The 121,685-nt window shown below is 31.7% G+C and overlaps 14 protein-coding genes, 1 long non-coding RNA gene and 6 pseudogenes across 29 annotated transcripts; 11 read left to right on the top strand and 10 right to left on the bottom strand.

The window, feature by feature from the left end:
- Window positions 1-4,198: 4,198 nt before the first annotated feature.
- On the bottom strand, window positions 4,199-6,138 carry LOC111295921 (7-deoxyloganetic acid glucosyltransferase-like). Its single transcript, XM_089740630.1, has 2 exons — window positions 5,462-6,138; window positions 4,199-5,341 (listed from the first exon to the last, which is right to left on the bottom strand). Exons 1-2 carry the CDS (start codon window positions 6,054-6,056, stop codon window positions 4,392-4,394), a joined length of 1,545 nt encoding a protein of 514 aa, XP_089596756.1. The 5' UTR covers window positions 6,057-6,138; the 3' UTR covers window positions 4,199-4,391.
- A 1,656-nt stretch (window positions 6,139-7,794) lies between these two features.
- On the bottom strand, window positions 7,795-9,788 carry LOC111295924 (7-deoxyloganetic acid glucosyltransferase-like; annotated as a pseudogene). Its single transcript, XR_016326262.1, has 2 exons — window positions 9,126-9,788; window positions 7,795-9,020 (listed from the first exon to the last, which is right to left on the bottom strand). The product of XR_016326262.1 is annotated as a 7-deoxyloganetic acid glucosyltransferase-like (transcript).
- A 3,760-nt stretch (window positions 9,789-13,548) lies between these two features.
- On the top strand, window positions 13,549-16,679 carry LOC111295925 (7-deoxyloganetic acid glucosyltransferase-like; annotated as a pseudogene). The gene is made up of 2 exons (XR_016326261.1): window positions 13,549-14,208; window positions 14,323-16,679. The product of XR_016326261.1 is annotated as a 7-deoxyloganetic acid glucosyltransferase-like (transcript).
- Window positions 16,680-19,893: 3,214 nt separating this feature from the next.
- LOC111295927 (18.5 kDa class I heat shock protein-like) lies at window positions 19,894-21,307 on the top strand (annotated as a pseudogene).
- A 10,630-nt stretch (window positions 21,308-31,937) lies between these two features.
- On the top strand, window positions 31,938-33,420 carry LOC111296747 (L-type lectin-domain containing receptor kinase S.4-like). Its single transcript, XM_022891192.2, has one exon. It carries the CDS (start codon window positions 32,089-32,091, stop codon window positions 33,145-33,147), a length of 1,059 nt encoding a protein of 352 aa, XP_022746927.2. The 5' UTR covers window positions 31,938-32,088; the 3' UTR covers window positions 33,148-33,420.
- Window positions 33,421-42,272: 8,852 nt separating this feature from the next.
- On the top strand, window positions 42,273-46,005 carry LOC111297170 (proline transporter 2-like). The gene is made up of 7 exons (XM_022891808.2): window positions 42,273-42,669; window positions 43,321-43,545; window positions 43,640-43,734; window positions 43,992-44,181; window positions 44,438-44,562; window positions 45,055-45,270; window positions 45,353-46,005. The coding sequence occupies exons 1-7, from the start codon at window positions 42,588-42,590 to the stop codon at window positions 45,728-45,730; spliced, it is 1,311 nt and encodes a 436-aa protein (XP_022747543.1). The 5' UTR covers window positions 42,273-42,587; the 3' UTR covers window positions 45,731-46,005.
- A 777-nt stretch (window positions 46,006-46,782) lies between these two features.
- SYP81 (syntaxin of plants 81) lies at window positions 46,783-49,598 on the top strand. 2 transcript variants are annotated; one of them, XM_022890477.2, is made up of 7 exons: window positions 46,783-47,016; window positions 47,144-47,227; window positions 47,305-47,409; window positions 48,133-48,273; window positions 48,602-48,844; window positions 48,959-49,090; window positions 49,425-49,598. In XM_022890477.2, exons 1-7 carry the CDS (start codon window positions 46,939-46,941, stop codon window positions 49,566-49,568), a joined length of 927 nt encoding a protein of 308 aa, XP_022746212.2. In that variant the 5' UTR covers window positions 46,783-46,938; the 3' UTR covers window positions 49,569-49,598. The 2 variants fall into 2 exon arrangements, with proteins under 2 accessions (XP_022746212.2, XP_089596755.1); XM_089740629.1 differs by having other exon boundaries at window positions 46,817-47,016; window positions 47,309-47,409.
- A 1,400-nt stretch (window positions 49,599-50,998) lies between these two features.
- Window positions 50,999-52,998, top strand: LOC111296863 (large ribosomal subunit protein eL33w). The gene is made up of 5 exons (XM_022891338.2): window positions 50,999-51,094; window positions 51,220-51,255; window positions 51,758-51,986; window positions 52,071-52,113; window positions 52,796-52,998. The coding sequence occupies exons 1-4, from the start codon at window positions 51,063-51,065 to the stop codon at window positions 52,110-52,112; spliced, it is 339 nt and encodes a 112-aa protein (XP_022747073.1). The 5' UTR covers window positions 50,999-51,062; the 3' UTR covers window position 52,113; window positions 52,796-52,998.
- A 2,220-nt stretch (window positions 52,999-55,218) lies between these two features.
- On the top strand, window positions 55,219-58,817 carry LOC111296862 (putative sugar phosphate/phosphate translocator At3g11320). Its single transcript, XM_022891337.2, has 4 exons — window positions 55,219-55,981; window positions 57,140-57,243; window positions 57,360-57,588; window positions 58,289-58,817. The coding sequence occupies exons 1-4, from the start codon at window positions 55,541-55,543 to the stop codon at window positions 58,433-58,435; spliced, it is 921 nt and encodes a 306-aa protein (XP_022747072.2). The 5' UTR covers window positions 55,219-55,540; the 3' UTR covers window positions 58,436-58,817.
- A 163-nt stretch (window positions 58,818-58,980) lies between these two features.
- Window positions 58,981-62,810, bottom strand: LOC111296860 (ARM repeat superfamily protein). Of its 2 annotated transcripts, none has more exons than XM_089740628.1 (8): window positions 62,634-62,810; window positions 62,096-62,540; window positions 61,915-62,001; window positions 61,377-61,561; window positions 60,383-60,578; window positions 60,200-60,264; window positions 59,378-59,479; window positions 58,981-59,291 (listed from the first exon to the last, which is right to left on the bottom strand). In XM_089740628.1, the coding sequence occupies exons 1-8, from the start codon at window positions 62,672-62,674 to the stop codon at window positions 59,129-59,131; spliced, it is 1,284 nt and encodes a 427-aa protein (XP_089596754.1). In that variant the 5' UTR covers window positions 62,675-62,810; the 3' UTR covers window positions 58,981-59,128. The 2 variants fall into 2 exon arrangements, with proteins under 2 accessions (XP_089596754.1, XP_022747070.2); XM_022891335.2 differs by having other exon boundaries at window positions 61,377-61,567; window positions 62,634-62,798.
- A 1,298-nt stretch (window positions 62,811-64,108) lies between these two features.
- LOC111296864 (LIM domain-containing protein WLIM2b-like) lies at window positions 64,109-66,786 on the bottom strand (annotated as a pseudogene). Its single transcript, XR_016325915.1, has 6 exons — window positions 66,627-66,786; window positions 66,155-66,384; window positions 65,734-65,833; window positions 65,599-65,637; window positions 65,398-65,483; window positions 64,109-64,567 (listed from the first exon to the last, which is right to left on the bottom strand). The product of XR_016325915.1 is annotated as an LIM domain-containing protein WLIM2b-like (transcript).
- A 755-nt stretch (window positions 66,787-67,541) lies between these two features.
- LOC111297565 (glucan endo-1,3-beta-glucosidase 2-like) lies at window positions 67,542-69,195 on the top strand (annotated as a pseudogene).
- Window positions 69,196-70,094: 899 nt separating this feature from the next.
- Window positions 70,095-73,412, bottom strand: LOC111296767 (uncharacterized protein At2g39920-like). Of its 5 annotated transcripts, none has more exons than XM_089740626.1 (5): window positions 73,284-73,412; window positions 72,417-72,565; window positions 71,595-72,048; window positions 70,813-71,022; window positions 70,095-70,585 (listed from the first exon to the last, which is right to left on the bottom strand). In XM_089740626.1, exons 2-5 carry the CDS (start codon window positions 72,487-72,489, stop codon window positions 70,375-70,377), a joined length of 948 nt encoding a protein of 315 aa, XP_089596752.1. In that variant the 5' UTR covers window positions 72,490-72,565; window positions 73,284-73,412; the 3' UTR covers window positions 70,095-70,374. The 5 variants fall into 5 exon arrangements, with proteins under 5 accessions (XP_089596752.1, XP_022746942.2, XP_022746943.2 ...); XM_022891207.2 differs by having other exon boundaries at window positions 73,203-73,328; XM_022891208.2 differs by having other exon boundaries at window positions 71,595-72,042; window positions 73,203-73,328.
- A 1,007-nt stretch (window positions 73,413-74,419) lies between these two features.
- LOC111297212 (uncharacterized) lies at window positions 74,420-77,954 on the bottom strand (annotated as a pseudogene). Its single transcript, XR_016325914.1, has 9 exons — window positions 77,672-77,954; window positions 76,948-77,163; window positions 76,651-76,833; window positions 76,146-76,368; window positions 75,826-75,942; window positions 75,591-75,734; window positions 75,382-75,483; window positions 75,003-75,071; window positions 74,420-74,807 (listed from the first exon to the last, which is right to left on the bottom strand). The product of XR_016325914.1 is annotated as an uncharacterized LOC111297212 (transcript).
- Window positions 77,955-79,063: 1,109 nt separating this feature from the next.
- On the top strand, window positions 79,064-81,470 carry LOC111296974 (sedoheptulose-1,7-bisphosphatase, chloroplastic-like). Its single transcript, XM_022891481.2, has 8 exons — window positions 79,064-79,328; window positions 79,419-79,538; window positions 79,636-79,821; window positions 80,137-80,218; window positions 80,324-80,545; window positions 80,679-80,779; window positions 80,873-80,944; window positions 81,032-81,470. The coding sequence occupies exons 1-8, from the start codon at window positions 79,101-79,103 to the stop codon at window positions 81,311-81,313; spliced, it is 1,293 nt and encodes a 430-aa protein (XP_022747216.2). The 5' UTR covers window positions 79,064-79,100; the 3' UTR covers window positions 81,314-81,470.
- A 1,514-nt stretch (window positions 81,471-82,984) lies between these two features.
- On the top strand, window positions 82,985-85,463 carry LOC111296260 (transcription factor DIVARICATA-like). Of its 4 annotated transcripts, none has more exons than XM_022890460.2 (4): window positions 82,985-83,490; window positions 83,641-84,044; window positions 84,275-84,679; window positions 85,171-85,463. In XM_022890460.2, exons 1-4 carry the CDS (start codon window positions 83,455-83,457, stop codon window positions 85,208-85,210), a joined length of 885 nt encoding a protein of 294 aa, XP_022746195.2. In that variant the 5' UTR covers window positions 82,985-83,454; the 3' UTR covers window positions 85,211-85,463. The 4 variants fall into 4 exon arrangements, 3 of the variants coding, with proteins under 3 accessions (XP_022746195.2, XP_089596751.1, XP_022746194.2); XM_089740625.1 differs by having other exon boundaries at window positions 82,987-83,490; window positions 84,275-84,720; XR_002690944.2 differs by having other exon boundaries at window positions 82,989-83,490; window positions 84,275-84,988.
- A 4,951-nt stretch (window positions 85,464-90,414) lies between these two features.
- On the bottom strand, window positions 90,415-94,463 carry LOC111297920 (coronatine-insensitive protein 1-like). The gene is made up of 3 exons (XM_022892521.2): window positions 93,710-94,463; window positions 92,326-92,797; window positions 90,415-91,670 (listed from the first exon to the last, which is right to left on the bottom strand). Exons 1-3 carry the CDS (start codon window positions 94,204-94,206, stop codon window positions 90,846-90,848), a joined length of 1,794 nt encoding a protein of 597 aa, XP_022748256.2. The 5' UTR covers window positions 94,207-94,463; the 3' UTR covers window positions 90,415-90,845.
- A 6,477-nt stretch (window positions 94,464-100,940) lies between these two features.
- On the bottom strand, window positions 100,941-106,339 carry LOC111296110 (flocculation protein). Of its 2 annotated transcripts, XM_022890168.2 has the most exons (5): window positions 106,226-106,339; window positions 105,756-106,122; window positions 105,487-105,602; window positions 102,728-102,971; window positions 100,941-102,516 (listed from the first exon to the last, which is right to left on the bottom strand). In XM_022890168.2, the coding sequence occupies exons 2-5, from the start codon at window positions 105,987-105,989 to the stop codon at window positions 101,149-101,151; spliced, it is 1,962 nt and encodes a 653-aa protein (XP_022745903.2). In that variant the 5' UTR covers window positions 105,990-106,122; window positions 106,226-106,339; the 3' UTR covers window positions 100,941-101,148. The 2 variants fall into 2 exon arrangements, with proteins under 2 accessions (XP_022745903.2, XP_022745901.2); XM_022890166.2 differs by having other exon boundaries at window positions 105,756-106,339.
- Window positions 106,340-108,247: 1,908 nt separating this feature from the next.
- Window positions 108,248-110,135, bottom strand: LOC111296944 (uncharacterized). The gene is made up of 3 exons (XR_016326260.1): window positions 108,972-110,135; window positions 108,741-108,883; window positions 108,248-108,664 (listed from the first exon to the last, which is right to left on the bottom strand). It is a non-coding gene; the product is annotated as an uncharacterized LOC111296944 (long non-coding RNA).
- Window positions 110,136-111,983: 1,848 nt separating this feature from the next.
- Window positions 111,984-116,678, bottom strand: LOC111296896 (peroxisomal nicotinamide adenine dinucleotide carrier-like). The gene is made up of 12 exons (XM_022891373.2): window positions 116,551-116,678; window positions 116,314-116,394; window positions 116,165-116,242; window positions 115,770-115,844; window positions 114,665-114,795; window positions 114,406-114,460; window positions 113,907-114,017; window positions 113,201-113,269; window positions 113,026-113,133; window positions 112,837-112,905; window positions 112,517-112,571; window positions 111,984-112,378 (listed from the first exon to the last, which is right to left on the bottom strand). Exons 2-12 carry the CDS (start codon window positions 116,392-116,394, stop codon window positions 112,185-112,187), a joined length of 1,026 nt encoding a protein of 341 aa, XP_022747108.2. The 5' UTR covers window positions 116,551-116,678; the 3' UTR covers window positions 111,984-112,184.
- A 1,348-nt stretch (window positions 116,679-118,026) lies between these two features.
- On the top strand, window positions 118,027-119,300 carry LOC111296105 (uncharacterized). The gene has a single exon (XM_022890159.2). The coding sequence runs from the start codon at window positions 118,155-118,157 to the stop codon at window positions 119,067-119,069; it is 915 nt and encodes a 304-aa protein (XP_022745894.2). The 5' UTR covers window positions 118,027-118,154; the 3' UTR covers window positions 119,070-119,300.
- The last annotated feature ends 2,385 nt before the right edge of the window (window positions 119,301-121,685 follow it).

Raw genomic sequence — 121,685 nt, 5'->3', positions numbered from 1 at the left:
CATCTTTGTAACTCAATCCTATTCAATCAATAAATTTAATTTTTTTTATGTCAACACTAACCTCTTTTATTATTTTCATTTTCTTTTTGTCTACCCCTTTACCCGGGTAAAAAAAAATTGCATTTGCTTGACATCTATCATTATATTGAAATGATAATAAATGAACAAATAAAGATATACAAATTCTCTTCATTACTCTAGAAAGCTTATAGTGGCATAAGTAAACGAAATTAAAGCAATAAAAACTTAGTGCAATGTTGATCTCAGTTTGGCTGAAACTAAAAGACAATGATAGTTTGATTCCTTAACCAAATATGTTTAAAAGTTAAAGGATCCATAATAAGTGAGTAAATGAAAATAGCAAAGAGCTTAAGAATCTTTTTTCCATAATTAGATAAGCCTGATATCTCATAACATTTCATGCATTCCAAGAAAGTTAGCATTTCATAGCATTTCGTGTATGCATATCATGAGATTTGCTTTTGCAAAAAGGTATTTTGACATCACAAATGATTGAAGTTGTCAAGGATGAAGTGGCATTCATTTTAAATTTTTTTGATGTATTGTGACTTAGTCTAAGTTATTTATTTTAGACTTCGATTCAATTCAAATCATTTTGTTTTTACGTTTTGGCCTATGCTAGATCTTTCTTTGTTTTAGTCTAAGTTACTTATTTCAAACTTTGGTTCAGTTCAAGTCATTTTGTTTTGGATTTTGACATATACCAAATCATTTTTTGATTCAATCCATGTCATTTTATTTTGGGTTTTGCCCTATGCCAAATCTTTTTTTGGCTTAGTCCAAGTTATTTATTTTAGACTTTGGTTCAATCTAAGTCATTTTGTTTTGGATTTAGCCTATGCTAGATCTTTCTTTGGCTGAGTCCAATTTATTCTTTTAAGACTTTGGTTCTTTCCAAGTCATTTCATTTTGGATTTTGGCCTATGTCAAATCATTTTTTGGCTTAATCCAAGTTATTCATTTTAAACTTTAGTTCAGTCAAAGTCATTTTGTTTTAGATTTTGACCTATGTCAGATATTTCTTTAGTTCAGTCCAAGTTATTCATTTCAGACTTCGGTTCAGTCTAAGTCATTCATCTCAAATTTTGGTTTAATCTAAATTTTTCTGTCTTCAAACTTCATATTAGTCTGGCTTTTTTATTTATTTATTTAGGTCATGATGGGTGTCTACATCTTTGCATAATTTCTATTTCATAAAAAATATACGAAGAGAGGTAATTGTAGACACCTATTTTCTAAATCTGTAGGCTTTGGATAAAACTAATAAAATAAAAAAAATAAACGTACAATTTTAATCCTGTTAAAACTTTAGGATTAGGAGTTTAAATTTTGAAACTGAGATAAAAAAAGGATTTTCTTTTTAAACGAGGATGAACAGATGATAAGATAGGGAGATTTTGATTTTTGAATCTTATAATCAACCCTTATATAAACCCCAGCAATCACAAGAGCAGGGACAGACAAAAAACAAGAAAAGCAATTAAAAAAAAGATTTTCGTAGAAGATTATAGTTTTCAAAAGTAGTTTTTGGATATTTATCTTTTAATTAGGGGATTAGTTTTTTTTTTTTTTGGAATTTTTTTGCATTTTTTGGAGAATTTTTGGAACTTCTAGAATCCATTGAATTTTTCGACAAAAATTTAAGTTTTTCAATGACTTTACAGCAAAAAGTCTAGTTTTCAAAGATAAACCCTAAAAATTGATTAGTTTTTCGGTGACATTTGACAAAAAACGATGATCGAAAATCACCTAAAGTAAGAAGTAGAATAGTAGAGAGAAAAAAATGAGAAGCAGTCTCAGAAAAAAAAATGAGATTTTAGGCCTTTTATACCGCTTGAAAACGATGTCGTTTTGAGCTAAGTAGGATCTACGTGTTTTCCTTTGATCCAACTTTACCTATAGTGGCTCGTCTTATTTACCCGTTTCATTTAACTTTTATTAAGCTACTGAGCCGAGCGATACATGAAGCCGCTCCAGTCATGTCTATTTTTGAATCACATTCTGTTCGAGCCCAGCCGAGCCAAGCCAAGGTTTTTTTATTTATTTATGTTTTTTTGTTTATTTATTTTTTAATTTTTTGCTTATTTATTTATTGATTAAAATGAAATCATTTATTTAATTAAACATTTTTTAAATTTCCAATGATTTCTAAAAATGACAAAAAAAATATTTCTAGGAAAATTTAAAAGTATCAATTTTTCTTAGAAATTAAAATTTTAAATTTTTTTAGGAAAAGTTGAAAGTATTAATTTTTATTGAAAATAAAAATTTCAAAAAAACAATTTTTAAAGAAAAGTTGAAAGTATCAATTTTTCTTAAAAACAAAAATTTCAAAAAAAATATTTTTGAGAAAAATTGAATGTATAAGTTTTCCTTGAAAATAAAAATTTCGAAAAAGGGTATTTTGAAGAAAAGTTGAAAGTATCAATTTTTCTTGAAAATAAAAATTTCAAAAGAGGTATTTTTGAGGAAAAATTAAAAATATCAATTTTTTATGAAAATAAAAATTTTAAAAAGCATTTTTAAGGAAAAGTTGTAAGTATCAATTTTCTTTGAAAATAAAAAAAAAAATATTTTTGAGGAAAAGTTAAAAGTGTCAACTTTCCTTGAAAATGAAAATTTCAAAAATGTATTTTTAAAAAAAAGTTGAAAGTATCAATTTTTCTTGTATAAAGGCATGAATTTTTTTAAATAAAAAAAAAATAATGAAAGAGATCCATGTTAAAGGTTGAAGCATTATTCTTTTTTTTCTCCTTTTCTTTCTTAAAATTTTTTTTTAAATAATCCGATGATAAAACCTTTGCAAGAGAAATAGTAGTTTTCTTATATACTCTTAAGATGAAAATTTTTTTTTTAATTTTTTGCCAAAAGTGTTGGATTCAATTAAGAATAATTTTTAATAATTAATTACTTAGTAAGATTTTTATGGCTTAATTGATAACACGAAATCAAGTTGGTACCATCTTTCGATGGACGTTATGGGCGTACTTTAACCTTCCTCACACGTAACCACAGTCGTGGATCTAATTCTGGTTTCACAGACATTGAATATACTTTTTAAGGATACCTAAATCCAACTTAAGATTTCTCTTTAAAATGATAAATTCAATTAAGTGATTAATTGCATCTAAATAAAAAAGATTGGTAGTAACTCCTCAAGTCAATGTGTAGTGATAGGTCCACGAATCTAGACGTTATGACATATATTATGAAATTATTTATTAATAATATTTATTAATATATTATATTAATAGTATATTATTTATTAATAATATATTATTTTAATATTTATTAATTAAATTAATAATATTTATTGTTATATTTTTTTATTAATATAATATTATTTATTAATATATTATATCAGTAGTATATTATTTATTAATATATTATAATATTATTTATTGATATTAATATGTTAATATAATATTTACTTATAATAATTTTTATTAATTATTTTACATAAATATTATAATAATATATTATTTATTAATATATTATATTAATAGTATATTATTTATTAATATAATATTATTTATAAGTAAAATTATACTAAAAAATATTGATAAATAGTTGTACTTATAATCCGTTCTTTTTCAAAAAAATATCTTTTTTTTTTTAAATCTTAAAGATAATTTTTAAAAAAATTATCTCATTTTTCATTGATCAATAAGTTATTTTTCATTGCCCAAATAATTTTTTGTCAAATAAATATATGAAAATGCAAAAATCATTTTTCGTGAAACAAACAAAATCTTAATTATTTTCAAATTACAAAGTAAATATGGAATTAAATTTCATCAATACATTATATTAGAAGATAGTGACAAACCCTTTTGGTGATTGTATTTGTAAGGGCTTGCCTTTAACATTGTGGTTGTCACAATTAATCAATTTGTTGCTGATTAAATCTAGTGACAGAATCATGCCAAATTTTTACTCTTGGAAAAATAAGTTTAATTTGATATACTGTAGCATGGTTTATTTTTTTAATATAAGTTTAATTTTATATCATCTGTAATTGAAACTATCCAAATTTAAGTAATAAGAGTGGTGATGAAATTTAAGTGACAAAAATACTTGATATGATAAGACATTTTAATCAGTTATTATATCTTTGCTATATGTGATTGTCTGCAACATTATTGGAAAGAGATAAGAATCCAGCTATGCAGATAAATACATTACAAATCAGGAATAAAAGTCTTATAAGAAACAATTAAAATGTTAAAGGACCAACCACATTTTGGCAAATGGTTCTCTAGGATTTGTCCTTTAGCATATGCTTGTAACAATCAATCAAATTGCTAGGCAAAAGTCATTTCATGAATTGCTAGCTCTTAAAACTTTTACCTGAATCGAATTGAACTTTTTCACTTGCAGCATTTCTTGTTCATTAATCTTATGTCCTCAATTAGACGATCCAAGTTACAATAAGAAGAACCACCAACATTGACAGATTCTTTAGCCAATTTAGCAGTTTTTGCTGATGATTTCACAAACTCCTTCCTCTTGTCCACCATCAAATCTTTCACCATCTTCTCCACAACTTTCCTATCATACTCATCCTTCATGTCTAATCCCAATTTCCACATTTCACTCACAAACCTGCTATTCAATTGCTGGTCAGCAAAGTAAGGCCAACAAATCATAGGCACGCCTGCCACCACACTCTCCAGAGTAGAGTTCCATCCACTGTGGGTCAAGAATCCACCGATGGCACAATGAGCCAAGACCTCCTCTTGTGGAGCCCAATCCACCATGTACCCTCTTTCTTTAGTCCCCTCCACAAGCTCCACCGGTATACCCTCTCCGGCAACACCTTTTCCGGGCACGCTATCGGGCCTTAGAACCCACAAAAACCTCTGTCCAGTATTAACAAGCCCAAACCAGAACTCAATAACCTGCTCTCTTGACAAAATTGTAATGCTACCAAAACTTACATAAACAACAGATCCCTTTGGTTGCTTATCAAGCCATGACAAGCAACTCCTATCAACTTCCCAAAGACTATTTGAGGATTGATCAAACACTGTTTCATTTGTCTCGGCAAGTCTTGTTTTCAGGTGCACATGGAGAGGTCCAACGGTATAAATTTTGGGACACTTGGTCCGCATATGAGATAATATAGCTCCTTCCAGGTCTTCAAAAGTGTTTAATATGAGTCCATGGGCGCTTAAATTTTTTCTTGTCTGTCTGGCTAGAAATTGGAGATTGAAATCCATTATGTCGCTGGCTCGGCAGAAACTTGGAAGATCTCGACATCTAAGAAAACTTTCCATGCCTGGAACTCTTGTTATCAGGCGATCCATATCTTCATTTCCTTCAGTTGTTTTTTTTTTTTTCAAACACAATCAAGCAAACATTAATTATGTAAAATTGCGAAAATAAAACAGAATTCAACAACCTGAACTCCTTTATTGACAAGGATATGATCACATACCTCTGATTGGAAGTTCCCCAGCTTCGATCATATCAGGGATGGCAAAATAAGCCCAGATGGAAGAAGCACTAACGGTACGAAACTGAATGTTGGGAATTCCTAGCTCCTCAGCAACGTCAAGAACAAGGCCTAAAGCTCCATCTCCTATGATGCAGTCCACAGTTGGCTTAATGCTAACCAACATCTCTCTCAAATCTGGCTTGGTTCTCAATTCCATGCTCTTAAATATATCCATGATGCAATCAGCTAGTTCCCGGGGATGATCACGAGGAAGACCATCCGATATGGTCTCGAATTGGAACCCTAGATACTTGGTGAAACGGGAAAGAATATCCGTGTGACGAACTAGTCGTTCATGGTTGTGTTCGGAGTTTAGAAAGGTGATTTTGAGGCCTGCAAGAGCAAATAGCTCAGCTAGTTTGAGCATGGAGTTAACATGACCTTGAGCTGGGAGAGGGAAGATGAGTACATGTGGAGAAGCTTGTGGCCGTTGCTCTTGCTCCATCTGTGCCAAGAATTGATCTCTAATTGCCTGGACTTTTTGAGCTGTGTCAAGTGGATTTGCCCTTACAACAAGTGGTTCTGCTTTTCTCATTTATAACCCAAAAATCTAGTACTCTTCCAGCTTGATCGATTGGTATTGATAATAAAAGATTGTTGTATTACTTACCTTAGCATGTCTTTTTTATTTAACTTATATTAGTTAATTTTCTTTCTCTGGGATTAGTTGTCCGGCATTCGCAGTTAGATATGATGATTCGCTTATTAATGTTATATAAAATATTATATTTTATATATTTATATTATATTTTATATAAAAATTATATATATTAAATTATGTTAATATAAAATATAAATTTTTAATTTTATTAAATTTATATATAAATATTATTAAAATTTTAAATCTATTTATTTTTATATTTTATTTGTATAATATTATTATAATATATTTTAAATTATTTAATAATAATAAAAGCATCGAATAAGGCCAAATAGACTCGTACAGTTCTTGGTAAAACTATTACGATACGTAATCACAGAAAATCAAATGTGCTGCTGCACCAGCAACTAATTTTGACGGACGGTCCGCAAATTTAATAGAATTTTTTTCAAAAATTAAATATTGGGTTATTTTGATGGCGCAGCCGGGCCATGGCTTTACCTTAATTTATTTAATATAACTTTATCTGTAAATACTCATATAAATTAAGTTAAATACTCTTATAAATTTTAAAATTAATAAATTTATTTGTAAATATAAAATTTATTTATTTAAGTTTAATTTAAATCAATTAAAATTAAAAATAAATTTTATATGAAATTAACTTACCTAAAATTTTAAGCAGTTGGTAAAATAAGCCGTTGGCTTTGGAATATTTTTGGTAATTAGGCTCCGTTCGTTTCGAAAATAATGATTTTTAAAAAATAACTTTTAAAAATATTTATATTTTTTGAATTGAAAGAAATTTTTTGTTACTTGGATGAGTTAAAAATTTTATTTTTTATTATTTGGTTGTTTTTTGAAAAACTTTTTTTCAAATAATATTAATATAACATTAAAATATTAAAAATTGTTTATTATTAAAATATATTGAAATTATTTATTATTAAAATTACTAATATAAAAAAATAATTATATTTTAATTATAATATTTCATATTAAAATATTAAGTTAATATAAAAATACTTAAAGTCAAACTATTTATTATTCTTTATATTATTTATTAATATATTATAATATTATTTATTAATAGTATATTATTTATTAATGTAAGATTATTTATAAGTAAAATTATACTCAAAACTATTAATAAATAGTTTTACTTATAGACAATTTTTTTTAAAAAAAATATCTTCTCTTTTTTAAATATGTAAGATAATTTTTTAAAAAATTATCTCATTTTTTATTGACCAATAAGTTATTTTTCATTGATAATCCAATTTTTTTCTGCCAAGAAAATACCTGAAAATATGAAAATCATTTTTTAAAAATCATTTTTTTGAAACAAATGGAGCCTTAATTATTTTCAAATTACAAAGTAAATATGGAATTAAATTTCTTCAATACATTATATTAGAAGATAGTGACAAACCCTTTTGATGATTGTATTTGTAAGGGCTTGGCCTTTAACATTGAGGTTGTCCAGTCAATTTGTTGCTGATTAAATCTAGTGATAGAATCTTGCCGAATTTTTACTTTTGGAAAAAAAAGTTTAATTTTATATACTGTAGCATGATTTATTTTTTAATATAAGTTTAATTTTATATCATCTGTAATTGAAACAATCCAAATTTAAGTAATAAGAGTGGTGATGAAATTTCAGTCACAAAAATACTAGATATGATAAGACATATTAATCAGTTACTATATTTTTGCTATATATAATTGTCTGCAACATTATTGGAAAGAGATAAGAATCCAGCTATGCAGATAAATACATCACAAATCAGGAATAAAAGTCTTATAAGAAACAATTAAAATGTTAAGGACCAACCACATTTTGGCAAATGGTTCTCTACGATTGTCCTTTGGCATGTGCTGGCAACACAATCAATCAAATTGCCGAGAAAAAGACATTTCATGAATTGCTAGCTCTTGAAACTTTTACCTGAATCGAATTGAACTTTTTCACTTACAGCATTTCTTGTTCATCAATCCTATGTCCTCAATTAGACGATCCAAATTGCTATAAGAAGATCCACCAACACTGACAGATTCTTTAGCCAACTTAGCAGTTTTTGCAGCTGATTTCACAAACTCCTCCCTCTTGTCCACCATCTTCTCCACAACTTTCCTATCACACAAGTCCTTCATGTCTAATCCCAATTTCCACACTTAACTCACAAATCTGCTATTCAATTGCTGGTCAGCAAGTAAGGCCAACAAATCATAGGCACCCCTGCCACCACACTCTCCAAAGTAGAGTTCCATCCACTGTGGGTCAAGAATCCACCAATGGCACAATGGGCCAAGACCTCCTCTTGTGGAGCCCAACCCACCATGTACCCTCTTTCTTTAGTCCCCTCCACAAGCTCCACCGGTATACCCTCTTCGGCATCGCCCTTTCAGGGCACGCTATCGGGCCTTAGAACCCACAAAAACCTCTGTCCAGTATTAACAAGCCCAAACGGAAACTCAGTAACCTGCTCCCTTGACAAAACTGCAATGCTACCAAAACTTAAACAACAGATCCCTTTGGTTGCTTATCAAGCCATGACAAGCAACTCCTATCAACTTCCCAAAGACTATTTGAGGATTGACCAAACACTGTTTCATTTGTCTCGGCAAGTCTTGTTTTCAGGTGCACATGGAGAGGTCCAACGGTACAAATTTTGGGACACTTGGTCCGCATATGAGATAATATAGCTCCTTCCAGGTCTTCAAAAGTGTTTAATATGAATCCATGGGCGCTTAAATTTTTTCTTGTCTGTCTGGCTAGAAATTGGAGATTGAAATCCATTATGTCGCTGGCTCGGCAGAAACTAGGAAAATCTCGACATCTAAGAAAACTTTCCATGCCTGGAACTCTTGTTATCAGGCGATCCATATCTTCATTTCCTTCAGTTTTTTTTTTTTTTCAAACACAATCAAGCAAACATTAATCTTGTAAAATTGCGAAAATAAAACCTGAACTTCTTTATTGAAAAGGATATAATCACACACCTCTGATTGGAAGCTCCCCAGCTTCGATCATATAAGGGATGGCAAAATAAGCCCAGATGGAAGAAGCACTAATGGTACGAAACTGAATGTTGGGAATTCCTAGTTCCTCAGCAACGTCAAGAACAAGGCCTAAAGATCCATCTCCTATGATGCAGTCCACAGTTGGCTTAATGCTAACCAACATCTCTCTCAAATCTGGCTTGGTTCTCAATTCCATGCTCTTAAACATATCCACGATGCAATCAGCTAATTCCCGGGGATGATCACGAGGAAGACCATCCGATGTGGTCTCGAATTCGAACCCTGGATACTTGGTGAAACGGGAAAGAATATCGGTGTGACGAACTAGTCGTTCATGGTTGTGTTCGGAGTTTAGGAAGGTGACTTTGAAGCCTGCAAGAGCAAATAGCTCAGTTAGCTTGAGCATGGAGTTGACATGACCTTGAGCTGGGAGAGGGAAGATGAGTATATGAGGAGAAGCTTGTGGCTGTTGCTCTTGCTCCATCTTTGCCAAAAATTGATCTCTAATTGCCTAGAGCTGTGTCAAGTAGATTTGTCTCTACAACTTGTGGTCCTGCTTTCAATTTGCTAGTCTCATCTATAACGCAAAAACCTAGTATTCTTCCAGCTTGATCGATTGGCATTCGTAATAAAAGATTGTTGTATTACTCACCTTAACATGTCTTCTTTTATATATATAATAATTTTATTTCTCTTGAATGGTTATTGAATTTGATGATTTGTGTATTTATATTATATAAAATTTAATTATGTTATATATATAAATTATGTGTTATAATTTATATTAATATAAAAAATAAAATAAAATATTTTAATTTTATTAAATTTATATATAATTATTATTAAAATTTTAAATCATGTTATTTTTATATATTATATTATATTTTAAATTTTAAATTTTATTATTATAAAAATAAAAGCACCAAATAAGGCCAAAAAGACTCGCACAGTTCTTGCTAACAGTATTACCATACCAAATCATAGAAAATTAAATATTGCGCAGCCACCAACGACTTACTTTGACGGACAGTCCGAAAATTAATAAATATTGGGTTATTTCGATGTTGTAGCCGGGCCATGGCTTTACCTTAATTTATTTAATATAACTTTATCCGTAAATACTCATATAAATTGAGTTAAATACTCGTATAAATTTTAAAATTAATAAATTTATTTGTAAATATATAATTTTTATTTATTTAAGTTTAATTTAAATCAATGAAAATTAAAAATAAAGTTTATATAAAATTAAATTACTTAAAATTTTAATTTTATACGTTAAAAGTAATTGATTAAAAATTTTAAGTAATTTTTTTATAAATTTTAATTTAAATGAATTTTTTTATTGTTAGAGTGTTTTTTATTAAACTCATGTTAAGACATAAAATATTATTTTCATATTAAATAAAAATACAAATAAAACGAGATTAAAATTTAGTAGTGTGCATAAAAATAAGATAATTATGAAATTTATTTCTTAAGTTGTTATAAAGTAATTGCACAGGTGGTTTATGTTAATAAATAAATTTATTAAAGATATATAATCATAATTAAATCATTTAAGCATATTTAATTTTTTATTTTAATTGATTTGTTAACTATATATGTTAATAATTATATCTTTTTATAATCTCCTATATATGTGCACATCTATCCCTTATAATAGCCAAACCTCCGTTTTATGACTTGCATGAATTTTTTGAATTTTTTTATTAAGATTCAATAATTATTCACTTTTATGGATGCAACAAAACAAATCTTGTGTAAATTTATCATATCAACTTCAAGAATTTCAAAAATCAATAAGAACATGTTAAGAATAATCTAAGATTCATCCAAAAATATCAAAAATCTTTAAAAATTGATAAAAAAAAATTCTCAAAATTCTTCAAAATTCACAAAAATTCATTTTTTTTTTCAAATTTTATAGTATCCTAAGGTGATAAGTAACTGCAAGATTTTATATAAAACAGTGAATAAATTTTCACCAAATAGGAGACAATATCGAATCAAATCATGTTGAACAACTTTAAAATTAATTTTTTAAAAAAAAATTTAAAAGAGATTATGGGTGGCAGCACTGTATATTTGCTCTCTACAGTACTCCACCATGTGATCCAACCGGATCACCATATACAATTAGATAAAAAATTCGTATCTTATTTAAGCACCGATTGAATTCAAATATATCCTTAATTTAATATAGAACCTAAAATTGCCTGTCAATCGTAGATTTAAAAAAACTATATCGTATTAAATCCAATGGTTTTCCAGATCCACTCTTAAAAGAGATTTAATTAAAGACCCAATCCCCACTTGTCTAGCAAACCTGGATTATTAATATATAGATATATATATTCTTTAACTTTCTTGGACTTTATATATAAATTAATTTGTTGAGGTTCTTGATTTATATGCACAAACCGTGCTTAAAAGCTTTGAAGAAGTGAGATAGAATTTGCTTAAGGTTTAAATTTTAATATTTTTAATTTTATATTTTGTAAAAAAAAATATTTTAATATATACTTTGATGTGAGTTTTTTAAAGCTTTTCACATCAGCGGTAGGAGGAACATAATGTCAGTGAATGAACAGTTCAATAATTGATGTTTTGCATTATTTGTTTCTTCTCGACTGCTTTTGCCGAAAGTGTCAAATCATTCTACTTTTTAAAGAGAATTCAAAGGGTGCATCTCTCACGGCACGGAAGCTTAAGGCTACTAACCGTGTTCATCTCGGGTGCACACTTGCACTTTGATTTTGACTTTGACCGTACACCTGGATAATTTATATGCTTTTAGAGTATCTGCTCCGATCCTCTTTAACCGGTTGTTCATATCATTACGGACAAGTCCCATCGTACGATTCTTTTGAACTATGACCCGTGCACAATCCATGGCATATGCATGGGCCGTAGCCATTTCAAAAGTTTTTTGTAGTATAATACTTCAGTTTCGTCTAATATTAGTATCGGAATTTTTTTATTAATTTTACTATTTGATTTTCTCTTTATGATTGACTTTGTCTCTATATCCATGTATTTATTTTGACTGAAACGCATAATTAATCTTCCAATTATTTGCATGTTTTTAAAATTAGTATATAATTATTACTTATTTTAATTTAATCATTTAAATTTAAATAAATATTTTCTATTTTTCAACCGTTAATTTTGAATAATATGCTAATGTGTTGTCATGTGATTATATAAATAATTAATGCAACAAATAATATGAAGTGTCATATTAACACATTTTTAAAAGTTAACAATTGAGTAATAAAAAAATACTTACTTAAATTTAATTGATTAAAATAAAAAAATTAATAATTAAATAATTATTTTAAAAACATTCATATAATTTAATGATTAATAATCTATTTTTGCCAATCCTTTCTTGTTTGATAGTTGAAAATTTTTCATTTAATTCACAAGAAAAAAAACTACTAGGAAATAAAGAGAAAGCTACCCATAACTTAATAATCTCCGTCAGTTCATGTCACAATCAAATTTCACCTGCCAAGTCAAATTAAATAATAAAAGAATCTATTATTATTATAGGTATTATAATTTATGTATTTTTATTATATAAAATATTAAAAATTTATATATTCATATTATATTTTATAAAAATTATATATTATAATTTATTATTGATATAAACATATAAAATATATATTTTTAATTTTATTAAATTTATTTATAATTTTTATTAAAATATTAAATTATATTATTTTTATATTATATCATTATATCATATTTAAAATTTTGATATATAACTGCTATCATAATATATTTGTACGATCATATAATTTAAAAATTTCCCTTTTTTTATTAGTCAAAACAAAAGAGTCTTCAGCATACCCTTATGGTAAAGCCATGGCCCGGCTGCGACATCGAAATAACCCAATATTTAATTTTTAAAAAAGAAATTTATTAAATTTTCGGACTGTCCGTCAAAGTAAGGTGCTGGTGGCAGCACAATATTTAATTTTCTGTGATTTGGTATAGTTATAGTGTTACCGCGAACTGTAGGAGTCTTTTTGGCCTCATTAGATGTTTTTATTATTATTGTAATAGAAATGAAAATTTAAAATATAATATAATAATATGATATAAATATCATATAAAAATAAAATATAAAAGTGATATAATTTAAAATTTTAATAATAATTATATATAAATTTAATAAGATTAAAAAATTTAAATTTATTTTTTTATGTCAATATAAATTACAATATATAATTTTTATATAAAATATAAATAAATTTTATATAATATAAATACACAATCGTTAAATCTAACAACTGATCTAAAACAAATAAAATTATTTTATATATATATATATATATATATATATATATATATATATTAAAGAAGACATATGCTAAGGTGAGTAATACAACAATCTTTTATTACGAATACCAATCGATCAAGCTGGAAGAGTACTAGGTTTTTGCGTTATAGACGAGACTAGCAAATTGAAAGCAGGACCACAAGTTGTAGAGACAAATCTACTTGACACAGCTCTAGGCAATTCGAGATAAATTCTTGGCAAAGATGGAGCAAGAGCAACAGCCGCAGGCTTCTCCTCATGTACTCATCTTCCCTCTCCCAGCTCAAGGTCATATCAACTCCATGCTCAAGCTAGCTGAGCTATTTGCTCTTGCAGGCCTCAAAGTCACCTTCCTAAACTCCGAGCACAACCATGAACGATTAGTTCGTCACACCGATATTCTTTCGCGTTTCGCCAAGTATCCAGCGTTCGAATTGGAGACCATATCGGACGGTCTTCCTTGTGATCATCCCCGGGAACTAGCCGATTGCATCACGGATATGTTTAAGAGCATGGAATTGAGAACGAAGCCAATTTTGAGAGAGATGTTGGTTAACATTGAGCCACCTGTGGATTGCATCATAGGAGATGGAGCATTAGGCCTTGTTCTTGACGTTGCTAATGAGCTTGGAATTCCCATCATTCAGTTTCGTACCGTTAGTGCTTCTTCCATCTGGGCTTATTTTGCCATCCCTGATATGATCGAAGCTGGGGAGCTTCCAATCAGAGGTATCGGATCATATCCTTTTCAATAAAGGAGTTCAAGTTATCAAATTCTGTTTTATTTTTCGCAATTTTACATAATTAATGTTTGCTTGATTGTGTTTGAAAAAAAAAAAAAAGAAACTGAAGGAAATGAAGATATGGATCGCCTGACAACAAGAGTTCCAGGTGCGGAAACTTTTCTTAGATGTCGAGATCTTCCAAGTTGCTGCCGAGCCAGAGACATAATGGATTTCAATCTCCAATTTCTAGCCAGACAGACAAGAAAAAATTTTAGCGCCCATGGACTCATATTAACACTTTTGAAGACCTGGAAGGAGCTATATTATCTCGTATGCGGACCAAGTGTTCCAAAATCTATACCGTTGGACCTCTCCATGTGCACCTGAAGACAAGACTTGCCGAGACAAATGAAACAGTCTTTGATCAATCCTCAAATAGTCTTTGGGAAGTTGATAGGAGTTGCTTGTCATGGCTTGATAAGCAAGCAAAGGGATCTGTTGTTTATGTTAGTTTTGGTAGCATTGCAGTTTTGTCAAGAAAGCAGGTTATTGAGTTCTGGTTTGGGCTTGTTAATAGTGGACAGAGGTTTTTGTGGGTTCTAAGGCCCGATAGCGTGCCCGAAAAAGGCGATGCCGGAGAGGGTATACCAGTGGAGCTTGTGGAGGGGACTAAAGAAGGAGGGTGCATGGTGGGTTGGGCTCCACAAGAGGAGGTCTCGGCTCATTTTGCCATCGGTGGATTCTTGACCCACAGTGGATGGAACTCTACTCTGGAGAGTGTGGTGGCAGGGGTGCCTATGATTTGTTGGCCTTACTTTGCTGACCAGCAATTGAATAGTAGATCTGTGAGTGAAGTGTGGAAATTGGGATTAGACATGAAGGATGTGTGTGATAGGAAAGTTGTGGGGAAGATGGTGAAAGATTTGATGGTGGACAAGGGGGAGGAGGTTGTGAAATCAGCTGCAAAAGCTGCAAAGTTGGCTAAAGAATCTGTCAATGTTGGTGGATCTTCTTATTGTAATTTGGATCGTCTAATTGAGGACATAAGATTGATGAACAAGAAATGCTGCAAGTGAGAAAGTTCAATTCGATTCAGGTAAAAGTTTTAAGAGCTATGCTTAAATCATCTCGCAGATGTCATTCCGAATTTTTCTTTTATCAATCAATCGAATCATAGTTAGTCAATTAGCCAACTGTAAAATGATGAATTCAAGGTTAATTAAAAAAAATGAAAGAGACCCCTACAAATTCTTTTTATACAAAGGAGGTCGAATGCAATTAATGTTGAGATTTGAACTATCATATCTGCAAATTTAATAAGCCAAGTTAATTACTAAGTTTTGATTATATGACTGACAAAAGGATTTGAGATTAGTAAAATGTTTCAGAGACAACTTGGCTGAAACACTATGTAGGAATGTGATGGATATGGGAAATTTCATTTTAAATTTGATTTAGAAGAAATTATGCATGAAAGAAGTAATTTAATCTGATAATTCTTGTATTTCCTGTCAATTTCAACTATCAAATATATGTAACAGAATTGGGATTATCATTGCCATTTGGTTTAGCTAGATTAAAGTTCTTTTCTAATATAGTATATCCTCTTTTCGGGAATTCTTTGAAATTGGATAGACATTAAGATAGAGTAGAGCAAAGAAATTAGACAAACAAAAAACCCGTTACTCGAAACATTATCAAGATCGAGTATAAGAGTAACAAGACCTATGCAACAAGACAAACGACACCAGGATCTTTCTTAAACTTTACAACCCAGAAAACAAGATCATATCATAGGGTTTTTTTTTTTTGTAAGAACAAACAACTTAGCCAGAGATTTCTATGGGCTTATCTTCTTGTTCTCTGCTCCTGTCCCCACTGATTTGCAGCACCTTACCTTCTTCAACTTATACTTTCACCTCTTCTTTCTTCAGCCCTGGAAGGTCAGCCTTCAATATGTCAATATGTGAGCCTCTGGGGTCTCTTTCCAGTCGATCCTAGTGTTGGCAATTGCAGAGGTTTCACGTGAAGACGAAGATCGTCGGCTACTGAGCTGGTGGTGAATGGGAAACCTTCAAAAGGATCCTATATGTCTAAAGAGAATGGATCAAAAACGTTACTTCTCCTGCTACCGAAAAAGCTTGGAATCATAGCCATTGTTGTTGATGGGATTCTTGGGTCAAAGTATGCTTTAAATAAAGAGATGATGATGACTCTGGTAGATTCTTGGATGTACATGGCGTCCCCAAAGCAAAAGCCATGTCACATTTGGCAGAAACTGCGACCATCTTCTCTAATTTTCTTGAACATTTCTTCAAGAATTAGCCACGCCAGAGCCTACCATCAGTTTCCATGCAACTTCAAGTTCTTTGTATCTTATTGTTCATTGCAGTGGCAGTGCCACATAAGAGGACGAGGGGGCATGGCCTCCAAAATTTTAAATATATTTTTAAAATAAATGAATGATTTTCTCAAGGTAATATAATTATTTTTAATTTTTATTTGTAAATTTTATACATTAAATCTTTATAAAATTTTAAAGCAAAATTTATTTTTCAAATTTACATAAAAATTTAAATTTTCTTTCTTTTAAAATAAGAAGATCAGTATAACTAAATTTCATCTATCATATATTATTTATATAAAAAAGTGTGAATTTTAAAAATGTTAAAAGTAATTAAACTAAATGCCCTTATAAATTTTTAAATTAACAAATTTATCTGTAAATATATAACTATTATTAATTTATTTAAGTTTAATTTATATCAATTTAAAATTAAAAATAAATTTATGTGAAATTTAATTATTTAAAATTTTAATTTTGTGTATTAAAAGTAATTGATTAAAAATTCTAAGTAATTTTTTTTATAAATTTTAATTTAAATGAATTTTTTATTACTAATCTATTTTTTATAATTATACTCAAAAAATATTATAAGTAATTGACTAAAATATTTTTTGTAAAATTTTAATTCTAAAAAATTTAAAAGTGTTTGACTAAAATACCACTAATAAAAAATTGTTTTATAAATTCTAATATAAATGAATTTTTTTATTATTAATCTCTTTTTATTAAACTCATGTTAAGCCATAAAATATGATTTCTCATTAAATAAAAATTTAAATAGAACGATATCAAAACTTAATAATGTGCATAAGAATATAATAATTATATAGAATTTATTTTTTTAATTGTTATAAAGTAATTGCATATGTGATTTATGTTATAAATAAATTCATTAAAGATATATAATCATAATTAAGTTATTAACGCATTTTTATTTTTTATTTTTTGTTTTAATTGATTTGTTAATTGTACGTGTAAGTTAATGATTATATCACTTAAAATCCCTTATATGTGAGCACATTTATCCCTTATAACGGGCGAACCTCCTTTTTATGACTCTTATATGAATTTTTTGAATCTTTTAGCAAAATTCAACAATTCTTCACTCCTACGAATGCAATAAAGCAAAATTTGCATAAATTTATCATTTCAACCCTAAAAATTCTAAAAATCAATAAAAGCAATTAAAAATAGTTTTAAGATTCATTCAAATATATCAAAAAATCCAAAATTGATCAAAAATTTTCAAAATTCTCCACGAATCACAAGAAATCAATAGTTTTTAAAATGTTTTATATGCAAGATTTTATATAAATCAATGAAGAAATTCTCACAAAATACGAGAGAATATCGAACATGCTAGACAACTTTAAAATTAATTAAAAAAAAAAAAAGAAAACAACAACTTTAAAAGAGATTATGGGTGGCAGTAGATTTGCTCTCTACGGTGCCCCACCATGTGATCCAACCGGATCACCGTGTACAATTAGACAAAAAAAATTTATATCCTGAGGTGGCTTCGTTTGAATCCAAACAGATCCTTAATGTATGATTTTGATGTGAATATTTTTTAAGCTTTTGGCATCAACTGTTCGAGGAACAAAATGTCAGTGAATGAATGAACTGCTCAATAATTGATGTTTTGCATTATTTATTTCTACTCATCTCCTTTTCCGAAAGTGCCAAATCATTCTATCTTTTACATTCATGTTTAGGTGAATTCAGAGGGTGCACGTGTCATTCACCGGAAGCTTTTAAGTCTATCTATCGTGCTCAACTGGAGTGTATTATTGGACTGTGATTTTGGCTTTGGTCCGCACATTTGGATAATATATGTCTTTAGAGCATCGATTTTAATCTTTTTTAATTTGTCGTCGACATTTTTTTTATAAAAATAAATTTAAAATTAAATAAATTATTTAATATCTTAAATTAAATTAAAATATATCATATTTAATAATTTAAAATAAATAATTACAAATCGTACATTCAAAATAATTTAAATAAATAACCAATAAAAAAATTTAAACTCAAAACTTTCTTATAAAAATAAATAAATCTAATCAATTGAATTAATTACTTAATAATAATTTATTATCGGACATTATCTCGAGCAAGTCTTATCATACTAGCATCTTAATCTAAAATTTGTGCGTAATCCATGACATAAGCATGGCGCATTGCCATTTTAAAAGCTTTTTGTACTATAATAATTCAATTTTGTCTAATATTAGTATCGCAGTTTTTTTGTTAACTTTACTGTTTGAGTTTCTCTTTATTTTTTACTTTGTCTCTGTATCCATATGTTTATTTTGGATAAGATGCATAATTAATCATCTAATTATATGGATGTTTTTAAAATTATTATTTTTAATTTAATCATTTAAATTTAAATAAATATTTTTTATCATTCAATCATTAACTTTTAATGATACACTTATGATGCCACATAATTATACGAATAATTGATGTGAAAAATAATGTGTCAGTGCCACGTCAACACATTTTAAAAACTTAACAATCGAATAATAAAAAAACATTTAAATTAAAATAATTAAAATAAAAAATAATAATTAAATTATTATTTTAAAAATTTTATATAATTTAATTATTAATAATCTATTTAACCCATCTGTTTTTGCCTATTCTTTCTTGTTGGATAGTTGAAATTTTTTTCATTTAGTCCAAAAAAAAAAAACCTATTAGTAAACAAAGAGAAAGCTACCCATAAATTGCAATAATTTGGAGTCTATATCAGTCCATGTCACATGCAAATTTCACCTACCAAGTCAAATTAAATAATAAAAAAATTATTACTGTTATTGGATTTGATAATTTTGTATAGTAAAATATTGAAAATTTGTAAATTAGTATCATATTTTATAAAAAAAATTACGTATTATAATTCGTGTCGACATAATAATATAAAATATTATTTTTTAATTTTGTTAAATTTATGTATAATGTTTTAAATTTTAAATCATATTATTTTTATATTTTTTATTTATATCATTTTTATATTATATTATCGTATTATATTTAAAATTATCAAATTTATAAGTGCAAATTTAGAAAGTCTAAGTAATTTAAAATTTCCTCATTTTTTATTAGCCAAAACAAAAGGATTCTTCAACATCTCCTTAATATTTTTAAAGTTTACATTTTTATTATGAAAATTTGAAAAATAAATATTGCTCTTAAATTTTTAAAAAGATTTAATAAGTATAAGATTTACAAATAAAAATTAAAAATAATTATATTACCTTGATAATTCATTATATTTTAAAAATATATTTAAAATTTTGGAGGCCATGCCCCCTTGTGCTGTTATGTGGCATCACCACTGGATTGAACAATAATATACAAACAGATCTGTGTGATATGAAGCCAAAGCCAACCGCTTGAAGTTGCATGGAAACTGGTGGTAGTCTCTGGCGTGGCTGATTCTTGAAGAAATATTCAAGAAAATTATAGAAGATGGTCGCAGTTTCTGCCAAATGTGACATAGCTTTTGCTTTAGGGACGCCACGTAAATCCCATAATCTACCAGAGTCAGCATCATCTCTTTATTTAAAGCATACTTTGGGCCAAGAATCCCATCAACAACAATGTCTATGATTCCAAGCTTTTTCAGTGGCAGGAGAAGCAACGTCTTTGATCCATTCTCTTTAGACGTATAGGATCCTTTTGAGTGTTTCCCATTCACCACCAGCTCAGAAGCCAACGCCCCATCCTCTTCGCGTGAAACCTCTGCAATTGCCAACACCAGGATCGACTGGAAAGAGACCCCAGAGGCTCACATATTCAAGGCTGACCTTCCAGGGCTGAAGAAAGAAGAGGTGAAAGTGGAAGTTGAAGAAGGTAAGGTGCTGCAAATCAGTGGGGAGAGGAGCAGAGAACAAGAAGATAAGAATGACACTTGGCATAGGATCAAGAGCGGCAGTGGCAAGTTTTTGAGGAGGTTCAGGTTGCCAGACAATGCAAAGATGGATCAAATCAAGGCTACCGTGGAGAATGGTGTGCTTTCTGTTATTGTGCCCAAAGAAGAAGAGAAAAAACCTGAAGTTAAGCCCATAGAAGTCTCTGGTTAAGTTGTTAGTTCTTACAAAAAAAAAAAAAAAAAAAACTATGATATGATCTGGCTTTTTGGGTAGTAAAGTTTAAGGGGTGTCGTTTGTCTTGTTGCATAGGTCTTGTTACTGTTGTGTTTTTCTACCAATGTATTGGAAGCTCCTTAATAGGACACGTATGGATTATAATACGAGAGCTCAGGTTCTGTTCTGTGTTTTTCTTTTATCTCTGTCGAGTTGGTCATGTTATAGTCTTATTCTGCCTCACACTAATTAATCGCGAAGCCACATAAATGATAACTGACAAGGCTGACACACTAACTATTGATCAGGCCTGGTGTCAGGTTTCCTGATAGTACACCTTACAGTTTACAATCCACCAAAGCAGTGTTAGCAGTGGCTGTGTTTGATGGGTGGCTGGAGCCTGTGGAGCCTAGATGTCTGCTGCTTACGTTGCTTTGGTGGGGGAAAATGGTATGGAGGGTGGGCAAGGATTGTGCCATTGCTTTTCGGGTAGCAAGATCAAGGAGGCAATTAATGGGAGATTAAATTGATGAATATTGAGAGTATAAGCAAAGAATCAAATTAGCATCAACAACAAATCTACCGTGTTTTTTGCTTTCAAAAATTTCAAAATACATCATAGAACAATTACAAGTTTCTTGTTTCGAAAAACTGAATAAAAATGGAATCATTTTCCCCCCAAAATTTTCACTTCCTTGCCCCACAAAACTTGGTAACTTAGCTTATCTTGTTTAGCTTAAATTTACAGATATGATGGTTCAAACTTCATTTTGTATAAAAAAAAAAAATTGTAGGGGTCTCTTTCACTTTACAGTTGGCTAACTGAATAATTGTGATTCAATTGATTGATCAAAGAAACCTTTAGAATGGCAGACGATCAAAGCATAGCAAAGAAAAACACAAGCATAATCTGCTGCAATGATCACATGACAGATTATTACACTGATGAAATGAAACTATAGCTAGCTGTCAAATGTTTACCTTATGTTTAAAGGTATAAAGATAGAGATCATGGAGCAGTGTTTGCTTATAGAATTGCATTTACAACCAGAATTCCTCCCGTATACCATGCTCAGATGTAAAGCTGCTTTTGAAAACTTAGCCCTCCACAAAAAATATAAGAAAAAAAAGAGAGAATAGAGATGAACCATCTTTTAAAGAATGTTTGTTCTCCTGTCATTGTACAACAAAAACCCATTATTTTGGTTTATGATATGATTCAATACTACTATATATATGCACTGTTTATCCAAATATTGCATGTAATGAAGTGCTGATTCTATCACATCATCTTCGATCTGCAATATTTGTTCCCTCAGGAACAATATTTTTGTGGTTTTTTATTTTCAATGGTCCCATTTCTTTAAAAATTTATGTGGCAGGTAGCCAAGTTTCATGTCACTAACACTAAGGGGCCTCTCAAATCTTTTGTCATCAGGTTTCCCTAGCATTACATGTTTTTTCAAGAGCTTTTTATTAAAGCTAGAAAAGAAAGATGATAAATTAATAGAGCAAAAGGCAAAGAAAAGAAGTTGATGGATCCATGGAAATAACTTGGAAAACCAGCAAAAGGAGAAGCAGGATGACAAAGAACTAAAGAGATATGTTGGGTGCTTGTTTTCCAACCAACCAAAGTGCCATGGAGCAAGTTTCCGATCTCTATTTTGCCTCGTAATGGATATCTTCAAATTTTATTCGAACCTAATTTTTTATAAAATTTTATGTGTATCTTTTTCGCTTCAATTTAATATATTCAAAATTTTACTTTTGAAGTACTTTAAAAAAATCGAACTTTGATTATCGTTTCATCTTACCAATTAAACTAATTTCTCATAGGTCTAATTTCCCCATTGTTTTAAAGGAAATTTTAGACAAAAAAAAAAAAAAAAAAACCACAAAAGTCAGAGCTGCTACCAGAAAATCTCAATCCTTTTTTTTTTTTCTGGTCCCACGGATCACTAGCTGATAGGGATTTAAAGAAATTATAATAGAGTAAGCAATGGCCATATTTGCTTTCAAATAATCTCATAGGATGTTGGAATTTTAGTTTCGAATGTTTAATATAAAATTTTAATAATTTTAAATATATATAAAAAAATCATATTTGCGTGAACAATAAAGAGTAATAAGTACCAAAAACAAGAACTTTAATGCACAATTTAGGGTTTCACCTTATTATTGGTTGTTGTAGATTTTGTTTGGATGACTAGAAAATTTCTTTTTTTTACAATATATAATCATTAAAAAAAAAAAAAACCTCTATCAACTAAACTAGATGATACTTTTAATATTTACCATCATTTTCTTTTGGCAATATGGTCAATATTATTTTCAGGTTTTACTTATATGATTATATTAAGTTTTTTTTCATTACGATTTTAAAGATACATTCTCTTACATCTGTTTTTTACATTCTCTTACATCTGTTTTTTCTTGACCAAAATAAATTTTATTAATATTCCAAATATTAAAGAGATAGCAACAAGGCTAGCAATAGCAAATAACCATAGTGATTTAAACTTGAAAAATATGAAACATAACATAACTTAAAATCAATTTCTTGAGATAGCTTTCCAAAATATTTCACCTTTCCAATGATTCAACACCGAAAAAATTACCATGTTACTAAAGAGCATTGTTATAAAATAAAGTCCTTTGAAAAAAGATCATTCCAACACCAAAGGATTTGAATCTTGCAGAACTAAAACAGCTTATTTCAACTCAACCAAATAGCCTCCAGCACATATAACACCAGGCTTGTATCATGTCTGATCTGGTCACACTATCTCATCCCTGATAAATCAGAGGTTCCCGAAGCCCTAATTTTCTCATTAGTCACTCAATGCCCCACTTCTTACACACACACAAACCAGATTGAAAACTATAGACATTGATGCCAAGCAAACAAATTGGGGGTAGTGTCCTTAGCATTAATTGAAATGCCCTTTTATATGAAGACCCTGACATTGAAAGTCCATGTGCCACTTAAAAAAACAACAATGTGTACCTCTGAATTTAATTCATGTAATAATTAGTGAAGTTTCTTGTTTGACAAAAGCAAAAGAAAAAGGGAAATAATTAGTCACTAAAATCCAATATGGGTAATAGGATGACTTGATAATGTTACCATGTCATCATGAGTGAGGCCAGCTGAACTGAAGAGGCAATTCTAAACAACAGGATAATCCAAACAAAAGAATGAAAAACTATTTGTTGGGAGAGAGTTGGCAATTAGTGAATGAAATTTCATGTGCAATATATGCAGCTAATGGCATGGTTTGATTCAAAGGGTTTCCTTTGCTCTACCAGGTGGATAACAAAGGCTGTGGGGATGAAATTTATGTCCTTCACAGAAGGGACATATATATGTCCTAAGACGTGCACACCACTCCATCAAATGGGGAAAAGAGATGCATGTTAGTTTTGATAGCTTCAGTTACTGATCTAAAATAGTGCTAAATAAAAAATTTTGGTAGGGGCCGTGCCCCTAGCGCCCCCTTGGCACCGTCCATGTGACACAAACCAAAGATACAATCAAAAACCCTATTTTCATGTCACGATAAGACTGATCATACCATCATATTTACTCTCTCTCTTTCTCCTTCCCACTACCTCTGAGTGTGACACCTTAATTTTCACATTAAAAATTATGAGAATATGTTATAATATATTCGTAAAGATTTAAATTTATAATTATCATATATTTTTTGTGGAGCACTATACCCGGGAGTCTCGGCGATGAGAAACAAGAGGGAATAAATATTTTTTGGTGGGTTCTTTATAGCACCATGGAAAGAAAAAGGCCTGCACTTTGCATGTGGATTGTGGTCCATATATGCTTCACTAGTGTGGACAAGATCTAGCACCATACATCAAGATCTGAGGAGGTCAACTGAGACCCTTCATAGATATTGGATTGCCTATCCAATGTTTCGTATTTGTTATGAAGAAATTAACCATTGTTGTTGCCGCTGGTGTTGCAGGTTTCAACTCCGTCCTGTGTTACCACACTAAACGTGAAGGGTTACAATAGGAAGACGGCTAGTATAAAACATAATTAAATCATAATAAGAGATGTAACCGATCTCAAAATTATGAGATATAAGACTTAATTTGTTTGTTATTGTGGTTGCAGGTCTCGGTTGCCTTGGATAACTGAAATCATCAAATAGAAACTAAAGCTTCTCTTACTTTTCTAGTTAGGAAGTAACTAGAAATGACAAGGATTGGGAAAAAGCAGCAAAATGACAGAAATGGTAAAAAAAAAAAAAAACCATGACACAGCTCATTCCCATCCCACATACAAGAAACTGCACTATAGCTTGCAGGATTTGGTGAAAAAACTACATGAAAAACTAATTTTTTCAATACTATGAATTGAATCATTGGCCATTTTAATTCAACTTTGTATATTATTCAGGTGTATGTAAGGATTAAGCTAGGCCATACATTTTAGTTATATCAGAAAATAGTATTTTTCTCCCCTATACAAAGCTGATTTGATAAAATTATGGGACCTTTTTTTTATTTTTTGTTTTTTTATTGGAAAGTTGAACATTATGTTGTTTGTTTCACATATATACCAAATTGGAAGGCAATTAAAACATCCGTTCCATTAATAGAAGGTAACAAAGGGAAATCTTTTCTAAAAAATAATAAGAAATATTCAGGTAGACCAATTAAAATATTCAATATCTGCCGAAAGAGCCTCAAATATCAGCATCTTTGACCATGCTGATATAAGCCTATCTATCCCCCACAGCTTGGATTGCTTTGGATCAATTTATTATTATAATATATATATTTTTTAATTATTGATCATATGATACAAATAAATCCTAGTAAAAATTATATAATTAAAATCCAAAAAAAAAAAAATGTGAGTCTTTGTTTGAGCACTGAGCCCTTCTTCTATATTGGAGGCCTCCCCTTTCAAGCCACTTTACTCTATAAGAAAAAGAAAGAAAGAAAGAAAAGTGAAGGCCTTTGAGCGAGGAAGAGCTAGCAGGTGTCTGATTGACACTGCAATAAGTACTAGAGGAGGGATCCAAAGGGATCGCATTGATCCTTTATTTTCTACCCTTTTCCCCCCGCAATTTTGGATCATGCTATCCCTTTGGATTCCTCCTTTGGTAGCTTCGAAGATGTATATACATCCTTATATGGTGCATATATATCCTTATATGGTGCATATATACTCTTTCCCTTCCCTTAACCATGCCTTGAACATCAAGAAAATCCGATGATTCGATCAGGAAACTCATCGGAGAATGGCCAGTCAAAGACTTTTAACATCCTCCAAATCAAGTAAGTGATCACAATCAACTTTTATCTTTTGTCTTCAAAGAAACCAAAGACTCTCTTTCATGTGTTTCAAATCTTTTGCATGAGTTTTCAATTAGATTTGGTAGGGTTTTCCCTTTTTGCTTTATTTTCTTGGAAAAGCATAACTTATTTGCTTCATAAGTTAAATGAATGAAATCCCATGATTCAAACCCAAAATCCTAGACGATGAACACATTGGATCTGATTTCATGAAAATTTTGTAGCTCGTTCCCCAAGAAAAATGTAGAACTTACCCCATGTATGCCATCATCATAATTGTTAACAGTTGTCATCATGAATGTGATTTTTTTTCACTTATTTTATAAAGCAACATGAATGTGAGATGATGATGATAACCTGTCTCTCTTTGAGAAATTAAGTGTCAGGATCTTTTGACAGATTTGCATATATTTTTTCTATGATTTCAAGCTACAATATGCAAGTTGATTAATTAATATCTTATCTTGATTAATAGTGGATGATCTTAATTATTTCTAAGTTATTATAGAGAAGTAAAAAACCCCAATTATCTTTATGTTTTTAATTCATTAAAACATGTAATTTGAAGCAAATTAAAAGAGGAAAAAATTGGTATAAATATTGTTTTATTTGATGTAATTGCTTGAATGAAATATTTTGTTTCTTGGAATAAATCATCGCCTTGTCAATGAATTAATCATCATTGACAGATAACCAAGTGGAAGCTAGCTATTCATAAACACTATGAATGAAACAGTGCCTGAAATTAAAAACGATAAATATTCCTACATGCCTTGGACTTCAATGTTTTATCAAGAACTGATAGTTTATATATTCATATCGTCTAAATATTGAAATTTATGTATACATTTGATATTTTATACAAAAATTATATGTTACAATATCAACATAAAAATATGAAGTATATATTTTTTGTTTTTTAAACCCATATATTGATATTATTGAAATTTTAAGTCGTGTCGTTATTATATTATATTTTCATATCATATTTATATCGTATTATTATATCATATTTTAAATTATTAAATCTAATTTTACTCTCATTTTTGGAAAACTCTTTTGATCATTAATTATATAGAAACTTCCAACAACTTAATTTTACCTTTTTTAAAAGTAAACTTTTTTTTTCCTATAATGATTTAAACACCGCAAAATTAACTTGTCAAATTATGAATTTTTTTTTTTGTAGTTTTATCTCAAGTCTCAACCTCAGTTTAAGCTGAGAACCATATAAGAGATGGGTGAATTTTCATAGAAACAGGCTAGCATGCATGGCCACACGACCTAATGGACCTAAGTCAAGACTCCAAATCACATGCTTAAAGGACTTTAATTAGAATCCGAGGCAGTGAAAGATGGTTTTGGGGCATTAAATTGAGTGTCCCTAAGGCAAGGGAATCACACACGTGTTGAGAGGCCTTGAAAAAAGTCCTACAAGACCTTACCCTAATTTTGCGAAAGAAAAAAAAAGGTCTTTAATTTTTTTTTAATCCTCTTGATCCCTCCAAGCACATGACCCCTAATATCTTTACATTAAAATTACATCCCTTCTGTCATATGGCCCCAACAATACTAACTACCCATTTTCTCAATTACTCAAAGCATTGTACATATGTATTGTACAATGAAGGGTCATTTTCCTCAAATGAAGAAACAAGAAGTATCCTCCTTAAACGAGAAAGGAACAACATTAATGGGGCTTTTACCATACATGTTTAAGACATGTCAATATCATTGATCACTAGGTGTAAGCTACTGTAAGTTATCAAGATTGCAACTAAACATGAAAACAATCAGACCAGATCCTAAATATCAGACAGGCTTAAAGAGAATATTGCTTTGAATGAAACTCTTCTTATGATCTTTACTATAATTTATTCAACCAGCAGTGGTTTTTTTCTGGTACAATGCATCATTTCTGTTCAAGTGCTAACTTGTTCAATTTTTCATACCATAATAATAATAATAATAATAATAATAATAATAATAATAATGATGATGATGATAATAATATTTTTATGTTTCTAATATAATTTTTTTAGAGACAAAATACATTATTAATTCAAAATCGATTAATTTGAGTTAACATAAAATTTCATATCAATCACAACACACACCCAAAATTTCCGATGTTTTTATCTGTTTGAGTATGTATATAACTCCACTTTCTTTTGTAAGTTCAGAGAGACAAAAGTATTGCTAGAAATGATCATTTTTTCAGTATAAACAAAATATGAGTTCAATTCTTTACTGAAATGAAATGAAATGATGAAATTGAAAATGGCAAGCAAAATAATGGGTCCCTGGCTTCAGATGGAAGAATTTGTTTTGGACATTAGAGTGTACAAATTGTCCTTTGAACGTGAAATATGTAGTTCAAATGTCTCCTCCTAGGACTACATGAAGGACATGAACTGCCAAAAGAAAACCATAGATATAATTTTTTTTTCCAAGTCACCGGAGAAAGATTGGATGCCCCTTGCCTGGGACCCAACACCTTGACTTTCCTCCATTTTCAAACAAATACCTAAAACCCAATATTTTTCTTCTTATTCCACTTTCAATTATTATTTTTGGATTCAAATGACAGGGAACAAAAGCTTTATCATAACTAATCTCCAATTATGTAATTGGCTCTGATTAGTTTGGAGAAAAAAGCTTTATTTGGTTGTATAAAATTGTTAAATTAGTCTTAAAATTAAAAAAAAAAAGTGAGTCTTCATTTTTGGACTAATAATTGTTCATCAACATGTGGAACTTAATAAATACTATATGCTAATTAACTAGAATTTATATTTTGGGCGCTCCGATTAATTTGTTTGGATCAATTTCCGGTGCTTGTAATTCTCCTTCTTCTATCTCTTAGGTTTCGGTCTCTTTTGTATAAAAAATTAATTTCGTTAAATAATTAATCCAAATTTAATTAATCATTCAAGTTCCATTCATTTTTAGACACTGAAAGCCACATTTGCAGATGCCTTCAATTAATGACACTAATAATTGAACCAACAGCCTGTAGAGCTTAATAGCTTCTTTTCTGACAATGCCTTGCCTACTGCTCCTGTTTTTTCAAATGCTTTTGATTAATAAAGAATAAACATATAGTGACCAACTCAAATGACAATAATCTGTTGAAATTAGTAGAGTGATGGGCCAGCAATACATGTTGGGGAAGATTCTGTAACATGAAACCCCCCCAATTCCATGGCAGTTGCAATCCTTGTTGGTTTGAAATCATCAAAGGAAAGAAAATTTATTGGTCTCTATTGATTTATGTCATAAGTTGAATGGAACACAACCTGCAAATTGTCCTCTAAACCATTATGTTGTATTTGACTGGGTTTGCAACCTTATACTCCTTCCATCAAGCATAAGGGATAAGTTTTCTAGGAGCAATGTCTTTGGTCAGAGATGAAAAAAAGTCCCCACCTGGCATCATTGTGTCTGTAAGATTAGAAATTAAGATTCAGATCCCAAACGATTCTTTTTTCTTTTCTTGTCTTTTAATTTACAAGCAATAACGCAAATTTTATTTGGTATACGTTCACTAAAAATTCTGTCAAAAGAAAAAACATACTTTTTCATATAGGAGGGAACATGGTGGCTGTGGCTCGGCACCTGGAAATGGGTAGTATCCCAGCTTGTAAGCACAAAAGGACTGAGAAAAGATCTAAATCAAGCAGGTTTGACGCGAAGAAGGTTTGCCTCAGCATGTTCTATTCAATACAGGTGGCAGAAGCGGTATTCTTAAAAAAACAAAGAAATCAGAACCAAGTTAAGATGATAAGGATCAGCCCCCTTTTTCTTGCGCCAAAAATCTTAGCATTTCCGAAAGAACTGGAGTTGTATCTCTTTTCTAGTTCCATTCAAGAGTTCTTATGTGTTTCTACGACCCTTTAAACCCCGAAATTTTGACAAATCCCTTTTCTTTTCTTTGGAACACATTCATCGTCAAATAATGGTAATCCATGATTAATTGCTTTATTTATGAATTTTATAGTAATAGAAATGCATGTCCTACCGAAACGGAATTTGTAACTTGCTATCCTCTTGCCTAGCGGCCAAGGATTTACCTTCGAGGAAAAGATGATTCATTTAAATCATCATGAGAGCCCAACTCCATTGCATTGCCAGAATCAATGTTCTGGTTGACCTCCTTACTTCTCTCATGGTACAATCCTCTTCCTGCTCAGCCCCCTTCTTCTCGGTCCACGGAGACAAAATAAGAAAAATGCAAGCATGGAGACAGATACCAGCAGCAGAACAATCAATGACAAAAAAAGATTTTACTGCCTAGCTACCTCCATAATGAGGAGCTTTTATACGATACAAGACAGAAACTAGTTTCCTTCTATAAATGTAATGTATTCCAATCCACTTTTTATTGCATCTTATAATGAATTATTGGTAGCAGAAAAAAACTAACACTGATCAGTATAGACATAATTTCTACTTCTGACAATCGACACGCATGTAGTTAATTATAAGAAAAAATTTTTGTTCCATATTGTCATATAGAATTGTCAGGAGAATGAGAGCTTTGAGAGTTATGATCTTCTCTCCTGGTTCTTTGTATAAAAAATTTTAAGATTTTATGAAGTATTGGGTAGATTAAACTTGTTTAAGGGTTGGAACAAAAAATTAAAAACCGGAACATAATTTTTAGACCGTTTAAATCGAGCCCGAACCCGACTCATTGGGCCATCAACACCTCTTGTTGGGATTGGCAAGTTGTTGAAAAACCTGTGTTCTATCTGTAATTACATTTTGAAAAAGATCTTAGTCAACCAGGCAAGCATGCACCCACCACATGACAGATTGGCAAGTCGGGAATGCCTATATGGGCTATGGCTATAGTTGGTGAGCCTGCTATCCAATGGTACCTTTGATAGGATTTGCAAATTCATTTTCAAGCAGATTTCTCATATTTTTCAGCATTGCAACAACTCAGTTGCCTTCCATGGAGTTCTACTTTTGCTTTCTCCTCTCTCCAATGAACTTTCTTAATCAAAGAAATTCAGAAGAAGGATCATCCCATTTGTCTAACAGCACCCCATGTCTTCCCCCTCTACAGTCCCCTTAATTCTTCAATACATTGAATAGTTGGGACATAAATACCACAAATATGCTTCTTTTTCTATAACTTTTAATTATTAATAATGACCATGAGCGTTATTTGCCTAGATCCCTTGGATTCTGTCCATTTATGAACCAAAGAGGGGGGAAAATGAAATTGACAGTAAAAAATCAGCTTGACCCTTTTAGGTCACTGGTTTTTTTTTTTTTTTCCTACAGGAATGTATATGCAACTGATCTCTGAAACACCCTTTTCAGTAATGATCTTTGGAGTGTTTGCAGCTGCCATGGCAGCAATAGACACAAATAAAACCTAACAAAAGAATATATACATATGGCAAAGGCCAAGGTTTTTTTTTTTTTGGAAAAAGACACTGATGAAAGAGCAGTAATCCAAAAGGCCAGAAACTACAGTTGGCTCTATGGCTATCATTGCCAGAGTGGAAGAGAATCAGTCCAAGCAAGCTGAGTTTGAACATCTTTGCTTCTTTCTTCGATGGTCTCAGATTCTTTAATTTTTAAGGTCTTAGATTCTTCAATCTCCTTAAAAATTGTAAGTCAAACGAATTTTTTTTAACAAACAGTTATTGTTAAGATTTCAGTTCAATATTTTCATTTCTACCAAGTAGCCTTGCTATCCAAACAACAAGACATAAAAAAAAAAAAAAGCAATTTTTTTTTATTTTAATCAAATTTATGTACCATTTTTATTAAAAACTTTAAATTATTTCACTTTCCTATTTTTTTTTTCATGTCAGTGATTAAATTTGCCAGAATCTACACCTTTAGATTTGAGTATTTTACATTAGTCAACAAGAATGAGAAAAGAAAAACTATAGCCTTTTTAAAAACTTATCCTAAACTAAAATTATTTGGATAAATAAACCAAAATTTAGTTGTCCAAAGCACTCCCATAACCCAAAAATGGAATCATTGCCGACAGCCAAGCGTTGAAACTCTATTGATTTGCGGCCCGTGAACGCTCACCCTCACACCATCCCTTCCCAAAAACCAGCAAAAACCTGCAAAAAGAAATCAAACAATGGCTGCATTTTCCATTCACAGCTACACTTTCTCTTTTAATCTCCAAATCTTCATCCTTTTGTTCCTTACAGCAAAACCAATTTCCTCTTTTGCCCATCAAGCCCTTGATAACAACCCCAGGTTTGCTCCCCACATTTCCCTCTTTGGTGATGCCAAGGTTGAAGATGGAGGCTCCCATGTTCAACTCACGAGCCATCACGCGCCAAGTTCTGGACTTTTATTGCTTGATAAGCCCTTCAAGTTCGTGGAGGAAAGGAATGCGGGTAGACCAATGTCGTTTTCAACCGAGTTTTCCTTTTCTATGTCTCCTGGTAATGGTGATGGTTTAGCTTTTGTTCTTATTCGTAATGATTTTCAGACGAGGTTTCAGGGTCAAGGGTCTTTTGGTCTTTCTGGTGAAAATATGTTTCTGGGTATTGAATTTGATACTAAGAAAGATGATAAAGTTGGTAATTTGAATGCAAATCATGTAGGAATCGATGTTGGGAGTCTTGAATCTGTTAAAATTAGCAATTTGTCATCTCTGAATTTGGTGTTAAACAATGGGGAGGTGTTGAAATCTTGGATTGATTATGATTCAAGCTCCAAACTTTTACAAGTTAGATTGAGTAAATTAGATGACAAGAGGCCTTTCAATCCAATTCTAGCATACCATATTGATTTGATAAAAATGTGGGGCAATGGGGATGTTTTTGTTGGTATAATATCAACGACAAATGGGGAATCTTCACAGAGTAGTAGCAATGTTTATTCATGGAGATTTAGGGTAAGAGATGTTTCAAGTTGGATGCATTCATTGCCTGCTGATCCACTGGGTCATGTGGATAAGGATAGTGAGGAATTTAGAGCAGAAACCAGGAAGTTTTGTGCTTTGACAATTTTAGCTGGGCTAATTTTTGCTACAGGATGTGGAGCCTTGTTTGCGTTTGTGATGCTGTTTATGTGGGCAATTTTGGCTAGTAGGCACACGGTGTTCCCGGTAGAGTCTCGAGCAGTTCCTGGAGATTTCAGGTATGAGAAGGTCAATGTGATTGTAGAGAAGGATAATCCAAGGTGATAAGGATTAGAAGATGGAGCTTACAAGGTTATGATGTGAATTTTGTGTTGTTGTTGCTGTTGTTGTTACTAAATTACGTAGTTATGTGACAGACTTTGTATTTTTGTTGTTGTGGATTGTTGTATGTAGCTGTAATGCAATGTAGTCATGTTTTCTGCTGGAGAACATAACATTCTGAACATTCTGAATTCTGATGTAAGAAAACCATTTCAAGACATGCTTGAATTGAAGGCATGGTGTTTATATTTTTTGAAATGCAAGATCTGTTGCTTACAGGAGAAATGCTTCTTGTAAAAGTTCATAATCTTATTGACAAGGTTGCCAGTAGTCATAACGTAAGCATCTAGTTCATCTGAATGGATTGTGTTCTAGCTTTGCTGAACCTTTTAAATCATCTTAATCCATTCAAAAAACATCTAACTTCATTGGTATCAGAGGTCCATTACAGGTTTCGTATCCGATTGAAAGACTCTTGCATTATATGCTTAATGCTCTTATTTCTTGCTTGTAGTTGATTCTCCTGCACCCCATAGCAATCCTTTGCGTGCCTTATTGGGTTTCAAACGAATCTATTCGTTCCCCTTTCTAGTTTTTCTTTCTTTTCAGCTGCCTCCTCCTGTAATAGCAGACCATTTATGCAACTAGTGCGCATCGAATTCGAGCAGGGGAAGCTTTTGAAATATAAAAAGGTTGAAAATTTCCTTCCAAGAATAATCATTCATGGAGCTTGAGCAAAAGCCATAACTAAGGCACTCACAGAAAATAGCAGATCAGCAAGAAAATTTGATTTATTCCTGCCAAAACCTGTCGTTTATCCATCCTGCCAGTGCATCACCGACAATAGCACCTATTACAGCCTTGTTCACTATGAGTTACTGCAAATCAACACATTATTACAAAACATTGAATCAGCATGGAAACCAGCAATTTATTTATCTAAATTAAACAAGTAAATCAACCAACAAATCAATACATACTCAAAACAAATCCAATATAAATTTAAACAAAACTCACATGTGATTTAAATTTAAGACCTTGCCACTAAGCCAAGCTCTGGTAGTCATTTTCAATATCATTTCAACGGATCTAAATATCAATAGGCTAATCTATCAAATACATAGAGAAGAAAATTGAGGATATGGTTGCAGTCAAGCAGGTAATCCATATTTCCTTCCATAGCTTTTGAAATAGAAAAATTATTGGGTTATCCTATACCCAATGTACCAAAGTCCAAACCTTGAAAATTGATGCTGATAGCCTAACCATTTATATATCCCGCAAGCATGCTTTTGTGTCCAAAGTCCAAATGACTATTGAAATTTATTTGCTTAATTCGCCTATTGCCACTTGCGTGATCTGCTGCAATGCTCTAAACTCATTTCTTTTTTCTGTTTTACGTGCATCATTTGGTTTCAAATAATTCATGTTTTCGGTTACTTCGATTAATTTAAAATTAAAATGTAAGATAATGTTTATAAGGAATTCAAATATCTTATATCAAAAACTTCTTCAATCAATTATCATTTTTTTTTTATATTTCGAAAATATTTTGACTAATCCATCTCTTCCTTAATATCAAAATTCCTCCTATATTATATCATTATATCAAATGCATTTTAATAATTCAACATTAATTCTCTAAATCGACACTAAATTTCAATGTCGATTGAGAGCATTAGTGTCATGAGAGTCACATTGATTGCTTTTTTTTTTTAAGGGATTGAAATCAATTTAAATTATGTAACAAGAGATTTTTTTTTTTTTTGCCAATTAATTATATGTCCACTCATTTTGATTTTTTTGGGGGAGATAAATAATTAGATTTTTTTTTCAGAAACACATGCAATAGTGAATCTTATTTCTATTTTTCTAGGTCTCAAATTGATGCAGGAACAATGGTAGAATTGTTTGAATCCCAATCAATTCTATTGGACAGGACAGTTCCACCCAGTAATTCCCAGTCTACAAGATGGAGGCAACTAATTTGGGACAGTAAGGGGCAGTCTCCCTCAAGGAACGGTCAGGAAGCCCCTAAATTTTGTTCTTGGGTCCTACAATAAAAGTACTTCTCAAAAAAAAAAAAAAATGCTAAGCAATTTTTACATGTTGAAACTCTTCTTTCCGTCATTCCTAATGAATATAAAAAAAGCCAGTTTGGACGCCCATTTTTATATGTTTATTATTAAATTTGATAATTTTAAATATGATATAATAATATAAAATAAAAATAATATAAAAAAATAATATGATTTAAAATTTTAATAAAAATTATAAATAAATTTATAAAAAAATTATTTTATATTTTTATATCAATACAAATTAAGATACATAATTTATATATAAAATATGATATAAATATATTAATTATTAATGTTTTATATAATTTACATATATAAATTATCAAATTTATTTATGATATAAAATCTTTTTAATTGATTAAATTTGTATTACGAATCAATCTCGCGATTTGATGTATAGTATTTAATTTTTAATTTGAATGATTGAAATAAAAAATTTTGTTTTACATTTTTTAATGTCTCAAGTCTCGTTCAACTTTTTGACCTTCGCACATCATCAACAATCTTAATCATTGAAATTAAAGATCCACTCAAGCATGATTAAAAAACCGATTAAAAATATATGTTTTTAAAAAAATTCTAAAAAAGAGAGATTCAAGAAAAACGGAGCATGTGCCAAATTTGAGGTCATTATTGATTTGTCAATTTGACTGGCAATACTTCCCTACCTAACATCCACTCATTTATCAACTTTGAAATCTAACAGCAACTTGGCAAGTAGGCTTTTTTTGGTTAGAAAAATGGATTTTATGGTTAAAACACGTACAAATTGCACCAAAATCTCTCGTAATCTCAATCACTTTTTCATATGAAATTTCTAGGCAAATTCCATAAATAGTAGGAACCATGAAATTTGAAAAAATTTCATAAATGCTATGATGATAGAAAAAGTACTCACTCATAATAGAAATTTTTTTTTTATTTGAAAAAAAGGGTTTCGAGCTTTGCTATTTGAAAAAAAAAATCATATATCAATAAAGTGAATTAAATGCATAAATAGATATTTTTTGAAACTTTATTTAATATTTATTAATAGTATTTTGGGGTGTTTTAATTGAAAGGGAATTGGTAAGTAACGTTGGCTTATAATAAGAAAGTACGATTAAAAACATTGAAATTAATTATTTAAGACGTACTTAAATGCTCAAAAATGATAATTTAATTGAGATAATTAATAATTAATGGTAAGTTTACGTAAAATTTATCATAACGTCTAGATCCGGGGATCTATCGCTAGACATTGAGTTAAGGGAATCGTCACTAATCTTTTTTATTTAGGTGCGATTGGCTACCTAAAGAATCTATTCTTTCAGGGAACACCTAAAATTAAGGGTCCCTAAAATAATAAGTTCAGATCTGCTAACCAGAACAGAGTTCGGGAGTTCGGTTACGTGTGAAGAAGGTTATAGCACCCTCACAACGCCCATCAAAAGATGGTACCAGCTTAAATTGGTGTTATCCAAAAGCCTTAAAATTTTGCCAAGTAATTAATTATTGAAAATTTTTCTCAATTGACTCTAATACTTTTAGCAAAAAATTGAGAAAATTCCCTCACCTCAAGAGTATGCAAGAAAAACTACTGTTTCACTTACAGAGGCTCCGTCGTCGGATTAATTAAAGAAAAATCAAAATCAAAATCAAAATCAAAATAGAAAGAAAGGAGAGGATGATTGTTCTTATGTAGGGAAAATTAATACTTTCAACTTTTCCCTAAAAAAATATTTTTTTGACATTTATTTTTAAGAAAAATTGATACTTTCAACTTTTCCCCAAAAATATTTTTTTGAAATTTATTTATAAGGAAAATTGATACTTTCAACTTTTCCTCAAAAATATTTTTTTTGAAACATTGATTTCCAAGGAAAATTGATACTTTCAACTTTTCTCCAAAAATATTTTTCGAAAATTTTGATTTTCAAGGAAAATTGATACTTTCAACTTTTCCTCAAAAATCTTTTTTTTGAAAATTTATTTTTAAGAAAAATTGATACTTTCAACTTTTCCTCAAAAATATTTTTTGAAAATTTATTTCTAAGGAAAATTGATACTTTCAACTTTTCCTCAAAATATTTTTTTTTGAAACTTTGATTTCTAAGGAAAATTGATACTTTCAACTTTTCCTCAAAAATCCTTTTTTGAAAATTTATTTTTAAGGAAAATTGATACTTTCAACTTTTCCTTAAAAAAACCTTTTTTTTTTTTGAAAATTTTATTTTATGTTTTTTTATTCCCTTTTTATTTATTCATGCAAAAAAAAATTCTAAAAAAAAAAAAATGAACAAGCACATAAAAAAAATAAATAAAAAAATAGGTTGTGGCTTCTTACCAGGTGGGGACCTCCCTTTTCACCTTGCGGAGTTTCGCCTTGCGGAGTTTCTTAATCAAAGCCATGGGCTTTCGTTTGAGACCCCTCGGAACCTTCTGTAGGCATGAGCAGGGAACAGCTTGACCAGCTCATCAGTGGACATATCAAGGAGAGCATCCAAATCAACGCCTCTGAAGCTTAACTTCTTGAATGTTATTTCAAGAGTGTGATGTAGTAGTAGCGCGCGCACTCGCACTTAAAGCAATTATGCGCTTCTCTCGTTATGTTATGCAAGCCAACTTTCTCAAGGAGGAGACATGATTTAGCAGTTAATTACATCTCAAAGAAGACCTCCTAAGCGTTGGACGCTGGCCAGTAGAAAATAATTTAGACATTTTGAAGGAGACACACGAGAGGCGGCCAAAGATTCAGACTAGGGTCGAAGCCAATTACAAAGGTTCGACGGAGGATGAGACCCTTTCAAGGAGGTGATTGAGGCAGTACGGTAATAACCTTTACAACTACCTATCCTTATCAAGCGTCAGCTCAAAAACAGGGTTCCCCAACATGTATGGGACGAGACCAGGTCGGATTAGTAGCTTGAGGGTCGAGTGTTTCGACCATAAAAAAACTTTTGGCATTGGCTTAGGATGCCCCGACTTAGGATGTATGCTTCGATACACCCCCTGCTCTGTAGGAATTGACATATGATTTCGAATGATGATTTTTTTTACTGCAGGCTGGGGCAACCTTTCGATCTAGGCCTGACTAAACATTTATGAGAAAAGCCCTATAAAAAAAAAGTACCAGATCATTTCGAAAGACGCTTGCTTTGGTTAGTTTCCTTCAACAGTTCGTGAACTTCTGTCAGAGGTGATTAGTCTCTGGCATAAAGGTGAACCAAAACTGCAGCTGCATTCTTTCTGTTCTTGCTGCCCAGTCTTTTTTTTTATTTTTTCCCTTTTTTTTTTATACCAGCAGCCTCACATTCCCTTGCTTGCTATCAAGTTTTTCTCTCCCTGCATCTTCTCATTTATTTATATTATCAAGTAGGGTTTTTGGTTTACCGATCAGCCTCGTTCACATTCGCTGCAGGTTATGGTGGATCCTGATGCGCCCAGCCCAAGTGACCCGAACCTGAGGGAATACTTGCATTGGCGAGTTGCATGTCACTCTATTTTTCTCTCTCCGACTCCTTCATCTCTATTCCTCTGCATACTGTATGTGTCTCTATCTGTCGCATACTCAAACGGGTATGAGAAGACGAGCAGACAGTGAGGCGAACAGCCTAGCAAGCACTCCAAATGCTGAGTTTTGGTACTTGCGGTTGTTTGCTTTGTTTCCTCATCTTTCTCCCTGGGCATTAGACACACCAAATGCAGTTCCGGTGCTCCCAAATGCTGGACTTCCAATTGAACCAAAGGCAGGATCAAGAAAGGGAAGGTTTCCCACAGAGGGGAAGCCTCGAAGGCTTGGTGTCGATGGGGCCTTCCCCTTTTGTTTGGCTTCTGTTTTTTCTTCTTGTTGCGCAACTGATACGGCATTGGCCTGCTGAGAGCTGTGGGCGTCGCGCCGTTGCTGAGTGCTAGCTATTGACTGCTTGGGTTTTATTGTCGAATCTGGAATTGTGGTTAGGTGAAAAGTAGTTTTGGATACTGCTGGAAATGGTTATGAATGGAGATAGTGGCTCTGGCAGCCATGGTGGGAGTTTGGCTTGAGTAGAAATGGTGGTGTAATATGAGGTCTGGTTTTCAATTTAGCAATGGCATCCCACGGGACTAAGGCTAGTGATCGCCATGATGGAGAAGGGTGACGTTGGGTTAAGTTGCTGCTAGAGTCCAGGGGAATAGATGAATATCAGAGTCTTTTTTATGACTCTTTCCTTTTTTTTTGTTCTCTCTCTTTTTTCTTCTCCTATTCGGATTCCTCTCCCTCTCCTAATCAAATTCTTCCTCTATCTTTTCTCCCTTTTTTTTCTTCCCGTCTCCTATTCGGATTCTTCTTCTCTCCTATTCCGAGTTCTCCTCCATCTTTTTTCCGTTTTATAAAACCATGCTGTTTTTTATAGAATTTCAGTTCTATTCCACTTAGTCTTCCAATGCTAAAGATTAGCCACCAATCATGCTTTCTGATCATCATTCAACTTAATCTCAATCTTTCCCTTTTTTTTTTTTTTTAAAATAATCAGATAATAAAAAAAAGATAAATATGAAATAACAAAAATGAATAAAAAATTCCTACAACTGAACTAGGATTAGTTTTAATTGACAAAGAATCCCGGACAAAATGGGATGTCTACAAAATTTAAAAAAAAATTCATGTAAATAACTACAAATTATATTTAATAATCTCAAATAAATATAAATTATATTTAATGATTTTAAATAAATTAAAAATTAAATGTTAAATTTTAAAGTGTTGCCTTAATGAAATATCAGTGATTAATTGAACAAGTTATCTTTATGATAAGATATTGTGGCAACTGAGCATGCACTTATAAGGTATCCAAGAGAGTTGGTTTTATTAATTGAACAAGAATTAACCTTGTTGATCGAGCAAATAGGTGTAATTATATTTTGATTGGTTTGTGTAATTTGATCAATATTTTCAAATTTGATTGCAAATATAAAATAAGATTCAACAAAAAGGAATCAAATTTCGATGAAAATCTTAAATTGGATAAATTTGTTTTCAACGGCAAAAGCATGTCATTTTGATTGAGATTGTTTTTATCATAATCCGTATTGCAATGCCAAAACTTAGGCTTGAGAATTTACACACGAAATAATTCCTCTTCCCATCAATTTATAATGACTACAGCGTGTGTTAACTCTTTCACACCATTATGATAGGGATAAAATTTGGAAACATAAAAAAAAAACAACAAAAGTTATTATATTTTAAATTGAAATGAATTCAAATTTAGTTTTTTGTTCATACAATTATTTGATAGCATTTAGTATTTTTAGGGTTTAAAATTGAATACATGTAATTTGTTTGTGTTTTCTCCAATTACAATATCTTTTATAAAAAAAATAAACAAAAAAATTCTTTACATATTCATCATGTGAAATATAAAGAATTAAATCAAATTATGTTAAAGAATATTTATATAACAAAGTCTATGTAAAAACTATATATATATTTTACTTTATTCAACACTATAATCTAAATTTGTTCTTTGATTATACTTTCAAAATAATATATAGATCTTTTTATCAAAACCAAAAAAAAAAAAAAATTGATACTAGGTGAATCTAATGTCCATCATTTTTTTTTTTGTTTTAAAAATTGAATTATAATAAAATGAAAAATTATGAATGTAATTGAGTCAAACTAAATCGATACAATGACAAATTTAAACTTGTTATTCGAAATTTGATTCAAGTTTGATTAAATTTTAATTTTTAAATTTTAGATAAAAATCAAATTATTCAATTTCACTTAATTATGCTTGTTTAATTAAAAAATAAATTTGATTCTTATATTTAATTTTAAACTCAATTAAGTATTTGAACTCGAGCTCGAATTGATATATAATAAAAATATATTAAAATTTAAAATCTCAATTAGACTCATAAATTATTTGAATTAAATATTAAAATATTTAAATTTGACTCATTGGATAAATTGATCTATTTAAATTTTAATTCGACTTGATAATAATTAAATTGAATTTAAATTTTTTCAAATAAAATTTTAATAATTTATGAGTATTAATATATTATTTATATCTTTATTTAAAAAAAATTCAAAGAAGCGAGAACAAGCAAAGAAAATTCATAAAATTAAAAAATATATATTTTTGATCATTTAAGAGAGCTCTACATTAAAAGGAGAGGGAAAAGATTGAACTTTGAACCCAATCTTAATGTTTTTTTAGCTACTAGACCTAATAGCTTAAGATAAAATTAAAATATATTAGTATTATGTAAATAATTATAGGAAAATAATTTAAGGAAAAAAAATGAGGATGACTTCTTTGTGAGGATGACTTCTTTGTGATGTGAGCCAGGAAACGGATCCCCCTTAAAAGACAATAAAATCCAGTACGACAGCTGTACAAGAAAAGTCTTACTTGTGGATTAGATTCTTTACTTGTCAACTCATTAAACCCAATCTCTCACATCCTCGTCAACCGTTGATCATCAATGATCAAAATCGTTGACATCAAAGATCTAGGGGTGATTTGATTTGGTTTTTACAAATAATATATAATATAAAATTTTAAAATTCAATTCAGAATTTTTTTTTTTTTTACAATCAATTTGATTTAAATTAAATTTTATTGATTTATCAATTTTAAATTTTAAATTTTTTATTTATATATATTATTTTAATAAAATTTTTAATATATTTAAATAAATTTATATATAAAATAATTATTTTTATTTTAAAAAATTTTAAAATATATAAAAATTAATAAAAATACATAATTCGATTTTTTTTAATTTATCATATTTCAATCTAAATCTAAATCTAATTCGATATATACATTTAATATTTAAATTTAATTCAAATTAAATTAAAAAATATCCAAATCAAATCCAATATTATAATTTTAAACCAATTTTTAATATTCTCATTTTTTTTTCTTTACCCTATAAAGTTCCACTAAAGCATGAAAATATCATGATTTGAGACAAAAGAATATAATAAATGATTACGCTTAAAACACAATTAAAACATTTTTATTATTTTGGTTTTAACTTTTTATAAAGATCCAAGAAAATGGTGCCGCCATGGATCTTTTATATATGTGAAAAGAGAGGAAGCTGTTGCTTAGACGTTTCTGTCAAGCGCCAAACAAGGAGCATCGATTTGATTCTTTGAGAAGAACCCAGATTTTCTATAATTGGAGCAGACGGTTCTTTGTTGGCGGTGACAAACTCTGGCATTGAATTCGAGAGGAAAGTGAGAGAGAAAAAGAGCCATTGAATTCCAATATAAAAGCCCTGGCTTTTATAAATGTAATTGAAGAAGAAGAAGAACCCGAAAAGGTTCAACAAGTGGAAAGAGAGTGCCTTTTGGGAGAGGAAGGAAAGAGAGAGCCAAACATGGCGACGGATAACAGAAATGAGGTGGAGGATGATAAGTTAACTGTTGAGGTCCCTGAAACTGCCCATCAAATTAGCACTGGTATGTTCTTTTGTTAGCCATTTACTGTGAAAGATTGTTCCTTTTCTTTTCTTTTTCTAATTCTGGGTTTTTCTTTTGTCTTCTGTTGTATTTTGTTTGATATTTTCATGCTGCAACACTTTATTCTGAAAGATTGTTTGTTTTGAGTTCTGGGATTTTGTCATAGTGAAAGTAGTTTCTTTTGGGGTCTCCTGTTGTGGGATTTTCATTGTGATAATGGGTTTCCTTTAGGGTCTTTTATTGCATATTTTGCCAGAGTTCAACCTTTTTCTTGTTCTATCTGTTATCTTACTGTTTTTTATGCTGCAAAATGTTATCTTTTTGTTTTTGAGCCATTTTCATAGTCATAATAACTTTTCTTTTTTCTTTTTCTTTAGCAAAAACTTGAGTTTAAAGTACTTTGTTGGAATTAAGTTCTTGATTGGCGTCTTGAAACTTTTTTTTTCTTTTTTGTAAGATGAAGCTAACTGAATGTTGACATTTTATTTTCATAGTTATCTGGTTTTGCTTTGCACAACTGGGAACCCATATTCCATAGTAGTGAAATAAATAGGAATCAATTCCTTATAATACTTGATCTCGGGTGAGTTTTGGTCTGATGATGTTCCATTTTCCTTTTGAGCTCATTTGATCTTTTTGGTGAGTTTTCAGATTCATGGTTCCAGGCAGGTTTTGTCTTGACCACTGGTATCAACAGTGTATTTGTCTTGGGATATTCTGGGACCATCATGGTCCCTCTTGGCTGGATAGGAGGTGTAGTCGGTTTACTTTTAGCCACCATGGTATCGTTATATGCAAATATGCTTGTTGCTAAGCTCCATGAATTTGGGGGAAAGAGGCATATCAGATACAGAGATCTTGCAGCACAAATATATGGTATGAGCATAAGTAAAAGGAAAATTCTTGAATCTCCTTTAGTTTGAATCTTATTTATTTCATTTGTTGCTTGATGAGCATTTTTTTTCAACAGGTAGGAAAGCTTATTCTATTACATGGGCATTGCAATATGTCAATCTGTTCATGATTAACATAGGATATCTCATTTTGGGTGGTTCTGCTTTAAAGGTAATACTGGAATGACTAAGTACACTTATTTTCCTCGTCACATATCCATCTTTAGGTTAAAGATAGATGTTACAAAAGGTTGCAAAATATCTGCAAGAGCATTTGATAGTCTGCTATTCTAACATTTCTACTTTTTTTATGGTTATCGGCTTTATCAATTAGAACTCTGTTTAATGATTTATATAAAGTTCATAGATATCATAGTTAAATTGCTTGAGGTTTCTCCCAAAATCTTTAACATATGAATTTGCATGCAGGCTTGTTATGTCCTTTTCGAGGATGACCATACCATGAAGCTTCCATACTTTATTGCCATAGCTGGATTTGTGTGTACTTTGTTTGCCATAGCAACACCTCATCTGTCATCTCTAAGAGTATGGTTAGGATGTTCAACAGTTCTCAGCCTGATATATATCATTGTAGCATGCGTGCTGGCAGCTAAAGATGGTAAGTTCTCATATTTGGTATTTATGCTGTTGTGTTTTTTTTACCAAATGGAAAATATTCTAGCCTTTTGGCAATTTTGACTTGTGTGGAATACACTTAACACAAATTCAAGTGGCTTATGTTAATATCATTTAGTTCCAATTGAGTTTGATTTCGAACCCTGTCGTACTCTTTTTTGTTGATCTGATATTGCTGATGAAATTATATAGTTTTTGCTGCATTTATATGGCAATAATGATTCCCATGCTGTTAATAGGAACCAATGCATCATCCAGAGATTATAGCATACCAGGGTCATCAACTAGCAGAATTTTTACAACCATAGGAGCATCTGCAAATCTTGTGTTTGCATTCAATACCGGAATGCTTCCAGAAATACAGGTAGGCTAGATTATTTTAATGATTACAGTTCTGCTTCCCAATGTTCAGTCATAGAACCTTGAAAATCTTCCTTACCACTATGAATTAGTTTCACCAAAAAACCTTCTTCTTAACGTATTTGCACTTCAGAAATAGGTTAGATCTTTGCATGTACTTAAGCTTGTGCAAATGATGAGAAGATCAAGGTTTGGAGTGCATACATCAGTTCTCTATATGGCACTTCATATTTGCTTCAGCGGATGTCAGTTCCATATTCGGTTGCCCTTCTGAAGTCAGCCAGCTCAGCCATACTGATACATCTGCTTGTGTTTTTATCAAAATCGTTATTTTCCCTCTCATTGAAGTTTGTATGTCATTCTGGTTTCCGCCAAGACAAAATGTTGAATTTGAGGCCATGTTGCATTCCATCCTGTTTCCCCCCTTCTTTTGTCTCCTTCATTGTTGTGACTATTTAATTTTGTCTCCGCTTCTGGAACATTGTTCTCATTACAGGCAACAGTGAGGCAGCCCGCTGTGAAGAACATGCTGAAAGCTTTGTACTTTCAGTTCACTGTGGGAGTTGTACCTATGTATGCTGTTACCTTTATTGGCTACTGGGCTTACGGATCTTCAACATCAACTTATTTGCTTAATAGCGTAAGCGGCCCGGTCTGGGTCAAGGCAGCCGCTAACATTTCTGCATTTCTGCAATCTGTCATTGCTTTGCATGTAAGCATACTTGTTTGTTGTAACTCCTGCTTTACAATAACATTCATAGCTTCAACCTGATCACCTTCCTCGGCTGCTGTAGATATTTGCAAGCCCAACTTACGAATACTTGGACACAAAGTTCGGGATCAGAGGAAGTGCCTTGAAACTGAAAAACTTGTCATTCAGAATCGGTGCAAGAGGTGGCTACCTCGCTATCAGTACCCTGGTGTCGGCTCTTTTGCCGTTCCTTGGAGATTTTGAGAGCCTTACAGGGGCATTGAGCACGTTCCCTCTAACATTTATCCTTGCAAACCACATGTACCTTGTGGCAAAGCAGGACAAACTGAGTTACTTACAAAAGCTATGGCATTGGCTTAATGTTGCTTTCTTTGGTCTCATGTCGATTGCAGCAACTGTTGCAGCTTTAAGGCTCATAGCTGTGGATTCCAAAGAATATCATGTATTTGCTGATCTGTGATAATGTCTACAAAATCAAACCTATTTATCGGCAGTACACTTCTGTTGCATTCTTTTCCATTTTCTTTCTCATTTGCCTAGGTGTGTGTTCATTGAAAAAATCAATGTTTTGTGGGATTTAGAATGCATTAGAGCTAGATCTAGTAATTTTTGTATTCATATAGTATAAAATATTAAAATTTATGTATTTGTATCATGTTTTACATGAAAATTATGTCACAATTTATATAGATATAAAAATATTAAATATATTTTTTTTATTTTGTTGAATTTAAATATATTTATGATTAAAATTTTAAATTTTGTTATTTTTGTGTTTTATATTCATATTATATTTGTATCATATTATCATATTATGTATTAAATTATTAGAGCAGTGAATCTCTAGCTAAATATAAAAATAAAAATAAAAATCTGTGAGATGTGAAGAAAAAAGAGATAAAAATGAACAAAAATCAATGGTTAGATGTCCAGATTTGATAGTTGCAGATTGAGAAAGCAGCATATTTTTTAGTATTGTTAAATGCATTTCAGCTTTTTTTTTTTTTTTTTACATCTCAGTTAAAATTTTTTATAAATAAAATTACTCAATTATTCTTTTATTTTTAACACATTTCATAATCAAAAAACACAAATTAAAAATAAATTTTTAAAAAATTATATAACTCTCAAAAATAAATTTTTAAAAAATCTTAAAGATTTTTGTTAAAAATCTTTAAAAATTTTTAAAAATTTAAAGTTTTCAAAAATAAATGTTCGAAAGTTCTTAAAAACTGTCGAAAATTCACTTTCTAAGTAATTTGGCTTTGGGAAAATTTATTTTTAAAAAAATTTATAATTTTTCGAAAATTAATTTTTTAAAATTTATGTGAAAAAGAAAAAGTAACTAAATAATTTTACTTATAAAAATTTTGAAAAAAAAAAAAAGACGTGAAGAGAAAAGAGTAACGTGCGTTTTAATAGCACTTCTTGTCCATTTTCTTTATAATGAAATGACATAAATACCCTTCTTGTTTTCTTTATTTCCTTTTAGTACTTTTTCCCACATTTCCCTTTCTTTTTCTAGATTTTCGTTTCTTCACCCTTTCCTGCAACTGTTCCCTTCGAGTTCTAGATTTCAATTCAATTCAATAAATGGTTGGTTAAAAGTTTAAAAGAATAGGAAAAAAATCCAACGAAATTGGAAAAAAGTAGTTGAAAATCACAAACATGTCAAGATTCAGAGATCGAACTGACGATTTCAAAGATGCTGTTCGGCACACCGCAATTTCATCAGGCTACAACGAGGTAAAATGTTCATTTTTCCTTTTTCTTCCCTAATTTTTAATTAAATATTTCATTTTATCTTATAATTTCTCTTTAATTCTAAAATTTGTTAGATTCTGATTTTTCTTTTTCTTTGTTGCTTTTACAGTCTAAATTGGCAGCAATTATGGCGTCTTTTATAATCCATAAACCGCGTCAGATGACGCCGTTTACTAAATCTGCACTCAAAACGGTAATTGTAAAAATTTTCCAAAATTTTGATTTTCTTTTAAAGAAGAAATTGAGTTTTTTTTATTTTTTTGTAATTAGTTAGAGAGCATAGGAGCTTTGGATCAGTTCATGTCAAAGCACCGGAAAGATTACGTGGATGTTCACCGGACAACTGAGCAAGAGAGGGACAGCATTGAACATGAAGTAATATTACATGTTTTAATTTCAGACATCATAGTGTTCTTTACTGAGAAAAACTGTCAATTATTCTTTCGTTTTTGATGTGGAAAAAGTTGTTTCTTTGAATATGAATTTAAAGGTTTAAGGATTTGTAGCTGTTTTTTTTCGTGTTTTCGTGTTTTCGTGTTCGTAATTGAATTGTACAAAATGAAAAGGTGTGAACTTTGATGATTAGTTATATATGCATTCCTTTATATGTTAAATTGTGGAATTCCTTTTTTCGTAATATTCTGATCAAATGAACTGTCTAAAGATAAGTAAATTCGCGTGTGATCTATGCATTTGATGGGGAAAAAGTTGTTAAAGTTTGTAACTTTGACAGATCTAACTCAATGATAGAAATGCATTTGATGTAGCAAAAGTTGTTTTTCTTGGATATGTATTTAAAGGGTTTAAGAATTTGTTGCTGTTTTTCGTGTTTTCATGTTCTTAATTGAATTGTCCGAAATGAAAAGATGTGAACTTTGATGATTAGTGATATATGCATTTTGGTTTTCTGCTTGCCTGGAAGTGATTAAATTTTAGAGTCTGTAGCAGTTGACTCCTGAGAGGAAGTGTTTGATTGCATTCACTTGGTGGCTGCTTTTGATTCTTAAGAAAAGGGTTTAGTTTTATGTCAAATGAAGATCAATGATTTTGGGGATTAGTTTGTTTGCATTTAATGTTACTAAGTCAAATTCGGTGCAGGTTACTGCTTTTATTAAAGTTTGCAAAGATCAAATTGATGTTCTCAATAATAGCATAAATGATGAAGAGGCAAGCTCAAAGGGCTGGCTTGGAATCAAGGATACCTCAAATGCTGATACCATAGCGCATAAACATGGAGTGGTAAGGTTAAATTCGTGTTTATGTTTATTGAAATAAGTCAGTTGAATGACTTTGTTTATTTGCTGGAATTGTGTATGCTGGTTTAATTTATTCACACTTTTAATCTTGATAGCTTTCAGCTTTCTGGAGCTAAATGGTTGAATCAAGATTCAAGAGTCCTTATCATTTTTTCCTTTTCTTTTCTTTTTTTTATGTGATAACTTCAGCTTTCCTTGTAGTAATACTTTTTGTCCCTGCATTGGAGTGGTTTCTCCCTCTCTGTTTGATGAACATTAATGGTATTTTTAGCTTGGTGAATGAACATTTGTGCTCCTTTCTTAACATTCAGGTACTAATTTTAAGTGAGAAACTTCATTCAGTCACGGCGCAGTTTGATCAGCTGAGAGCCATTCGCTTCCAAGATGCTATCAATAGAGCAATACCAAGAAGAAAACTTAAGCGGGTTGTCAATTCAAATACTCTAGATACCTCTAAACCAATCAATTTGGAGCTCGGAGAGACCAATGAGCTGCAACACGAACCTCTTAGAGTCCAAAAGGAATTACTGGATGATGAAACCCGTGCTCTTCAGGTAATCAGAATATTTGTCATGATAGATTCTATATGACCATTTCTATGGTGCCCTTCTTAAATGATCTAATTCATTTTTTGAAATCCCAATAAACTGAAGATGCTTATTATATAGGTTGAGTTGACTAGTCTTCTAGATGCTGTTCAAGAAACCGAAACTAAGATGGTGGAGATGTCTGCACTGAACCACCTCATGTCCACACATGTTCTGCAACAAGCTCAACAGATAGAACATCTCTATGATCAGGTGCAAAAATATGCCCTTCCATGTTCACTTTCTTTTTTTCTCCAAATCGATGCTGTCATTTTTGATACCGGTCAATCTTATTTATGAATCTGATTGAATAAGTTGACCGTGTAAGCTGAATTTCTTATTGAAATGGAAATTCCAAAGGAACTGGATACACTTTTGTCCAAGTTGAACATATAGGTATAATTTGCACACACTTCTAGTTGCTCCAGATAAGCTATAAATAGATCATTAAAGTAATTGAATCAGGCATGTTGGCATGAGATTATCTTTCACATTTTTTTCAGCTCTAAGCATTGAATCTCCAAGTCTACGCTGTCTTGTTTTGCAGGCGGTTGAAGCCACAAAAAATGTAGAGCTGGGTAACAAAGAGCTTTCTCAAGCTATCCAAAGGAATAGCAGCAGCAGGACCTTTCTGTTGCTTTTCCTATTTGTACTTACCTTTTCAATCTTGTTTCTTGACTGGTATAATTAAAAATATAGTAGTTCTTACCATTTTTATTCACTGATCTGTTTTTGTTTCCCAAAAGAAAAGGAAAGTCCCCTTCTTTTCCTTGTAGGTTTAATGATGGAAAAGAACTACAAAGTATCTAACAATTAATTAACGCAAAGTAATGCGAGATTTTCCTACTGTAATTCCTTTATGATGAAAAAGGTTGAATTTTTGTGTTGAAATTTTTGAAGGCAAATATGGGTAGAAGGTAAATTCTTGTTTGATCTATGCATTGTGTCACTTTTATCCTTTTTTTTTTGTTAAAATTTTCAGAGACAAAACATGTTATTAACTCAAAATTGATTGATTTGAGTTAACACGTAGCTCCATCTAAATCACAAAGCACACAACCAAAATTTTCGATGTGAGAAGTTTTTTCAATGCAAGGCGATTTGGTCTTTTGGACTCATACATTGGACATTCACTTCCATCTGACATTCTGGTCTTTTGGATTAATACAAGAGGTGAGAAAAAAATTTGACAAACCTGAAAATTTATTTGAAATTGTAGTGTTTGATTCAATTTGAATCAATTTTAAAAATTTTTTTTTTTATTCAGATTAAATTTAGATATTAAATTCTTATTTAGTTTGAATCTAATTCAAATATTAAATATGTGTATATATTAAATTTAGATCAAATTTAGGATATGAATGTAAAAAATAAAAAAAATCGAATTATATATTTTTTTGTTTTTATATATTTTTTAAATTTTTATAAAATAAAAATAATTATTTTATATACAAATCTATTTAAATATATTAAAAAATATATTAAATAATATATATAAATAAAATTTAAAAACCAATGAATCAGACAAAATTAATAAAATTTGATTTGGATCGAATTAATTTAAAAAAAAAAATGAATTCAAATTCTAAAAATTTATAATATTATATATTATTCAAAAAAATTAAACCAAATTCATTCAAATTGTTTTCACTCCTAACCATTAGTCATTGGTTGATGTGGGAATAAATACCAATAAAATTATGATACATAATAAAAAATTATCACGTTTTATAAAATTTAAAAATAAAAAAGGAAAATCATTCAAAGAAAAGAAAAATAAAAAAATATTTGGATTTTATTTTTGAAATAAAAAAGGAAAATTACAAACAAACAAGGCAGCATGAGTTACAAACGAGAAAGCATAATAGATTTTCTTAATTTTTTTAATCTAAGTTTCATTTTTTTGGCATGATTTTTTAATCAAAATTTAATAATTGCAAGACATTTTTCTACCTTTCGGCCTTTTAATGTTTAAAATAAAGCCTGCACAAGAACAAGGCCCAAATCCATGTCATAATTTCCTAGACCCTAAACGCTTATACATCTGATTTACCGTCTATAAACTTTAGCTACTCTACATATAAATTCCCCAAACCTTAACCCTAATTAGGTTTTTAGGTCTCTCTTGCAGTCGCCGTTACCAGCATCGAAAGGAATAAGCTTCAGCTTCCAAATCGGAAAAAAAATGGTAAAGGGACGCCAAGGAGAGCGAGTCAGGTCTTTTGATCTTTTTCTTTCAAAGCACTAACTTTTTTTCAAATTCCCATTTTAACAAATGGGATGTAGTTTTTAGATTTAACTTACTCTTTTTCTTTTCACTTGTTTTAAATTTTTTATTGCAGACTCTATGTAAGAGGAACCATTTTGGGTTACAAGAGGTAATAAAACTTTAACCTTTTTATTACTTTATTTTATTTTTGTTTTCTTGATTTTAAGCTGTAAATTTTTTGGGGAATTAGGAACAAATTTTGAAGAAAAAATGAATTTTTAGTTTCATGTATGAGTAAAGTTAGCTAATTTAATGTGTTAAGAAAAGAAAGTTGAAGTTTCATTTTTGTTTGTTGGGAAAATGAGCAAAGGAAACAAGAATTAAGTTGCATTTATTTGCAGAAGTTGGGTTTTTTGTTGGCTATAGGACAGGCTAGTAACTTCATTTTGTGAACGGAAATTAGTGTTTGGGGAACAAAGGATGTGATTGAATTTCTAGGTTTTGCTTTAGGGGCAGAAAATAATTACTTCTGAAAGTAAAATGAGGGTTTAGGGTTATCTTGTATATATTTTTTGAACTGAATCGAAGAACTCGAAATTGATTATGAAGTTGGTTTTTTTTTTTTTTTTTTTTGGATTGGTGCTTATGATTTGTTTGGTGGTGGGTGTTAGGTCAAAGTCAAACCAGTATCCAAACACTTCATTGATCCAGATCGAGGGAGTTAACACCAAGGAGGAAGTAGCTTGGTATGCTGGCAAACGTATGGCTTATATTTACAAGGCTAAGGTGAAGAAGAATGGCTCACACTATCGCTGCATTTGGGGAAAAGTTACTAGACCTCATGGTAACAGTGGTGTCGTTCGTGCTAAGTTTAAGTCTAACCTTCCCCCCAAATCTATGGTAAGTGTGGTATATTGTTGTTATTTAATGGGTGTCCTTACAATGTGCTTTTGATCTTACTTGTATCTTTTGTTTCCTTTGCAGGGAGATAGAGTCAGAGTCTTCATGTACCCCAGCAATATATGAGGTGATCTTGACTTCCCAATATATGACCTTAGTTATTTTGTGATTCTTGAGTTTGCCACCTATTTTTCGTTGATTCAAAATTTTCTGCTTGTGTATGAGGAATCTTTGTTCAGATTAATGATTTAACGTTCTGTTTGAAGATTAGCTACTTAACGGACAAGTTAATATTTGCATGTTATTTGCCTGCTTTATTCATTGTTAGGTCCTTTTGTGTGTCAGGGTGATGGTTCTAGTTTTTGTGTCTGTTTCTAGCCCTGTGCCCCTGTCTGCAAATATTATAATGATAACATCCATAATGATTCATGTTTTCTTGTTGCGTCAACTCCAGCCCATTTGTGATTATTCATTATGAAACCCGTACATAAATGTATCTGATAATGCATCTCTACTAACATTTTTGCTGTTGTAGCTGTGTCTTTGCAATCTTGATTGTTGCTATGGTTGAGACATTCTGTCACTTTTATCCTAGTACTTTATTCAGATTATTGTACTTGGCCATGAACTTTTGTTTGCCTTACTAATATAGTGATATTAAGCTGTGATTTTCAAATGAAATCTGCTTGTGAAAACATTGACAACTATTTATGAACATTTTCCTTTGCAGACTTAGGACAATTTTTCCTAGAGCTCTGCTATTTTAGCTACTAATGCTTGTTTACCCTCTCCTACTTCTTTCATTGCAGTTGTCTAGATGCTCGATGGAGTTGATTGATAAGTCGAGTGACTCCCTTTTCATTTTGTTTTTATAAACTTAGTCAAAATGTTATGTGTTTTGGAGCAGTCTTTTTGTTTCATTATGATGCTGAACAAGACTCCGCTTTTGTTACTTGACTTTGAAGTTTTGAGTAATCAATCATTTATGGAACTGAATAGCCAGGTTGATCTACTTGAGCATGTATTGTTATATGTTAGCTTTGACAACTTGATTCATCGCATCCACAAGCTTGCATGATATACATATTGTGAACAAGTTTCCTTGGCATGATACACATGATTAGATTTACATATGAAAACGAAAACGATAAAAACACATGATTACATATGAAAACGAAAATGATAAAAACACAAAAATAATACAATTTAAAATTTTAACAGAAATCATAAATAGATTTAACAAAATCAAAAAATTGTATTTTATATTTTTGTGTTAATTTAAAGTGCGATATATTATTTTTATATAAAATATGATATAAATATATGAATTATCAGTATTTTATACTATATAAATGCATGAATTATCAAAATAATTATGTTAAAACATGCAAGAGCTTGAGTTTCAAGTCATGGCAACAGGTTATGACTTCAAGTAGATTTAGAGATTACAGTATTTGAATTTTAAAATTTATTCAATGTTATTTTTTAAATTAACTAAATAAATTAAATATCAAAGTTTGGGTAAATCATTAAACTAAATCTAGAATTAGGTTCAAGTTTAATTTTTGAAGTTGACTTCTAACTAAATTAACATGTTGTGAAGCATTAACAATCCGACTTAGTCTCAATAAGCCGGCTTGATTAATTGAATAAAGACATATTCAAAGGTAACGGCACCAAGTGAACTGGTCTTTGAAGGGTTTTATCTCTTTTTCTTTTTTAATCAACCAAGTGAAAATGAGATAAATTATTAGGTAAATTTCTTTTTCAGAAAGCAAGAATAAATTCAAAAAAATTTGTAAACTTTATTCAAAAATAATTGAAACTTGTAATTCTTTTAGTATACATGTTTATATTAGTTCGATTAACATCATTCTTAAAAGTTACGAATTTAAAAAATTTTAAACATATAATACGAGATTTGTAATAAGTACATTAAAATTTTTTTTAAAAAAGTTTATTATTGTTGACTTAAACTTATTTAAATTTCAAATAAATTCAATAAAAAAAATAACAATTTATATTCACTTTCGATCGAATTTGAACTCCACGGCCCCGCATTCAACGGAACCACAATCGCAAACAAAGTTAAAATCCCAAGGTTTTGTTAGTCAAAACCTAATTTTGAGAGGAATAAGAAGAAGAATGAACCAAAAGAAACAAAGAACAATGAAAGATTTTTAATCACATGTCAACAAGCCTAGACATTTACATTGCCAACAACCAAAGCTTTTTAAAATTTTTAATATATTTTTAACTTTTTAATCTTCATATGAAAGAAAAAAATATAACGCGCATGAATCTTATTGAGTTGATATTCATTTGACAAAAAAAAAAAAAAAAACTTTTGATTCAATTGATGAAGAGATTAAGGCATATGTTGGATTGTAGGCGATTGATGTTTTGGTCAAAAGAAGGTTGTTCCTTTGCATGATCCAATTTTGTAGCAAAAGGGCATTCACATCACATGGGACCACATTCGCATAATCTTTGAATTTAATTAAAAATTAAAGGCTGCATTTGGACCTACTTTTGCACTAAACCTTTTTACTAGTATACTCTTCTTAAAGCCTTAGGACATTTTCCAGGGACTATGGTCTAAGCTATGGAATTGATACTTTCAAAAAAAAAAAAAAGTTATGGAATTGGGAAATTATATTTACTGATGGCCAGGGAGTGGGTTGAGGCAAGTTTTTATTTGTTGATCGATCTTATATTAAAATATTATTTTTATATTTAATTAACATATATATAAGATTATAATTAATTTAATAATTTTAATTTAATATAATATTTATAAAATATTTTTTTAATTATACATAAATATAATATATTTATTAAATTAATATCCTAAATTAAAATATTAAATAATAATTTTATTAATATAATACATATTTAAAAATATAAAATTAAAAAATTATGTATATATATATATATATCAAAATGGATTCACCTAAAACTCAATTTCAACCTGAAATTCTATTTTCAAAAAAAAAAATCTTATATAATTGGGTTCAAATCGAAATCCAACACATTCGGATATATTTATCATTCCGATTTATATATTAAATTGAAAATACTAAAACAAAATAACCTTAAATAATTAATCAAATTTAATTAATAGCCTTTCCATAAAATAAAAAAAATAATAATAATAACTGGTAAAAAAACAAAAACGCAAACGCGTATTCGTGTGCTTTAAAATCCTTTTGTCTGTCTCTGTTCTTTTCTCAGAGAAATTTGCAGAGGCAGCCACATTCATATCCTCTGGTCTTCCTCAAAACCCGAAAGCTTTTTTTTTTCCTTTTTTAATATCAATTTTCTATTTTTTCTTCTCTTTGGGTTCCTTGAATTTCTAATGAGAAACTTGAATCAGATCCATGGGAGCTAATTCCATCAAATCATCTCAAAGAACCATTTTTTTTCCGAACCCATGATTTCCCAAACTCAACTCAGATCCACCTTCATATAATCTCAATTTCATTCCTTTTTTTCAAAGCTTGCCTTTTTCGATCAAAATAAAGGTACCCAGATCTTAAAAACCCCGTAAAAACATGAAAAACAAATCGAAATTGTTCACGATCGGGCTAGTAACAGCCTGGTACTCGTCCAACATTGGTGTCTTGTTGTTAAACAAATATTTATTGAGCAATTACGGTTTCAAATACCCAATCTTCTTAACCATGTGTCACATGACAGCTTGTTCTTTGTTAAGCTACATCGCAATTGCATGGATGAAGATGGTTCCGATGCAGACAATTCGATCCAGGGTTCAGTTTTTCAAGATCTCGGCTTTGAGTTTGGTCTTTTGTGTGTCGGTGGTGTTTGGGAACATTTCTTTGAGGTTCCTGCCGGTTAGTTTTAATCAGGCTATTGGTGCTACGACGCCGTTTTTTACGGCTGTTTTCGCTTACTTGATGACATTGAAGAGGGAGGCTTGGCTTACTTATCTTACCCTTGTTCCTGTTGTGACTGGGGTTATCGTTGCCAGTGGGGTATGTATTTGACTATTTTTTGTTTATTTTGTATTGGTTAATCAAATTGTTAGCTTTTTGTTGAAAATGGTTTGGCTTTGTTTTTGTTCTTCTGATATAATTTTAAGTGATGATAGAGGGTTTAATGAAAATGGTAGCCTTTTTGTTATGTTTTGTTGAAATTTGTATTGGTTTGTTAATGGAAATGGTAGTTTTTTTAGGGGATTTATTGAGGATTTCAGTGGAATTGGAAATTGGATTCCTTTAGTTTGTTCAAAATTGTGTTGATTTGTTAATTTTGTTAAGCTTTATATTTTTTATTGCATAATGGAATTATTAGCTTTTTTTTTTTTTTTGTATTTGTATTTGTGGAGGATTTGAATGGATCGTTGAAAGGACTTGATTTATTATATTGAATTGTGTTGGTTGTATATGATTTTAAGTGATAATTGAGAGGGAAATGATGTGGGAATCTGATGCAAATTCCCCCTTATTATTTAGGCTAATATGATGATTTTGATATGAGCTGAGAGGTTCAAAGTATTGTCTAGTTGTAAAGTGGATTCCTATGTCTAATTTGGATTTCATTAGCATCATTTAGCCTAAAGAATCCATTAATAGATGAAGGATTGCAGTATGTTGACATTAGAATTATGAATCGAAATATTTGCTTTAAGCTCTATTCAGTGGCTTAAACAAGGAATGGAAGGAAAAGAACTGCAAGATTTAAAACTAGATATCTGGTTATTTGGAATCAATGGGAATGCCCCATTTTTTTAGCATGATTTGGAGGTTTTTTCAATAATAATGATCATAATTTGTGTATTATCCTTTCCTTTTTCTTGTTTTCAAATGGTGCAATGCATGATTAAATTATTAACTCCTATACGAAAACCTTGTTATTTTTTATGATTGATCAATGCTTCTCTTATGTGTTTTCTCTTTCCTCTTCGATTCTCTCCTCTTCCCCTCTATTTCTCATATCGTGTGTTCTGGTTGTGGAATTTAGAAGTGTGTGGTCTGGAATTTTGCCACACTATTTGATTTGAAAACCTTCAAATTTCATCGTTTCATCTTTATAAATCCAAAATTTGTGTTCTGCGTTATTCACATTATTTTATTTCATTCAATTGATCTGCTTTCCGATTGTTATTTTTCATGTTTCTTACATGGCCACAGGGTGAACCAAGTTTCCATCTCTTTGGTTTTATCATATGCGTTGCAGCTACAGCTGCAAGAGCTCTCAAGTCAGTTTTACAAGGAATTTTGCTTTCTTCTGAAGGGTGAGGAACTTTTATTCCTTTGCTTCTACTATATGTTTGATGGCATAATTTTTATATATTTATGGAGTTCAGAGACTAGAAACGGATACTGAAATTTTGTTGTAATTTTATTTTAGAGAGAAGCTGAATTCCATGAACCTCCTTCTCTACATGGCTCCGATTGCTGTTGTATTTCTACTTCCTGCAACACTCATTATGGAAGAAAATGTGGTTGGTATTACCCTTGCCCTTGCCAGAGATGACATCAAGATCATTTGGTATCTACTATTCAATTCAGCACTGGCATATTTTGTGAATTTGACCAACTTTTTGGTCACGAAACACACCAGCCCCCTGACTTTGCAGGTATGGCACGTGCAATTCTTGTTCCAGGCTTTTCTCAACTTCTTTTCGTAAAAATTTTTGGCTTTCAGGAATTTTCTACATTTATGTTGTATCTTTTTTTTAAAAGAAAAAAAAGTGAAGAGGAAGGATTGCTTACTTTGTTTATGCGGTGAAGTCACATAAGTACAGTTACTAAAAAGACCCAACAATAAAGTGATTCCGAGTTTCACTGCATCAAACTCATATGATTATGAATTCTACCCATTTTAGTTGTTTATAGAAAGTATAATGTCACGGATGATCTCTAAACAATAGTAAAATATTCAATATAGTATCTGCACACATGAACTATAAATCTGTTAACTAATGTGATACATATAGGATTGTTTGTCACTCATATGTCATTATTTGGAGTTAACAAAGTTAGGGGTATCACATTAGTTGATAGATTCATTATACTTTTATCACATAAGAGATTTTTAATGATTAGATATCATATTGAACATTTCATTATAATTAAAGACTATTCGTGTCATTAATTCTTTTTAGAAACTTGTTTGGTTACTATGAGTGTAAGTTCTTTATAAACTTTCCCTTGGAATGACCATTGTACCGTCATTCCTTATGCACACGGTACCCCCATATGTTTGTATCATTATGCAGATATTCAAACAGACATCAATTTAAGCATTTTGAGATACTGAGATGTTTTTTCTTGCAGGTTCTAGGAAACGCGAAAGGAGCTGTAGCTGTGGTGGTTTCAATTTTAATTTTTAGAAATCCAGTCTCCGTCACCGGAATGCTTGGTTATACACTCACAGTCTTTGGGGTTATACTCTACAGTGAAGCTAAGAAACGAAGCAAATGATGAGGCATCATTCCCAGGAACAGATTATGTGTGTGATCATTGTATATTTTGTTTCCTTTATTGCAGGACAACGACAATGTTCAAAGAGACGAGTTTCAGACATGTGGTAGCATATGATGCCATGGATTTTGCACCCTAGATTCATTTTTTTTTTCCTGGAAGCCCTTCTTTTGTATAAGCAACAGCTGCAGCATTACAGAACTCCAATAAATACCTTATTGGTATCATTCCCAGCTTGGGGTTGTAGAGGAAATATTATTTAATGTTTTTTATTCTTTAAGGAAAAGGTTGTAGAATTGGTCTTTTACACAGTCAATCTGTTATTAACATTTCTGATATTGATTAATTAAAGGAAAAGAAGACTCACAAGTTTACCATTTTATCGTTTAATGTGTTAATATTGTTTCTGTATGCTGGTGATTATGGATTTATTATGGTATGATCAACAACTTTGATTTTTCCTTTTATGTTTTTCATTTTTTTTATTTCAGACAATGTTCATGATCACCATCCCATCATGATGGATTTATGCAACATCGTGAGAATGATAAGAATCCATGATTTCCATATCCTTTCAAACATGTCATCACTGATCATTGACCTGTTAACATCTTCATGTCCTAAATCCAGAACTACACAAACATTGTTTCCAAACTAAAATTATGAGAGTGAATGTACATGGGAAAACTTATCTCATTCAACTGTCAATGGCTCTAACTCCGTCGTAGCGCCACCTGCAGCAGAATCACTCTCTGCTTTGAAAGTTGGTTCACTTGATAGACTGCGAGCTAGGGCGGTCAAGTTTGGATCATCCCTGTACTTGTTCCAGGCTGTTTCAAACTGTTGACCTTTGCATCTGGGATTACAGGGAAAAAAAAAAGATTAGGGAAAGGGATAAAAGATTGTTTAGAAACTGCTTGACAGATTTGTAATGAGCCTTACCGCTGAAGCATGATTAGTATATTAAGAATATCGGTTCGAATATCTTCTCGTGCTCTTCTCAATGCTGCTTCTTTGAATAATACAACAAGTTCATCTACCAATCTGAACATAATGGGATGCAAACAAGATTGAAGACCATGGAGAAAGGAATCTGGGAACTAAAGTCGATTCAATCACAAAGTAAATACTTTAAGTTAATACGCACTATGGCAAATTTATGGAATCTTCAAAAGTGTGCAACATACAGTAAGTGGAAGGAAGAGGACAATAACACGTTTTGAAGTCGAATGAACAAGAAATAAATGTCCCTCCATAAGTTTAGAGCAACTAAAGTTGGCTCTAGAAGGAACTTCAAAGAAGAAAATTTTCAAATGATCACATAAGGCTTAAAGGACATTTTATCTTTCACAAATTAGCCTCAAACAATTGAAGGGCAAAACCCAGTGCACAAAGCTACCCGCTTTGCGAGGGTTGAGGGGAGGGTCCATAGTGCGCAGCCTTCTCTATGTATTTTTTGTAGAGAGGCTATTTTCAAGACTTGAACCTATGACCTTCTGGTCACAAAGGAGCAACCCTACCATTGCTCCAAGGCTTGCAGCCTCAAATGATTGAACTTCCTAAAATGAGACAGCATTAAGAAAATATCTCCATCCTATTTCATTTTTTTATCACTTCAACAATCATTGTGCACTGTGTTATTACAAGCTCAGTGTTTAAATGCCATTTAAAATGACGGAATTAATAGATATTCTCTTCCATTGAACTATAAAATCACCTTACTATAAATCAAATGTAATGCAGAAGCACAGTTACTTAGTTTACCTTCCGACATATGGTGTGTTCCGTACCCATGTTAACCTAACAACTGTTTGAACCCGTTTGAGAAGCTGCAGAACATTGAAATGTTTAAATTCTGCCTAAAACGCCAACACCTAGTAATTGTTTTTTAATTTGAATCAGTAGTTAAACTGAAACTTGCTGAGCAAGAAGACACAATAATCTTACCAGCAGAACTGTTTCATCATCATCAACATGCATCCATTGGAAGAAAAGTGGGAAAATACGCCTAAAATGAGCTAATAACAAAAGGCCAATAGCATTGAAGACTGGCTCAATAAATTTAAGCCATGCAATACGTCTCTCCTTATTCCTTGGTTGTCGCTCCAAATGGCTCAACATCTCATTTAGAATCTTCTCAAACCTAATAAAAAGCAAATGATAATGAAAGAACTGCCTATGACTGCAACAAAAGTACGAAGTAGGAACAAATTAAAGCCTCTTACGTGTATCAAGAAACAACTATCGAAACCAACAGAATGTAACAAGATATAAATTACTAAGCAAGAATGCAACACAATACGCTACCAATCCGGATATCAGCATAGCAAAAAAGGTCAGAATTGATCAAAACACCACCGAACCTTCAGCAATGAAATTCATAACTAAGACCAAGCATATAACCTCATGCTCTGATGCTAAAGTCCCTTTTGCAATCCAATTGATCTATTGATAGAACATAAAATTTTCCCCCTAATGGACCTACTACGACATGATTATGCACTATTGTTTAGTAATGTAAACATAATCAACAAACACAATTAAGATGCTGAAGATACGAAGAAACAAAGTATACCATGAGCTATGGGGATTATCTCTTTGAATGCAAGTAACAAATAGCACCGACATCTCCACGACATACTGCCATATCTCACCAATAGAAGCAATGTTCTGGCAGCAAGCATCAAGAATCACATTTCCATACCAACTAACAAAACACCATTCAACCTTCCGCAATGAAATTCATAACTAAGACCAAGCATAAAGCCTCATGCCCTGAACCTAAAGTCGCTTTTGCAATCCAATTAATCTATCGATAGAACATCATAAGTTTTTCTCCCTAATGAGCCTACCAAGACATAACTATGCACTGTTGCTTAGCAATCTAAACATAATCAACAACACAATTAAGATGCCGAAGATATGAAGACAACAAGCATACCACGAGCTACGGGGATTGTCTCTTTGAATGCAAGTAACGAGTAGCACCGACATCTCCATGACATACTGCCATATCTCATCATCAGAAGCAATGTTCTGGCAGCAAGCATCAAGAATCACATCTCCATACAAATCAAGCTCCACTGCTTTCACATTTGTTGCTATGTGTATAAAACTAATCATCCCCTGCCCCTAAAAATAATCAATGCAAAAATTTAAGAAAATCACCCCAATTTTTAAACTAAAGAATCACTAATTACACAATCTAGACTTGGCAATCTAAAACACGACACGTTGACACAACACAAACACGATACAAAATAGAACATGAAGGTGACATGGCTTAAAATTTTAGTAATAACTATATACGAGTTTAACAAACCCAAAGAAAATGTATTTTATGTTTTTATGTCGACATGAATTATAACATATAATTTTCATATAAAATATGATACAAATACATGAATTTTAATATTTACACAATATGAATACACGAATCCCTAGGTCTAACAAAATCTTCAAATTACAGAGTTACTTACTTTCACCTCCGGTGACCAGTGATCAAGACATGTTAATGCACAAGGAATAACCAAATTTACTATTTTACCCAAATCTGGACACTCAACCTGCAAAAAAAAAAAAAAGATTTTAAACGTTAAAATAAATTAAAAAAAAAAGAAAGTATTTCTGAGAAAATTAATTTTAATTTTTAAAAAATACCTGAGAAATGAACCATCTAAATTGATAAGCAGCCAAAATGGCGAACCCTACGGGAACCCTAGCCGACGCGGCAAAAGCTTCATTGTTTTCATCACTCTTGTCAATGGAGCTCTCCTTAATCTTCTCCTTCAAAAGCGGCACGATTTCCGGCATCAATCCCGCCACCAAATTTCTCTTCTCGTCGCCTGGAAGGGCGTCGTTGTAAGCTTTCGAGAGGTCGGAAAAGGCTGTTTCGGCGGCGGTGGAGAGGTGGCCGGGGATCCAGGTGAGAAGCTCGTGAGTTGAGGAGCTAGAAGAGGAGAGTAATGCGCAAGATAAGGAGAAGTCTTTGACTGATGGTTTTGTTGAGAGGAGAGATTCGAGCGTTGATTTTGTGGAGATCTTTGTGGTTTCTTGAGGAGTATATGGCGTTTTCGAGAGCGAGTCGAGGATTGGCTTCGTTAATCTGACAAAAAAGGAAAATTAAAAAGAATAAACAGAAAAAACTTTAGATTAAATGAGAGAGAGAGAGAGAGAGAGAGAGAGAGAGAGAGCTTACTGAGAGAGATGGCTATGGATGTCGGAGAGTGAGTTCGACATTTGTGACTCAGTTGAACCCGAGTTCGCTCCCGAATCGAGTTTGTCTTAGTGGCACGACGAAACACGTAACGGAGTGCGTTTTAATGAAGAAAAATACGACACCGTATTACTCCTACAGGTAACTTTCCCTCATTCCCATGGGTGGATTTGGACTTCATGGCCCAATTGTATCCAATTTTAGCCCTTGTAATTCTTACTTGGACCTGAATCAATATTTCATAGTCCATCCCTTTTTTTTTTTAAATTATTGTTCCTACATTGAAATTGAAAACCTTTAATGTGAAATTTTAATATTTTATTTACGTAAAATCTTAGATTCAAACTTGAAGGGTAATAGATTGACAGAGAAAAATACAATTCCTCAGTCCTTTGTAAATCTATAATAAGGGTCATTTTGAATACATTTTTAAAAATATCAGTAGACAAAATATAAAACAGATAAACTATTTTTATTTGATACTCATATTTGTATTTAATAAATATTTTAAATCTATCTCCATTCTTATCTCCAATTTTTCATCCCAATTCCTGTTATTATTTAATAAATATGAGTAATTTCTATACAATGACCTTTTTAGAAAAAAATAACAAAATTTTTTTTTTTTAATTTTTAATTTTATATATTTAAATAATTTTTTAAAAAATATTTAATATATATATTTTAAATAAAAATATATTAACTTTAATTAATCTAAAATAATAATCTATATTATTTAATAAAAAACTTATTTATTAAATAATATAAAATACATGTAAAGTATAGCTATAGGTAAAAGAATAAATGATATATTAATACTTGTAAGTTGTTTAAATTCGATTTGAATAAAATTCGAATTCAGTTCGATTATTATCGAATCAAAATAGAGCTCGAGTAGGTAGATTTATCAATTGAACCAAATTCAAAATTTTTATATTTGACTTGAATAGCTCATGAATTTAATCGAATTTTTACATTTTAATATATTTTAATTAATAAAATATCTCAAACTCAAGCTTAAACTCGAACACAAATAATTTAGTTTTTGTTAAATATAAAAATCAAGTTTATTTTACATGTTAGTTAAATATAATTGAGTAAGCTCGAATAACTTAATTTCTATATCGAATCGAATTCGAACTAAAAAAATAAACCCAATCAAATTCAAACACTTGAATTTAAGCTTAATACTGTGTTAGTTTAAATTCGAGTGATTACACCTCTAAATACAGTTATAGGATAGATGTTACATCACCATTTCCCCTCCCATCCTCAACAAAAAAATTTAAAATAATTCCCATCTAAATTCTCATGCACAATGTAATAGCCATTTCTATCCCATTCGGCTAAAAAGTCATATTCCCATTGGATAAAATTGACGTCCTTCCACATTTTTACATGACAATTTCTTTTGCAAATGAGGGAAACTTCATAAATTTACCTGCAAAACAAAAACAGGGCAAAACATCCACTTCTTCTACACATAGTTTCAGCAAAGGTCGTTTTACAACTCGGGGAATGCACATTTCAATTAAACATTTACCATAACATGAACGCAGATGACCAAGGGAAAGTGAAACAGAGAGGAGGAACCCCGAGTTTTTTCTCGGTTTCCCGTGAACATAAATCAGAGGGATCAATAAGAAAACGCACCAGCAAGCATGAGAAAAGAAGGAAAAACATGAAAATGATACAAACAATACAGTTCAAGCTTCTGGTATGGAGGCAGCCACGCGCTTAATTGATGCAGACTTGATAAGATGATTGTAGCTTCCTTTCTCCTGGAAAAGCTGGGAGAAGTGATGTTTGCAATACAAAATGCCCTCAAGGGCTGCATAGTTTGATGGACTTATAGGGCAGCCACCATGAGAGCACTTGAAACATGACTTGTGGTAAGACTGTCCTTCCACTGTTACCTGTCCAAATTTGGCACAAAGATGCCACATTTTAGGTCAACACGTTGAAACCTGACTCAGTTTCGAAGCAAAATAAATATATCTTGTGCATTTTTAAGCATTTCAATCATGTTATAAGCAGATATAGTTGCAAAAGCATGTATCAGTGGTAAGAAATCTCAACAGTTTGACCTCTTGAAACCATACTTCAATTCGTACAATGCTCGAGAGTCTTGATAGACATCGACTCCAACAAGAGAAGTCCTTTGTCTAGCTCAAATGCAAACCAATCAAAATGTTCTCAAGCTCCACATGGGTTGGAATGGTTAAAGGAGCAAAGAATCACTTCTAACTTGACAACATCGCTCACATCTTATGAGAGCAATGGATTATTTCAAATGGAACTTGCACAACTCTAAATCTACTTATACGTCTCATTTGCGAATGGTGACCCTTTTATGTGACAATATGAACCTAAATGCACTATGGTAAAGCATAATGTAGAAGGGAAACCTAGCCGAGCCAATTCTGTATATGTAAAGAAAATATTACAGGCTTTACCCCATGCCTGATTTCATCAGTTCAAGAACTTGAATCTTGCTCCCTTCAAAGAAGGAACAGACAAACATGGATGCTCCACAATCACCTAAACATACATAAGTGAAACAGAACGTTTTTCATTGGGAGTAAACCTCATAAAGATTCAGATGAAAATGCCAGGTGTAAGGACTGAAAGTTCAAAGGAATGAGGGTGAAAAGAACGGGGACGTGCAGCAGAAATCGAAGTCTTGCAATTGCAGACAAAAAGTGCATTTTTAACACAATGACTTATTGGGATCTTTGAATTCTACCTTCTCGAGCAGATAAGCAGTTTTGCCACAAGTAGCACATTTTTCTAGTGTCCCTGAAAACATGCTAGCAGCTTTGCTAGGTGATCGTGTCTGAAATCAATACAAGCTATTGGAAATTAGCAAGAACATCCAGTAAACTATAACATACCTTGTAATGAAATTTTCCGCTTAATCAAAAACATGCAGTGTTGCAGGGGAGATTTTCCAGTTCAGGAGTCAATTTCTCAGCTGACTTTGCAGCTGCTGACAATAAAATTAATGGCAAATTAAACCGACAAAACAAAACTATCAACAAATCATATAAAGGATTTCATCCAGCAAGAGCTAAAGGCTTACGTGACTGAAAGTTCTTGTTGAAGTTACCCGTCTCCTTGAAGAGTTGCTCAAAATGAGGCTTGCAATAAAGGATACCTTCCATCGAGGAGTAATTACCCAACTGGAAATATGTAACTTACCGCTAAATTAGGACCAGAAGCACCATTACACAAACCAAAGAAGTTGGCCAACATAATCTATCATGTGACCAACTCATGCTCACAGAGCCTAGAACAATACTCCCTTAGTACGTGGTTTGATTATGCATTCTTAAGAGCTACTAAATTAACCGGCGAGCAAAATAAAATGCTTAGTAACATTTGCAAAAAATGCAATAAATGGCAATAGATTTTCATCAATGTACAAAACGAACATGTTAACTATACTTTCATCAATATGAATGAATGAGCAGAAAATGATCGAAAGCAATCAAAAACATTACCTTCAGTGTCCCTTTGCAATGACTGCACTTGAAGCAAGACTTATGGTAAGGAACCCCTCTGCTGACAAAAGTTCCACTGGATAAACAGTCTTGTCGCAAGCCTTGCATTTCTGCTGAGTACCAATAAAAGACATGGCTCGTATCTGCTTTAGACCTAACCCTACTGTTCTTTATCTAATTCCACAGATCGGCCTTAATTCAATTTCCTCTTCTATATTTGCCAATATTAACTGCTCAAAGATTTTAAAACAGACAATCAAAGACACAATTCAGCATCAGATTATGTTCAATTCAACAAAATTAGCTATAAAATTTAGAACTTCGAATCAGCTTATTCATCATTAAAGAGACGTAAATTCCAATCCGTAGAATCATAACAAAACAAATATCCCTGCAAAACCCAGTTAGCTGATGGAATTCCAAAAACTTGTAACCAAAAAGATAGTGCAAATTAAAAAAAAAAAAAGTGTACCTTGATAGAAGAAGAAATCCTGGATCTTCTTGAGCGAACAGGTGCTGTTCAAGTGGACGATGATGATGATTGGTGAAAGAGAGATAATGAGAAACTATTGGGATTTAAAGAAAGAAAAAAAAATATCTGTTATGTTTTGCTTGTCATGGAACAGGTTGGGCTTTACCTTGTCTTGTTTCAACCAACTCGGCTATGGTGGCCTTTGCTGTTTGAGATTAAATTGACAACGTTGACCCTTCTTGGTTTTCAGACACAATCACATTTTTTTAGCTTTACGTTACTTTTAACTGAATGCTGTCTTATCAGGGATTTTTTTTCTTGCTTTTTTTCTCACGATGATCCATATTTTATTCGACCCTGTCCCAACTAGGCGGGGCCCAATAGTTTCCAGTTTAGATCCGAATCCAAGTACAGCAATCACTTCATGTTAACTCTAACGTACGGCTCTGATGAAAACTAAATTTGAACCCTTGGCTTACAATCCCCACCGCTGTGGGTGATAACAATTTCGATTAATTTTTTAAAAATAATGAATAATATTAAGAAATTTTAAAATTTAATTTAAATTTGAATAAATTTATTTTTTAAATTAATTTAATCTGAGATTTATTGATTTTTAAATTTAATTTTTTTAAATATTATTTTAATAAAAATTTTAATATATTTAAATAAATTTATATACAAAATAATAATTTTTATTTTATAAAAATTTAAAATATATACAAAACTTAATAAAAATATATAATTCTATTATTCTATTTTAAAAAATTTTTATATTTCAATTTAAAATTTTATTCAAACTTAATATATATTTAACAAATCGACTAAAAAAACAGATTCAAATCAATTCAAATAATTTAATTTTAAATTAATTTTTTAATTTTCTCAAATTTTCTCGTCCTGCCGCCCACTGTAACTAAACTTTCCCGCCCAAAATATCTCCCTAACTGTCTCTTCTTAACAAGCTGCTTTTTCACTTCATTTTCATCACCAAGGAAATGCCTTTCTTTCTCTTCTTTTCCCTCTTCCTTTCCTTCGTCCACTTCATTTCCTCCCTCCCTTCCATCGGAGTCACCGACAACTGCCCTTCCGCCACTACCACAACCACCGTCCCCCCACCACCCGTCAGGATTTCAACCACCATCGCCTCCCTCAAGATCAGACGCTGACCCATTTCTCATAAAAGCCTTTGCATTCACCAACACCTCCCTTTTCCTCTCCATCCCAAACCCTCTCCTCCCAGCTCTCGCCTCCAACCGTTCCCCTACTCTCCATTGGCTCCACAGCCATGTCCTCCCCTGTTACCCTCGTTCCAATTTAGCCCTCGTCTCTGTAGGCAACCCCGTACTTGACTCCGCCGCCCAAGAAGACTGATCCCCTTTCCTGCTTGCGGCAATGAGAAACCTCCAACTGGCACTGCAAGAACTGGGCATCGATAAAATCCCAATCTCAACTACTTTCTCTTTCTTCTCCGCAATCACCACCGCTTTCCCGCCTTCCTCGGCCGAGTTCCAACAACCCGCCGGCGACCTCATCATAAAACCCTTAATCCAATTCTTGGAACAAACAAATTCAACTTTCTTGATCAACCTCTATCCCTACAATGTTTTCCGCCTCAACAGCGAAATCCCAGTTGGGTTCGCTTTATTCCAAGACTACCCTTTTAACTTCCGAGACGATTTGGTCACTGGGGTTAGGTATTTCAACCTGTTCGACATGATGGTGGATGCTGTGATAACAGCCATGGCGGTAATGGGGCACAGGAATATTCCAGTGGTCGTGGCAGAAACAGGGTGACCGAGCGGTGGAGGTGAAGTTGGGGAAGTTGAGGCAAATGGGGTTTATGCGAAGATGTATTTGAAAGGATTGATGAGGCATTTGAAGTCAGGGGTTGGGACGCCATTGAAGATAGAAGGGGCGGCACAGGTTTATGTTTATGAGTTGATGGGTCATGATGGAGGGGATAAGGAAAGATCGAGGAAATGGGGCATTTTATCTGAGAACATGATCAGGAAATATAATGTGGAGTTTTCCGGTGGGTCTAAGAATTCTGGGTGGATGGCGATTTTCTTGGTGCTCATGTGGTATATCACTTTAGTGAATCTGTGTCTGTGGCATTTTGCTGAATTTTGACTGTTTCTTGGAGATTAGGGGGTGGCTGTTGAAGATTCTTGAAGATTGTAGCTGGTTTTGTCTGTTTGTTTTGTTGAAGAGATGATAGTGGCATTTAGCTTAGAGGTTGATGTTTCTATGGTTTTTCTGGGGCTCCTTTTGATGAAGACAAGGCACTGATGTACATTTCTGCAGAGTTTTAGGGGCTAAATCTTTTAGCAATTTAGTGGATATGACTAGTTAGGGATGTCTATCATGAACCTGATGATGTACTTGGATGTAAAGTTCTGATTAATGAGACTCTCTAATGAGATTCTGGTTTTGATCTTCATATTACTGGTAAATTTATATTGTTTCAGCTTTGCCTGTGTTGTACAATGGGTCATTTCTTATTTGTCATTCTCACTGGCCATGACGATGCTAATTGTTGAAACGAAGTTGCTAAAAAATGGTGGCTGGACAGAAATACTTCCATAGGCTAAGTTTTAGCCCTTTTGTGGACGCTAAGAAATGTAATTTGACTCGTCAGGCAAGGTTTATGTAACTAATTGAAAGTTTCAATGGGATCCATAGCTTAGATAAAGTTGATGGCCCAGATTTTGGCTGGGAATTGGGGAATGTTTGTTGCATATGTTTAGTTTTTGGGGGTTAATGAACAACTGATCCATGTTTTAAAGCTGTGCCAAATGGATTCAGCATTTGGGTCTCAAGACCCAAAAAAAAAAAAAAACCTCCTGATGGCCTGCTATAGGTTCCCATACTGTTCATATTTCAGGCTTTGCCAATGTGGAGGTAAAGAGCAATATTATCAATTCATCTTCTTCGAGTTCTTAGCCATCTGAAGAATCTTAAATGCAGCTCTCTTGGTCTGCAGATATTATACAAGTTGCTGTACTTGAGAAATGAAAATCAGAAGCATGGAAACTCAGAGAGTCATGCGCCCAATGCCATTTTATATAGTTATCTAAATAAAATGATTTGAGCTTATTGATCAAAGTGGTTCAAGAATTTGCGGAGGTGGAAAATTGCTTATGCAAGAGTGTCACTGGCTAAGGATTAGATGCCGAAAAATCCAATTACCAGGGATGCAGGCAATGGAATGGATCATAAAATTGGAATTGAAACCTTTCCTAGTGGTCAGGGAAAAGTTTAGAACATAAGTTTATCATGTCCAAAGCAATTTTTTAAGAAATACAACTGGAGCAAAAGGATACATCTGAATTTAACTCAATCAATTCATACAATCATTCTTTAAAGGTAACATTTTATAAACTCGAGGTTCAAATCACATCATCTACAATCTTTTATCCTATCATCAGACTACACAAATGTTTGGGAGCCAATAGAGATTCAAAGTGGGCTAATCAGCTAAATGTTTAAAAAAAAAAAGATGTAATTTTTTCATATGAAAATTACACTCAATCAAGCACTCAAATAAGCTGAAATGGTCTTAGATACGTGAGCTGATAAAGAAATACAAGAAAAAAAGAAAAAAAAAGGTTGGGGGGGGGGTGTTTGAAGAATATTGCCGGATTTCGAATTATATTGGAAAGAAAATTCAGCCAAGCCCCAGGTTTCCAGATGACCAAAAAATTTGAGAAACACTATGCAAAGAACAACCAAGTGGACACAAGATCTAGTGTGAAAGTCTCCAGCTTTCAATTTGATTTTCAAAATTGTAATATAGAGGGTTTGGAAGCTTAAAAACACGTCTTCCCAAAGACGAGCCTGTTAAAGCATCCATTTGGCTGCTAATCACACCGATTATTTCAATATTTTCCTTCTTCATTGCTGCTCTTCGTCTAGAAAAGTATTCGCGTGTATCCATTTCCATTTCGCTGTCCAACCTGCAAGAGTTTCCTGGAAATTTTAACCGTCTGCATTGGACATAGGCACTGAAGAAATACAAATCAAAGCTGATATAGTGATACTGTTATGCTTTCAAATGAAGTAAGCATAATCCCATCAAGAAAAATAAGGATTTACCCCCATAAAAACAACCATCAGTATCTATAGATCAAGCAGAACATTGATTTTCTCAAAGAAATTGAAAAGAAAAGAGTACCAACAATACCTCATAATCAGAGAAGACCAACCATTATATCCTAAAGAATTAAGGTTTTCAATAGTGACATTTTGCTGTTTCTCAGGCTTCCTTGATAGCAGAATCAAAGGCCATCCTCTGGACTGAAGTTTTTTGTACAATTCCAGAATAAGCAGGTGCTTCAGACAGGTTGCACGTTCAATGCAATCAATAGGTTTGCCACAGACATATTGGTTGAACCTGAGCCAAAACAGGATTTTATCCTGTTAAGTAGTGTATAACCTATAAATAGTTTTATTAACAGCAAAATTGAAAGGCAAAATCAATAGTGAAAAACATCAAGGTCCTTTTTCAAAGGTTCAAGCTGCCACTAGCTGCTTCAATATTTGTTTGTCTTTTAGCCCCCTATAGAGATGGTTTATGAAACAAAGATCCTTTTCCAGACTTCAAATTCTAAAAATTAACATATGAAAACTGAAGAGCTTTCAAGAAAAGGAAACCGCAAATTAACAAGCATTCGAGGGGCCAAAAATCAAAGAAGAAAGAACCTGGAGCTTAGTTCAGTTGGTTCATACAGTTATGGCATCCAGCAGGTCTGGGTTCAAATTTCAGCATCTACAACCCATTTTCTTATTCTCAAGCAGTGACCTCTTTTGTACCAAAAAAATCAAAGAAAAAAAGTGGGGAAAATCTTGTGGTAACGAACTGCAGGTTAATGGATTTCAGCCAATACATAACAAAAAAAAAAAACATGGATGAAAGAGGAGATTTTAAGCAAATGCAAAAAATGTGTAAAACACTGAGGGGATTACTGTGGCATTAATTGATTGGAGTAGCAAGGATCTGAAGCAAGGATGTCATCTACGTCCATTAACACCACATCCAGATGATCATGTGATGGTGAAACAGTATCAAAAAAACTTTCAATCATCCACATTGTGATATTTAAATCTTGTGCATATTCTCCTCCTTTGATGTATTGAATGACAAGACTCCTGCAGACTGGAGGAACCTCAGTTGCTTCCAAGCCGTTAAGCTGCCCATGCAGCTCAAAAATCTTGCAATAATGGTAACTATCACTTGCTTTGTCGATCTCCACAACTCCCTTGCTCCGACTTTCACAGGATTGCCACATTACTGCTAATGTGACTAGCAAAGTTACCAATAGAACCCCAACAGTTACAAGAGCAGCAATGAAGATTGTTACGGCAAAAGATGTAATGTAGAATCCAGACTCAACCACATAGCGGCTTCCCATCTCTGTTCCTAAGCAGAACAACCAAGATTAATATGTATATGTCAGACACGAAAAGGTTTTGCAGTAGCAATCACAGAAAGAAACATCCACTGGCACTTATTAAAATAGTGTTTCATAATAGATATTTTCCACAAACTGTTTCGATCTTCGGAGAAATTAGCAACTTGACAGCAGGATTTTAGATGACAAATTCAACCATGATATAATCCGATTCAGTCCAGGCATGCCAAATGGTTATAATCCATTCCAGATTTAAAGTAACATCATCATCATCAATCATATTTGCCTCTCAGGAAAGCGTATTCTAATATGTGAATCAAAACAACTCTTGAAATCTAAAAGGAAAGCAAAATCAAATCAAGAACTGCATACATACCAGTATCTCCCCTACTTAGGAGACTCTGAGCAGAGAATTCCCGCTCCATTTGGTGGCCATTATAAGCTGACATTGTGATTCAATCTAGCCAGATAGCAGGCTGCAAGTATCTTCAGATCCAGATCCCTTCCAAATCATAGAAGGGTCAACTGCAACAACAAATAACAACCAACTGATATATAAATCCTCCCCATTAGCTATATGGTGGCAATGACAAAATCCCAAATAAAGCGAAAACTTGCAAGCAGCTTCATCTATCTTGGAATGAACTACCAGTAGCCCATCTCAACTTGCCCACATTTTTAGCCACATAAGGAGAGAAAAGAAAAAGCTAAAAAAAAAAAAAAGGTATTATTTAAAAGCTCCTCATCTTTCATAAATTAGAATTCAGAGAAGTTTTAGAAAACTATATATACTGTAAACCAAGATCCATCTCTTTTTAAGGCAGAGCCAAAAGACTGAGGAATCAAACTAATACTCCATTTTTGTTAAGAATATCTTAAAAGGATGAAAAGGATCCACAGATCTTTAACTTACTATATATAATCAAAAACAGTCCAAATTTTGCTGACCAACTCAATGCTTAACATAGCAGCTTGGTAAAAAGAAAAAAAAAAACAATTAAAAAAATGAAGCAACTTCATAACTTAAGCACCACAAGCCACGAAACAAAAACAGAATTCAATCAAATCACTTCTGATGTAATTATTTAATGCAATAACTGATGTTTTTCATTATCTCAAACAACCTTAAAACAAGACAAACAGAGAGAGAGAGAGAGAGAACCTGAAAGAGGCATTTGAAGAAGTGAGAAAACGGAGGGAAGAGAGCAGAAGATAAGAAAATAAAACATTAACTAAACTAAACCTTTAGAACTGATCAAAACTGTCTTTTTCGTGTGGAAACTTCCTTCTTTGAACTGTGTTGATGATTGCCAACGCCTTCTTGCCGAGGACAATGATGACTTTACCATGTGACAGTTGTCCAGTCCTTTACTTTAGAATCGGTAGTTTTTTTTTTTTTTTATTATTTCATGTATATACTAAGATAATTCTTTGGGTCCACCATCTCAATCATCAAGTGTTCAATCATTGCAGACTGCACCAATAATGTTGAAACAGAAGACATTTAATGCCGTCGTCCTTTTTTTGGATTTGGTAGATTCGGTAGTCAAATGATTCTGTCCGGTTTGCCTGGCTGATGTGTAAATGAAATTCTAGGGGTACACCTGGTGATGAATCTATCCGATAAACGTTTCAAACTCAACTTTATCTGATCTCTCCGTTTTTGTATCACGGTAAAGATTGAATGATAAAGTCGATAATACAAAAATGGTAGTTAGCACTTAACAAGTATAAAAAAAAGGGTGCACGTGATTCGATTTTAATTGAATTAATTGATTGAATTAATTTAATTTGATTAATTAATTAGTTATTGAATTAATTTTGATTAATTATTAAAAATTTTTTAAATTTTTTTTTTATTTTTAATTAATTTGGTTTAAAAATCAAATTAACTTAATTAATAAAAATTTTAATTGAAATATTATAAAATTTGTATATAAAATTAAAAATATATAAAATTATCCATTTCATTTCAAATTATTAGAGTTTTTAACTTAATGTTTGATGTTTTCATAGTTTTATTGGATAATTTTATTTAATTTATTTTATATATGAAAAAATAAGAATTTAAAATATAATTTAACTTAATGTATTTTGTTATTCAATTAATCAAAAAAATTAATCAAATTGATCAAATTAATTTTGATATATTAATTTTTTAAATTAAAAATTTTAATTTAATTAATGAAAATAAAATAACATAATTCAATTTTAAATAATTCGATTTGAGATTAACCGAACAAATTGAATAAACACCCCAAATACAAAGTTTTGTCAATTGCTGCAAAACTTGATTTTATTGCAATGAAAGATCCTGAGTTTGATCAAGAATATTAGGGATGAATGGGGGAAATTATGGGAACAGAAGCTTGATCACTGTGCACAAAATTTTCAAGTTGACTTTTCATTAAGACTGCTTACAAAATTTCAGCTCGGACTTCGTTAACACTTGACCATCTGTCTCATATGGTGCAACGAACACTAAATTGCCAGTTCAACAATAAGTTTCATGGCTATTTCTTTCAACTACATGTTTCTAAGACCTTGGTTACTTTTATAGCGTTCATGGTTGAATCTATGTTCTGGCTAATTCAATGGCTGCTCCAACGTAGGAATGTGACGTTAACTTCAAAAGATGGGTCTTAGCTTCTTTGGGTAACTCCAAGCCTTCGATAAACTCCCTTATACTTTCTTTGGTAACAGTTCTTCCCCTAGCTAGCTCCTTCACCTTCTTATGAGGCTCTGGAACACCATATCTCCGCATGACCTACACATAAGTTAAAAGAAACAAGAATGAAGTGGACTTTGTAAGGGAGACAATCGAGTTTGAGAATCAAGCACTAGCATCTCACCCAAGCTATTAAAATATCAACCTGAAGGATATAAGCTGCTACCACTTTGTGGTTAAAAAAGGATGAATCAAGATACAGAATAAGATAAATGAAGAACAGATGATACATACAGTCTGTATTGGCTCTGCAAGTACCTCCCATGCCTGGTTCAAGTCTTCACTTAACTGAGCTTCGTTAACCTGGAATGAAAATGGAGTTTAAAAGGGATAGAAGTATCTAGCAGAAAAAGCTTTGTGAGTAAGCACCTACTGCTACAATTCAGAGAAGAATCAGCAAGAGCAGTTGCTTCATAGGTGATATCAAGCTGCTAATCATTATGAGTTGAAGAAAACATGCTAATGTGCCATACCGCAAGTCATTGTTACATGACAGATTCCAAATTTCACAGATAAATAACCAAATATTCCACTTATTTACTAAATACCTTCAGCACTAAAATAATCACCATGCACTTCAAGGAGATTGGAACTTTTATCTTAAGTGGCATACCTGGAGCTTTCCTACTCCTCGTAACGCACTTTTGTAGGCAAGAAGAAAATGGCCTAGTCCTACCCCCATGTTTCTCAAGACAGTTGAATCAGTCAAATCTCGCTGCAAATTCAACACATAAGAAGAAATGTATTCTTTGTTGAATAGATTTTGACTAATAGCTATGAACTTTACATGCATAAAATCAAGTGGACATGATATGGTCTTACCTGCCAACGTGAAATAGGCAACTTCATGCTCAGGTAAGATAGATCTTCATTAGCCTTACCAAGATTACCTTCACTGTTTTCAAAATCAATAGTGTTTACTTTATGAGGCATTGTTGATGAGCCAATCTCACCAGACTTGGTTATCTGCTCCAAATTTTGAGCACAGAAAGATATTAGGTTGGCATAAAAACGATACTTATAAATTTAAGTCAACATCCTGCATCAAAATACTCACCTGCTTAAAGTATCCTAAAGATATGTAGCCCCATATATCTCTGTCAAAGTCAATCAATATATTGTTAAACCGGATAATTGCATGGTAAAGTTTTGGCATATAATTATGCGTCTCAATCTGCAAACAAGCGAAAACCAGATATATTCAATCAGAAGAAAATATCAACAATTTGACAAGATTGCATAATCACAAGTTGTATTCCAGGAGAAGCACATAAACCCATAACTGATCATATCCATAGACGGATAACTAAGAGTGTCACTCCTTCAACTGACATATATACTTTTACTATATAAGTGGAAGGAGTGCACGAAACATACCTGAGTAACATAGGGGTTAAACTTTAATCCAAGAGAAGTTACAAACTCTTCTGCAATTTGAGGCCAGTTAATATTTAGGATATGCAACAAGATGGGCATTGTAGTTTCCAACTGCACCAGCAAACTTGCCCATCATCTCAACTTGAGAAATTTCTTGCCTTTCTCTGCTTAGCCTGACAGCAAAAATGGCCATCTCCTTTCCCAAGGTTGTAGATGAAGCTGGCTGAAATAAACCAAAGATTTAAGTGATCAAGTAATAAAAGCTATTTCTATAGTAAGTAATAGTAACAAATCAAAGACAATTAAAACAACAACAACAAAGAAATATAAGAAATCTTGGGATAAAACACTCTCTCTTTCTCTTTCCCATAGAAAAAAAAATGTGTCATCGCGATCGGCTTGACAGTTCAAATACTAATGCACAAATCAAAATATTATTCACTGAGTCGCTTATGACACATTAACAGAGAAATAATTAATTTCAAGCTTCAAATCACTCGTCTACCTGGCCATGTGTGCGAGAAAGCATAGAAATACTTGCATTAGCCTTAGCCATCTTACATATTGCCTCAATCAATTTATCCATAGTTGGAAACATGACTTTGGTCATTGCCTCTTTCAACATCAATGCATGGGGAAGGTTGTTTTTATCCTCAGATGTGCAAGCAAAATGGAAAAATTCAAGCGCCTGAAACCAGAGAGAAAATGTAATTTGATCCTAGAATTCCCAAAGAATTACTTGCATGAATTTAAGTCAAACAAAAAAGATAATGTGTCAAGGAAATAATGAGTAAATCCCAACCTTGGCAATCTCTGGGTGAGATTGGCATTTCTGTTTCAAGAACTATTCCACCGCTTTTACATCATGGTTAGTTACTTTCTCTATTCTTTTAACTTCCAAGGTATCATCCATGCAAAATCCATCAATCAATCGTTGCAAATAGGACTGAGCTTCTGCACTGAAGCTTGGAACTTCAATGACTTCAGGAATTTGTGAAAGCTTCAGCAACCATTTAATCTGACAGACTATTTATATTTAAAAAGGGTCCTTCAAGAAAGCATAGAAAAAAGAAAGAAAAATGAAGTTCATTGACTTATATGATGAAAATATAAATAGAATTCAACTTAATAGGATTTGGAAATCAGTTATTGTAAGTTATACATCAACCACAAGTCTCATCATATCATTTACATTTCATCGACTCGTTTCAGTTGGCAACCACCAGTCGAGTATCAGAGGATTTATGTTACCCTTTGATTCATGGCACCCACACTTTCCAATATTTCCCATAAAATTATGTCAATCAGCGTAAGATTTATCACAGCTGAAGTTCAATCAAGTCATAATTCAACTATGCTAAGACAGATTCTATAATGAATCCAATTTCCAAGATGTATATGAATTAGATTTCAAACAATGAGCAAAAGGCAAAACATTGAAGCCAAGTAGGCACATAGAACCAACAATTTGAAACGAAATTACTTTAAAAATGAATATATTAAGAGATTGATGATTACAAGATTACCTCAACAAGAATCCTAAAGTAAATAAGTTCATATTAACTCATATAGGGAGCCAAGTCCTTCCCTTTACCCCAATAACGACCATCCAAAGGTTACAATGCCATTAAAGTGGACAACTCAAGCTCACGAGAATTATCTCCAGACATATTAATCACCTACAATACAATAAAAAAAATCAAATCATGCACCAAAAGTAATTAAAGAAAAAAAAAAAAAACTCTTGCAATTCACTAGGTAATCATAGATGACAAACTAAAACAAAACAAAATGTGGGTATTTGTTAAAACTCACATTTACCACCTTAAACATCAAATTCAACAATAACAAGATTTAAAAGAACTCAACTTTTCTTTCAAAACTCAAATGGAAATGGGCTTCGATCAATTTTAAAAAAGCTACAGCGAAGAGAAATGGGTAAAGCCTGTCTGAAACAATGGTTTCTGCGTGAAAAAGCTGTGTAAAGCTGAAAGGAGGCATTTGAGAATTGATGGGTATGTTTAGTATTGTACAAACTATTTATGTTCCCAAAGATTGGAGCTTTCTTGGTTGTAAAGGGTTTAAAAATGGGGTCTGATTTTTGGTTAAAACCCCAGAAAAAACCCTGGCCTCCATAGAAAAAGAGCAGAGCTTTGAACTGTGACAAGAAAGGCTGAAGTCGGGGCGGAATGGATTGTGCTTGGCGGTAATCTTTTCACAGGCTTTTTGAGGTCTAAACCCTAATCTTCAAAACCCAATCAAATTGGGAACCTTTTTGGGCTTGTAATTTGGGTTTAAATTATGTTTCGGCCTAATTTAAGATCCAAGCCAAATAGTACAAATAGCCCAAATTTGGGTGGTTTATCATCAATTAAGTTAAAAGTTTAATATCTGCTATAATCCTTAAAAAAAAAAAAAAAGAGCTATAATCCAACTTACTTTTCACATATTGTGTTGACTAAGGGTGTCTTCAGACATGTTCCGAGAGAAGATTTGTATATTATTGTAAACGTCTTTTTATGATTGAATTTTTAAATAATATTTATGATGCGGTGAAAAAAAGTTTTTATCATGCATTTAAATCAAACTTAAATATCAATATATCACAAATTAAAATTATATAGAATGAAAAAAAATCTGAAAATTAAATGGCACATTAAACAATGATTGAAGAAATGGTGAGGCAATTGTGGACCTCCAATTCCCATGCTAACAACCTTACATATGCAATAAAAAAGGCAGTTAAAGAAAGCCCCCTTCCAAGTTCCAAGGCCTAGCCTCGACAACATTTTATCAAGGCAGCAATTAGCAAGCCTTCCCTATCACAATCTCTTGAAATATGGGACCATAGCCACACATTAGTGAGAGATGATAATATAAGCTCACTCCCTCCCCTTTCGCCGTTTCCAAATTGATTTTAGGCCTATCCTCTCACCAGCTGCCACATGTCACGACATGGTTAACTGCCTATCTACTACCCTACTCAACTCTCAAGCACTTTCTCTGCCACAAGGCACAAGTAAGAGATTTCTGAAGTTTCAATTCTGTAATAATAAAAAAATTTCAACCATGGAGACTGGTGTCAACTGCTATGCGCATGGCATTGTTCTTCCTAGTGTCTCCTCTAAGCATTCCACTGCATTAGTCTCCCCACCATCACTATCTCCTTCCTTCAGTTCAAGGGTATGATTATATATATCAGTTATCATGCATGCTTTCTTGGCTTGCCATGAGTACTTCAATAAAAAATTATACTGAATTAATGTATGGCAGAGCCTTAAATCAAGCTCTCTATTTGGGGAATCACTGAGGGTTGTGCCAAGATCATCATTGAAGGTTTCAAAGACAAAGAACTCTTCCCTTGTGACAAGATGTGAGATTGGAGACAGCCTGGTAAATCAACATAGTAAAACTTTTCTAGCTTGTTTCTTTTTTTTTTTTTTTTTCGGTTCTTGAATCAGTAATTTGAATGTGTTTTATATGGTTGTAGGAAGAGTTCCTGACAAAGGCAACCCCAGACAAGGGACTGATTAGATTGATGATGTGCATGGGAGAAGCATTAAGGACAATTGCTTTCAAGGTTAGGACAGCTTCCTGTGGAGGTACAGCTTGTGTGAATTCCTTTGGAGATGAGCAGCTTGCTGTGGATATGCTTGCCAACAAGCTTCTGTTTGAGGTTAGAAATGACCAACAAAAAAATTGGCTCCTATATCTACAATTGGTGGTTATTTCAAGTCTTCTTCATAAGCTTTTCAGATGTCATTTTGATGAAAAAGATTAAAAATGGTATCTAATTTGAGTTCTAGATGCACTTTTTTTGCATGTCAGTTCCTAATCCCAGTTAAAAGGAACTAATAGAGAGGTAAATCATATAGTTAGGCATATAAAACTCTGAACGCAGAATGATTTAGACAACCACTCATTGTCCAAGTTCTAGCAATTTGTCTGTGAAGTTTAAAAGTAATAATTTTTGGTTATGATCCATATATAGGCCTTGACTTACTCACACTTCTGCAAATACGCATGCTCAGAAGAAGTTCCTGAGCTTCAGGACATGGGAGGCCCTGCAGAAGGTCTTCATGTCTTTCAACCTCTTTAAAGTTTTTTCATCAGTTGAAATTACTGATCCAAATTTCAAGAACTTGTAGACTAGTCATAATTTATTACTACATGAACAGGTGGATTCAGTGTTGCTTTTGATCCACTTGATGGCTCTAGTATTGTCGATACAAATTTCACCGTAGGCACCATCTTTGGGGTGTGGCCTGGAGATAAGTTAACTGGAGTAACAGGAAGAGATCAAGTTGCTGCAGCAATGGGAATTTTCGGTCCTCGGAGTACATATGTTCTTGCTCTTAAGGACATTCCTGGAACCCATGAGTTCCTCCTGCTTGATGAAGGTACTTGCAAGTTGCAACAATATTAGTATCAAATTTTGCAATCAGAAAATGACCAAAGATTAAGGAATAAGTATTGAGCACCTCAATTCCTCTTGTTCACTCTAAAATGATGTTTCCCTGGTGCATTTATCAGGAAAATGGCAACATGTCAAGGATACCACAGAGATTGGTGAGGGAAAAATGTTCTCCCCTGGAAACTTGAGAGCCACATTTGACAATCCTGAATATGACAAGGTTCAAGTCAATTATATTTAACTTTTCCTAGTTCTTTTAATGAGGGAATATTATTGCTTTATCTCTTATTGTTTTTTACATTTTAAAAAACAGTTGATCAACTACTATGTGAGAGAGAAATACACATTGAGGTACACTGGTGGAATGGTACCAGATGTCAACCAGGTATGCCAAGCTTCTTCCATACCTTGGTTTTCCTATAGTTCATATTGTTGCCAATTTTAAAATGATTTACTATTTGTTTATCTACAGATCATTGTAAAAGAGAAAGGTATCTTCACAAATGTGGCATCACCATCTGCCAAAGCCAAGCTGAGGCTGTTATTTGAGGTAGCTCCTTTGGGGTTCCTGATTGAGAAAGCTGGTGGTTACAGTAGTGATGGTCATCAGTCAGTACTAGACAAAGTGATCAATAATCTTGATGATAGAACCCAAGTTGCATATGGTTCCAAGAATGAGATTATCCGCTTCGAAGAAACCCTATACGGATCCTCAAGGCTCAAAGCAGGGGTCCCTGTTGGAGCTGCTGCTTGAGAAACAGTGTTTACTTATTTGCCTTTCAGCCTTTTTCTTTTCTCTGTGTCTCAACTGTCAAAATTTTAAGCTATTCCATATAGAAGTTGTAGAATAGTGGAAGAAATGCTCCAATTATAAAAGGCTGAGCTCAATTCAGCATATTTTTCCCTGGAAAGTATTTGCTTCTTTAGGTGTAATGAGGCTTGAAGCAGAAGTTCTCATACAATTATTCCAGGGCCAATGCACCTCCTTCTATGAAAGCTGCTGCTATATTACTTCCATGGCACCCAAGGTCTTAATAAACTGTCTATTCAGCTAGCTTTCACCACCAGCAAGCAAAATTTCTTACAAAAAAATGTTCTAACATTATAATTTTGGTGTTTTTTTTAGGAGTTTCGTTTTTACATTGCCATTTTGAATCACATAACAAGGGAACTTAAGATGGCATTTCTGGTAGACAACGGCAATGACCTGAACGAGTCACTTTTATCGTCCCCGACTGACCTTCCATAGTGTTAAAGCGGTGTTATGACATATTTAAAAAATATTTAATATCCTATAATCTTATATTGAAGTTAGATTTTTTCATTTATTATCAATTGATTTTAAATTTGATGCTTAATATAATATCAAAATTAAAATTTTTTTTTTGTTGCTCTTTTTAAATCTGATAAATTTTTTTATTTTTATCTACACATGATAAGTATATAGTAAAATAGTATTATAACATATCTAACAAATATTTAATATTTTATAATTTTATTTTCAAATTGAATCTTTTCACTTATAATCAATTAATTTTAAGTTATATGTTTATTACATAGTGCTAGACAATCTATCTTCCAGACAGCTTTGAGAATCAAAGTTTGAAAATTTTTTTATTGAAAAACAATAAGAGATTTGTGAGTGAAAAGCAATAATAGATTTGACAAACAGCAGATGATCAAAGGATTATTGTTTTTACTTGTTTAGCCATCATTTTTTCATTCAAAAATATATATGGAGAAAAAAAATCAGAAATTCAGACAGGCACTTTAATTTGAAATGTTTAATATTAAAATTATTATTCATTAATTTTTATTTGGAAGTTTTTCATTAAAATTTACATGAAATCACAAAAAATAAGATATTTTTAATTTTAATGTTAAAGTTGTGACAGTTAATGTTCATTATGATGATATGATGGGCTTAATTATTATTTTTAAAGTTTAGAAAAGGACAAATTTGATGATGGTTTAATGGTAGAAAACTCTCTCATTCTTTTATAATGCTTTTTTTTTTCTTTTCTTCTTTTTCAAGGGTACCATTATAATTTTATAAACTTTTTGGGCTAACCAAGTTCCACTACATCACACCTCCGAACCCAAAAAATAAAAATTAAAGAAATTAAGATTTTATTTAATTCTAATAATTTTAAAATAACACAAAAAATTTAAAATTTTAACAAAATTATATATAAATTTAATATGTTTTGAATTTAACATATCAAATGAACCATAACACAAAAATTTTTATATTTTATACATATTTAATATAAAATAAATATAATACAAATGTACAATTACCAAACCTAACTTCATCTATAAAAAAATAAAAATTAAGAAAAATTAAAAATTCCATAATCAAATCCTTATATAATAAGAAGGAAAATTTTTATTTTAACACTCAAAGCCTCACAAAGCTATCTTTCTTAGCTTCCTTGTCTCTGTCCAATTCTAGTCTCTGGGAACTCATCCACTCACAGTTAAAAACCAATATTTCTCTTCATTTCCCTCCTCAATTCTCTTCAACATTTCCCTTTTATCACTTCTTTTTTTTTTTTGTTTCTTCTCTTCAAAGAAACCCAAACAAAGAAAACCCAATTTCCCTCTATTTTCTATCAGTTTGATTATCCAAAGAATCTCCTTTCATTTTTTTTTCCACAACTTGGCCTTTTACTTTCTCCACCACCTTTCAGTAGTTTTTTCTTTTTTTTTTTTTTTTCACTTTATTGCTTTGTTTTTAGTATAAATTCAAAGTTCCAAGCTTGGTTTGTTCTCAATTCTCCAAGAATTCTACTCGTTATAAATAAATAAAGCACCCAGATTTTCCTGTCTTGTTGTTCTTTTTCTAGATTCTCTTGATTCTTTAAAAGTTTGTATTTTTAGATTCTTCAGTTTATGCTGTTGAAAAAAAGATTGATTCTTGATTCCCAGGTAAATGATTCTGATTTTAATGCTCTCTTAAGCATCTAAAGCTCTTTACTTTCTGCAATCAGAAACAGTCTCTTCCTTAGCTTCATATTTCTTTCATTTCCAATATGAAAACTTCTTTTTCAAGTTAAAATTGCATTTTTTTTTTTTCAGAATTTGTCTAGCATGGAAACTTTGCATGCAACTTCTTTCATGTCGAATTTGGATTGGTTTGATCAAGAGAGCAACAACACATATTGGACAAAGGAGGAGAACAAAAGGTTTGAGAGTGCTTTAGCCATATATGGTGAAGATGTTCCTGATAGATGGATGAAAGTAGCAGCAATGATACCTGGAAAAACTGTTTTGGATGTGATTAAACAGTATAGGGAATTGGAAGAAGATGTTTTTGATATAGAAGCAGGGCGAGTTCCGATTCCAGGTTATCTTAGATCATCTTTTACATTAGAATTGGTTGATAATCGTGATTTCGATGCCTATAGGAAGAGGTCTACTGGGGCTAGAGGTCATGATCAGGAGAGGAAGAAAGGGGTGCCATGGACAGAAGAAGAACACAGGTGACTTTCCTTCAAACTAGTCAAAAATGCTTTAAACACTCAGGTTATTGTTGGTGATATAAATTTTTTGAAACTTAGTTGAATCCATTTCAAAATTCAGTCAAATTGTTATGAGTGCAGTTAACAATTCAAAGTAACTTTGTAGTTATATTTTTCTATAATGTCTAACCTGAAACTTAGATGATTTCTGTACTTGTTCTAACCATGGTTTCTTTGATCATCACATATAGGCGCTTTCTGATGGGACTTATGAAGTATGGTAAAGGGGATTGGAGAAATATCTCCCGAAATTTTGTGGTTACCAAGACTCCAACTCAGGTTGCAAGCCATGCTCAAAAATACTATCAGAGGCAGCTTTCAGGAGGGAAAGATAAGAGGAGACCAAGCATTCACGATATTACAACTGTCAATCTCACCAACACTGGTTTTTCAGACAATCATAAGCCTCCTTCAGTAAATCAGTCTACTGTTCTTGCATTGCAGCAAAAGCTGGCTAGCATGCAAAAAGTCAGCCAAAATTGGAATCACCCAAATGATGGATCAGCTTTGGCTTTCAATTCAACTCATGGGAATTGGTTTACATCATCTCAATACCAGACTGCTTCAAATGGCCTGAGACTTCAGGAGCAAAATCTGTATGGCAGTGCTTATCATGGAGCTCATATAACACCCCAGAGCTCAGTGTTCTAAACCCTTACACAGGATATGAAATGCATGGATACATAAGGCTGTTATTTTCTGTTGTACACTCAACGTTTCAATTTCAAATCTAATAATGTTGAGAAGGGTTTTTCAAAATGCTCTTTTTCATGTCTTCTGTTATAGACGAGATGGTTTTGCTTATTACACAATGGTGGAATCATGTATTGCTTAAACACCGGTGTCCAAACTGTAAATTTATCTATACAAGGAATTGTCTTGGTGAACAAATTCATGTGCTAGAGGTAACTCTACCTGGTTAAATCATGAATGAAAAACGGCTTTTCGGAGTATGAATAAAAGAGAAAACATATCAGACCCCTACTATTTTCGCATTTATTTGTCAGACAAACATTTATCCAAGTTCTGGATTCTCTATTAGCTTTGCTAATTTTCCTAGCTTTTGTTGTTCTCCATTCTGATGCAGGCTAAAGCCTTGTTGGATGATTAGGACACTTTGCCCATAGCTGAAGGCCAAGAATCACAAGACATTGGCATTACGGGATGTGTACGAGGCAAGATCAATGATTTGTTACTGAGATATAAGAAATTTGCTGCAGTTGTCATGGAGTGATCCAAAAGAACCTTTTGCTACTTTTGCAACTATAATAGTTTTTGTAATGGTTTCTGCCATGTCATTTGGTGATGTGGCCTAATTGGCTGACTCATTTGGCACTGCTTTGGAAATTCTCAAAATCTGATTGCTTACTTTCTCTTGGATCCCTTCTGCCATTTTCACCTTTATTGATCCAATATGGCCAAGTTGACCAAGCTTGATTGCCATCACTTAGTCGAAGCTGAGTATGCATTCCACTTAATTAAGCATCACATGCTTCAACCTGCTATAGAATATAGAAAGATGCAATGTGGTTTACATTTTTATTTTTCTCTGATCATCTTTATTTTGGTCCAATCCAATTTTGCCCTTTTCTTTGATATTTCTCTTTCAGCCAACCCAATTGTAATGGTGGCAAGACTGATTCATTAGCATAACAGCTTCTTTTACTGGTCTCTGGAGGCATCACTCCTTTTTGTGGTTCATATGTTTACTTGAGAACCAAAAAAGGAATCTAACTGTTCATGTATTTTTGGCCTGCTATAACCATGTTGAAAGGAAGCGAAAATCTAGCTTTGAAATTAGGCAGATCAACTGCTAACTTTCTCTTTTACCTTCAGAGAATATGTTTCTTTTTTTCTTTTTTTTTTCTTATGGGAACAGGAAAGAATATGATTTTACTTTTTTTTTTCCACATGTTCCTAAAATCCTTCTGAGATTCTTCCTTATTGGTTGGAGCTATGCTCATTTACTATTTTAGGTCCTTGAGTTTGTGCCATGTGATCCTGGAACTGAGGCAACTATAAATTGCAACTCTTTGGCAGCATCCTGCTTACAAATTTACAATCCATTCCATAAAAACACCAGTTATGTTAATCTTCTGATAAGATCCTAACAAAATACCATGGTTCATCAGATCATGAAAAGCTAAGAATACAGTACATAAATCATGTTTTGAAAAAGGGTTATTAAAAATATCAGCTCTTTCAACGCTTAGCTTGGTTGACTAATATAACAACTCTTAAAAAATAACATTCAAATTTAGAGTTCAAATCTCAACTCTTATAATCTCCTTCTTATGCGAGCATTTTGGATTTGATTCTTTACCCTGAGAGCCTAAACTCAATCAAAACAAGATTTACTGAACTGCCATTAACAGTACAAAAAATGCTGGTAATTCTACTCTTCAGATGCTTTAGTGGGACCCTAATGAAATGAATAGGTTGATGATAATGATCACTCTACATAGGTAGGCAAATAGGCATTCCACATATGAAAAAATTGTCACTTTTTTGTTTTCTTTGCATTTCCATTGTGGGATCTACTCCCCCACCAGGGCAACTGTTGCTGCTGCTGCAACTAGATGGAAGGGACTAGTGCCTTACCCATGTCACTTTGCATGTATATCATTCTCTAAGCCACACAAATTCAAGTGTTCAAAAGCTAAAAGCACAAACATGATCAACATAATTGTTTTTACCAACTTTTTTTCTCAGAAGATGACAAAAACTATCTACTTTATATTATATTTTTTTTTCTAAGAGAGCTGCCTTTCTTCAACTTGCATATGAAACCACTCTTTCCCACTTTATTCTAAATTTGATCAAACCTTTTTGGCCATCTTTCCTTCTTTCAATTTCCAGAAAGAAAAGAGGCAATCTTACTTTAGTAATAACGCAATGATCCACCTTCAAAATCCTTTTGAAGAACCATGCAAACCCTTCTCCCCCCCCCCCCCCCAACCCCAATTACAACAGCATGATATATATATATATATATATATATATATATTACAGACTGGCCTGCTTTATTTAAGGATGATCTTGGCTTGAGACCGTTTTGTCGTCAGATCTCATGCAAAGATGATAAAGTTGTGTTGATATTATCACTTGATACAAAATTTATTTATATATATTCATGGCTTGGCATATTTTTAGAAGTCGCTATGAAAGTTAATCAAGTCTTGATGTAAGGCGGAAGGGCACTGTTAATGATGGCCTTAGGAAGAATTTAAAATACACTATATAAAAATAATATAAAAAAAACACGAACTTAATGCAACTAAAATTTTAATAAAGCCCATATGGGTTTTACAAAAAAAAAAAATAGTATTTTGTATTTTTTGTTTTAAAGCAAATTATAATATATAATTTTTATGTAAAATATAATATGAATACACAAATCATCAAATTCTAATATAAAAGAAATAAGTTTGGCTTCTTGCTTCCCATTTCACTTCATTAGATCAATTATGTCATCCAAGTGAATTCTAAACTTTTGACTTAGAAATGGCATTAAAATTGTTCATAGTGCACCGTACTATACCATGCATCATGTGTTTGGTCTTTCATGGGAACATAACCAATGGCTGAAAAAGGCATAAAAAGGAACAAGACCCATAACTCTAAATTACTTTTAGCCCTTCTTAGCCTATTGCCTTTTGACATATAAAGTGATAAGATAAGTTCAAATTCATTGCAATTATCTTTCATATTCATGTGAAATCAATACTTTTATCATATTAGGGCCCCAATGATGATTTTTTTCATTGTAATTGTGGTCAGATAATGATTTACAGTCGATAAATCTATACAATTCTTAGTACCCTTGGTATCTCAATGTTCTTATCCTGGAGATTTCTTATGGAGATCGTATATTAAAGCCATTGTAATATCAATTTTTGTACTTTTGAGCACTTGCTGTTGATGATAGCCAGTTGTGAAGCACTCAGCTTTGAACCATCTACCAATGGAGAATTCAGACATGACTTTGAGCATATAAAAGTATTTAAGCCTCTTAAGTGCTACTTTGTTCTGATGGAACTCAAACAGGATCAGGTTTTGCCCATAATTCGACTTCTTTGCTGTAGTACTCCAATCTGTTGTTCCATTATATCATTTGATTCCATTAGAATTTACAATTGGACTTTGAAAAGACAAATGTCTGCATATTAAAAAACTTGAGAAGGATACCAAGTGAAATGTCAATATAGACTCATCATTCACGTCTTGTATTTAGATCTTGCAATTTTAAACATAACATGGTGACAAAATATGAAAAAAGATATCAAAGCAATACAGTTTAAAACTTTAGAAAAAACGTCTAGCAAAAACTAAAAATATGTTTTATATTAGAAATATCCACATAAATTGTTACATGACAATTTTCGTGCTTTACACGTATTAAATACAAAATAGATAAATATGAATATACAAATTATCAGGACTAATTGTATTTTTTTTTTAATTTGCAGCCTTAATCATGAATGGAGTACACAATTTAAATCAAATTGGATCAAGGCTGACGGGAGACCAGGATAAGAACATTGGACCATTAGGGAATGGAAAAAATGATGGCAAAACAAGTTCTTTCATCTCTTCATCAGGTTCTGTTAACAGTGTTCTCAAGTTGTAGTCCAATTCTAATGATTTGGGTAATCACTTCTAGGTTGATTCTTGGTCTTGGCTAAGCCATCAAGTAATACCGAGGGTCGGTACAGGTCATGAAAAGGAGTTCCTTCAACTTTCTGACATTTGTAATCACTGGCAGGTTTGATGTTGGTTACTATAATTGCTAGTACATTTTTCTCATGTAGTTTGATAGTCTGATCCTGAAATGGGTCCTGAAACTGAAGCTAATATGATCCAGAATCAGCCCTGAACTGTCAGCATCTTTTGGGTGTTGATCCTGATCAGAATTCCAAACGGCCAAACGCCCATTTTTACTACAAGCTACAAATTGGATATGGCAGCTACAGTTCCATAAAAAAACAGTGTCCTAATTGCTTTAGCCTCTTATGGCTGCCGCTGCTGTTGAAATCCTTTGAAAGAGGTTATCAGGGTTATCAGGCAATAGAGATCTCTCGCTTCAGCCACCTGTATGGATGGAACTTTTGTAAAAACAGTACCCTTCAATTTTACTCATTTAAACGTCTCATGATTCCTCCTTCTGACTCTCTTTAATGAAAGCTCCAATCCTTTGATGGCAACATAGAACTAGAAATTTATGAGAAGAAAAAAAAAATTGTCTTAATGGCTATGCAATCAATATTTTGATTATCGCATCATCAGTACTTATATATGGTTTAAAATTACCTACGTCATCATCAATGAAATATTAAAAGAAAAATTAGACAAATATTAATTTATATCTTTATACTCTTGATTGATTTAAATATTGGAACGGGTTCTAAAATACTATGTTCGACATCTCTAACTGTCTTCTTTACGATAAGTCAAACACGTTCTTCATCTCAAAACCAAAAATTAATGTTAATTAAGCCGCCCTGACTGTCATTTTCAATGCCATAAATAATAGTTCCTACATTCTAAACCAGGATCACAAAATCATGACAGAAGATTTTTTCTAAATGTGACATCCTCTATGATTCCAATAAACTTTCCAACAAGACAACACTAATGTTACACGTTAGTTAGTAAAACAACTAGAGTAAAAGAGGTTTTCCTGATGTCAGGACTGGCTGACACTTTCTTCCAGGTCCATCCGGAACACAATAAAGTTATCTCCGATGTGTAGCACTGAAGCTTTCTTTTCAATGGCAATGCATGAAAGTTATCTCCTGAAATGGTTGGTCAGAGTTGCTGCACATAATGTAAGGATCTGCAACTTTGCCAGCATGCAGAAATCAAAACTTTGATTTCTTTTATGCCACCAGAAAATTATCAGATTAAAACCTCATGTAGCTTTGATGGCATGCCTGATATCTCTCAGTTCCCATGGAATTTCCTTTTCATTTTATTTACAATCTATTGCTTTAATCATAACGAAGAAAATGGAGGAAACTTGAAAAACTACATTTGAAAAAAGGGTCAGCTCCAAATTTTCTGCCGTATTTTTGTGACTAAATTATCTCAGATATCAAGTTTCCCCCAACAATGGCTTCTCACAGCAAAAGCTTCAATTCTTTGATGCCATTAGTAGCTACATCTGGCTATTCATGTATGGTATCTTGTCTGAAACACGATACACTTTTTTTTTTTATCAAATATATATATAATTTTTGCTACAATTTTAAGTAATGTAGCTCATTGAATTTATTAAAAATTTCATAGTAAATCCAATTTGGATTGCTTCTTCTGCATCTTTCACAGGCAATTATTCCGCTAACTACTCTATTAAAAATTCCAAGCACACAAATCGTATGCAGGAATCATAATGAATTCTTATGCAGTAACATTTCCATCTGTCGCAAAAACAAAAATACACTTAAAATTGAACATTTTCCATGTCTGCCACTATCAAAAGTTTCTGTTAAGATTCATTCAGCAGAATCAACAGAAAAATCGGTAAAGGCTTAACACCTAAGCTATTTCCACGGACAATGGACAAAACAGTAGCCCACCAAACCAGCAAGGGCTTTCAAAATTACAGAGCAAAACACAATCTTATTACATGACGAAGTCTCGAAACAAAATCGAAAGTGAAATATCAAATTGGAACCTTCTAAACAAAAAAAGGAGAAAGGTACACAAACTTTATAAACAGGACGTGGCTGGAAGTAATGGCAACTTGGGAAAAGGTCATATTTACATCTCTATTCCAGCAACTAATGTATCCAAACGAATAACAGTATCTGGAAAATCTTTTCTTGGTTCGGCTAGGGAGTAATACGCAAGTATATGAGCCGGATGCTCAACCATGACAGGCTCTCCAACCTGATACGTCGGAACTACTTGTCTTGCAGGAATTAGCTCAATGTTCCAAAATGGACGAGCCATCGCTAATAGATCACGATCAGGTGGAGTTGATGCTCTATATCCTTGCACCCACAAGTACCTCAAAGAAGTTAATTGCATCACAGAAACTGCTAGTGCATGCTCACTGAAGCAACAACCCCTCATTTCTAGTTTCTGCAAGCTAGGGCATCCCCTGGAAAACTCCAAAAGTCCAGCATCTGACTCCCCAACACAACCCAGAAGCATCCATCTGACGTTTGGACTATATTGGCCAATATAACTGAGGCCAACATCAGTCAAACCACCAGGTCGGAGATAGAGAGCAAATCTTCTAAGCTTTTCACAGCCTCTCAATAGAGCCCGGACGCCATTGTCAAGAGGCAAATCTGTTATCCTCTCTTCCTGGTCAAGCAAGACTAGACGGAAATCAGAGAGATTTTTTGAGTATGTCCCAATGTATTCCAATGATGCATTGGTGATGTCGGATACATAAACAGCCAAGTATTCCAATTCAAGGCATCTAGGAGCTAATGCCATTAATCCTCTTTGTGAAACCACACCTTCTTCATCCTCCATTCCCTGCTCATCAGCACCTCGCTCAATTCTAAGCCTCTTTAGTTTCTTACAACTTCGTGCAAGAACTTCTAATCCCCTATCTCCAATAACGTTCCTTGTCTGCCCATGAGCAAATATATTTAATAAGACCTGATTAAAGAAAATGAAAAATAGCATGTCCTATCTACAATATTCTTCTGCATTTTGGCATTTTTACATTATCTAAAAATTTCCAGGACTTTTTTTGAGCATTTAGTACATTCAGCTACTGAAATCTCAATGCCAGATAAAATTTGCCACAAAAAAAAAATGCTAAAATTCAATAACATACAACTACATTGAAGTAGACCAGCAATTTAAATCATGACACAGTTTAAAATTTTAGTAATAACTATATATGAATTTAACAAAACCAAAAAAACACATTTTATGATTTCATGTCGACGCGACGCGAATTGTGACATACAATTTTCGTATAAAATACAACATTAATACATAAATTTCAATATTTTACACGACATGAGTACATGAATCACCATGTCTATATTGAAGCTCAGACCAGAAAACAAGGTCAAAAGTGTCTTAATAATGGACCAACATTTTAAGAAACTTTTCAAAAAAGAAAAAAGTTCATCAATAAAATGCCAAACTTCATAAACAAACAAAAAAATCCACTTGGAACCCCAAAAAGTTATAGCCAGACCAAACAAACAAGATAAGAGTTGCAATTAGAACAGCAAAATAATAAAGACAAACAATGGCTTTGTGATTCTACCTCTAGAACTTCTAAGTTGGGGCATCTTTCGATTAGCAAACAGTGGTCTTCTGTGTCGAGTAATGCATAGAGGAGATCCAACTTTCTAAGCAACAATGCGAAGGGAAACACAATTGGCATTTCATTTTTCCCCATGTATGTTAAACCCAAACAGCACAACCTTGGGGGGAATGTTACAACAGTATATCTGTCCGGTTTCTCATTGAAAGAACCACCACAAAATTCTTCTAAAACAGCAGCAGCACGAAAGAAACCAACAAGATCCAGAATTTCACAATCGCTGATTTTCACAGACACCAAGTTGCGACAATTTCTGGCAATAAGTTCGAGATCTTCGAAACTCACTTGGACAAGATACGTCATGTAGAAGTTTAAAGTCTCGAGAACTGAGTTATTTATCGCAATCTCATGAAGCCATTGACCATCATTCTCAACAATTGAGCTCTCTTCCAGGAACAAGGTTCTTAATTGCCTGAGGAAACAAAAAAAGATATAAGTACTGTCCTTCAATTACCCTAACCGAGCAAGCAATATAGATGAAAAAAAAAATAGAGGTTTCAAAAACTAAAATCACTTCCATATTTTCCCAAGAAACAAACAAAGAAAATATTTCCTCCAAATCAACTAAACTAAACTTGTACATCCAAGTACTAGGAAGTGACTAAATCAATCCTTACACTCCATTCCACTCGGTTCAAGCCATATCTCTTTATAAAGATGCTCAAATTCAAAACCCTTAAAAATATAAATGATACATTAATATTCATAAATTATTTAGATTTAATTTCAATAAAATTCAAATTTGATTATATCATTATTGAATTAAGTTAAGAGTATCATAATATCAAATTTAATTAAACTTTTAAATTTTAAAATATTTTATTATTTAATTAAAATTATTATTTTATTATATATATTTTATTATTTAATTAAAATTCTTATTTTATTTTTATTTTATATATAAAAAATAAAATAAAAATTTTAATTAAATAATAAAATAAATTAAAATTGATATATATATATATATATACATCAATTTAAGTTCGAATTTAAATTTAAATACATAATGAAACTTTAAATAAAGCATAAAAATCGAGCTCATTTATTATTAAATAAATTTATTCGTTAATTCGATTTTTATCCCAGAAATTCAATTTAAAAATTCAAACTTGATGAAACTTAAGTCAGGTTTCAAATCAATCTAGAGTTTTTTATGTATCAACTCGGCAGCTCGATTACATCTCCAGCCCTTCGGATATCGAATTAAAAAGCGAAGTTCATCGCACTTAAGAAGCGAAATTAACATTATCAACCTTGCAAAATCCCAAAAAAAAAAAAAAAAACCATAAATTACAAAATAAAATTTTAAAAATAGAAAATTTACCGGCACAAGCGGCCAACGTGCAGGAGACCATCAGTGGAAAATCCAGAGCATTTATCAAGTTTCAAAACCCTCAAAACTTTCCCTCTAGACCCAGCCAAAACCTCCAGATCCGAATCTTTAACAATCATCCTTCTAAAATGCACGGATCTCAAGCAATTGAAACTCTCCGCTATTTCGTTCACCCACGGCGTCACGTACCCTCCCCAATCTTTAGGTATCAAATTAAACATCGCCGCCCGAGGCATCCCTTTTAGCTTCAACGATTCCAAGTGTCGGAAACGCCGTCGCAACCGATCCGGACTCGTCGTGTAACAAAGCGCGATCGTTATGTGCTTACGTGTCAACGCGTCGAGCTCGTACCAATGTCGGCAAACAAGGGAAACGGCGTCGCGGTCTTTCGGGTCGTGGATGTACGGCATCACGCAGCTTAAAACGACGTCGGACATACCGGTATCTGACGTCGTCGTTTTGTTCAGCTTTTTATTATTTTCCTCCATCCAAAAAACCGAACCGGAACTTTTTAAAAAAATCGAAACGTTTTTTTTTTTTTTAACAAAACGAGAACCGTATAAAAAAAAGACCGATCTGGGGAAGAAAGAAAGAAAGCAAGAAACGTTTTCTACTGAACTTTATCTTATCTTGTAGGATCTGAAACGAAACAGACTTGGGTCGGGGATAAAACGAATCGGTTCAGGTGTGGGTCGGGTTTAGAAGGCATGGTAGAAAGGGCGAAGCAAAGAGAAATGTGAAGCCTGAAGACAATAAAGCTGAGAAAATTCTTTTAGTAGAGCACAGAGGACTAGAAATGGACGGTCGAGATTGATTGGATAGAAAAGATCGAACATGAGAAATAAAATTATGGGATCATACAAAGCAACTAGGAAGAAAACGACAGGAAAATACCATTGCGACCAATCAGAGAGTTGGGAGAGTGAAAAGGATTTAATAATCATAAATTTATGCGATATGACGTGGAATGATTTGATTGGATGTGTCAGCAAAATAATGGTACTTTTAATTGTAGTAGATTCCAATGGGTCTGCTGCTCTTTATGCTTGGGCAAACCTCCAACGGTAAGAAAAAAAAATTGTCAAATACATTTATCGTTGGTTTTTAAATTTTACAAGAAGAGTTGAGTGATATATATTTTTGTAGTATATATTTAAAAATTAAATTAATTAACAAATAAAATATTTTTTAATTTTTTAATTTTATTTATGAAAGTAAAAAATTTTATTAATAGTGTGAAATCTCCGTATCAATGGATTTATTAATTAAATTGCAATTGACACGTAAAATATGCCCAATTATTCTTTTTAGGATTTTCATAACTGTATTGTGCAAAAATAAAGGATGCATTTGAAATGGATGCTTCTATTATTACATAGATCATGAGCGATATGTAAATGAAATAAATATTTATTTAAAACTAAATTTTTTTATTAATTATATATTAAATAATTTCTCAAAAAAATAAAGAACTTATTTTTATACACTAATAATATAAATTTTTTAATACCAAAAAACAAGGTGAAAAGATTGCCATTTTTTAATTAACTTTTTATTTTTTTAATATACTTTAAAATATACAAATTTGCTTCTAAAATTTAAAAACTTCATTAATAATTAGATAATTTTCCAAAAATAAATGTTAACAATTTGGATAAACCTACAATTAACTACTTCTTAATTATAAAAACTTTGGAGATAAAATTAATTATCCTTATTAAAATATTGTTAAATTGATTGCAAATAGCCAAAAAAAGAACTATAAGTGTTTTCTATGATTGGATCCACCATCCAATTTTACATTTAAAAATATTTTTAAAAAAATTAGTTTTTATTATTGGTCATATATCATGAATAAAATAAGAAAAAATTGTTTACAACTATTTTGGCAATATTTAATTTAAATACATAATAATAATTAGTAGAGCCAATTAATAATTTAATTAATGCTTTTTCCCTTTCAAGACAGAGATGCCCACCCAAATGCTTACCAATCATTTTATTTGTTTAGGCAAATTGATCAATTTCATCTATAGTTTATTCAATAATTATTAAAAAAAAAATACCTTACGGAAAAAGCGGAAAAGGTCAAAGATGTCCTTATCATGTCTAAAAATCGTTCTTTTGCTTTTGGCATTATTTTTATTATTTTCTATTAAAAAAATCATAATTTAAAGATAAAAATTATAAAAATTAAATTTATTAAATATTTTTTTAAAATAATTATATGAATCAATTAATTAAATTTAAAACTTATATTTCAGTTATAAATTTTTTTTAAATATCTAATTTTCTCGATATATCTATTAATAAATTTTATGCAATAATTTATATATAGCTTGATATTTTTATATAAATGAAAATCGGTCTAAAAATATAAATATGTAAATCAAAACTTTTCTTAAAAAATATTAAAACATCTCAAAAGTTTTGATTAGCTTAATTGATATTCACTAATTAATAAAAATAAACCCATTTATTTTAATGTTAATTTCGATTTTTTAAATAAAGTTGAAAATTCCAATATCGCCAATGCATTTTAACCATTTTAAAAAAATTCTATTATATTTATATACAATAAAAATATTAATAACAATGTATAAAAAAACAAAAGCCGCGTGGCAAAAGTAAGCTGAAGGCGGCGGTTGACTAGATCAGATGAAAACTGTAACAGAAAAGAATAGTTGTACGCTGAAAGAAAGACGAGTTCTCTTAAAATAACGGTGCGAACATGTTTGGATTACACGTGGCATTCTTCAATTGGATGTTTATTATATTACTTAACTCCTTTGATATTTGTTCATATTTATTTTTAAAATTTTTTTAGTTTTATTATATGCAAATAATAAATTTAATAGAATTTTATAAATAATAAAAATGATTTTTTATTAAAAGTGATGGGGACACAACAAATGTAAAATTTAATTTTAATAAGTAGATATTATAAAATATTATAATAGAGTTTTTACAAGAATGAGATATGGCTAACGTCACTCATCTTTTGTCACTTTTTGACATCAGTGAAACCCACTTTATTATTGATATTAATAATAGACATTAAAATGGTCTACTAAAAAATCCAATAGGATTACTTTTTCTAGCCTACCAACTGGGAAATTTTATTTGTAACATTAAATCACCCAATGTCTACTTCTAAAATTTAATAATAATTACCCCCATAAAATTATTTTTTATAATTTAACTCATAAATTTCACAAAAATTTTTGTATGATATAATTACATCAAATCAATATATATTTATTTCATTTAAATCATGTCATATAATTGTATTATTAAAAAATAATAATTTATTATATCATGATAAATAAATTGTAAATATTTTATTTTAATAAATAATTGGTTTTTTCTATTTATAACTCAGTAATTCGCAAAAATATTTTTTGTCTAAATCTTTGAATATGTATACATTTTTATATACATACACACATACATATATATATATATTCATTTAGTTTAGACAAGAAAATGTTATTGTGTTTAGTTTTTTGAGAAATTATTTGATACATTGATAATAGAGTTTTTTAATTTCATAAGTAAGAGTAAGATGATGACACATATCCCACTTTTATTTTAAACTATTTTTAAATTTTTTTTTAAATATACATTACAAAATATATATTACCATCTTAATCTCATTTGTGAAGTTAAAAAAATTTCATTATCAGTGTATTTGATAATTTTTTTAATTTTTATTTTTACAAAAAATATCACAGCTTGAAAATAAAAGAAAATGATGTAGATGTAACTAATGAATCATAAACCTAGTGGATGTTCTCTTATAAAAAGCTGCTTAAATTAATTGAATTAAACTCTACATTAATTCATATATACTTGCAAATAGTATAATAAATATCCCATAAGGACTAAAAATGAAAAAAAAAAAAAAAAGGGAAAGGATCATGGTTTAATATTTATAACCATTGGATTCATAAGTAATATATTTATATTGTTATTGTTTATACCATTATAATTTACTTATAATGATTAAGTACATTGAATTTTTAGTCTTTTTATGTTATTATAAAGATAGAAAAATTTGGAAATATGCATGTAATATTTCATTTCATGAGATCTCCCAATACTATTTTTTTAGTAAAATATGTATTATAAATTGCTCATAATTAATTTCTATTTATATATTATAAATTAATTGGAATATAAAATGAAAGTAAAAAGGGAAAACTACTTGCCTAAGTGATAAAATGGGAGGCTTTTTCTTCTTTCATGTTTCTCAACTGCTTTGAAAACCATTTTTGAAGTCATTTTGTAAATTTTTTTTATACATTTTTGGGCATTTTTTGGAGTAAAAAAACCCAATAAAAGTATGGTGTTTTGATTTTTTTTTTTTTTATCAACTTGAAAGCAAATCATGGATTGGTCCAATTTGTGTCTCCTAGCCAATTCATTAGATTTTCATAGCTATTTTATATGAATTAAATATGCATTTTGATTCTTTTTGTTTTGTGAAAAAGGGAAAAAATAATTTATTATTGTCTACCATTCCATTGTTAGTCTATATATGTACTTGATGAAATTAATTTCCATTGATGAAAATATAATTATTATCATCATCATCTACTAGCTTTTCATTAAGGAAAATCAACTCACTAATAGTCATTTTAAATTTTTTACCCTTAGCTTTCGATGTTTTTATGATTACGAACATCAATTGATCTTGATTATTAACATGATTCTCAATAACAAAAATACAATTTTATAAAAAAAAATTTAAAAAAAACAGAAATTTATGAAACAAATCATAGGTTCGAATTTTAATTTCAAAAAATGAGATCAATAGCTAGTAATAAGAATAAATACACTAATTATTTATAATTTACTTTTAAAATTTAATTTTTGAATCCAAAATTTTAAAAAACATTTAAAAATCACGTCTTTTATAAATCAATATTAAAAAATATAATGAAATATGCAACATAAATATCCATATAACAAAAATTTCAATCTAAAATTGTAAACAAATCCACATTTTTTTTTTTTGGTCACGTGAAGGATGTGCATGTAGTGCCAAAGGATTAGATTTTATTATATTTTAATGACAGTTGATGCAATAAATAAATTTAAAGTTGTGAAATAAACTAAAAATTAAATTTAAAAAATAATTAATAAAAATAAAATATTATAACAATAGTAAATGGATGTACGATGAAATTTTACTAGGGTCTAGGAGTTCATATGGACTAGGTGGAAGTCAACAAATAACATGGTCCCTCGACTTCACCTGTTTTTTTAATTAACAATAATCCAAGCTTTTTTTTTTTAAATAAAAGATTGAGACATTTTAACTTGTTTACTACCTTAAATATCACTTCAAACATCTTATCTTTCAATCAAACAAAATTATACTTAATGAAGATTTTATAATTCGAGTATTTATATTATGTAAAATATTAATAATTTATATATTTATATTTTATTTTATATAAAAAATATATTATAATTTATATTAATATAAAATATATAAAATATTTTTATTAAATCATATAATTATTTATATTTTTAAATTATATTATCGTATCATATTTTAAATTATTAAAATTTATTATTTGCCTTGTTTTTTTTTTTTTTTTACCCAATTCCTTTATATAAGACAAACTTTGTCTAAATTCATACATGGTGTTAACATAGGAGGGGAAACAATATTTCTTTTCTTTTCTTCTCTTTTTTTACTTATCTTTTAAATTGATTATTCAATAACACAAAACTTCATGACCTTATATATGAAAGTAAGATGACATTCAAAAAGGTGGGGTCTAGCTTTATCTTACAATTTCTTCACTAAGATGTCATCAAATCTATTAATAACACAAAATTATACCCTTTTATTAAGTTTTTCTGTGTTAAGAACCAAATGAAAAAAAATTTTTCCTAATAAATAGCTCAACACTCCAAAGATGTAGCATTGCTAGTTGTTAACAATAACTTAACAATAAATATGATAATGGTACAATTCGAATTGAATTTTATTAAATTTTTTTGTATATTATATAATTTATGAAAATTTAAAATTTGATTTGAATTTAAATTCGAATTGAATTGAATTTTTATTCAATTTGAACCGAATTGAACATTATAATTTTAAATTAATTTTTGAATTTTTTGATGTTTTTTAACTCCTACTTGATAATCATATATTAAATTGTGTCATAGCTTGGACAAAATTGTACAATATATATTTATACATGTGTGGCAAAAATGGTCAAATTATGCCACCTTTTCCCCCTAATTTCTGCTTTCATGGTGAATCAGAATCACAGAGTCAAGTATGATTGAGTAAATGTTGAAAAAGAATATGCCATTGTCCTCTCAATCTAAAGCCTCCTCTCATCATTTTGAAAGTGTTGGTAGGGAAATCTTAATTGCTAATAGTAGAACCAAGTTTTTCTAGTTAGTGCGTAAGTACATAGATAACCGTCTTCACATTTCTTCTTGTTCGCCACTTTCGCAACTTATAATATATATATATATATATATATATATATATTTAACGTAAAATTTAAGAAGATAAATTGTTTAATTTTTTAGAGTTAATATATGATGCATCTTATTTTAGAAGAGTTATGCCTAAGGAAAATTCTAACTTAAGATTACTTTTAAAGTCAAATTATATAGGAGAAGAAAAATAATATAGCATTAAAGTTGGATGTGATTATTCGTGTTTTTATATCATATAAAATATTAATAATTTATATATTCATATAATATTTTATATGAAAATTACGTATTATAATTTATATCAATACAAAAAATATAAAATATATTTTTTAATTTTTATTAAATTCATATATGATTTTTATTTAAATTTTAAAATATCTCATTCATATATATATATATATATATTTATCACTTTCAAACCGTATTTTAAATTGTTTAAATTAATCAAAGAAATGCTCCAAAAGTTGGTGGAAAATGTGGAAAAACCCATTCACATTCTAACCAAAAAGAAAAATACAAACCATTCACGTGTAATATTTTATACAAAAATTATATACCATAACTTATATCAATATAAATAATATAAAATATATTTTTAATTTTTATTAAATCAAAATTTAAAATGTGCCATACATTCGTGTCTTTTTTACCTAGTTAAAGCATGTTTAAATTATCGAAACTAATCAAAGCAGTGCTCGGTAAAGAGAGATAAAAAAGTAGGTGGAAAATGTGGATAAACCCATTCACATTCCAACCAAAAGCCAAAAATAACACACTAATATCAAAAGGAATAATACAAGACAACAAATCCCCCCAAATGGGTAGAGATTGGGACTAACTACAATTTTTTTTTTTTTTTTTTGCAATCAAATATAACAAAACTGCAGACACATCATCTACAATTTCCATTTCAAGGAACAAAAAAATCTACAGAGGAAGAAAAAACAAGTATTTATTTAATCACTAGTTTCTGCTTCTCTCGACTCTGAAAGTTTAGCACCATCACTGTTTGAACAAGATCCATCCAAATCGCTACATCCCACCTGCTTCGCATCAGGATCGTCACAGCTGCTGCTGCTGCTGCATTGTTTTACAAAACTGTCTACCATGGAGTTGGAAGAAAGTGTAACCAAACTCATGGCAGCAATGCCATCGGCTATAGCACTAACGTCTCTGGCTCCACCGTACAGACCCCTGTTTCCGGCCACAAGGATACCTTTTTTATCATCTGCGGTAGTCAGAACTGCTGGAAATACATCAATCAATGGAGGGTTGCTCTGTGTTGAACCACTGATGAGTAGCCGAAGGGTTTCTCTAGCACCCTTTTCCACCATGGCATCAGAATCAGGTAATAACGGGTTCACGAGTTTTGGATGCAATGGAGGAATTGTTGTTGAAATAGTTGGACCAGCACTAACTAAGTAACCTTGTCCTGAAGAGCAAACATCAATGACTGGAATATGAACAATGGGATCGCAAATCAAAGGCGTGAAGGTTGGGATTTGCTGTGAACTTGCCATTGGAAATCTGACCAACGGTTCTGGGAGGAAAGCCGGAAAATCCAGCGAAGGAACATCAGCCAGATCAAGAGGCGCTGTTGGTTTCAACATGCTAGAGGCACCATTCGCTGGCAATATTGAAGAAAGTGGAGGAAGCTTAAGAGATTCAATTGATGCAGTTGACAGTTCAGAAGCAACTGAATGTTGCAGAGTTGATGATCCTGGAGGACACCAACAATAATAGGGAGAAAAGATAGGTGGTCCCAGGGAGGAAACTTGAGATACAGAGCTTAAAGTTGGTGGAATGGCAAGTTTTCCAAGAGATTCCAGGAAGTTTGGCGCGAATGGACAACTCTTGACATCTGGGATTTTGTCATTTTCACCTTGGTTGCAATTAGATGAATCATTTGTAATAGGTGAAGCAATTGTAAGGCTCTCATTTAATGAAAGATGGTTATCAGCACGCCTTCGTAACTTATCTCTGGCAGTGCTCCTCAAGGAAGACAAATTTCGGGTCAAACATTCTTTGAAAGAACTTGATCTTGGACTTAAGCTACCTTGATAAAGTGCATTCACCTTGAGTACCTGATTGCTAGAGTGCCGGGATCGCAAAGATTTTGACGTCAATGAAGATTGTCCATTGTGCACATTGCTCATTTCAAGAACCGTATTGGGTGAGGGTGAACCTGAACAAGTTGCTCGTGTATTACTCACTGTTGTTCCGACAAGATAGGCACGGAGCTGAGTTGCAAAGCAGCCTAGTCGTGACTCGCTGATTCCAGTTAATTCAGCAATAGATGGCTTTCTTTTGATTAAATCCTTCAGCTATCATGGAGAGAACATACCATTAGATGGCAATCGCTTGACAAAAGAACAATTTGCATACAGATCTAATAATAAGAGTTAAACAGCAATTGCCTAGATGATGCTAGATTGGTGTAAACACAAAATATGATTTAAGAAAATTCCAACTTTATTGTAGGTATGAACGTCTGCACAAGCAAAGGACAGTTACTAATGAGAAAACCACAATTACCTTTGAGAGCAATTCAACCCCTAAGAGCTCTGACTTCTCAGAGCACCAATAGTAAAAAACTTTGCCATCAGGGATCTTCACAAGGAAAGATCGTCCAGAATTGTCTGCTGGGATCTCATTAATGGAAACAGCAGCACACTGAGGTTTGCCACTGAAGGTAAAAAGTCTCTCTATTTGACCGTCATCCCCAACGAATGAAAGGCGCAAGTCTGATGTTGGCAAGAGTGTAAGACTCAAATTTCCCCTGTATCAATTCAAAAAGGTCGGAAAACATTTTAGACAAAGTAAGAGGGTAACTACAAGTAAAGTATAAACAGCAATAAGAGAAAAGTAAGTTATAACCATAAATATCAAATCCATTACATTACACCTTGTATGTAGGAAGCTGTATGATTTAGCAGTTTAAATCATCAAAAAAATTCCCCAGCCGAGAGCGGAGAGCAGAATGAAGAAAGTTATAGTTCAGGCAACCAAATAAGATTTAGGCTAAAATAATTAAAAAAAAAACCCGTAACATTATTACTTCATTTATATAAACCCTTATATTTTTATTGCACCCAAATAAGCCCTTAATTTTTAATTTGTATCCAAATTAGCCCTTAAACTTTACTTTATACCTAAACAAACCTTTAAAATAAATAAAATTTTCATTTGAAATAAAGGTTTATTTGGATAGAATTAACGGATATGGGTTTATTAGAGTACAATTGAAGTATTGGGACTTGATGTAAGAAAAGTGAAATAATATATGGGCTTTGTTAGTATTTTAGCCTAAGATTTAAAAAAAGTACAAAGGTTTCGGCAAGGACTGTTATTATCGATGTTTAGGGAAGGTTGAGAGCTAATGTTTCATTGTATCTGCCGCTAGCAAATAGATAACTATCTCTGCAACTAGAAAGCCTGAATAACAAGTTAATAACAAATCTCTATAGAAATTTGGTATTACCTATATCAAGAATCACACATGATTCACAAAGTACCATCCGACATGAACATTAACCATGTAAAACTTAATATTCGGTTTTTGTTCTGAGAAAGAATTCAATAAATCAATAATAAGATGCCTGTGCTCAATGCTTTAATGTCCACTAAAGAACCAGTCTTACATTTTATATATTTTCCAATCATATTGGTTTAATGGATTCAGCAGTTAAAGACAATCTAGGTGATATCCTGTGACACATTTTACAATCTTCTTTTACACAAACATGGACAAATCTGAACAGCTCTAAGAGGTTTCCACACAACCGCTTCCAGAATTTGACCAATTCATGACAACAAAACAAAATCATCAATCAAAACAAGGAATGGAATTACATAGCAAAAGAATAACATTGAAATTATAAGAATGGTACGGAAAATATTCAGTTCAGAATTCAACAAAATTCACAGCAAAATGAAGAATACTGATACTGACAAAGCAGCATAACTGTAATTCATACAATGTCATTAGCACTCAAACCTATAATTGATTCATTGAATGTCAACGCTACATATCCACAAAACAGCAACAGCAAACTATATAATATAGGAGATGAAACTACCTTTACTTCCTCATAATTCAGAGATCATTAGAATACGCCCACTTTACCTACAAGTCAAAAGATATATTTATTTGCAAGCATGAACATGATCACCAACAACAAACTAAAATAGAACCCTGCAATTTTTACCAACTATTAACCACTAAACATACACCTTCCATTCAGATTATATTGTAGAGTTAACCTAGTACTAAAGGACAGATTCCAACACATGAAATCAATTCAAGTAGATGCTAAATCAAAGCACTATGGGAGACAACTTATCATGTAGGGCCAAGATATAGGAAATTTTGCAGACAACAGTCATGAAAACATAATAAATAGACCGATCTCCAAACTTCTAACCATGCTGCAATGCAACCAGCAAAGATGCAGCAATCTACAAATCATGAAAATTAATCAAATTAAAGACTCAAGACAAGGCTAAATTAAACAAGAATGCCTTCAGAAAATCATAATCCTAATCCAACGATAAACACTATCTAGACTCATGCATCAAAAAGTAAAAAAAATTCAGAAAAATCACTACAGTTAAGAAATAATCCAACATAGGGTACAATGGCACGTTGATAGCATAACCAAGCCCAACGATCAGATAAAGAGTAGGTACTCTCAGTTTTGCAGTGTAATATGACAAAACACACAGAAATAGCCACTTGCAACAGTCAGCACATATAATCATGTGATAATACATGCCATCCAAACTTACTGGTAGTAAATATGTGTGACATACTGCGAAAGACCAGAATATTTATAACTCAGGTATATTTTAAAACCAAGCTGCCTGGATGGGATATTGAAAGCATTACCATACATAATACAATCAATTAATATCATCTTAATTCCCAAAATGGAGACAGGAAGGCAGAAAAGAAGAGTTATGCTAATCCAAGGTAAATTACCAAAATGCTGTATAATTAAAGACTACGAAACCATTATAATTGCATCATTAATGATCATGTAAGATGGGTCCAAAACTAAAGAAAAAAAAGTAAACTTCGGATTGTAACTATATCTATAATTGATCTTAAATCAACCAAATAATATTAGTTTCTAAGGATAGCCGAATATCATAATCCAGAGGAAATAGTTTACAATGATAACATGCTTTTCGGTAACATTTTCGGCTGTGTGATAGATGTTATTAATAAATGCTAATCATTTGCAACAAAAATGATAAATCAGAGACTCCGATATCTATAAGAATTCAATTACCTTACAGCAGTAGGGTGAAAATGAGTCCCTTGTTTGTTGATCTTCCCAACTCGAATAGAAACCAATGGTATGCAAAAACACCTCGCCAGCATACCAACTTCCGATGGCTCAAAGTGCTGAGGATTTTATCAAAACAAATGAAATTAAACACACAAAATGCAAAATTGAAACTTTTAAATATAAAAAGGAAACCTTGAATCATATGTTCAATTTAATCCTAAAAAATTTCGAACAATTACATCAATTGAATTCCAAATTATCAACAATACCTTACTCAAATGAGCTAACAACCGATCCTCAGCGACGCCGTTTGAAACGTTGACTTTCAACAAAGGCTTTAACCTTTCATCGGTTCGACAAGCGCCGATTACTTGCATATCTAAAGCTTGTAACCATTGCAGAACCCTATCTTCTCGATCGGTCTGTTGAAGCAACAAATCTCCGTCGTTTTCCTCTACGAATATGTCGGTTAATCGTTCCGCAAGTCCGATTTCGTCCCTCATCTCACTACTTTGTCTTGTTCCAGATCCAAAGCCAGAGGCCTCAACAACGCCGTTGATTGACAACGATTCATCCGATGAATCGATCAATTCATCCTCACTTCGATCCACATGATCGTCAACAAATTCTCGGTCTCTAGAATCAGCCATCGTTGAATTCAAATAAAATAATAAAAAAAACTTTAAAAAAATCAGATTCTTTCAAAATTTTTTATTATTAAGAAACCAGATTCGATTACCAAAAAAAATCAGAATTAAAAGCGCCACAATCGAGGAGAGAGTCGTTTTCTATAGAGAGAAAGCTGGAAGAGTGTTTGAGAGAGAAAAGAATCTCCTTCGCAAAAAAATGGTATGAGAAAGATGAGGAAGAAAGCCCGAAGCTGGTTTTATCCGGAAGAAGGAAAAAAAACCAGGCGGACGTCAAGTAGCTTTATGCAATACGGTTAATTGTTGTCCGGATTGAGATCCGTGCTTTGATTGATTTTGATTGGTTTTTGGTTAAAGCCCCTGTCAGATTTTTTTCATTGGTTGTGGGCCCCAGTCCAATAGAAAAGCCACGTCGGCGGTGACACTGAAAGGCTGACGTGTACTTGTTAGTTGTTTTAATGAATTTGTTTGGCGAGCAAGCAACGGATAGAAACGAAAAGAAAATATCAGAAGAAATACTAGTGTAACAATCAAGGCATGGAAAATGACAGTTTAAAAGAGTACTAGTTAGTAGTGTAAGCGTAAATAATACGTCAGAATTATTAAGTTATTAATAAAATTTAAATACGATTCAATTAATATTAAATTAAATTTAAATAATTTAATTTTTTTAAAAAATTAATTTAAAAGTTTTATTTTATAATTTAAATAGATCATAAATTTAATTTAATTTTTATATTTTAATATATATTTTATTATTTTAATTAAAAATTATTATTTTATTTATATATGTACATTTGAATTTAAATTTAAATAATTAAATTTATAATCAAATATAAAATATAAAATTATTTTTTATTTGATAAATAAATCAAATTAAATGATTTTGAATAATTTAATTTTTTTAAATCAAATTTAAATTTAAAATTTGGTTGAACTCAAATCAAATTTTAAAATTTATTTAAATATTTTATAATATTTATTTTATTCGACTCAATTATATCATACTAAATTAATTAGTGGCAGAAATATTATTGTAATAATCAGGGCATGGAAAAGGACAGGTTAATGTGGTAGTAGTTAGTAATAGGATTTTTGCGAGGGAAAGGGAATATTCGGGGCTTGACGATAGAGGATTCAAAATTTGGTACAGACAAATATTAAAAGTGGGGTCATTAAAAGGGACTTGATTGATAGTTCACGATGCAAATAAGAGCGAAGTTTTTAAATAAATATATGAGTGGTGGAAAGTGATTTAATTGATTTCCAATTATTAGATCCGATGACATTAACACGATTATAATATAAATAAAAAAAAAATTTAAAATTTTAATAATAATTATACTTTTATATTAACATAAATTATGAAATAATTTTTATATAAAATATGACATATATATATAAATTTTAATATTTTATAAATATGAATATACAAATAATAAGATTTACCAATTACTATATAAATATAAAAAAATTTTATAGTAAAAAAATAAAAATTTTACTAATTAAATTTAAAAATATCATAGTCAAGATTTAATTTTATAAAATCACTCTTAAAATAAAATTTTAAATTCATTAAGTCGATATAAAAATTTTATTTTAAAGTTAGTAAAAAAATTAATAACTAAATCCATGAATAAATTTAATAATTTAAAATACGATATAATTATATGATAAAAATATTATATGAATATAAAATATAAAAATAATAATTTAAAATTTTAATAATAATTATATAAATTTAATAAAATAAAAAATCTTTTATATTTTTATATCAACATGAAGTATAATACATAATTTTTTTATAAGATATAACATAAATATATAAATTTTAATATTTTATATGATATGAAAATAAAAATAGTTAAATAAAAAATATTTTATATTTTTATATCAACATGAATTATAATACATAATTTTTTTATAAGATAAAATATAAATATATAAATTTTAATATTTTATATGATATGAAAATAAAAATAGTTAAATCTACACGACATAAAATAAAAAATAGTTAAATCTATCTATAAATTATGCCGTAGGAAACATGGAAATGTCATAGACAGCTGCATCAGTTAAGCAGGCAGCGTAAAGATCAGTAGCCAGGCAACAGAAATCAATGCAGTTGACATCCGAAGCTGGTCCTAACAGCAATTAAACTAGGAAGATAGAAGATAGTTACCTGGAAATCATAATCACAGTGATAGATACAAGATTCAGAGAGAGCTAAAGATGCTAAATCCTTTTCATTAGCAGAATTCGATTTCGACCATCGATGTAAATTGTCTTCTAATCTTAAGGCAAAGTTGATTTTTTTAGCTCAATTTTCCACACCAACAATAATTTTGGTGAAAATCTACATCAAAGTCACAACATGGCCAGAATTCAGAGTCTAACCGATAACCTATCAAAGTAAGCCTTACTACATAGTCATTTCTTTTTCTTTGGTTCCGCCGCGTAATCATTTACTAGTGTTTCAACATCCTTCCAGAATAGATCCTCCATCAATACTCCACCCTTAGCCAGTGAACCTACAATATTTCAACGGGTTAGAAATGTAATACGGAAGAGTAATGATCGGAAGGAGGTTGAAGGAAAAGGAGATACCACTGGGTAACACTTTTAGTGAACTCGACTGGTTCTCCGGCAGATATTGACTTGGGATCTGAACTTGCTGTAGTAAGTGTATAAAGATCAGAGAATCTTGGCAACTTTGAAGAGACCACCAAACCGGTGCTAGTGATGGAACCCTACAAACATGAAATCTGAACTTAGATGTAGAAAACAACACACATGGGGCTTCATATGCAAGTATGCACAAGGTTATGGAGGATTTACTTTTAATCTCCGTAATTTGTTAAGTTCCTTTCAGCCAAAGGCACACATAAAGCATTTGCCCACACTGTGTAAGCTTTTTCTGAAAGACCACAGAGGTTAGGCAACAATCGGGGTTTGTTTGTGTAGAGTTTGTACAAGAAATATAATACCTCGGGGAATATTCAAGAATGTAGATATCTATTGGGATGCTAGGCATCATTCCACATCATTAGTATAAAGCTTTGGTATAGATTAAAAAAAGGCAACGTCGTGAAAAGTTACGGATGAAATGTAACTGTTTCATGATAAAGAACGCACAAGAAAAGTAGATGAAGTCGTAAAACACTTTCCTAGGATGGAAAAAGCTCTTATGAGCATCTTGCAGTGGAATGAAAAGCATAGAACTGAGCTAAAGATAGACAAATAGCAAAACATGCATAAGATCAAACTGCTATCCCTCAATTTCATTTATGATAATAAAAGTACTTTTTAACTTTCCAATAAAACTTGACCCCAGTGTTAGATGACAAAAATTCGAATTAAACAGTCCCAAACTCGAGCCTATCTCATCATGCCAATAAGATTAAATAGAGTTAGATGGTAATCTCAAGAATCAGTAACCATGCCAATGTTGAGGAACGTTCAACATCACAGGCTTAAGCACGTCAAGCCCAAAGTGCACACTCATCATACATGAAGATAATCTCAGCTTAAAGAAAAAGAAATCAATGCATGACATAAGATATAACATAAAGAAATGTTCGATTAGAAAGAAACGGAACTTGCTGCAGGACGATAAGTAAATAGAATTGCGTTCTTTTCCTTTGTGTAGATGATCAGCTGGAGTAGTCCATAGAACAATATACTTGCCAGAGTCAAGGATCAAAAGGAACATGAAAGTAACATACAAGATGACGCTCTTTGGTTGCCAAGAAAAGCAAGGTAAATAAAAGGAAACCAAGATGAAATCTTTAACAGCATCTTGTCCTAGTAGTAGATACACTCTGACCAAATGGTTTCAGGTTTAAGCATTAGAAACTTAGGAAAGAAAAAGGGATTGTAATCATTTTGGTCTCTGTTCACAAGTTTACACAAAAAAGCCAGGCATTGAATCAAGGTTGGCTGAAGCGTGAAAGTTTCTTCCTCAAAGCTCTTAATCACTTAAAATGGTACTAAATAGATGAGAATTCAACAGAATTTAGTTTCAAAACAAAACTTCCATACGATCAGACTAGAAGAAATGCATTAAATTATGCATATATATATATGCATTAAATTTAATATCTTCAACCTAATATATTTAACCTGATTCCACTTTCATATGATTCAATTATGCTTAAATGCACATTAAATTTTATATATTTGTTCATTTCAATGAAAATAATTTCTTATATTACCACATGTTTCCATTAAATAATAAAATTAACCATCAAACAGAACTTAAATTAAATTCTTTTCGATTAATATCACAATTTTTTAAACATAGATAATTCATATATTTATATTATATAAAATATTAAAATTTTTGTATTCAAATCATATTTTATATAAAAATTATTTATCGACATAAAAATATGAAATATATATTTTTAATTTTATTAAACTCATATATAATTATTATTAAAATTTTAAATTATGTCATATTTATATTTTATTTTTTATCATATTTATGTTATATTTTAGATTGTTGGGTATACAAATTTTTAATTAAAACTGCTAAACAAACAGCAATTCAATTCAAATTTATCCAAAACATTATCAATATTTATCTAGCAATTACAATAAACCAAAACAAGAAACTCTGAGAAAAAGGATATAAAACGACGCAACCGATGAGGAAATCGCGGTTCTCGGGGAACTTCTTTTTGTAAAATTGACCAAAAAGAGCGATTACAATTATAATCGTTCCAAGCAATACTTTGACATTACTCATCCTCACATCTTCTACATATCCACGACTCCTAACAATGTATTTGAAATCCAAAATTTAAAAAAAGAGAAATAATTATTCAAAAATTGATCTGTGATTGTGAAGATTAATGGATCTAGGGTCGTTTTTTAACTTTTTTTTCAAATTTTTTTTTTAACCTCAGAGGCGGATTCGTCGCGGCTGTGTTTGATGGATTGGTGATCTAGGAGATTCGCTTTCTTTGCCTTTTTGCTTCCCGTTTCTGCCTGATCTTGCATTTTTGGAGGTTCTGTTTGGGCAAGGAAATGGCGTTGCTGATATTCTGAGACTGGAGGAGTGAAAATGGGCAGTGTTAACGAAATCAAGGTTTATAAGTGGTCCGACGAAATGCCGAAACGGCGGTCGATTAAGGGTCGGGTCATCAATACTGACAAACTATGGGACTCAAACAAAATTCCGGCTCGATCATTGATAAATCGATCTTAAGTTGGAGCAGCTTGACTTTTTCGGTAAGTCTTGAACATTTTAATGTTTGAATTAAAAAGTTTACTAGTCTAATCGTATTTTTAAATTTTAATATATTTTTATTATTTTAATAAAAAATTATTATTATTATTATATATATATATAAATTTAAATCAAATTTTAAAAATAATTATTATTTTACTTATATATATTAATTTTCGAATTTAAATATATAATTAAATTTAAAATTAAATACAAAAATCAAACTTATTTTTATTAAATAAATTTAAATCTAAATAACTTAATATTTATTTCGAATCAAATTCAAATTTTAAAATTAAAATTTGATTTAATTTAAATTAAATTTCAAACAATTAATTTCAAGTTAAACTTGAATTTTTTTATTGTATCCATTCAATTCGATGTGATTAGATTCTTAATCATTGAGTTCTTTTTTTTTTTTTATTTGAGTTTAATAAATTTTTATCTCAAAAATAAAAATCTGTGTCAAAATATTTGAATCCGGTTAATTTAGTTGACAAGTTTTTTTTTTTTTTTTTGTTAATTCAGGTTTAATCTTGAAGAGCAAAAGTAAAATTTTAAATATATTAAATCGACATGAAAAATAACTGATAAAATCTAAAAATACTCTGACTGTATACAGAAATCGACTGAACTATGAAGCTTTTATATAGAACAAATTGAACTGTATATAGAACCCATAAATGATTTTATTTTCTACAAGTACTCCTTATAAATCCCTTCTATTTCAAGCTACATGCCTGCTAATATATGCTATAATCCAAGTTGAATGTTTTGACCAACAACACACGAATGAGGAGAGCGAGAGAGTTTCAGGGTCAAGGAGGCTTAGATTTCAAAGTATGGATGCCATCCTTAACAAGCAACAATTGAGTACCCTTGACAAGTTCCTCTTTAACCATGAACAAGACAGCAGCTGCCAGAACGCTTTGTATGATTTTCGTGTTCATACCTTTGTAAAAGCCGGAGAAGCCTTCGTAGCGGATCATCTTTAGAATGGCATCCAGAGTCCCTATATAGATGAAGATGATGGAAATAGAACAAATTATTTTAATGAATCCAAACATCACACAAGCAGAGTTTGCATTCATGGAAAATAATCTATCTTCGTATATTCATATCACGTAAACTTCACCATACTGACTCAAACCTTTGTAATGATGCCTTCTGTCCCCAGTTGTAACTTGTTTTGCTTGTAATCTTGACTGTAAAAGCAACAAAGAAATGGATAAGAGTTTGACTCATTTTTCAAGTGATATCGAAAGGTTATCACTTATCATGACCAACTCATGGGGCCATGGTTTATAGTTATGATTTTGGCAGGCCATCGAATTTTTCTTTTTCGCTAGTCTTCTAATACTCATTGCGATTGTTAAAATTCATTTATCTAATTTCAACTGATTCGGAACAGTTCAGAACAAGTTTTTTTCTCCGTCTAGAGAATGCATGTCTACATGTCGTACATCATACCTTTACAACATTAAGGGGATACGTTACAACAGTGGCTCCGAGTTTTGCCAAAGCTCCAAGAAGAAATATCTAGCATAATTAGACAATTCATTCAGAGATTAAAATAGAGAAGAAAAAGGCATTTGCAAGGAACATTGACATAAGAAGATGACATAATTATTATTAAAGAGAGATGAACTCAGAGCCAACCTCCAATGCAGTTACTCTGTTGTTACCCTGCTTACTAAGAGACCGGCTCTTCTTCAGCTTCTTCAACATCGTTTCATACAGCATAAATTGTATAGAAGGATTGCTGACCTGTTGATGACAACAGGAACTATTAGTGATACTCCCTTACCAGATGTAACAGTCACTTCTCACATACCATGATCAATGTTGGGAATACACCTTTCCAGAAGCCCCAAAATCCAGCTTCATCATAGACTTCTTGAATCTGAAAGTATTCCATATGCAAAAGAATGTGACAAAAAATCTTGCATTTTGGTTGACATCAACAAGGAAACAAAATTTCAAATTAATTAACCCAAATATTTGGGATATTTGTAAGTACTGACCAGGCAAACATAATTTGCCAAACTCCATGTCCAATAAGAAAATACTTATAACATAATATAACATTTGGCACTGCATTCCAACTTCATGCACATTATTTTCAAGCAATAAATCATGCCATATTAAAGGTCTACAATAACTGATTAATTCTGACATTAGTTATTAACTAGACTTGCTATAAATTAGATGCATTAATTCTAAAATAGTTTTATCTACCGAGAAAATTTATCTTTTATCTAAGTGAATGCCCATCATTCATTATTTTCATCACTTATTAGTTATCATCAATCGGCGATCGTATCAATGAGTCCTATCCTTGTAGCCATTCCACCACACAGCACAAGCATCATCATTTATCAATAGGGGAGATGTGAATTAATGCTTTCATATTTTTTGTATTTCATTATAGAGGTTAAAACTGCAATATTCTACCATTTCCATGGAAGAGAACTTTTATGAACTTCAATGTTATAAGTGAACTACATAAAGAACTATATAGACCAAGCAACAGTGCATACCGCATGGCTAGTTCCATAAGGAAGAGGCTCAATGACAGAAAGGACTGTTTCCTCGGGTGTAGTGGTTGCCAACCTATTAGGATAGTCTTTCTCTGAGATTTTTGAGTGAGTCTGCACCACAATAGTTGTTTAATTGAAATATGAACAAACATTTAAACTGAAAAAGAAATAGATACCTTCAAATTATTGTGCATAATTTATGTGTGATCTTAAACAGAAGTGTAGATGCTAAGCATTGACTAATGTTAGGCATACTGATAAAGAACATGTTTATCACACCCAAGAGGTCATATCAGTTGCCCCTATTTTCTCAGGCATAATTTGGCCTGGGAATCTTGGATAACTAAAGAATTATGGCCATTAGCTTAGATCAAAAGCATCACGCTTGTTGTAATGGATTTATTGGTGGACTTTGTGAAGAAATGCATACGTTAAAGTTCGTTCATTCTATGTTTTACAGCAAATAAGAAGCTTTCTGAAATGGATATTTGCTTTTTACCTGCATGCGTGTCACAACTACCCAAATGGGGTTTGTCAACAGCACATTTACGCACCTACACAGAGAAATGATTAAGCGTATATATTTAGTTCACAGATACATAGACAATAGAAAATTAATACTCAATTGTGGATATTTTCTGGAAGAAATTGGAGTGCTTGCTTTACAGTTTATAAAAGAGCTTTTGAAAAGCTGATGCAACAACAGCCAGAGGAAATCAGATTTCAGGCAAAATTAAAAATAAATAAAACTAGATTACCCAGCTAAAGCAGCTAAAATAAGTGATGAAATCATTCCAACTGATCCATCACCAACCCCTTTTTTCTGGCGTTCAACTGCTGCAGTTTCAGCTTTGTTCCTGAATATTTGATAGAAATAATAGTAAACACCCTGTATCATAGAAACAGCAAGTATTTACGAATCCAGATAAACTAAACAAACAGAATAGTGCAAATTTACAGAGTCAATTTACAAATAGAAAAAACAGCGGGTTAGTAGATGAATGACTCATAAACTATAGTAAAATATTTAATGTGATATCTAAACTTTAAAAATCTATAATGTGGTACCTGAATTATGAATTTGTTTAGCTTCAAATGATGACATGTGGCAGACAAACAATCATTTAAGTACCACATTAGTTAACAAATTCATAGTTCAAGTACCATATTAGAGATTTTTAAAGTTTGGGTACACATTGAACATTTCACTATAATTTAGGGGCCATTCATGACATTAACTCAAAAACAGTTTATGCATGGATTAGAAAGAAAGTCTAGTTCGAAAAAAGCAATGTATGAAGAATTTGGTTAAGCAACAAAAATATCTCCATGCAAAACATTCTCCATAGAGGTTGCAAGACAGTGATCAGGAATTCGATATCGCTCAATAGCATCTTCAAATGAATAAGAACATATTAATCCTAACTTGTTTGTTAATTAATCCCAAAGCTAGCTTCAGTTAGGATTTTATATGCTATTTAGGACATGGGTTTTCATGAATATTAAGAAATTAATCTAGAAATAGAAAAAATAAATGCAGCAATGACAAATCTGTCACCCCTAAGGGACCACATACCATTTACATTGAAAGTCACAATTCACTACTCTAAGCGAGTTTACAGTAGCCATTTGCCAAAAAGTAATACATTCAAAAAGCACTATTATCAAGGTAAGGATCACAAACTTATGGGGAAAACTACTAACTTTTCTCAGTTTCAATGTAAAACTAAAGCATAACAAACCAAATTCGTTGCATTCCAATGACTCTTATGACAAATCCACTTCTCTTTTCTCACATCACACTCTCAGCAATAAAAAAAAGCAATAGAACAGTACTGAAACACCAAGCAATAAAAAAGATACCTGTGATGCAGCTGTACCAACTAAAGAAGGGGTTAAGCCTCCGTACAACCGTTCCCATCCTTCTTGTTTTACAACCTATTCACAAAGTAAACAAACAAATTCAAGAATCAAGACTAAACACAAAATTACTAAGACTCCGTTTGGTTGCTGCTTTTACTATTTGCTTTCGCTTTCTTAAATATTGTTGAAAAGCAAAAGCAAAACCATAATTGATCGAAAATGAACATAAATTCTTACTACCCAAACATGTAAAAAAGAAAAAAAAAAAACTAATCGAAAAATCAACAACCAAACAGTTCCTAACTTGAAAATTCGTTAACGTTAAATTTTCAGAATATTCCGTTAATTATAACATAAAAATCGTCATATAGCCCCAAAAAAAAAGAAAAAAAAACCTGGCACATTTGTTCAATGGTTCCAAGTTTCCGTTTCTCTTTCTTGAGATCACGCTCTGTTTGTTGACGAGTATTTACCTGTAGGTCAAATCAAGAACAGAATTGTTATTGTTTAATTTACATTAAAAAAAAGGAAAAGAGAATCGTACCATTTGAAGAGGATAAGTGATGAGTTGAGCGATGATCCCTCCCCCGGCTCCCGCTAGTCCATTGATCAAAGCGTCCGACATCGTTTTGAAAAACACAGAGGATTAAAGAAACGTTAATATTTTCTCGAGAAAATCTGGTGTTTGGCAACGTTGTAAGGAAAAGCATGAAAATGCATAAAAAAAAAAAGAGAGATCTAACGCTTTAGAGAGAGAGAGAGAGAGAGTTGCAGTAAATACTATCTCTGGCTTTGGCTGTAGCAAAGAAGCGTATCTTGGGAAGGGGGCTTTCGCTATCGAATTCCCCGTTTCTTTCTTTGTCGTAGTTGTTCCGTTTAAGAAAGCAAATGAAGGGGAATTTGATGTAAGAGCTATAAACATAAAGTATATATTAATAAGTGGATCAATCAAATTTAATTTCGTATAATTGTAGTGCTATTTGTATTTTCAAGTGTATTATTATTATTATTTTTTAAAATAAAGGCTCATTCACAAAACCTCTTAATATTATATATATATACATATATATTACTCCTAATAAAAGAAAACAAGAAAATAGTGATGAGTGTTTATAAAGATGGACTAAAGTGTTTTTTTGTTTTTTGGTTTGAAACTTGCAAAAGGGCTTTACATATAAAAATAGTTATGTTTAATTCATTATTTATTTTAGAATTTGATCAAAGCAACATTAATTTAAAATATTTTTTTCATTTTTTATTCAATACTCATAAAAAAGTAGTTGTCTTAATTATTAAATTCAAATTTTAGCTCATTTAATACTTTCTCTTTCATTTTACATATATATTTTAAATATTTAGTTGTTTTTTATTTTTTAATTTATTTTTTTATGATTTTTAATCATTTAACATTAAAATTATAGTACATTAATTTTATAAAATATTAAAATTTTAATATAAAATACATTAAAATTAATTTTTTCTTAAACTATGTGAAACTTAAATGTTAACAATCAAACAAGATGAAGGTAGTATTTTTTACTTTTTTTTTTCCCAAAAAAATTATATAAATAAAGTAACATCCTGAGGCTAGAGTCTACACTCTAGCACTGTGTACACCTAAATATTATACAGATTATCACTTACACTTGCTAGGATTTATTTTTTCCTCAGATTTTTATGTCATTCCACCAAATTAAAAGCTCTTTGGGTGGAAGGTGCATCGGTTGGAAGCCGAATTGACAAATATATCCTCCATTATTTTACTAACTACGGAAATTACCCTCCCCTTGAGTTCGGCGTCAATATGCGTTTTATTGGGAGGTGTGCACAATGAGTCCGGCTGCCGTTGGCCACAATGCCGTTATATTACTAAAAATTAAAAACAAATAAAATTTTTAAAATTATTTGATACAAACTAAAATTTTTTAATTTCATAAAAATTAGATTTTTTAATTTTTAATTAATTTTTATTAGTTAATAAAATTTAAAAATTATATTTTCTCATGCTAATTTTCACAACAAAACTAATTGTTAGTAATTTTTTAATTTTCATAAAAAATTATAATGTCAAATGAAAAAGACTAAAATTTTGAATGAAAAATATATGAAAGCGTATTTTTAAAAATATTGAAGAAACAAATTAACTATTATTTAACTTCAAATAAAACTTAAAAATACGATTAATCTTATTTAAAAAATAAAAAATGCTTTTTTTTCCTATAAAAAATATGCTTTGGATGCTTAACAAGGTTAAAACAGTCATTTGATTGTGCTGGTCCTTTTCTCCCCTTCCCAAGCAAACCATCTCTTTATAAAAACAAATCCAACCACCCGACGTTACGTTAGCATCAGCATAAACCTAAAACCACCGCCACAGACACCGCCATGGCCACTTCCTCTCGACCTCCGCCGCCAAGACCACTCGACCTCGGTTTCACGGTGGTGTCAGCCAAGCATCTAAAAAACGTCAACTGGCGAAACGGCGATCTCAAACCCTACGCAGTCTTCTGGGTCGATCCAGATCGACGTCTCTCAACCCGCTCAGACGATTCCGGCTCAACTAGACCGGTCTGGAACGAGCGCTTCACACTTCCCCTCGCTGTCCCTCTCCACGACGCCTTTTTAACACTCGAGATCTTCCACTCCAAACCCTCGGAAAATCCGAAACCTTTAGTCGCGACCCTCCGGGTTGATCTCAAAGAATTACCCGACCCGGAAGACAGTTCAAAGATCCGAACCTTTTCTCTCCTCCGACCATCGGGTCGTCCCCAAGGCAAGATTCGCGTGAAACTCGGAATCCGCGAACGTCCCCTTCCTCCACCTCATGATTACCATTATGCCCCTCCTAGCTATTATTACACAAATGCCCCTCCTCCACCAAGATACTCTGCTTCGCCCTATGTTTCTCTTCCCCCGCCGCCTCTCCCACCGTCAGCCTCTCCTCCTCCTCCACGGCTACCGTACTCTGCCATCCCGGACGCTTACTCTCCCTATTACTCCAGCCATTACTATTCTTCTCCACCCCCGCCTATGCCTCCACGTCCCTTCTTCGAACGCTCTTCCGGCTATAGCACCCCATCGGCGCCAGTAGATTACTCGCCGTACGATCAGAAGCCTAGAGGTCTCAAAATGGGGCTCGGGACCGGATTAGCTGTTGGAGCTGTCGCGGGGGCTTTAGGAGGACTGGCATTAGAAGAAGGATTGAAATACGAAGAAGAAAAGATTGGTGAAAGAGTGGAGCATGATGTGGCATCAAGGGAGAGGGATGATTATGGTGATTATCATCTTTCTGAATATTGATTGGTTTTTTAATGCAATGCCTATGATGATGATGATGATGATGATGATGGCCAATGTTTATAAATATTTATGTAAATAGTTTGTGATCTGATGATGGGTTTGTGTTTTTAATGGTTGGGGATTAAAATGATCAGAGAAAGAGTGAGCTGAGAATAACTCTTTTGATATTTATTATGTGCTGATTTCTTCTGCTACGATAATAAATTGTTAGTCTTTACTTTAAAGCTTTAACTTTTGTTGTTAGTTTTATGTTGAATCTTTCCCATTTCGTTTCCTGAGTTAATTGTCGAATGTTTTCTCTGAGCTGCTGAATACGATGGTTGGAGTCTTGCCTGATGATGCTTGAAAGACTTTTATCTGTTTATTTTAAACTTGATAGAATTATAAGATTATGGTAGAAGAATACTGTTTTCATGTGATTTTTTCTGCTTAAGATTATGTTGATGAACAGAGGTTTAAAGGGGCATGGGGTATTGAGCTGAACTATGAACCAAACTACTGCCGGTGAGATCTTATTATGTAGACCTGGAGATTCGTGTATTCATTTTGTGTAAAGTACTGAAATTCGTGTCTTTGTGTCATGTTTCACACAAAAGTTGCATATCATAATTCGTATTGACACGAAAATATAAATTTTTTTTTTTTGTTTTGTTAAACCCATATATAGTTATTGATAAAATTTTAAACTGTGTTATTTTCGTGTCTTTTTTTGTATTAAGTCTATTATTAGGTTAAGTTATTCATGTTTTTGATGAAAAAGAAGGGTATGGTTAGGGGGAATAGGTCAAGGACCAATCTATATTCATCAATGTCAAGGAGCCATATTTGCAGACTTGCTCTATTTTGGAAGTTATAACTTTAGTTCCTTCAGGTTATACTTCTTCCTAGTAACAAAATTGCTGGTTTTAGTGATACTTGGAATGCTTTACGGAGTTTTTTCCTTTTGCTGCTATACATGCCCTGATGTGAGCTCCTCCTGGTGTGTGCTGTGTAGTATTTGAAGGCCAAATTCAGAGAAAGGTAAACTGTTAATTGACTCCATATACAAGTTCTTTTATTTGAGGGGTTAACATGTGTTTATATATGTTACATTCCTCAAGCTCTATCATCTAAGTAGTTAACGAATGATCCTTTATTAGGGAAGATATTCATCTATGGTGTCCTCTTGTCCTTTGAAACCTACAAAACCCTTTCTAGTTTAACTCAAGTATGTTAAGGTTGGCATGCTTTTTCATGTGTTTTGAAATCTGTCTGATTCCTGATTAGAGCTGATGCAAGACAAAAAAATGATTAGCGGTGCCAAGAGACCAGAGATGTTGCCGTCTATGTTATCCCTGCTGGTTTGCTATTGTCTGCATCATTGTTACTAGCGTGTCTTTGCCATGCTTCTCTTTACTCTCTGCCAAGCATCATTGTTGTTCCCCTTTCTGCTCCATCACTTGGCCTAAAGATTTCAGTTGTTATGATCAGTGGGAAGTTCTTGCTAGGCTTGAATTTGTAGCTCAGTTATTTATTAAGTTCTTGGCTACACTACCTAAATCCCAGTTTGCATATCAGATTATCGGTTCCTTCTCAAACTAAAAATCCATAAAAAAAAAATCAGATTTATCAATTCAATCATCAAAAACCTGGCAATTGTTGGCCACTAACCTTTCTGACAATGGATTTGGGTATTGTTTAAAGTGGAGAGCTGTTTTCATAAGGTAGAGCATTGGATTGGGGGAGCCCATGTTGCACATGTCCAAATAATTTTGTATGGGTGCTCTCGTCCCATGGTGTTGATCTGTAAAAGTTTAAGATTGGTTTCTTTTCTTGGACTGGGTGAGAGGTTGGGCTGAGACTTCTGTCTATACGTCACAGTTATAAAGAACATTATTCTTCAGAAAGTTATACTTGAGATGAGTTCACTTCTCTCAAAATTGTGTAAGTGGACATTGTTCTTCAGAAAGTTACAAGGAATTCCATCAAAAGCAAATTCATGAAAGAAAGAAAAGTTTTTAAGCTATCAATTTGTCTTTTCCATACGTGTTTTACTCCTTTTTTATAGAAAGGATGGAAAATAGGAAATTTTAGTATGGGAGTTAGGTTTCATTACGGTCCAATTAAAAACTACGCGATGACATGATAAAAATTATTTTTCCAATCATCCAAATGAAGCGTTAGCCATTAAGCATTAACTAGTCTTTTAATTTATGATTATTTAATATACAACAATTTTTTAAATCATTATCACATTCAAAATGATGAGAGTTGCCACAGGACAAGTTCAAGTGTATGGAGAAATAGTGAGAGGATGACAACAATGGGAGTGTCTTTGATTAAGTCATCTGTAATTATACATGCACCACAAATTCCACAATCAAACAGCAGAAATTCTGTTCAGAAATTGAGTGGAGCTAAGCTTAACTTCGCTGTATAGGGGTCCCGTTTTGAATACCAAATCCAAAATCTCAACTTTATTTTGTGCTCCACAACCATCACTTTTAATGTATAGTGCACAAACTTTGGTTTCAATTAATGCATATTTCCCCCAAAATAAAGGCACTGTCTTTTCCCAAGATTGGAATTTTCCATCGTTCACCCCCTTCATTCTCTAGGGGTCTTATCTACCTGTTT

This window comes from Durio zibethinus, chromosome 12, assembly GCF_047325235.1.
Source record: "Durio zibethinus cultivar Kanyao isolate XHJ-2024 chromosome 12, ASM4732523v1, whole genome shotgun sequence".
Lineage (NCBI taxonomy): Eukaryota > Viridiplantae > Streptophyta > Magnoliopsida > Malvales > Malvaceae > Durio > Durio zibethinus.
Note: the sequence above shows the minus strand (reverse complement) of the source record. Positions and strands in the feature narration are given on the sequence as shown.

Excerpts from the sequence above, each read along its gene's own strand:
- LOC111296767 (XM_089740626.1), bottom strand. The coding sequence starts at position 72,489 with ATGTCAGCTTATAATGGCCACCAAATGGAGCGGGAATTCTCTGCTCAG. Across the intron at positions 71,023-71,594 it reads TCCAATCAATTAATGCCACA|GTTCAACCAATATGTCTGTG; the intron begins GTAATCCCCTCA and ends GTTTTGGCTCAG. Across the intron at positions 70,586-70,812 it reads TGGTCTTCTCTGATTATGAG|GTTGGACAGCGAAATGGAAA; the intron begins GTATTGTTGGTA and ends AAACTCTTGCAG.
- LOC111296260 (XM_022890459.2), top strand. The coding sequence starts at position 83,455 with ATGCTGTTGAAAAAAAGATTGATTCTTGATTCCCAG. Across the intron at positions 83,491-83,640 it reads GATTGATTCTTGATTCCCAG|AATTTGTCTAGCATGGAAAC; the intron begins GTAAATGATTCT and ends TTTTTTTTTCAG. Across the intron at positions 84,045-84,274 it reads TGGACAGAAGAAGAACACAG|GCGCTTTCTGATGGGACTTA; the intron begins GTGACTTTCCTT and ends CATCACATATAG.
- LOC111296896 (XM_022891373.2), bottom strand. The coding sequence starts at position 116,394 with ATGTCGGACGCTTTGATCAATGGACTAGCGGGAGCCGGGGGAGGGATC. Across the intron at positions 114,796-115,769 it reads TTGGTACAGCTGCATCACAG|GGTGTTTACTATTATTTCTA; the intron begins GTATCTTTTTTA and ends TCTATGATACAG. Across the intron at positions 113,270-113,906 it reads CTTATGGAACTAGCCATGCG|ATTCAAGAAGTCTATGATGA; the intron begins GTATGCACTGTT and ends GAATACTTTCAG.
- LOC111295921 (XM_089740630.1), bottom strand. The coding sequence starts at position 6,056 with ATGAGAAAAGCAGAACCACTTGTTGTAAGGGCAAATCCACTTGACACA. Across the intron at positions 5,342-5,461 it reads TGGGGAACTTCCAATCAGAG|GAAATGAAGATATGGATCGC; the intron begins GTATGTGATCAT and ends AAACAACTGAAG.
- SYP81 (XM_022890477.2), top strand. The coding sequence starts at position 46,939 with ATGTCAAGATTCAGAGATCGAACTGACGATTTCAAAGATGCTGTTCGG. Across the intron at positions 47,410-48,132 it reads GGGACAGCATTGAACATGAA|GTTACTGCTTTTATTAAAGT; the intron begins GTAATATTACAT and ends AATTCGGTGCAG. Across the intron at positions 48,845-48,958 it reads ATGAAACCCGTGCTCTTCAG|GTTGAGTTGACTAGTCTTCT; the intron begins GTAATCAGAATA and ends CTTATTATATAG.
- LOC111296974 (XM_022891481.2), top strand. The coding sequence starts at position 79,101 with ATGGTTAACTGCCTATCTACTACCCTACTCAACTCTCAAGCACTTTCT. Across the intron at positions 80,546-80,678 it reads GTTCCTCCTGCTTGATGAAG|GAAAATGGCAACATGTCAAG; the intron begins GTACTTGCAAGT and ends TGCATTTATCAG. Across the intron at positions 80,780-80,872 it reads ACAATCCTGAATATGACAAG|TTGATCAACTACTATGTGAG; the intron begins GTTCAAGTCAAT and ends TTTAAAAAACAG.
- LOC111296110 (XM_022890166.2), bottom strand. The coding sequence starts at position 106,136 with ATGGCTGATTCTAGAGACCGAGAATTTGTTGACGATCATGTGGATCGA. Across the intron at positions 105,603-105,755 it reads TGTTAGCTCATTTGAGTAAG|CACTTTGAGCCATCGGAAGT; the intron begins GTATTGTTGATA and ends TAAAATCCTCAG. Across the intron at positions 102,517-102,727 it reads GGGTTGAATTGCTCTCAAAG|CTGAAGGATTTAATCAAAAG; the intron begins GTAATTGTGGTT and ends TCTCCATGATAG.
- LOC111296747 (XM_022891192.2), top strand. The coding sequence starts at position 32,089 with ATGGCTGCATTTTCCATTCACAGCTACACTTTCTCTTTTAATCTCCAA.
- LOC111296862 (XM_022891337.2), top strand. The coding sequence starts at position 55,541 with ATGAAAAACAAATCGAAATTGTTCACGATCGGGCTAGTAACAGCCTGG. Across the intron at positions 55,982-57,139 it reads GGGTTATCGTTGCCAGTGGG|GGTGAACCAAGTTTCCATCT; the intron begins GTATGTATTTGA and ends ACATGGCCACAG. Across the intron at positions 57,244-57,359 it reads ATTTTGCTTTCTTCTGAAGG|AGAGAAGCTGAATTCCATGA; the intron begins GTGAGGAACTTT and ends ATTTTATTTTAG.
- LOC111296863 (XM_022891338.2), top strand. The coding sequence starts at position 51,063 with ATGGTAAAGGGACGCCAAGGAGAGCGAGTCAG. Across the intron at positions 51,095-51,219 it reads CGCCAAGGAGAGCGAGTCAG|ACTCTATGTAAGAGGAACCA; the intron begins GTCTTTTGATCT and ends TTTTTATTGCAG. Across the intron at positions 51,256-51,757 it reads ACCATTTTGGGTTACAAGAG|GTCAAAGTCAAACCAGTATC; the intron begins GTAATAAAACTT and ends GGTGGGTGTTAG.
- LOC111297920 (XM_022892521.2), bottom strand. The coding sequence starts at position 94,206 with ATGGAGGAAAATAATAAAAAGCTGAACAAAACGACGACGTCAGATACC. Across the intron at positions 92,798-93,709 it reads CACGTTGGCCGCTTGTGCCG|GCAATTAAGAACCTTGTTCC; the intron begins GTAAATTTTCTA and ends TTGTTTCCTCAG. Across the intron at positions 91,671-92,325 it reads CCAACTTAGAAGTTCTAGAG|ACAAGGAACGTTATTGGAGA; the intron begins GTAGAATCACAA and ends GCTCATGGGCAG.
- LOC111297170 (XM_022891808.2), top strand. The coding sequence starts at position 42,588 with ATGGCGACGGATAACAGAAATGAGGTGGAGGATGATAAGTTAACTGTT. Across the intron at positions 44,182-44,437 it reads CGTGCTGGCAGCTAAAGATG|GAACCAATGCATCATCCAGA; the intron begins GTAAGTTCTCAT and ends TGCTGTTAATAG. Across the intron at positions 44,563-45,054 it reads GAATGCTTCCAGAAATACAG|GCAACAGTGAGGCAGCCCGC; the intron begins GTAGGCTAGATT and ends TTCTCATTACAG.
- LOC111296105 (XM_022890159.2), top strand. The coding sequence starts at position 118,155 with ATGGCCACTTCCTCTCGACCTCCGCCGCCAAGACCACTCGACCTCGGT.
- LOC111296860 (XM_022891335.2), bottom strand. The coding sequence starts at position 62,674 with ATGTCGAACTCACTCTCCGACATCCATAGCCATCTCTCTCA. Across the intron at positions 62,541-62,633 it reads ATCCATAGCCATCTCTCTCA|ATTAACGAAGCCAATCCTCG; the intron begins GTAAGCTCTCTC and ends CTTTTTTGTCAG. Across the intron at positions 59,480-60,199 it reads AACACACCATATGTCGGAAG|ATTGGTAGATGAACTTGTTG; the intron begins GTAAACTAAGTA and ends CATTATGTTCAG.